Source organism: Ammospiza caudacuta, chromosome 3, assembly GCF_027887145.1.
Source record: "Ammospiza caudacuta isolate bAmmCau1 chromosome 3, bAmmCau1.pri, whole genome shotgun sequence".
In the NCBI taxonomy this organism is placed as follows: Eukaryota; Metazoa; Chordata; class Aves; order Passeriformes; family Passerellidae; genus Ammospiza; species Ammospiza caudacuta.
In genome coordinates, this window is record NC_080595.1 from 114,798,603 (window position 1) to 114,930,110 (window position 131,508).

General features: G+C 48.6%; 4 protein-coding genes across 7 annotated transcripts; 1 reads left to right on the forward strand and 3 right to left on the reverse strand.

Moving 5' to 3' along the window:
• Window positions 1-5,628: 5,628 nt before the first annotated feature.
• CTSB (cathepsin B) lies at window positions 5,629-21,279 on the forward strand. Of its 3 annotated transcripts, none has more exons than XM_058800767.1 (10): window positions 5,629-5,739; window positions 11,913-12,064; window positions 13,351-13,436; window positions 13,797-13,911; window positions 14,498-14,616; window positions 15,217-15,302; window positions 17,161-17,307; window positions 18,289-18,405; window positions 19,369-19,497; window positions 19,881-21,279. In XM_058800767.1, exons 2-10 carry the CDS (start codon window positions 11,939-11,941, stop codon window positions 19,976-19,978), a joined length of 1,023 nt encoding a protein of 340 aa, XP_058656750.1. In that variant the 5' UTR covers window positions 5,629-5,739; window positions 11,913-11,938; the 3' UTR covers window positions 19,979-21,279. The 3 variants fall into 3 exon arrangements, with proteins under 3 accessions (XP_058656750.1, XP_058656751.1, XP_058656752.1); XM_058800768.1 differs by lacking the exon at window positions 5,629-5,739 and adding an exon at window positions 8,538-8,721; XM_058800769.1 differs by lacking the exon at window positions 5,629-5,739 and adding an exon at window positions 8,694-8,713.
• Window positions 21,280-22,284: 1,005 nt separating this feature from the next.
• FDFT1 (farnesyl-diphosphate farnesyltransferase 1) lies at window positions 22,285-37,092 on the reverse strand. The gene is made up of 8 exons (XM_058801897.1): window positions 36,955-37,092; window positions 35,914-36,011; window positions 31,588-31,771; window positions 28,939-29,067; window positions 28,349-28,540; window positions 27,605-27,781; window positions 27,236-27,388; window positions 22,285-23,909 (listed from the first exon to the last, which is right to left on the reverse strand). The coding sequence occupies exons 1-8, from the start codon at window positions 37,054-37,056 to the stop codon at window positions 23,688-23,690; spliced, it is 1,257 nt and encodes a 418-aa protein (XP_058657880.1). The 5' UTR covers window positions 37,057-37,092; the 3' UTR covers window positions 22,285-23,687.
• A 1,317-nt stretch (window positions 37,093-38,409) lies between these two features.
• On the reverse strand, window positions 38,410-44,302 carry NEIL2 (nei like DNA glycosylase 2). Its single transcript, XM_058802646.1, has 5 exons — window positions 44,262-44,302; window positions 41,952-42,140; window positions 40,887-41,218; window positions 39,846-40,042; window positions 38,410-39,498 (listed from the first exon to the last, which is right to left on the reverse strand). The coding sequence occupies exons 2-5, from the start codon at window positions 42,087-42,089 to the stop codon at window positions 39,182-39,184; spliced, it is 984 nt and encodes a 327-aa protein (XP_058658629.1). The 5' UTR covers window positions 42,090-42,140; window positions 44,262-44,302; the 3' UTR covers window positions 38,410-39,181.
• Window positions 44,303-45,748: 1,446 nt separating this feature from the next.
• Window positions 45,749-73,945, reverse strand: GATA4 (GATA binding protein 4). 2 transcript variants are annotated; one of them, XM_058801604.1, is made up of 6 exons: window positions 73,360-73,945; window positions 54,690-54,856; window positions 51,844-51,969; window positions 51,238-51,325; window positions 50,830-50,975; window positions 45,749-50,225 (listed from the first exon to the last, which is right to left on the reverse strand). In XM_058801604.1, the coding sequence occupies exons 1-6, from the start codon at window positions 73,886-73,888 to the stop codon at window positions 50,043-50,045; spliced, it is 1,239 nt and encodes a 412-aa protein (XP_058657587.1). In that variant the 5' UTR covers window positions 73,889-73,945; the 3' UTR covers window positions 45,749-50,042. The 2 variants fall into 2 exon arrangements, with proteins under 2 accessions (XP_058657587.1, XP_058657588.1); XM_058801605.1 differs by having other exon boundaries at window positions 54,690-54,859.
• Between the last annotated feature and the right edge of the window lie 57,563 nt (window positions 73,946-131,508).

Genomic DNA, 131,508 nt, shown 5'->3' on the forward strand with positions numbered 1-131,508 from the left:
CCTTGGCAGTGCCAGGGGATGATTGAATTCAATGATCTCAGAGAGCTTTTCCAAACTAAATTATTCTATGGCAACTTGTATGGAAAGCACATGGCAGAAGCGTCCCGGAGTTAAGGTGATTCCAAAAGGAGCATCCTGGACTATCTGGGGCTGGAGCAGCTGCCCCAGCCAGCCCCACATTGATGGGGACACAGCTCTGGGGAGCTGCCCAAGCCCCAAAAGCTGAAAAACAAAATCCCTTGCCAGGGCAGAGAGAGAATACTGAACAAGTTCCCATAGATTCAAAATGTTCCCGTGTCAGATTCATGGAGGAAAATTCACATCTGATAAAGTTCCACCTTTGACTCCAGGAGCGCTGCAGCCAAAAATTGCTGGGAGAATGGGGAGAGAGGTCTGGTCATACTGGGCAGTGACATTCACACTGGTCTACAAAGCTCTGTCTCAAGCAAGACACAGGACAAGTTTGTTCTCTGCCTCTCTGGTGTGCCACATATGAAGAAAAACTTTCCTACCTTAGGATGGGAGCAACTGAGCATGTCCTTGGGCACAGCTGGTGATGTTTGCTTAAAGAATTAGGAGGGGAAACACCCCAGGAAGACAGGATGGAGCATGAGAACCAAGGAGGGATTCTCAATAAAAATACATCAAACTATTAATGTTTAATCTAGACAAGGACTCGGCTGCCTTATGCTGGTGGTGAAGGTCAATTAAAAGGGACACAAACTTTGCAGGAATGAACAATATCCCTGTCCCTGGCTCCCCACATCCACCCAGGGCCAGCAAGCTCAGCCCTGGAGGTCTCGATGTGCCCCAGCCAGGGTGGGAAGAAGCTTTTTGCCGATGTCATCTGTTCCCTGTTGTCACAGGGCTCCTCGTGAGCCAGCCCGGCTGAGTCACCGCGCCCGAGGCGTTGTGTAACCGGAGTTCCCTGTTTGCGCTGAATTTTCGGGGAATCAGAGCTCCCTGTTTGCCGAAAGCAGGGGGGAGGATTTTGCAGGATCCTCCAGACTTAGCAGAAACCTTCAGCCTCTTCAGCAGCATCAGCAGCACAAGGCTAAAGGTGATGCTGATGGGTGTTCAGGGGCTGTAGGACACCAAGACCCCCCTGATGCCCCAAATTATCTCCCATCCACATCAGGAGCACACAGCCCCCACCAGCCAGGACAGCCTCTCTTGCTCAAGGAGGCAGCAAGGCTCATTTTCTGTCTGTACAGAAAAAATCTGGTCAACAAACTTCTACCAGACAAGCCTAAATCCCTCAGAATTAGCCAACAGCTCCATGTTCCAGTGAGGTTTCTAAAGCCACGTGCTCCAGGTCCTGGAGATGGTCTCACATCCCCCCCTTCGGGGTAATTCCAGTGTAAACCTGGGAGGCTGCTCTTCAGTTGGTGAATTCTTCATGCTTTACAGATAATTTGTAAGTCTTAGCATTTGTGGGATGGAGGAAGGCCAGAGGCAGGCTGGAGGAGGGATACAGGTGGGCTGGAGGCGGAATTGAGGAAGGATGCAGTGACCGGCCGACACTGAATGCTTGGGGGGTGAGGGTTGGGCCTCAGGATGTCCCAGCTCCCATGGAGAGCTGAGGATTTCATCAGGGCCCAACCCTTCCAGCAAAGATTTATCAGGCTTTACAAAATCCTGTTTTAGTTGCCCTGGGTGAGTATTTTACCTTGGCAGATGATGCAGACATTAATAACCATCATTATTGTCATCAAGGCCTCACAGATGCTCTACTGCTGCCAAGGAGAACGAGTCAGCTGCAAAATCATGTCAGAAAAATCTTAAAATCATAGAAATACTTGGGTTGGAAGGAACTTTAAAGCTCATTTCATTTCATGCCATGGGCAGGGATTCCTTCCATTATTCCACGCTGCTCCAAGCCCTGTCCAACCTGGCCTTGGACACTTCCAGGGATGATGCTCAAAGAGGGACATAAAGCCAGGAATAAAGGAAGTTCAGAGGCAAATATTGTGATGTTGCTTCAGCAGTGAAATTATAGTGTTTAAAAGCATCTGAAAGGGATGAATCAGGAAAAATCAGGGTGTATACTCCCCAAAGGACATCTGGCAGCCCAGCTGAACAGGCTTTGGGTTCAGGGAGGAGCACAATTCACTACTACCCCAAGCAAACCAGATCTAGTTGATTATTAAATAAACATGCATTTCATACACTTTTTGTAAGCAATGATGATTTTAAACCCTGAAGATGAAAAAAACCACACCTGCTAAATTAGGACCATAAAAAAATTACAGTAGGAGATGAACTTACATAAAACTTGTTTTTTTCTTCTAAAACTCATAGGTGTTGGCCCTGCAGCAGCCTCCCTAAGAGCTGTTTGCTGTTAGTGCTGAATCAGGCACACCATGATTCAATCAGCACTGATTTAATCAGTGATAAGAGAGGTTTGTCCAAGGCCTCCTGACCCATTTCCTTATCTTGTTCCTGTAGTGTTGGATTTTGCTCCAAAGGCCAAAGCCTCAGCAAACACCATTCATTTTTTTCTGATATGCTAAAAAAATACGATGAGAAAAAAGGGGGCTTGTTTCATGCCTGGTTTGGGCACACAAGGGATTTTTGAATGCTCTGTGAAGTCTCAAATGGGGAAACTTTCCTGGCTGCACTCAGCATCAGATATATAAAAACAACTTAGCATTGAACCACAGAATGATTTGGGTTGGAATGACCTTAAAAGTTCATCCCATTCCACCCTCTTCCATGGGCAGGGACACCTTTCACCATCCCAGGTTTCATCCAACCTGGCCTTGGACACTTCCAGGGACACAACAACTCCTCTGGGCATCCTGTGCCAGAGCATCCCCACCCTCACAGGGAACAATTCCTTCCCAATATCCCATCATAGCCATTGCCCCTTGTCCTGTCCCTCCATGCCTTGTCCCAAGTCCCTCTCCAGCTCTCCTGGAGCCCCTTTAGGCCCTGGAAGGGGCTCTGAGCTCTCCCTGGATCCTTCTCCTCTCCAGGTGAGCACCCCCAGCTCTCCCAGCCTGGCTCCAGAGCAGAGGGGCTCCAGCCCTTGGAGCATCTTATCTCAAAAACTATCAGCTTATCTCAAAAACTGACATGTTCTCAGTCCAAACCAGCTGCAATAGGGGCAGCAACTCTGACACTTCCCCAAAGAGAGCAGAAAGTCAGCAGCCTGTGCAAAGTTTTAGTTCATGCTTTCGTTTCTTGAAAAAGACACCAAATATTTGCAGGAGAAACAGGTGGCTGCTCCCTCCTGAGCAACCCACAGAGGACACCAGCAGAGCCTGAAGGATGGGACCCCTGGTGGCACAGAGCAAGGCAAAATAAAAGGTGTTTATGGGACTCCACTGGTTTAAAATCATTGTTCTGTGACTTCTGGGTGAAAACCTAGCTGGAAATAAGGAGGTGATAGGAGTTCAGAGGGAACTGACTGAGTTACTGGAATAAATCAGTGTTAAGTGATGTCCTGACTGACTGGAGGCACTGAGGCTTTTGGAGCTGGATTGTGCAAAGGGCAGGACAAAATCCAGGTTATTTCTCTTGTTTATGAGGTTTTATGCCAATAAAACCTCACAGACAACGTGGAAAACTGAAATCAACCTTCACAAGGAGAGCGAAGAAATCCTGTGGAGTCAGAGGGAAGTTAGGCAAATTGCAAGTGATTTTTTTAAAAACTATTTTAATTGTTAAAGCACAAATAAAAACATAGTGAAGGGGTGGTTAAATATTACATGCAAAGGCATGCAGTGGTCCAAGGGCCATTGCACACAGAGCACTGAAGAATAAAAACATTTAAACACATCAAAAACATCTCCAATTTTACTGCCCAAATACTGAGTTGTGTAGTCAGGTGTATTAAATGTTATTCTGATTTTTCTCATCACTTCACTAGGAAATCTTCTCAAACCAAAATCAATCTTTAAAATGTGAGTATGACCAAAGATTGATTGATATCAAAGGAAATGGGGAAAAAAGGAATATGCTCACTGGTTTTTGATTACTGATTATTTGTGGTTCCAGGCCACATAGTCTTTTCATTTCTGAGAATGGTGGGGAGTATAGCTTTTACCTCCTCCTCCTCCTCCTCACAGAGATGGGTGAGAAAATAATAATTTTAAAAAATGGCTTTTATCATTATAGATAAGTTTTAGTGTCACTGTGGTTTAGAACAGGGCTTGAAACTGGTTCCTGAGATGATTTTTCTGTTGTTCATATTCCTGAAAATTGGCCAAAATGAGGGGATAAGAGTTAGTCAGCACAGCAACATGGGGAAATATTTTTGCATTTCCAGATGAAAACTTCAAGGGATGCTGGCAGCACAGAGATGGAATGGAGACAGGATAGTGTTGGGGTGCAAGGAGGATGGAGTAGGAAAATTCGATGGGATGGAGGCAGGCTGGAGGAGGGAAGCAGGAGGATCACAGAACCCCAGAATGGTTTGGGTTGGAAGGGACCTTAAAGGTCATCTCATTCCACTCCCTGCCATGGGCAGGGACACCTTCCACTATCCCAGGTTGTTCCAAGCCCCATCCAGCCTGGCCTTGGACACTTCCAGGGATCCAGGGACAGCCACAGCTTCTCTAGGCAGCCTGTGTGATGCAAATGGAGTGGAAAAGGGATGGGTGTGGGATGCAGGAGGGTTTAGGAAGGATACAGGCAGGTTGGAGGAGGAAAACCAGGTAGGAGAGAGGCCAGCTGGAGGAGAGAAAGGGGAAGGAAAAGGTATAGAGGCAGGATGGAGATGGGATAACAAAGGTGGGATTCAGGAAAAATCCAGACAGGTTGCTGGAGGAAAACTAGATGGGATAGAGAGAGGATGGAGGAAGGAAACAGGAAGGATATGGATGGCATTAAGCAGGGATAAAGGTGGAATTGAGGAGGAATGCTGGCAGATTAAAAGATGAAAACAAAATGGGATGGAGCATGGCAGGAAGGGAGAAAGGCAGGAGGAAGGATGAAGGATGGGATGGCAGAGGGAGGAACACCTGTGTGATCGAGGAAGGCTGGGGGAGGAATACAGGTGGGCTGGAGGTGGAATTGAGGAAGGATGCAGGCAGGGTGGAGGTATGAAAACCAGGTGGGGTGAAGGAGGAGGGATGGAGGCAGAGCAGGGACGCAGGCAGGATGGTGGAAACTGCAGGAAGAGGGGCAGGGATGGAGGCAGAAGGGAAGCAGGCAGGAGGAAGGAGAGGAGGAAGGAGAGGAGGAAGGAGGGGAAGAAGAAGGGGAAGAAGAAGGGAAGGGGGGAAGCAGGCAGGATGAAGGAGGGGAGGAAAGAGGGGAGGAAAGAGAGGAGCAGCGATGGAGCCGGGATCAGGGCTAGATGGAGGAATGGATGGAAGCAAGGATGGATGGCTGGAAGCAGGGAGGGAGGGATGGAAGCAGGGATGAATGGATGGAAGCAGGGAGGGAGGGATGGAAGCAGGCAGGGATGCAAGCAGGGAGGGATGGATGGAAGGAGGCAGGGATGAATGGAATCAGGGATGGATGGAAGAAGGGAGGGAGGGATGGAAACAGGCAGGGATGGATGGAAGCAAGCAGGGATGGGTGGAAGCAGGCAGGGATGGATGGAAGCCGGGATGGATGGAAGCAGGAGGGAGGCGGGCTCTCGGGGCGGGCAGCCGGCAGGATGCTGTCACACCGGGGGCGGGCCGGCGGGGATGACTCAGCCTCCGGGAGCTGCCCCGGCCGCGATCACCGAGCGGGGCCGTGAGCGCCGCTGAGAGCCGGGGACGCGCACAAGGGGCGGCAGGAGCGGTAAGGGAGGGGATGCTCAGGGACAGGGGGCCCGGAAAATGGGGCACATCCTTACAGGGCTCCGTGAGGGCCGCGGAACACCCGCAGGGACAGCAGCGGCAGCAGCGTCCCCCGCTTTTTCCAGCGGCGTTTTTGGGGGATTTTTGTCCGGGATGCGCAATGCGGGGTGAGCGAGGGGGTTGCGCTGCGGCGGAGGTTGTGGCAGGGAAAATGAGCGCTCGGAAGGCATCAAAACCTTCAAGGAAGGTCACGGGAGGAGAGAGGAAGCCTTGTTTTCATGGTAGAGACAGGAAAAACAGCGCAGCCCTGGTCGTCAGCTGACGCCGAGCTCGGTTTGGCACGCCGGGAGCATCCCGTGATGCAAACCCAGCCTGGGTTTGGACAGGACCATGGCTTGGGAATGGCGATGGAAAAGCTGCCATGGGCTCCTCCGGCCTGGAATGAATCCCTCATCCCCGTATCCCACTCCCAGGGATGCTGTGAGGGCACGGTGATGTAGCAAAGATCGCTTCCTTATGGCATTTCCCTCGAAATCTCCTGTCCTGCCGTAGCACGGGGTGTCTGGGGCTTGTGCAAGACTCTGGTTTAGGGATTGGTTTGTAAGAATAACAGGAAGAAAAAAGAAAAATCAGTGCAGCTTCATTTGGGAGGAATCTTGTGCTTTCTGTGCATGTAAGCTGCAGAGGTGAGTGCTGCAGCTTGGCTCAGGAGGGAATTATTTTGTCAGATACAGAACAGCCCGGTCTAGTAGGATTGAAATTAGATGACCTTTAGGATCTCTTCCAACCCAAACCTTCCTAGGATTCTGTTACCTGACCTGTATTAGCGATCTGGCTTTGCTAGAAGGGAATAAACACAGGGAGGAGCACGTCATGTTGTTTTTATTTCTCGATGAAAATACAATTCCAGCTCTGGTAATGCAGAGAGAGCTGTAATGAATGCAGGTTTGGTGCTGCCGAGCTCACCTGGTGACGCAGCAGGCTGAGCTAGAGCTGGAGCTGCAGCTGAGCCTTTCTGGGCTGGCTTTGTTGTGGCTTGGAGTCACAAGCCCTGGCAAAGAGAACAAAGGACAGAGCTGGGCCCGGGCTAAGGGCTGGTGCTGAGCAGGACACATGATTTGGGCTGTGCTGAGCATCGCTGGAGGGCTGGGGGGTGTTGTGGAAGGGAGGGTGGGACAGCTTTTACCTTCCCAGAGCCTTGGAGAAGGTGTGGATGGCTCCTTGGAGAAGGAAGGTGTGGATGCTCCCTTGGAGAAGGAATGTGTGGATGGCTCCTTGGAGAAGGTGTGGGTGTCCCCTTGGAGAAGGAAGGTGTCGGTGCCTCCAAGGAGAAGGAGGAAGGTGTGGATGGCTCCTTGGAGAAAGGAGGTGTGGATGGATCCTTGGAGAGGGAAGGTGTGGGTGCCTCCTTGGAGAAGGTGTGGATGCCTCAGTCTGTGCCTGCAGGGGGTTGGCCCAGACGCTGCAGCAGGAGCTGGGAGATGCTTCAGGGCTGTGACTTATCTGTGGTCTGACCTGCCCGGGCTGAGTCATGTGAGCTGGGCTCTGAACAGCCGGTTTGGGGGTTGGGTTGGTGCTTTTTTTCCTTGAATAAAGTTAAGTGGGACTTGTGGGCTTTGTTTTGGGGTAGGAGAGCTTTGTGGTGCAAAGGTGAAGGGATTTGCTGCTGTGGGCACTGAATGTGTGTCAGCCTTGGCTGCTGGAGGGTGATGTGGGATCCTGCTGAGGGCTGGGATATCAGGATCTCTGCTGGTCAGAGTGACTCTTGAGATAGGTAGAAGTCTCTTTTTCCCAGTGTTGAAGGAGTCAGGATTCTTCTGTTCTCATTCTCAAGGTTGCTTATTGTTTCTTATTTATAACATTCTTTCTCTGGCCTGCTGAGGTCTGTCTGGCAGGTCAGGTTGAGACACACTGCCTGCCCTTGTGTTATCTTTTATACTAAAAACTACATGTACATTATTTACCATAACTTCCCAATACCTAACACCTATGTTAGACAGGGAGTTTCTACCTTAAACCAATCCAAAAGTGCCAGCATCACCCAGAACATGGAGGCTGAGAAGAAGAAGAAGGACAGGGTACGCCCAAATTGCTCCATCTTGGGACCCTGAGCCCCCATTCTAAAACCCCAAAAATCTATTTTTCACCCCGTGACAAACTAACTATTATTCTACTTAAACTCTCTTGACTTGTAATTCTTCATAGAAAGGTGATAATTTGCTCCAGGGGTCAAAATCAAAGGCACAGGTGTCTGTGCCAGGGTCTCTGAGCCCCCTGGGCAGGGCTCGAGCCATCCAAGACAGCCAGAGAGTTGGATGGGTTTCTGACAGGATTTGATTATCAAAGAGCTCTGTCCAGGAGAGAACAGTTGATACTGTAAAAAAAAAAAAAAAGAAATTTGAAAACATATATGATGATGATGATAATAATAATAGCAGATAATGACAACTTCACCCTTTCATTACAAAACCAAAAAGGTTAAAAAACTTCTGTTTATTGCAATTGGAATTGTTAACATTTTAATAATAATAATAATAATAATAATAATAACAACAACAATATAGTAGATAATTACAACTTCATCCTTTCATTACAAAACCAAAAAGGTTAAAAAGCTTCTGTTTATTGCAATTGGATTTTTTAACATTTTCAATAATGATGATGATGTATCAGTTTAGGGGGGCTGCCCTGGCTGCCCGATCTGCTCAGGAGGGATGGGGATGGCTCTGGGCTGGTGTCTCCTCCTCCTCTGCGGCAGCACAGAGGGCTGTGGGTGGATGCTGCAGCACCAGCACAGCCACAGCCCTGGGGCTGCTCTCCTCCCTCGCAGGCTGCAGCTGCTCTGAGCAGCTCCTCTCTGCAGAGCCTTCGGCCTCGCTGCCTCCTCCTCGCTGGGACACTCAGCTGCCCCAAATTTCCTCTTTCTGAGCGACCAGCTGGCTGAATCCTGAGTGTCCTGTCCCACGCAGGGGCAGGTATGGTGGTGGGTGTTTATTTCTTGTTTATTGCTTGCTCATCCTTCAAGAAGTGGCACGAGCAGATGCTTTGGAGCTCAAAGTATTCCCTGCTCTCAGTCCAAGGGAAGATGGGGGGACATCAGGGGCTCTTTGCGGGCGCCAAACATCCTCCTGCCACCTGGGGAATCCTGCAGGGTGAAGCTGACCTCTTATTTCTGTTTCCAGGCTGCTGGGATGGGAGCTGTGTGAGGATCAACCTCAGCCAGGGTTATCCTGAAGCTGAGGCACCTCTGGAGATGTTGTGGGGTACAAAGGGAAAGGATCTGCTGGGGTTCCTGGGGAAGCTCCTCTGCCCTGTTTGCTGTGCATGAATTGGGGGGCAGATGTTGGGGTGCAGCAGCTGTGATGCAATTTTGGTTTTTTGGGGCTGCTGCTGTGGGGTTTGAACGGCCCTGAGGTTTGAGTGTGAGGAGGAGATAGCGGTGCTGGGGGAAGCGCAGTGTGATAACGCTGCCAGGGGAAGTTTTGCTGCTCAGATCAGCTGGGGCAGAGGGGCTGAGGGAGGAAAGCAGCAGCTTTTTGTCACTGTAGGGTCTCTGGGGTTCTTGTGGTTGTGCTGCATGTGACCCATGGCCGGTGGGAATCTGTCCTGCCAGTCCCGTACCTGTGCCCTATTTATAGCCCTGCTGTACACAGGATAATGCCAGGGAGAAGGGGGGGTTAGGGAGGAAGAAATCCCACGGGGGTGAAGATTTCCCTTTCCTTTTCCAGACACCTGATCTTGGCTGTCAGCTCCCACCACTCTAAACTTCCCATTGGAGACCTCGTAGAGTAATAGAAAGGTTTGGGGTGGAAGGGATGTTTAAAAAATTTAATTCCAACCTCTCTGCCATGGGCAGGGACATCTTTAACTATGTATTTTAACTGTATATCAGGTTGCTCAGAGCCCTGTCCAACCTGACACTGAATGTTTTTTGGGATGGGGCATCCCCCATCTCTTGGCAACTTGTTCCCTCACAGGGAAGGATTCCTTCCCAATATCCCATCCATCCCTGCCCTCTGGCAGTGGAAGCCATTCCCTGTGTCCTGTCCCTCCATCCCTTGTCCCCAGTCCCTCTCCAGCTCTCCTGGAGCCCCTTTAGGCCCTGGAAAGGGCTCTGAGCTCTCCCTGGAGCCTTCTCTCCAGGCTGAATACCCCCAGCTCTCTCCTGACCCACAGGGAGGCTCCATGCCCACAAGAGGAGTTTTTTTGGGTGTTTTTTTTTTGCCTCAAGAGCCATCTGGCTCCCAGCTAGTTGCTTTGCTGGGTTTGCTGGCCCTGGGCCACGTCCATGGTGCAGATGCAAAGCAGCAGAGCTGAAACTCTGCCTCTTCCAGGGGAAACTGCTGGGATCTATTTTCACTTTGGTTTTGGGTTGCCTGGAGAGCGTGGTCTGGTAACCTGAGGCTGGGAGGTGTCGTCCTGTCCCTGTCCCTCAAAAGCTGGGTGTGAGCAGCCCATCAGTGCCTGGCAGGGTGGTTTTCAGCCTGTCAGCAGATTTACAAACATCCTGCTGCAAGAAAAAATGTGTAATCATGTGACTTCTGGCCTCAAAAACACCTTCTGCCTCTGCTATGGGAAAATACCGAGTTGACTGCAGGAAGTACAGAGGGTTGTGGGGTTTGATGTTTTTGTGTGTGTGCATTTTTTTCAATTATTTTTATGAGATTTTTCATTTAAAAGGTGCTTCAGCTCAGGCTGGTTACCTGCAGGCTTTCTGTGGCCTGTTGTGGGCAAAGAGCTCAGTTGTATTGTAGTGTATATTTATTCTCCTGGGTGTAACCTCCTGTGTAAACAGGGGAGCACAGCCAGCAAGTCCCTTGCCTGCAGAAACCTTTAAGCAAGAAAATACCCATGAAACCCCTGAAAAATATACATAAAACCCCTTCAAAGAGCTGATATTTAGGAGTGGGAAGACCCAAGTGCTGCTGAAATTCAGCTTTTTTTATGGGTGTCCTGCTGAAAGCACAAAGCAGGGGGAACAAAATAAATAAATGGTGGAAGGAGGAGTGGGAAAAGAGAAAAAAAGCCCCTTTATACAGCAAGCTGCAGCCTCCTGGGCTCACTGCTGGCAGAAAGTAGGACACTCCTGCTGGGTTTTCTTCTCTGGAAAGGCTAAACTTGGCTGGGAGTGGGTGGAAGCAGCCAGCAGGGAGGTGTGAGTGTGTGTGGCTCCATCCCCATGCCCTGCTCATCCAGCAGGAGCTGTGTGTCCGGTTTAAAGCCGGGCTTGCAAAGGTGATTACACCTTCAGCTGGCTGAGCTGAGCAGGAATTAAGGCCTGAATGTCTCTGCTGGGGAGGATCTGAGGGCTTGGGGTGGATGTGGGGCTGCTGGGAGGGTTTGGGGGAGGAGGAGGAGGGTGCCCTGGTGTGTTTGCAGAGATAAAGGAGCTCGTGTTGTGTCTGAGTCAGGCTTGAGAACGTGGAACAAGCGGCTGGTGGCGCTGGGAGTAAATTTGAAGTTGGGCAATTTGATGTGAATTAGGTTAAAGGGGAGAGCAGGGAAATCACAGAGCCTTGGGGTGTCTGTGGGCTGCATGGGAGGCTGTGCTCCTTTCTTTTCTGCTTTTCCTCTGTGTCTCTGACCCCCAAAATGGGGCTTTCCTCATTCCCTGCACCTCCCTGGGGAAAAGCCCCAGTGGGAGAGGAGCAGAGGATGGCAGCTCTGGTGCATGCTGACCCCCCTGTAAATGGACAGGGGGTCATACCAGGGGCTGTGACACCCCCAGGGCATGGGGATGGCCAAAATGAGTCTTTTAAAATGTAATTTGGAGTAGTATCTTTAAAGGGAAGAGCAGGGCTTATATCAAATCCCATGCCTGAAGTTTGGTGTGGAGATGGGATGTCGCTTGTTCCTTCTCGTGCTCCTTATTCTCCGTTGTTGTGGAAGTAAACACAGATTTTAATACCCTCTAAATCCCTTGGATCTGCTTCAAAAGGTATTTTCCTGCTGCTGCTAATCCTGCAGTGGTCAACAAACAAGGTTGCCTTGTCTGATTTCTCCTGAGCTGCAGTGGGGGGGGGTTCTTGCTCTGTTCCTGTGTCTCTCTCCTGATCTTTGGGGCAAATGGGGATCTGCAGGGATCTGGTGCAGCCACACACTTTATCCTCCCACGTGTTGCTGCAGCTGAGCTCACCCTGGGGATGTCCCAACACTGCTGCAATGTGTCTGCAGGTGGGGTGTCCTGTTCAGCAGCCAAGATGTGGCCGCCCGTGTCCCTCCTGTGTGTCCTGGTGGCCTTCGCCAACGCTCGCAGCATTCCTTACTTCCCTCCCCTCTCTGATGACCTGGTCAACCACATAAACAAGCTCAACACCACCTGGAAGGTGAGTACTGGGCTGATTTGGGGTTGTTTTTGGGGGGAGGCATTGCTGACATGCTCTCTGTGGGATTCAGTGGCTGGGATTTGGGAGCGTCACCGTGGTGGTGACAGAGATCCAGCCTTAGTCCCAGCTGGATTCTCCAATGAGGTGATGCTCTCAGGGGTTCCTGCAGTGGCAGGAACTGTGGAGCTCCTCCTTGGAGCAGGGCAGGATGAATTTGTGGAATAGGAGCTGCTGGTTCTTTGCTTTTTATTTCTTACTGAGGTTGAGATTGAAAGTGCTCGAGATGGTATTTTGTGTTCGGACTCAGATGTTTATTATTTCTTTCCTATGTCACAGTCTCCCAAGCTGTGTGTTCTACAGCATTTCATCAACAAGCTACAAAATGGCCTTGTGTCTTTCTCTTTAAGGTCTTTAAAGGAAAAACTATCTAATTAAGAAATGACACTTAAATTATTTTCATTTTTAACTCAGTAACTAATCACTTGTTTCCCACAATGAGGACTTTTCTCTCTAATTACAAAATACTACTCAAACCCATGAAGAGGAAGGTGAAGAAGAAGGATTAGCCTCTGCCTTAAAACCTCTATCTTGCTTCACATATTATTATTATTATTATTATTATTATTATTATTATTATTAATAATAATAATAATAATAATACTAACAACAACAACAATATTCTAAAACACTAAACTCCCAAGTTTTCCACCACATGATATTACACACTTGTAATCAAACTACACACTCATAATCAAACTCCACACCCATAATCTCAGTTCTATCATTCCATTTTGGAAGCTTCCTCCACAGCCTCAGGTCAAATGCAGTGTTCTCCTGGGAGGCAGATCTGTCAGCACAGAAATTCTCAGCATGCAAGGTTCCAACATCTCCTCCCCCTCTTGTTTGAACCATGAACACTACTTTGACAGCTTTGTCAAACCTCTGTTGGACACACTGAGAAGTAGAGGAGGAGATGGAATTATGTAAAAGTAGGAAACTGCAGGAGGCTGGAAACAAGCAGGGAATGTCCAGTTATTGGTGACCTGACCCTCCTTGGCCAGTTTGCTGTGTCCAAAGCCCTGAGCTGGACCTTTCTAGTCCTGATTAACTGATCCTGAGCTGTGTTGTGTGTCTGTAGGTGCTTGGCTCTTGGCCCCTGGGCTTTGCAGCAAGTGTCAGACTCTGGCTGGGGTTCAGGGAGCTCTGGAGCACCAAGCTGTGATCCCAGAGATGCTCTTGGTGGCTCTGGAGAGTCCTGTCCCAATTCTGTGTGTGTCTCTCCCCAGGCAGGGCACAACTTCCACAATGCTGACATGAGCTATGTGAAGAAGCTCTGTGGCACCTTCCTGGGTGGGCCCAAGCTCCCTGAGAGGTGAGTGCAGGGAGGGGAAGGTGAAGCTCCAGTAAAAGTTCTGTGCATCCTTCATGAGCAACTGGAGTGGGTGAGGGGCTCGCCTGGTGGGGTGGACACTGTTCATGGGATTAAGCACACGTGAGGGGAAAATCCATCCTGTGTCCTGCCAGACTCTTGGCCAGTTGTGCAGTTTGTTCTCCTTGAAAATGAACACTCCAGGCGAGCTGCTGACCTGCTCTGAGGACAGCATAAGTATTTGTGCTCCTTCAGTGAGCAAATAACACAAACTTCCTCCAGGCCACCTTCAGGGGAGGCTGGAGAGTGCACCCTGTCATGGTTCACTGGTGTTCCTGAGACAGGGTTTCCCTCTCCTCTCAGGGTGGATTTTGCTGCAGATGTGGAGCTGCCGGATAACTTCGACTCGCGGACGCAGTGGCCCAACTGCCCCACCATCAGTGAGATCAGAGACCAGGGCTCCTGTGGCTCCTGCTGGGTGAGGACAGGGGAAATTTAGTGTTGTGTTCATAAAATTTACTAACCCAGACCTTTGTATTTGCTGCTGAACCCCCTGCCATGGACAGGGACAACTCCCACTATCCCAGGTTGCTCCAAGCCCTGTCCAACCTGGCCTTGGACACTTCCAGGGATCCAGGGGCAGCCACAGCTTCTCTGGGCAACCTCTGCCAGGGCCTCCTCACCCTCACAGGGAACAATTCCTTCCCAATATCCCATCCATCCCTGCCCTCTGACACATTCCCTGTGTCCTGTCCCTCCATCCCTTGTCCCCAGTCCCTCTCCAGCTCTCCTGGAGCCCCTTTAGGCCCTGGAAGGGGCTCTGAGCTCTCCCTGGATCCTTCTCTTCTCCAGGTGAGCTCTCCCAGCCTGGCTCCAGAGCAGAGGGGCTCCAGCCCTTGGAGCATCTCCGTGGCCCTTAGTGAGAGTACACTGAGATCCTGCAATGTCTGAGCTCCTGGGTGCCTTCTCCCAGCCACGCCATGCTTGCTGCTCTCATTTCCAGGAGGTTTCCTGGTTTCTCTCCCCTGGCTGAGCTCTAATGTATGTTTTGGGGTTGCCCTCAGGCTTTTGGCGCCGTGGAAGCGATTTCAGACCGGATCTGTGTCCACACCAACGCTAAGGTCAGTGTGGAGGTCTCCGCTGAGGACCTGCTGTCGTGCTGTGGCTTCGAGTGCGGCATGGGGTGAGCTGCTCCTGGTCCTTGTGCTCCTGGGAGGTGGTTGGGAGGAGCAGGGGCAGACCCTGGAGGTGCCTTTGTTACCTCCTTTAGGAGCACAGAACTCCTCCAGAGGTTTGTGCTGTGGATGAGGGAGTTGGGTGGGAACATAAATCACATAAAGGTCATTCCGGGGGCTGGGACACATCCTGCCCCCAGCATAGTGGGTGCTGATGGCTGCAAGCACTTAATGATGCTCTCCAGCACAGAGGTGGCAGCTGCCAAAGCCAAAGGAAGGGTCTTTTCTTAGTGCCAGATCTTGGTTTTCAGGCACAAGCCTTTTGCCTGTGGCTTTCCGAGTTGTTGAGGGTAGGGAGTTGGGTCTCCAAGTCCTCCCTGCTGCTACCAGCTCAGGGACCTGGTAATGAGGCACTTTGGGATTTGGATGCTCTTACCTCCTTGCCTGAGGCCTTGGTGTCTCAAGGCAGATCCTGGGGAAGAAAAGAGCAGACTAGAAAAAGGTTTAATATGCCCCAACCTTCCTTTGAACCATCCCAGGCTGGCTCCATTCCCTTGCCTCTCCCAGAATGGGATGGCTGGGGCTGGAGCTGGTGCCTCTCCCCCCAGGTGCAATGGTGGTTACCCCTCTGGTGCTTGGAGGTACTGGACAGAGAGGGGCCTCGTGTCCGGGGGTCTCTACGATTCCCACGTGGGTAAGTCCTGGCTGATTCCCTTGGGGAAGCAGGGAGGAGCAGCTCTGCTTGCTTAAAGTTCATGGGTTTTGGGACCCTTCTCTCCTGGTCTGAATCCTTGTGGCTGCTCCCTCCTTCAATTCAAACACCTCTGCAGTCCCAGCTGGCTGCCCCTGCCCCCATGGCTCCTTCCTTTGGGACAAAGGTCCTTGAGCAGCACCCAGAGGCAGGAGGCCATCTGGGAAGGGAGCCAGGAGCCCTCAACACACCCCCAAGACTCCTGTTTCCATAGCAGGAATGAATCAGGCCGTGAATTTTGTGCTGTTGCTGGTTTTGAACCAGTTCACTACGCTTTGGATGAGGTCAGGAGTGTTCCTGATGTATTCCCCCTTCAAAAAATAACTTCCAGACTGGAACCCTCTGCCTTCTCCTTGTCATGACCATCAACTGGTTCATGTTTCCACCTTTTCCATCACCATTTGGAGAGGGAGGTGGTGGGAAACACGTTTTTCATGGAAGGAACACCTCCTGCACCCCACTAATTTGTGAGGTTCCCGGGGCAGAAAGTCTTTTCCTTGGGTTTCTGCTGCTTTCTCCAGCATGGCTATTGGGATCTCTGGGGACAGCCAGTTGATGTCACCTCTGTCCTGGACAGGCTGCTGGCCCTACTCCAGCCCTCAACACACCCCCAAGGCTCCTGTTTCCATAGCAGGAATGAATCAGGCTGTGAATTTTGTGTTGTTGCTGGGTTTTGAACCAGATCACTGCACTTGGAATGAGGTCAGGAGTGTTCCTGATGTGTTCCCCCTTCAAAAAATAACTTCCAGACTGGAACCGCCTGTCATGACCATCAACTGGTTCATGTTTCCACCTTTTCCATTACCATTTTGGAGAGGGAGGTGGTGGGAAGCAGGTTTGATGGGAAACACGTTGCTCATGGAAGGAAAACCTCCTGCAACCCATTAATTTGCGAGGCTCCTGGAGCAAAAAGGCTCTTTCCTTGGGTTTCTGGTGCCTTCTCCAGCATGGCTGTTGGGATCTTCTGGGACAACAATTTGATGTCACCTCTGTCCTGGACAGGCTGCTGGCCCTACTCCATCCCTCAACACACCTCCCAAGGCTCCTGTTTCCATAGCAGGAATGAATCAGTTGCTGGTTTTGTGTTGTTGATGGTTTTGAACCAGTTCACTATACTTTGGATGAGATCCTGACATGTTCCCCCTTCAAAAAATAACTTCCAGACTGGAACCCTCTGCCTCCCCCTGTCATGACCATCAGCTAGTTCACGTTTCCACCTTTTCCATCACCATTTGGAGAGGGAGGTGGTGGGAAACAACTCTGGTGGGAAACATGTTGCTTATGGACGGAAGACTTCCTGCACTCCACTAATTTGTGAGGTTCCTGGGGCAAAAAGTCTCTTTCCTGGGGCTTCTGCTGCTTTCTCCAGCGTGGCTGTCAGGATCTCTGGGGGCAACCAGTTGATGTCACCTCTGTCCTGGACAGGCTGTCGGCCCAACACCAGCCCTCAACACACCCCCAAGGCTCCTGTTTCCATAGCAGGAGTTAATCAGGCTGTGAATTTTGTGTTGTTGCTGGGTTTGAACCAGTTCACTGCACTTTGGATGAGGTCCTGACTTCCAGACTGGAACCTTCTGCCTCCCCCTGTCATGACCATCAGCTGGTTCACGTTTCCACCTTTTCCATCACTATTTAGAGAGGGAGGTGGTGGGAAGCGGGTTTGTTGGAAAACATGTTGCTCATGGAAGGAAGACCTGCACCCCAGTGATCTGTGGGGTTCCTGGGGCTTCTGGTCCCTTCTCCAGCATGGCTGTCGGGATCTTTGGGGACAACCAGTTGATGTCACCTCTGTCCTGCACAGGCTGCCGGCCCTACTCCATCCCACCGTGCGAGCACCACGTGAACGGCACCCGCCCCCCCTGCACTGGGGAAGGAGGGGGCACCCCCAGGTGCAGCAGGCACTGTGAGCCTGGCTACTCACCCTCATACAAGGAGGACAAGCACTATGGTAAGGGAGGTGGGCTCCAGAGCTGCTCCTCGTGGTACCTGGGGGGGGTGGGCAGGATTGAACCCGTTCCTTGTCACAGACGTGTTTTATGAAAAATCCTTTCCTTAGGATTTTTCCTCCTGAGAAGCTGAGAGGCCTCAGGAACAAAATGTAAACATTGATTATCTGCTGCTGTGGAATGCATCAGGTGGATCTGTGATTGGTCTCATGTGGTTGTTTGTAATTAATGGCCAATCACAGCCCAGCTGTCCAGACTGTTTCAGTCACAAACTGAGACATTCCTTGTTATCATTCCTTTTCTATTCTTATCCAGCCTTCTGATGAAATCCTTTCCTCTATTCTTTTAGTATAGCTTTAATATATATCATAAAATAATAACTCAAGCCTTCTGAAACATGGAGTCAACATTTTCATCTCTTCCCTCATCCTAAGACTCCTGTGAACACCACCACAGTTCCTGGTGGGTTTTTCTCCTGTGCCCTGTCCCTGGTGGTCCTGGAGCAAAGCTGAGTGTGGCAGATGCACAATTTGTGTTTGCTGAGGCTCAGCTGGGAAGGGGGAACTGGTGGAACTGGTTGGAGGCCTTGAGGTGCACGTGGATGGCTTGAGGAGTATGGTGTCAAAGCCACCTCCAAGTCTCCTTGGCAGCCCTGCACATTTAGGATAATCCAGCTGTTTCTTGGAGATTTGTCTTCACCTTGAGTGTTTTGGGTTTTGAAAAGGAGAATGTACAAGGGGAAAATGTCCCTTCCCACTAAAGTTGTCTGGAATAGGTCTTTGGGAACAGAATAGGACTCAGATTAAATAATTCCTTCTAGAAGAGGGGTGGCTGGAGCCCACCTTTCATGCTGGCTCTGTCAGTCCCTCTGGAGCTGCTAGGTTTGGATTTAACCTGAATTTAAGTGCAAGAGGCCTCCTGCAGGGTCACACTGAGCCATCCTGTGTGGCCTATCCTAATGGTGGGAATTCTTTTCCTTATAGGCATCACATCCTACGGAGTCCCTCGCAGTGAGAAGGAAATCATGGCTGAGATCTACAAGAACGGCCCAGTGGAAGGAGCCTTCATTGTCTACGAGGATTTCCTGATGTACAAATCTGGTGAGCAGCACCACTAGGGCTGTGGGGGGAGAGTTTCAACCTGGGGTCCCTCTTTTGTGGCCCTGGTCTTTCTTCTCCAGTCTTGGAGATCTTAACGTCACACCTGAGTATCTGCTGTGGCAAAGACATGGGCAGGTGCCACCTCCTGTGTCCATAGCAAGAGGAATCAGTTCTTGGGATTGGATCAGCCCTAATGGGAAGCACCCCAAATTCCAGCTGGCAGCAGCAGCTCAGATTTTAGGACCTCAAAACTCTTGTTGTGAACTGGCTTTGAGCCCCTTGGGGAATGTCTCTGGGTGTCCTGTGTGCTCTGAGCATCAGTCATAGAATCATGGAATGGTTTGGGTGGGAAGATAATGATTAAAAAATCTTCTCATTCCAATCCCTGCCATGGGCAGGGACACCTTCCACTATCCCAAGTTGATCCAAGCCCCATCCAGCCTGGCCTTGAACACTTCCAGGGATCCAGGGGCAGCCACAGCTTCTCTGGGCACCCTGTGCCAGGGCCTCCCCACCCTCCCAGGGAAGAATTTCCTCTTAACACCCAACCTAAATCTCCCATCTTTTAGTTTAAAACCTTTCCCTTCTGTCCTGTTGCTATCTCCCCATGCAGAACTCCTTCCTCCTTCCTCCTCTGCACTAAGTTTCAGGTTCACGTTTAACCAAAATTAATAATACTAAATAATTATATAATCTTATAATAAATAGTATTAATTATATATTTTATATGTTATTGTTTATAATTTCATAATTATATATGTTATAATATGTTATTGTTTATAATTTTATGATAATGATATAATTTTATAATAAATTTTATTATTTATAATATAATTTTTTTAAAATTTTGTATATATTATTAATCTCAGCCACTCTGGGCTTTGTTGCCACCAGGCTGTGAGCACTCTGTGGTGTGGACAGGCAGTGCCCTGTTGACATTTTGGGGTGTTTTTCCCCTTGCAGGGGTCTACCAGCACGTGTCTGGGGAGCAGGTGGGAGGCCACGCCATCCGAATCCTGGGCTGGGGCGTGGAGAACGACACTCCCTACTGGCTGGTGGCCAATTCCTGGAACACCGACTGGGGGGAGAACGGTGAGAGCCTCAGGGAACCTTCCCTGCCCCATTTCCCCACACCATTCCCCTCCACCCGCAATTCCCACCCCATTTCCCTACCCCATTCCCTTCCACCCGCAATTCCCATCCCATTTCCCCACCCCATTCCCCTCTACTGGCAATTCCCACCCCATTCCCTTCCACCAGCACTTCCCGCCCCCGTTTTTCCACCCCATTCCTCTCCACCAGCAATTCCAACCCCATTCCCTTCCACCAGCACTTCCCGCCCCCGTTTGTCCACCCCATTCACCTCCACCAGCAATTCCAACCCCATTCCCTTCTACCAGCAATTCCCACCCCATTTCCTGCCCCATTCCCCTGGGATGGATGGAGAGGATGATTTTTTTTGTGTGTTCTCCCAGGTTTCTTCAAGATCCTTCGAGGAGAGGACCACTGTGGCATTGAGTCCGAGGTTGTGGCTGGCATCCCCAGGACGGAGCAGTACTGGAAGAGGATGTAACTCCGATCAAACCACAAATAATCCTGAGTCCCTGATGCTTTTAACTGATAGTGGGTTGGGTGCAGAGACCCTCCCTTCTAAAAGAGACTCTAGTTCAGGTTACTTTATTAAAGCTTTTTATCTTTTCTTTTTTTTTTCCAATTTTTGTTCCTTTTTTTTTTTTTTTTTTTTTTCTTTTTAAAATTTTTGGGTTTTTATTTTTAAATTTGTACGTTGGGGCTGGAGGTGGAGCTGCTTTCTGCCAAGCTCCTCCTTCTGGTGGGTCACAGCAGGACACTGGGCATTCCCTGCTCAGAGGACTGCTGGAGAACCAAATTCCTCTTGGAATTTGGTTAGCCTGGACCCCTTCCAGCCCAGTTTGCCGCTGGGAGGGCAGGAAGCAGCAGCTTTGTGCTGGGATTAGGGACTTGGTGGGGCAGCAGAGGTGGATGCTGCAGGAAAGCCATGGCCACGGGGGATTTGTGCACCCCCAGATGGGTTGATCTGACTGTTAGCACCCAAAACAAGCAGGGAAGAATTTCCTGTGAGTGTGTGCCTTGATTTGGCTAATTTTAGACCTATTAATGAGCAAACTACTGATGAACTTGCTGTGGGGGTGGCTCTGGCTAGAGCTGCCTGCACCAAGTCCCTCGTGCATCGCCTGCTCTGCTCCATTCTCCTGGCTTCTCAAACCACTTCTTCCTCAGCTGTTCACTGACTTTATCTGCTGTAGTCTGGGGTTATTGATGCTGGGGAAGGGCCTGGCTGGAGCTCCATGAGCCTCTGATCAAATATCCTGCAAGCATCTGGGAGGGAGCTGGGAAAGAGCAAAGCCCTCCTCCTGCATGGCTGAGCAGCTTGGTGTGTGCAGGTCATGCCTGGGCAAGGGTGCAGTGCCCAAATTTGGGGTGCTTTGGGGCTGCAGGTGCTGGATGCTGAGCTGAGGGATGGTTCCCAAGTCTGCTGCAGGGAGCTCAAGCAGATGCTTGGTGGCGTCTCAGTAAATTTGACACAATTAAAGCATTTTTTTCTTGACATTAGGGAAGGTAAAAACCCTTATTTTTGTTACTGAGGGGAGGTAATAGGTTGTGTACAGGAGGAATCATGTGATTTGCCAATACACTAATATAGCAAAGAGCTTTTATTTTAATTTTAAAGCACAAAATCTATTAGTGACCTGAGGCTATGGGTCAGAGATGTGTGAAGCAGGCTCTCCATGCACTGTAAAATAGCCCCTTACCTCTGCTTGCTCAGGCACCAGTGAGGCAGAGCTGTGCTGTATTTGGCTGGAACACCTGTGCCAATAAATGATTTCTCCAGTGTCCTGGCTCCTGGCTCTTGGTTGCTTCTGCCACCTCAGATGGTTGGGGTGGAAGCCAAGTGAGGCCCTTCTGACTTCAGAGAATGGTTTGGGTTGGGAGGGACCGTAAAGATCATCCAGTGCTACCCCCTGCCATGGGCAGGGACACCTTCCACTGTCCCAGGCTGATCCAAGCCCTGTCCAGCCTGGACTTGGACACTTGCAGGGATCCAGGGACAGCCACAGCTTCTGTGGGCACCCTGTGCCAGGGCCTCACCACCCCCAAAGGGAAGGATTTCCTCCTAATAACGCACCTTATCCCTGCCCTCTGGCAGTGGGAAGCCATTCCCTGTGTCCTGTCCCTCCATCCCTTGTCCCCAGTCCCTCTCCAGCTCTCCTGGAGCCCCTTTAGGCCCTGGAAGGGGCTCTGAGCTCTCCCTGGATCCTTCTCCAGGGGAACACCCCCAGTTCCTCCACCCTGGCTCCAGAGCAGAGGGGCTCCAGCCCTTGGAGCATCTCTGTGGCCTCCTCTGGACTCTCTGAGCAGCTCCACATCCTCCTGATAGTGGAGGCAGCTCTGCAGGTGGGGTCTCACCTGAGAGGGACAGAATCCCCTCCCTTGTGCAGGTGTGGTCACTGCCAGCCCTGTCCTGTGGCCCTGCTGGTGACAGCTGCCCTTGGGATGGGGAAGGTGCTTCCACCCTGAGCAGAGAGCAGCCAGGACCTGTCCCCAGCATCCCTGAGGATGCACCAGGGCCCTGGAACACGTGCCTGCAGCCCAGGGCTGTGCCACCACTCCCTTCAAGGTGAATTTATAGACTCTCAACTGTCCCTCTGGTTAATATTCTTCCCCCAGGTCTGTCACACTGGGCTGTACTTTGATACTCAGTTGTCACCAAGGGAGCACTGGAGTTTTATAAGCTGAGGGCTTTTAACTTGTGGGGAAATTGCTGCTGCAAAAGACATGACAGCTGAGAAAAAAAAAAAAAAAAAAAAAAAAAAAAAAAAAAAAAAAGAGGACCCAGCATTTTTTTTTCCAAAGAAAACTTTTAATTTCAACAAGACTGGAAGCTGCACAAAGAGAGCTACCACGAGTTTCTTTAGAACAACAGCTTAAATCTACACCAGGAACTGTGGAGTAGGGGCTCTCCTTCTGAGTAACAGCCTGACCAGGGCTTGGCCTTGCAAAGCCACCGCCCTGCACCTGGCAGCTCTGTCCTAGACCAGGATTTCAGCTCTCCTTCCCTTCAGGACAGCAAAGCAGCATTTGAAGGGGGTGGGTAGGGACCTTGCAAACAACAATCCACCCCAGGAGAACAGGACTTGCCTTCAGAGTGCTGTTTCCTCTTGTGAGGCCAGCCTGACGTGTTTGAAGACAGCAGTGGGAGCCTCCTGCAGCTCACACATCACTCTGACCCAGAGCCAGAGCCAAGTGGGTCAGGGAAACCTGCCCTGGTCACCCCCTGGTGGCTCCAGCCTTCCCAACTCCTGGCAGGGATCACTCCTGGCTTCCAGGGTGAGCAAAGCCACCCTAAAAAAGCATCCCATGAGGGACAGCAGGGTGCAAACCCTCCCTCCCCTGCCCTGCTCTGCCACCCATGCCCTGGGCTGGGTCAGTGCAGAGCCCAGAGCCTGCTGTGGGTCCAGGCCTGGGGTTATGAGCTCAGGGCTGTGCTGGCAGCTCCCTTCTCATTTTAACCATTTCCCCACTGCTGAAACAAGATCTGTGTCACTGCAGGGGCCATCTGTCCCAGCTGCACAGCTGCCTTTCAGCTGGGGGTACATTCAGGTGGACAGAGTACCTCACCTCTCATATATTTAACATTAAAAGGGCTCATTTCAGCATCCTTCAGCACAACAGAAATGTGGCTACAATCTGCCTGCTTCCAGGCTGCAGGATGTCAATCACTGAGGGCCAGAAAGTGGCCAGAGCTTTTTCCTTGGATAAGGAAGCACATTCCTCTCCCAGCTGAAGCAGCATCTTTCCAGCATGGAGCAGGCACCAGAGGTGAGGGAGAAGAGGCTGCTTAAGAAAGGGAGGCAAAACTTCTGGGTTTTGCTCAGCTGTGAGCTGGAAAGATGCCTCAAATCTCAAGGAAGAAAAGAAACAACTGGAGTTTCTATTTCAAACCATCCTAATGGAAAAAAAACCAAAACAAACAAACAAAAATAAAATCACCAGAAATATTCAGTTAAACAGGAAAGAATGGGGGAAAAAAACCACTCAACTCCAAACACTGAGACTCCAGTCAGCATTTGCAGACAGCAAGGGCAGTGAGGATGGAGTCCAGCAGTGCCACACTGTCACCCCAGGGGCTGCAGCTCCCCAGTGTCCCATCCTTGTCACCATCCCAGTGCTGGGCCCCCCCACAACTGAGTGACCTCCTGCCACCCATCTGCCACCATCATCCCCCCACCCTGCGGTGCCCTTCAGTTGTCCCCTGCCTGCACGTACTCCTCGGTGGCCTTGGAGAGGGTGCTGAGGTACTGCCAGCTCAGGGCAGCCAGCAGCATGGCACAGGACAGGTAGATGGGCGAGTAGTGGTGGCGGGAGGCCATGGGGCCGGCGGGCAGGCTGGCGGCGCGGACGGCGGCGATCGCCTGCTGCGTCCTGCGGCACGAGGGGTCCGTGCTCGGCATCTTCTGGTAGATCTGCAGCAGGAGGAGGGAGGGAGGAGGAGTTAGGGCTCCTATTTATGTAAATAAATACCCTGTGTAGGGCTCTGTCATGGTTTGACGCTGGCGCCAATGCCAGTGTCCCCCATGAAAATATACATTCTGCCTGGTGTCTGCTGTGAGATGTGACCAGGAATAAGCAAAGCAGGCCCCCGCTTAGAAATAAAGAAGAGAAAACTTTATGAACTAAACTACAACTATATGTAAAAAAAAAAAAAAAAAAAAAAGAAAGAATGAATGAAAATCTTCCAAAAACATTTCCTCCTCCCCTGTCATGGTTTGACGCTGGCGCCAATACCAGTGCCCCCCATGAAAATACATTCTCCCTGCTGCCTGCTGTGAGATGTGACCAGGAAAGCAGGCCCCCACTTAGAAATAAAGAAAAGAAAACTTTATGAACTAAACTACAACTGTATGTAAAAAGAAACACACTGAAAGAATGAAAACCTTCCAAAAACATTTCCTCCTCCCCTGTCATGGTTTGATGCTGGCGCCAATGCCAGTGCCCCCATGAAAATACATTCTCCCTGCTGCCTGCTGTGAGATGTGACCAGGAGTAGAGCAAAGCAGGCCGCCACTTAGAAATAAAGAAGAGAAAACTTTAGAAAACTATACATAGAGAAAACTTTACATATAGAAAACTATATGTAGAAAGAAGCACACTGAAAGAATGAAAACCTTCCAAAAACATTTCCTCCTCCCCTGTCATGGTTTGACGCTGGCACAATGCCAGTGCCCCCCATGAAAATACCCTCTCCCTGGTGTCTGCTGTGAGATGTGACCAGGAATAGAGCAAAGCAGGCCCCCACTTAGAAATAAAGAAAACTTTATTAACTAAGCTACAAACTATATGTAAAAAGAAATACATAGGAAAAATGAAAACCTTCCAAAAACATTTCCTCCTCCTCCCCCCCACCAAATTTCCAATACATCCATCCATCCCTCAGATCACCAACTCTCGGTCCATCACCACCCTTTAGATAATCAATTCTCAGTTCATCAAGGAGTGAGGAGTCCCCCTTGTGCCATAGGCTTCCCCTCCAAACACAGTTGAGACCTCTTGTGTTTCCTGTCACACATGGCACTGCCCAGAGATCATTGCATTCCTGACATCTTCCTTCCATGCCCAGTGCTCTCACCACTGCACATGGACCAGAGCTGCTTCTAGGGTTCCCCTTTTAAGGATGCTTTGCCCAGTTCCAAAAAAGAGCACAGTCTCTCACTTTTGGGACACGTGTCCCCACCCAAATTTCACCCCCTGGGGCCAAGGGGTCTCAAGAACAGAGATCTTCTCCTCCACTGAAGATCAGGGCACCAACCACCACCCTCCTCATGTGTTGTCTCTGTTCATGCACTCCCATAATATCACTGCACTCTCGGCTCCAAGCCATTCCTTCCCCACCTAGATGCAGTCTCTGTGTCACAGGAAACATGGTTCTGTCCATGGCTATACAAGAAAAGTCCAGCCAAAGGCCACTCCATCACCTCCTCCCACCTAAGATTCTTCTCCACTCTTCCGACATCTTTCACCTGCACGAACTTTCATCACATTTGCCCATTTCTTCCTCCATTTCATCTCTATCTCTCTTCTCATTCAGATCCAGGAGGATCAGTACTTGTAAGGTTTCCATTATTCAAGAAAAGGGTTAAAATCTCAGTCTGCTCTCCCACGACTTCTCACCCACGACTTCTCTCCCATGACTTCTCACCATGCCCCCCCTGCACTCCCTCTTCCTCCTTCTCGGCCGGGCTGTGCTGCCAGCACATGGTATCAAATTTCAAGGTGGCACAGGGAGTTTAAGGGAGGAAAATGGGAGAAGGTTGAAGTTTTGAGGGCCAAGAGTGATGTTGGCAGTGGAGCGACATGAAGCAAGGGACAGCTGGATGGGGCCAGAGGCCTGTCACAGACATCCTTTATGAAAAATCCTTTCCTTAGGATTTTTCCTCCAGTGAAGCTGGGAGGCCTCAGGAACAAAATGTAAACATTGATTATCTGCTGCTGTGGAATGCAACAGGTGCATCTGTGATTGGTCTCATGTGGTTGTTTCTAATTAATGGCCAATCACAGTCAGCTGGCTTGGACTCTCTGTCCGAGCCACAAGCCTTTGTTATTCATTCATTCTTTTTCTATTCTTAGCTAGCCTACTGATGAAATCCTTTCTTCTATTCTTTTAGTGCAGTTTTAATATAATATATATCATAACATAATAAATCAAGCCTTCTGAAACATGGAGTCAGATCCTCATCTCTTCCCACCGAACACAGTCACAGGGGCCCATCCCTTTTCTACTTCCCTTGGGACGTGCACTAAGCCAAGCTGCCTCTTGAGGGCACCCCATGATGGGACATGGACCACATGGCTTTGGACACGATCCCTCAAGCCCCAGTGGTGTTACTGGGATCAGGGGTTCTCACCCTGCAATCCTCATTCACTGTCTAGAGGATGGCCGACCGGCCCACCTGAAACCAGTGGGAACATTCCTGCCTGGAACAGCCTCATCATCACCTGATTCTGTGGCATTTGGGGGTTTCTTCTCATGGCTTTCTGAGATACTCCTCTGCAGGAGTCTGAGCAAGGTGGGCTCAAGCAGAGACCCTCTCCTGGGTTAAAGCCCTGCAGTGTCACTGTCCCTTGCCATGGGATCAGCCAGTACACAAGGGCAGCTCTAATAACCCATGGTTTGGGGTCTCCCTGCTGCAGAAGTGTTTTTATTTAATAGCCTTCACTGGAATTGGGTTTTGGGAAAGGGAGTTGTTTTTTTTCCCATTAAAGCACCCACCAGTTGACTTTCCATGTGAACTTTTAATCTCCACAGGACCCTGTGGAGTCAGGAGGAAGTCATAAGGTCCCCCTTGAGACACTTTTTCTCCAGGCTGAGCCCTTCCCCAGCTCCTTCAACTCCTCCTGGTGCTCCAGCCCCTTCCCCAGCTCCATTCCCTTCTCTGGACAGGCTCCAGCCCCTCAATGTCCTTTGTGTTGTGAGTGGCCCAGAACTGACCCCAGAATTGGCTCAAGGGGATGAGCACTACCCTGGCCCTGCTGCTGGACACACTATTGCTGGTCCAGGCCAGGATGCCCCTGGCCCCAGTCCCTACTTCCCAATAGACACCCAGACCCAGGGAACATTCAAAGGAACACATCAAGCACAGTTTGGTTCAGACCAAAACCACATCAGGGTCATAACTCCCCACCACCACTGAGCCAAGGATAAAATTAACAGATTCCCATGTACTCCCAACTCCACTCCAAAAACAGGGACAGGAACAGCCAGAAATGACTGAAACCAAACTGCTGAGCCTACCTCTTCCACATACTGGTACATGATGGCTTTGACAGCTTGGATATTGGTGGCATTCATCATGAGGGTGACGGCCTGGCCCTTGCGGATCTTCACCACCCCCCTGAACACCTGCTGGTTGTTGTAGCAGGCAGCCAGCGTGGCAATGGCCATCACCTGAGGAGAGACAGCAACTTGCACTGGAAGGAACTTGCCAAAGAGCCACCCTGTCCAGAGTTACATCCTTGGAGTGGAGGCACAACCTCAACAACAGCAGAAACAGCAGGAGCCAAGAAAAAAGCAAAAAAAACAACAACACAGAACCTCCTCCACCTCCAGCTCCTCACCAGCTGGGCTGCAGAGGGTGAGGAACCACTTGGAAGCTCAGCTCACCTGGGGGATAGCGCAGAAGTTGAAGACACTTTGGTTTTTGAGGCGGGACAGGTAGGTGAGGACGTCGGGGACGTGGTGGAGGGCGTTGGTGATGAGCTCATTGAGGCACTGCACGGCCACGTCGATGTTCTCTGGCTTGGCAAGGTCTGACAGCTTCTTGGCATATCTGCTCCAAACCTAAACACCAAGATAAGTGTTCCTGAGCTGGAGGGTGCATTGATGTCATCAGAGAGACAGCAGGTCTGGGAGAGCAACAAGAAGCACCAAAAACCCCCACACAACAGCCTTGGGGTAAAGAAAAGCAGGAAGGGCAGGCTGTGGGGATGTGACAGTGGCCTTGGTGCACACAAAGAGATGGTAAAGGAGGAGGATGAAACTCATCTCCACATCTTTCCTAGGGAGGGCAAGGAAAAGGTGAGTCACACATCAAGAAAAGCCCTGTGAGACAGCTGAGCCACATGGAAAAGGGAGAGAAAAATTTTTGGATGTCATGTCAGGCACAGGCAAAGCTGATCCTACTTTTTGGGAGCTTTTGGGTATCTCTGCCAGTCTCATCCTCCCTCATTCCTACAGAAAACCTAGCAGAGAGGAGAAACAGCTGCCTAAGTAGCTCTTGCAGTGTGTAGTGGCAACACCTTGTGCTCACATCTGTACCCAGAAAGCTGCAGACAGATGTCAGCCAGAACTGCCACTACCAAGAAGATGTACAGCCAACAGCAGCAATTTTATGAGGTTTTTCCTCACCTCTCTGGGCCAGAACTCCCTTCCCTCCATCTGGTCCTCCAGGTAGTCACGGATGATGTTGGTTTTCTGCAGGAAGAGGCCCATGGAGTTTGCCAGCTCTGTGTCCTGCCCCACGATGGAATCTTCCAGCTCTGATGCAGAGAAGAGACGGGAGAGGCCAATCCCCACCAGCCCAGCAACGTAGTGACAATACTGCCAAGGAGGTGCCAAGTTGGGAAAGGAGGGAAAAAAAAAAAAAACCAAGATAAAAGGAGCAGTTACAAAGAGCTGCCTGTTTGCCACAGTGAGTTTTACAAAAAGCAATTGAGAGTTCATTTGATGCAAGGTCTCCCTGGGATGTCTCAGCTTTCCAATGAAAACACTTTTTCCTAACAGGGATGGTCTGTCTACTCCTTTCATATAGACAAGGTGGGCCCTACCTGGAAGTGTTCAAAAAAACCTGTGGATGTGGCACTTGGGGACACAGTTCTGTGGTGGCCTTGGCAGTGCTGGTGGAATGGTTGGGCTTAGTGATCTCAGAGGGCTTTTCCAAACCTTAACTTCATGACCCTGCTCAAGCTCAGTCCATTCCTCAGTCTGGGCTCACTCACCTTGTCCCACTCATGCTGAGAATCCACCTTTTTCTCCAAGAACTCTGCCATCCCAACACCCATCCTGTGACAAATATCTGAAATCACATCCTGGTAGACCTTGGACAGTTTTCTGAACTCCATGGAGATCTGTAGCGTGGTAAAAACAGAAAGAGAGTGTTCAGGAAGGAAAAAAAAACAAGCAGCACAGTTCAACATTTATTAACAAATCAGAAAAATACTGTTTAACAAATCAGAAAAATACTGTTTAACAGGCTCTAATCCTGCCCTGGCTGGAGATCTGGGACAACTCCCTCAACCTGAGCTGTTTCAAGGTCCTTGGAGCTCAGGCTTAGCCTGTTCCCAGTCTAAACAGGATGGTCTCTGGCAGGAGATCAGACACAGCAGAATCTCTGGGAAGGCTCTGTGGCCTTGGACTGGTATCATCTGGGAGCTGCAGGACAAAACTGGCTGCACTTGGTACACAGAGCTGTTTTCCTCTGTAATTCGAGAGCATTCCATCACACCAGCCATGGAAAAGACCCGTGGGAGGTTTCTGGTGCTCTGCTCTCCCCAGCCCTCTCCAGCTCTAGCTTCACACATTTGGCACAACTGGAAAGGCATCAAGCAGTGAGGGAAGTGAGAAATCCTTCTATTGCATGTCCAGTTAAGTGATGATGGAATTACAGAGTGGGTTGAGTTGGAAATGACCTTGAAGATCTTCTAGTTCCAACACCCCTACTATGGGCAGGGACACCTGCAGTGTCTCCATCACTCTCACACTGAAAAAAAATATTAAAAAGTGCATCTTCCTTTTCCCAAAAATGTGGAGCATCATGTTTTACTGTGCTAAGCTTTATTCTCCATCACTGGGGGGCTGCAGCCAGCCCAGGGGTTTTGTGCAATAAGGGTTTGTCTGTAAAATAAATGTATTCACTCTGCTTCTGCCTCTGCGGCTTCAGTCCCCTTCCAAGAGGAGCACAGCCTGCAAATGCACCTCTAGGAAATATTATTAGAAGTTTTTCACTGTAAGGGTGGTGAGGCACTGGCAGAGCATGCCCAGAGAAGCTGTGAATGCCCCCCCAAAAAATTCAGGGATAGGGCATGGAATAACCTGGTCTAGTGGAAGGTATCCCTGCCTTGGCAGGGGATGGGATGGGATGAGCTTTATGGTCCCACCACACCCAACAATTCCATAGTTCTACAATTTTATGATTACTAAAATTATTAAAATAGTACCTGAGCACTGGTTTATTTATTTTTTATTTTATCTATTTTTATTTATTTATTTAAACATTTATTAAAATATTAAAAATTATTTTAAATATTAAAACAATAGATATAAAAATATTGAGTTAAATTATATTTATTAGGATAATTATTAAAATATTCGTTTAAAATGTTAAAAAAATAAAAATCATACCTAAGCATGGATTGCCTCAAATAAATAACACATACACCAAGAGAGAACAGCAAAGTCCCACAAACACCTTCTCAAAAGCTCCTCTAAAGCCAATCCACTGACTTACCTACTTTACCCACATTGTTGTTGCCAAGAATCCCAACACAGACATCCCCTATAGCACTCCACACTCCAAACCTGAGCATCAGAACTCCCAACACACCCCAGTTCCCCAAAGAACCACCCCATTCCCACTGCTAGGGAAAGCCTGAAAAGGGCAGAATAAATTAAAAATGGTAAAAACTTGAACAAAACAGAACATCCTCTGAAAATGAGATGCTCCTCACCAGAACTATTACATGTTTTTTCTTAAACAGAGCAAAGAAAAAAAAAACACTAAAAATCAGCTCAATAATAAAAAAAATCAACACAATCTTGTTACTAATAACAGTGAGGGTGCTTTTTGTCTTGTATCACAGAGTTATGGAATGGTTTGGGTGGGAAGGGACCTTAAAGCTCATCTCATTCCACCCTCTGCCCTACCTGAGTGCAGGGACACCTCCCACTGTGCACACAGGTGTTACATTTACATTTACATCTCTTTGTCTAAGATTTTTCTCTTGAGAAGCTGAAAAGCCTCAGAGAAAAAAACCCCCAGTAATTATCTTATTAACTTTTCTTTTGTTTTGCTTATATGAAATGTGTTTAAAGATTGTTTATTTACAAGTAATTGTTTTATTGGTTTCTGGTGCGAGTTGTTTTGACTCATTGGCCAATCAGTACTAAGTTGTGTTGAGACTCAAAGGAATCACGAGTTTTCATTATTATCTTTTTAGCATTCTATAAATATCCTTTCTGTATTCTATAGTATAATATAATATAATGTAATGTAATGTAATGTAATATAATATAATCATAAATTAACCTTCTAAAAACATCAAGCCAAATTCATCATTCCTTCCTTCACCAGAACACGCCACAAATACAATTCACTGTGCTGGGTAACAACCCCAAATCTCTCTCCACAAGACAATGGTCATCTGCTCTTCCAGCAGAGGAGGCAAGAAGACACTTTCCAAGGGCTGGAACTTTTCCACAGCCAGATCCCCTCTGCCCCACATCATTGCACAATGTTTGAATTTCTCACCCCAGTTTGGCACTCAGCCCCACAAGCAGGTGGTGGAGCCCTTGGGAAGCTCTGCAGGCACCACATGGAGACAACCAGGCACCCAGAGGTGCCACCAGGAGCAAGGAGGAGGCTGCCTTACCGTTGGGAAGTCTTCCAGCACCTGCCTGTCCTTCTCCTTGCTCTCTGTGTACTTCCAGTCTGGCTGGTAGAGATGGGAGTGGAACTCGTGCAGCATCGGGACCTTGACATCCAAAGGGATGCTCATGTCATCCTCTACAGTGTCCAGGGCACGGAGAACCAGGTAGAATATACACACTGCATGGCTGGAAAGGGAGAAAAACCAGTAAACTTTTACTTGGGAGTGCCTAGGAGGCAGGACAACCAGCTGGGATTAACCACAGAGCCTTCAGCAGAGGCACTTTGAGCTCAGCGTGTCACAGGGTGGCACTGCCAGGTGCCTTTGGAAGATACCAGCCAGGTTAGGAAATCCAGGATTTTCTCTCATGAGGAGAACTACAGCATGATTTTGGGGTTCCTAAGATGTATATCAGGGAACTACAGCATCATTTTGGGGTTTCTAAGATGTGTTTTTAGATGTGTACTTCCAGTCTGGCTGGTAGATTTGGGAGTGCAACTTGTGCAGCATTGGGACCATGACATCTAACGGGATGCTCATGTCATCCATAGGAATTCCAGGATTTTCCCTCATGAGGAGAACTACAGCATGATTTTGGGGTTTCTAGGATGTGTATCAGAGAGGTACAGCATGATCTGGGGGTTTCTAAGATGTGCATCAGGGAAGGGTCAGGCCTGTGAGCTCCCTAAGCAGGGAAGATCCAACGCTGCAAGCAAGGCCAGCACTCACCTGGACCCAGAGGACAGAGCCCAAAGTCAGCTTATTTGGAAAAGCAAATGTCAAATAGTGAAGGGGGGAAAAAACCAGGTGTGTTTTCCCCATCATTCCCTCTTCTCTGCACACTTTTTACCCTGTTGGGGTAAAATATTCCTGTCCTTTGTTGGGGGGGAATAAAGGGGTCACACTGTGCAACAGGAACATTAGGACTGGCAGAAAGAGCCAAAATCAGCCTGTATTTTATATCTCCAGGAGCAAGACACTGGAGGCAGCCTATGTATCCCAATATCCCAGCAGGAACCTGCTGGAGAGCCACCTCCCCTCCTGCTCCCACCACTCCTGCCTTCCCTATCCCTGTTTCCTTCCCCCTCCCTGCCTCCACATTTCTACAGCTGAAGAAAAAAAACCAACCAAACAAAACCAAGTCCTGATGGCAAGAAATGCTGTTTGCAACAGGATTTATATTAAATAATCCCCAGATCTCCATGAGCACAGGGATATATGCCAAGGAGAGGAGGCATTTATTAATTGTTTAACAAATGGAAAGTTGCTTGGTCTGCTTAAATGCTAATTACCAGGTGACAGTGTTGTACTCCTGTGCAAGCAGTGATTAATCATCCAGGGAAAACTGACTTGCTCTTAGAGTCAATACTGTAAAATTTGGCTTTTTTTCCTTGACTAGAAGGGTATTTAACACCTCTGTCACACCACATGAGCAGCTCTCGTGCTCCTGTTCCTCTGCATGACTGAGTTTTTCCATTCCAGCCAGACTGTAAATGTTCATCCAACAGGATGCAAGTGCCCAAGGCTCCAATCTGCTTCCAGGAGCCGCCAAGAAAGGCAGAGCAGAACCTGGAAATACCATCCCAGAGGCACCTCTCACATGGGCATCATGCCCAGGGAAGAGCCAGCAGTAATTCCAGAACCCAGCACAGTTAAAACACTTATTTAACCCAAATTCTGCATCCAGACCTTGTCTGCCTCCCTAACTTCCATCACATACTGAATTTAGACCCATGGCACAAATGGAAGCAAAGAACAAGTCTGGATCTTCCAGAGATCCAGGTGAGGAGGTCTCCTCTCTCCTTGCCAGGACATACAGCCTGTGCTGGACCCTCAAGAACAGATCCTGAAGAGTTCCAGAGCCAGGCAGGAGCGTGGAACTGGCAGCAGAGAGGCAGGAGCATCCCTCCTCTCCTCCCCATCACCAGCAGAGGTGAGCTTGGATCAGAACTCCTACAGCAGTTATGATGCTGTTGGCTCAGCTGTGGATGAAATTGCAGTTTTGAGCCTCCCACCTTCCCAGAAACACCCTAACCATGGAGCAATGAGCTGGACAGGGCTCTGGCCAGCAAAACAGGTGGTTCATGGGGCCAAAAAAAGCCAGGAAGGAGGAACCAGACAGCTCAGCTCAGCTACCAACACTCTGTCTGGCCAGGGAAGGGTACCCTGCCTCCCCAGCTTCCATCACATACTGAATTTAGACCCATGGCACAAATGGAAACAGACACTTGGAAAGAACACGTCTGGATCTTCCAGAGCTCAAGCTCAGCCCTGTCCTGGGTGCAGCTCCCTTCTGCCCAGGTGAGGAGGTCTCCTCTCTCCCTGTCAGAGAGGCAGGAGCATCCCTCTTCTCCTCTCCATCACCAGCAGAGGAGCTATGAGCTTGGATCAGAATCTTTTCCTCCACCAGCAGTTATGATGCTGTTGGCTCAGCTGTGGATGAAATTGCAGTTTTGAGCCTCCCACCTTCCCAGAAACACCCTAATCATGGAGCAATGAGCTGGACAGGGCTTTGGCCAGCAAAATAAGTGGTTTATGGGGTCAAAAAAAAAGCCAGGAAAGAGGAAACAAACATTTCAGCTCAACTACCAACACCCTGTCTGGCCAGGGAAGCACTGCCCCAAGCACTCCTCCAGAAGTTCCCCATTTTCCAGCAGCCCTTCTGGGATGCCTGTCTGTAACCACAGGGGCCCAGCTGAATTCCCTGATGGGGTCAACAACAATTCAAGCACTTTTTTAATCCAGCAAAATTATTTCCTTCTGTAAGGCTGTGGCTCTGCCTATTTCTCTATCCTCCCTATTTTGTATTTCCCTTGTTTGTCCCTAAATCTTCTGGTGGAAATCCTTTGAAAATGAACCTCTCCTGATCCACTACTGAGCCAGCTGTAATCCAACCACCATCCCTGCCCAAGCTGGGTTACAAAGATCAGGCAAGAGCATTTTTAGGATGCCAGGCAGAAATTCTGTGCCCTGAAGGGTGATCCTCCTACAGGACTGCAGGGCAAGGATTAAATGACAATAAACACCAAGAAAACTGCAAAAGTTTGAGGCAAGTGCAGGGCAGACACATTGCTAACAGGTTTCATAGCGTTTTCTTAATTTTTTTTCTTAATTCCTGCACAGAAAAAGCATGGAAAATAAAAAGCTTAATTCTTGGCCCTATTTGTACTTTTCCATGCAATTTCAGCCAAACCACTGAACTTCTCTGCCTTTCCTGTCTACCAGGCTGCAAACACCATTTCATAAACACTGGACACAGTTATGTGGCACCATCCAAAATGCCAAACCAGGGCTCAGAAACCCCACAGACCACACAGTGTTTGGGGTAGTGCCTGCAACTGCTCAGATCAGAGCCACCAGATGTGTCTGGAACAACTTCCAGAACCCCTAATCATCAACCCATCTTGGGATTAACTGGGGATTTAAAAACTGAAATCAGTAATTGTCAAATGAATATAGGGAATTATATATGGAAAATAATTACATGGCATGAGGCTCCCTGGCCAGCTGAGCTTTATTTACATCCTCTGTTACTATTCCTGTCTGAAGCTTTTCTGCACAGGGCAGCAAAATCTGCACAGCAAAAAACGGGTGTGCAACAAACCCCCTGTGATAAATGCACAGGTTTTGAGGCAACTGCTTCCAAAAGCACCTCCCAGGCAAGACCCAGACCCTTGGTCAGCTCCAGGTTTTTCCTCACCTCCTCCCTCCAGCCTTTGTCCAGCTCAGCAGTGCCAGGACACATTCCCAGGGTGTCACACAGGGCACAGTGCCAGGCCCTGTGTTTAACAGCCTGCTGGCCAGGAGGCTCAGCCCAGAGACACAGTTTGGGGAGGGATGTGATGCAAAGCGGGGATGTGGCACAGCCAGATGGGACGTGAAAATCCCCACGTCCTGCTGCACGGGGTGGGGCTGGGCTGAGTGAGCCCAGTCAGCTCCTGATGGGAGAGGGAGCGTGTCCCAGCATCTCCACCAGAGAAAAATGCAATTTGGGGGTAGGTACTGCATGGGCTCAGCTCTGGTATTGGGGGGCATCACACCCATCAGCTCCTAGAGAGACCTGAAACTGGGAGGCCACTAAGTTCCCTGGGATGCCCAGTGTTGGGGTGGCATTGTACCACTCAGGGAGGAGATTTATCCCCACCATCACCTCCATCACCACCTACCAGGGAGGAGATTTACCCCCACCATCACCAAGGGGTTCGAGGGGAAAGCTGCACCCACCCCCTCCCAAAGATCCCCAGCGTTGGGATGTCACCCCACCCACCACCCCCCAAAAACCCGCCTTGCCGGCGGTCACCGCCCCCCTCCCCGGTGTCCCCCGCTCACCGCAGCTCTCCATCCAGAGCCTGGATGACGGCGGCGAAGCTGCGGCTGGTCTGGTTGAGGTACCGGTAGCAGGTTCGGAGGCCACGTCCCAGCGAGTCCTGAGGGCAGAGCGGGCCGGGGGCCGCGGGTTGGAGCCGGGGGGCGGCAGCGGGCGGCGGGGCCGGGGGGGCTCCGCACCGCTGCTGCTGTCCCCGCCGCTGTCCCGCTGCCCGCGGGGGTTTCCGCGGCGGGGACAGCGTCAGTGTCCGCCGGAGCACGGACACGGCCCGGGAGCCGGCCGCCATGGGGGCGGCAGCATTGGGGGGCTGCGGCCGCTCCGCTCCGCCCCAGGCCCGAAACCCGCCCCTTAACCCGCCCCGTGCCGCGGCCGGACAAGCTGCCATGTACGGACAGCGCCGGGGCCGTGCGATGAACGGAGAGCCGGGGATGCGCGCAGGGTACCGGCAGCGAGCAGTGCAAGGGATGATCGGAGATAGGGGGATGAATGCGGGTATGGGCAATGAGAAATGCATGGGAAGACTGAGATGCTCGGAGTCAGTGGGATGCTGGCAGGATACCGGCACTGAGCAATGCAAGGGATGGCTGGAGCTGCGGGGAGCTCCGGTAGCACCGGGGCTCTGCGATGTCCGGCACCGAGTAATGCAAGGGATGCTCGGAGCCGGTGGGAAGCTCGCAGGGTACCGGCACCGGGCAAAGCAGGGATGCTTGGAGCCGGTGGGATGCACCAATGAACAGCATGCCCGGAACCGGTGGAATGCCCGGAACCGGTAGGATGCACACACGGTAGGAGCAATGCAATAGGATGCCCGGAGCCGGTACAACCGTGAAGCACCGAGGCGCACACAAGGCGCACAAAGCCGGGCAAAGTCCTATACAAGCTGGATATGGGATGGTCACCCATGGCAACACCGTATCCGCGCCCGGACATGACAGTGCCTCCCACCTCCTCCTCCTCCTCCCGTGCCCCGCTCCCCACCGGGAGCACCGCGCACCGGCGACAGCGAAGCGCTTCCCGCCGCCCGCGCATCCCTGGCCGCTCACCGTGTCCATCCGCGGCATGACGGCGCGGTAGCCGCCCATCTTGAAGCGGAGCAGGTTGTAGATGTCCTCGGGGTGGCCCAGCCATTTCCGTAGCAGCTCCATGGGGGCCGCGCTCAGACCCCGCCGCCGCCGCGCGCTCCCGCCGCCCCCCCCACCCGCCGCTTAACCGGGCACGGGCGGGGCCGCTCCAGCCCCGCCCCGCAGCCAATCACAGCGCTCGGCACATCGCTCGGTGGGGCGGGCGCGGCGCCGATTGGCGAAGGCGCGCTCGCACCAGGGCAGCGCCAGCCAATAGGGAAGCGTCGCGACTGGTGTGACGGCCAGCGGGGGGCGCTGATTGGCTGAGGCGCGTGTCGGCACAGGCGGAGCGGGAAGGAGTCGGCGGTCCCGAACCCCCGCGTGTGAGCGTGAGGGGAGCGGAGCCGCCATGGAGGTGCGGGAGGGTTGGCGTGGGAAGGGGGCGTGAAAAACCTTCCAGTTCCAACCCCCTGTCATGGCAGTGACACCTTCCACTATCCCAGGTTGCTCTAAGCCCCGTCCAGCCTGGCCTTGGACACTTCCAGGGGTGGAGAAGCCACAGCTTCTCCAGGAGTTCCATCCCAGCTCCCGCCTCCTCCTCACAGGGAGGAATTCCTTCCCCGTATCCCATCTAACCCCGTGCTCTGGCAGTAGGAAGCCATTCCCCCTTGTCCAAAGTCCTTTTCCAGCCCTCCTGAGCCCCTTTAGGCACTGAAAGGGGCTCTGAGATCTTCCTGGAGCCTTGTCCAAGCTGGGCACCCCCAGCTCTGAGCCTGCCTCCATCACAGAGAGGCTCCAGCCATTAGAGCACCTACATGGCCTCCTCTGGACTTGCTTCCAGAGTCCACACCCTTCCTGTGCTGAGAACCCAACACATACCCAGCTCCATCCTCATATCCTTCAAAGTGCAAGATTCAGCTTTTGGGGCTCTTTTTTGTTAGTGGTTTTCTTCCAGAACTTGGGCTTTGATTATCATTGTGGGTCCCTTCCAATTCAGGTTATTCTATGATTCTTTGTTTTGGACAGGCACTTGGCCAACACTCTGCAGAAGGGACATTAACCACCTTCCTTGGTTCCATAACCCCATTAATTCGTTTATTCAGCAATCCCATAACCTGCAACCACTCTCTAAGGTGTTGCAGTTCCCAGGGGAGAGACTGTGCAAGCAGCCTTGCCTAGGAAGCAGCTGCCTACAGCAGAGGTGTTTACCTCCAGCATTCCCTGCTGATTTGCAATCTATCTTTAAATCCAGTTCCCATTAATGAGACCACTTACACAGCTAAGGAAAATCACTGGTACCATCCTCAACAGGCTGCTGTTAACCAATTTCAGGCAGCTGGAATTTCATGTACACCCCAGTTTTTAACCAAGAAACGGCCAGAAAGGACACACTTGAGATGAACATCACTGATTCTAATTCCAGCTTTTATTGTTTTGCTCAAGTCAGCAACTTATTATTAAAATAAACTCAAATCCAGGGAGAGAGGACAGCAGCAGTTCCCACCTGGTGTACAGAGACAGCTCTATTTCCAAACCTTTCTGCTTTCAGGTTTCCTTGGAGATCCTGAGTTTTATGCAACACTGCCACACGCTGTAATTTTTTTTTTTAATTTTTACAGCAAGATTTGGAATTGGCAGTTTGCCACAAAGCTGAAACCTGTAGGTGCAGAGATGAGCTCCACCAAGCACTGCTGATGTATATTTTGTACAAGCTGATGTGGAAGGAGGAGGGAGCTGTTCTGCCAGATTACGTGGGAGCAGCTCCTCATGTTTAACCACACCCAGTCACAGCCCAGCACACAGGTATTCAGCTCCAAACAGAGGCAGGATTATTTAATTCCTAATTAATCAAGCTGCTTAGGCAGAGGGATATCCTCTGTTTTGCTGACTCCTCCAGGGTCAAGGGACAGGGTCACCAGACCACAGCAATCCCCTGCTCTACCCTTTACACTTCCCATCCACTCCCACCTGAATGGGGTGACCAATGCACCTCAGACCTGGTCAAACTCTTTACACTATGACAAAAAAAAAAACATGGACAACCACTTTTTCCTTTCTGCAGCCACTCAGAGGACCTGGGACCTCCACTGAGCACTTAACTCTGCCAACTCCCTAAGGACCAAACTCAACAGCCTAAAAGAAACCATAGAGACCTTCTAGGACAACGAGGAGCATGGATCAGAGACCACCCAGCACCCTGCAGGACAGATCACCCAGTGACTGGGGAAGGGTCCCCATCCCCTGGCAGCAGCTCAGGCTGGCACTGAGGGCACCACCACGTCAGTCTCTTGAAGCCATCCGAGGGTCCAAAAGTTCCCTTCATCAGGGGATGTCCCAGGGGACACTGCTCCTTCTGGTACACCTGGGGGTGCAGCCCTTGGCCACGCAGTTTGTTGTGCAGCCACTCAGAGCTGAACTGAAGGGCGCAGTCCAGGAGATGCTCCAGATCTGAGAGAGCCAAGAGGGAGCCTGGTGTTAAAGGGTGGATCCTGGCCAGGTACAAGATCTCGTTCTTGATGATGTTCCCTGGGAGGGGTCAGAAACAAGGAGAGAGTAAGGATATTTCTAATCAAGGTAGTGCAGGCTGCTGGCTCTAACTTGTGATTTCTGCCTCAAGGAGCACAGCCAGCAACACCACTCCCTGTACCAGCAGTGGCATCCAAAAAGTAGACTTAGAGCTGAGATTCAACTGGAAGAGGTTCTCTTCCCTCTACTGTTGTTACAGACCTTGAAGATGACCACATGCCCTCAGCTGGATCAACCAGAAACTCTTAAACTAAAGAGAAAACCACCTAGACATGCACTTCTGCATCTGTGGACATCCCACCCACCTTCCTCCATTTCTCCTTCTGCCCCTATTCCCTGGAACTCACCCAGCCCTGAAAAATATCTTTGGTCTAGGAGGGTGTAGCAGATGGGATCGGGTGCACGGAGGGCACGCAGCGCCTGGCCTCGGTGGAATTCCACAGACAAGATGTCAGAAGCAGGATCAGCCCTGGGAGAGGAGCACCAGAGCATCCGGCAGTTGTAGAAAACAAGGAAGCCTCCGCTCTCAAAGTGCAGAACCAGCCTGGGAGAAGCAGAGAAGTTGGATTTTCTCATCAGAAACATCTCTGAACTACTTGTTATACTCTGCAGCTGGCCACTGTCTCAAGGCAAGGCGGCATGTTTAACAACTGCAGCCATGAAGCTTGGTGGTGAACCCACACAGCTGGTGGGAAGTTTTTCCTACTGCTGCCCTGTGACCCTGGTTGACAAAGCCTTCAGCAGTACAGTCCACAAATCAGAGAAATGGATGTTAAAAGTAGCACAAAAAATGTGTCTAAAAATACTTGTATAGAAATAAAGTCATCCTTCAAAAAAAATCACAGAATCATAGAATGTTTCGGGTTGGAAGAGAACTCAAAGATCATCTTGGGCCACCCTCTGCCATGGGCAGGGACACCTTCCCCCACCCCAGGTTGCTCCAAGCCTGGCCTTGGAAACTTCCAGAGCAGCCACAGCTTCTCTGGGATGCTGTTCCCCCTTGCTCTGTACAATTCCAGTGGGATACAGGACACAAACCACAGCCATGGTTTCAATTCACTGCTGCCCTTTACAGCATCACTCCAGCCTGTGATTCCAGGTGTATGAGATGTTTGTTATTTATCTAAGACGTTTTAAAAAACACCTAACTGGGAGAAACCGGCATTTTTAGGGCATGATTCAGCCTGGCATCCTAAAAATTCTCTCTTCAAGGTAAAAATCTTAGCAGAGCTGGTACTAAAATCCCCAGACAACTGCATCCTACAATTCCACTGTGGATTCTCTGGTTGAACACACCCCACATTCACTCATGCCTTAAAAATTATCAGAGAAAATCAAGGCTAAGAGCATTCCCACACAGATTTGCTTTGGGAGACTAGAGGAAATACCTGGGCACAGGATCCTTCCAGTCCCCCCTTTTGTTGGCTCTGCTTGCCCTCGAGAACTCGTTTGCGCGGACGCTGCCGAACATGCCAAAGTGGATGCGCAGCCAATTGCCCCGACCCTCTGCTGCCTCTGGGGCTTCAGATCTTGAGTTCTGGGCTTCCTGCAGCTCATCATCCTGGGAATGGGGATGTGGAACACCAGCCTGTCCCTGCTGTCCCTGAGCAGGACAGTGTGCCCCACAAGCAGCCTCTCTTTGCAGCGCTGTCTCTTCTGCAGTTGGCCCAACGGGACCTTCAGCTGCCACAAATGCCAGGTACAAGTTCTTCCCATGAACCTGAGAAAAGAGCTGGGATGTGCTGATGATCCATAAAGGATCATAACATCCTAGAAAGACTGGGTTCAAATGGACCTTAAAGCTCATCTCATTCTAAGCCCCCACCCATGGGCAAGGACAACCTCCACTAGACCAGGTTGCTCAGCCCTCATCCAACCTGATTTTGAACACTTCCAGGCATAAAACCTCTGGCTGTTTCCATACAAGTGACTTATTTTCTACAACCTCTATTAGAGGGCACATCAGCCCACTCAGAACATGGGATGCATCAGCATCCAAGCCATTCCCATCAGAGCCGGGGTCATCCTTGCAGATTCCTTTCTTTGCCTGCCTGAAGCACAAGGTGTTTAGATACCACTCAATTCTGAATCCCTCACAGGGATTCCCATCAGGGGTTTGAAATTGGTCATCATCACTTCTGATTCCTCTTCCCACTTTGTGCTGGGCACATTTTGTGTTTTAATTTTGCTCCACACCTTTAATCAGAGGTGAGGCTGCACCAGGGTTTGGCCAGTCAGGTCCAAATCATCATCTGGAGGTGTGAGGCCAGTGAAGCCCCAGCAGGACTGACCCAGTGTGACTTCTGACAAGTACCCACAGCACAGACATCTCAACTTAGCCAGGTGAAACCCTCAGGGAAACATTCACAGGTTCTGCACCTTCTGTCACCCAGGTGTGGGGCAATGGTGATTTCTGCCCTCAGACTTGTCATGGATCTGTAAATTCAACTCACCTGGGAGTCCTGGAGCCTCAGGGCATTCAGATCATTGACACTGAGCTTCCTGCTGCTTCCCCCCACCCTGGCCACCACTTGTCCCACAAAAGGGGAGGTCAGCAGCTGGAACTTCCTCACTGAAGGGCCCTCTGGCATCTCCAGCAGCTGCAGGGGGATTAGCAGGTCCTTGTCACACTCTGCCCTAGACTTGAAGGGAAGCTGCAAGTCAGAAATACACAAAACATTCTCCTAATTTTCCTCCTTAAGTTCCTGTGGTAAAATCTATGAAGATAAATGGGACCAAGGAGGAGGATGAGTTCTCATCCTAGTGGATATATATAATTTAATCTAACACAGCCCTGAATAACATACTCCAATGGCAGATTTCATGCTGCAAGTAGGAATTTGGCCTGGGGAATCTCCCAAAGTCCCTTTTTTCCTGGGGCAGTGGGAGGTTTCCCTGCCCACATCACTGGGAATGGAAGTAGACAATCTTTAAGTTCCCTTCAACCCATTCCATTCTGTAATTTTGTGATTAGTGACCCGGAACCAGCACAGGCCAGTGACCCATCTTTTTCCCCATACACCACGGGGAGTGCTGCTCCCATGGAAAGATCAGCCCTGGAATTAGAACATCCCCACCCCTGGCTTTACCCACTGCTTGCCCCACTGACTGCAATGGCATGGAACCAGTTGGGGAGCATTCCTGCACTCTGCTAAAAGCATTGGGAGCAGAAAGCTCTGAATGAGGGGGAGATGAGGCAGCACCATCCTGCAGCTCCTTCCAGGAAGTCACACCAATACACGAGGAGTTATTTCTGGCATGAAGCCCCAGTTCCTTGCAGCTCTTCTGAGGACTCCTGCTGGCTGTGGGTGTGCAAGAAAAGCTCAGCTTGGCTTTCATCCCACAGTGCCAGTTCTCCCTGCAGACTAATCCCAGAGACCAGCACTGATCAGAAGCTCAGATTCAAGCTCCACAGCACTCAGTGCAGGGCTCTGAGGCACCTGGCACAGCTCTGAGACCGCTTGATGAGAAACTTAACAGCAATCCTGGGGCCCCCCACCAGAAGAGCCATTCCCACTTCATGCCAGCCATTCCTGTGCTGCAGCACAAACCAAATCCCTTTTGGAAGGCCTCAAGAGGAAAACATGTTAGGGAACATTAATTTAATGTCTTAGATCCAGGTACAGATATTACATCAAAACTAGATTTAGCAAGGGTAAAAGACAGAGCTTTAGTCCTCTGCCTTCAAGGGCATGTGATGATTATTCACAGGCCTGCTCCAGCTTTATTGAAAAAATCTGCATATTATGTTGATCAAGAGACAGCTAAAAAGATGCTGCTGCTGCCAAAGGCACCAGCAGCAGTTTGGATCCCTGGAAACAGCTGGGCACAAGGAGTCTGCCCTGGCTGTCCAGGCACTGGCTTCACAGATTGAGTGCCAGGACAGCCCTGTGAACCCCGAGCTCACATCCCAGGGACGTTCATCACCTGCAGAGCTCTGCCTGCTGCTAAGTCAGCTCTCCACAGCTCCTTGGAAGTGCTGGGAGCTCTCTAAGGTGTTAATGCTCACACTGCCCCAGCAAAGGAATACTCCTCCTCAAAAGGAAAAACTGCCCTGCTCCCCACCACATCAGAAACACCAGCATCTGCCATCCTTATCCCTTGTACCGGATTCCCTTATCTCCATGTACCTCCTTATTTCACATTTTTACTCTAGATCCATTTCAGTCTCATCCACAGCACTCCCCCCTCCAAGGAGGAAGAGGAGGAAAACCATCCCCAGCCCTCTGCAGGGCATGACACCCATCTCACCATGAGCATGGTTCCCTTGCAGCTCTGGGGCAGGCAGCCAGGCCTCCAGGACAAACCCTCCCCCTGTATGGGCTCATTCCCAGTCCTTGTGCCCAGACAAAGGCCCAGCACCCCCAGCAGAACAGAGCAAGGACAAGCTCAGGCAGCTCACCCCAGCTCTGCCTGCAGCCAGGGATTGCAGGAAGGCTCCCTGTGACCTTACAGCCCCGGGCAAGGCTCCTGCAGGGACTTCAAGGCGCAGCTCTGACCCTCCACATGCAGTCAGGGGGGTGCAGAGCTCTCTATCTTCTCACACTGAACCAAGCATCATTTTGCCGACACCATCAGAAAACAGGCATTGATTTCCCATCCCATTCTCACCCACACTACCCCAGGGCAGTGAAGGCGCTCCCTGCTTTTCCCCCAAGCCCCACATTCCTGCATCCAGCTCTCTTCCACTGCTCTCCCCATGCCCACCGTGTGCATCCATTTGGGGAGCAGGCTGGGCAGCCTTCCCCCCCCTACTTCATTACCTCTCCTTTACTCCTCACAGCCCTTCCTCTATCTCTACCCACCCTCAACAGGAGTGGGCACAGCCAAAGCCCTTCCACCCACTTCTTTATAAGGGAGGAAGATCCTCCCTCCCCTCCCCAAAAAGCAGGGGAGCTCCCCAGTTGGCTGCTGGGGCAGCGATGGGCGGGTTCCAGGTGCTGATCTCACTCACCCCACCAGCTGTACCGGTTTGGAAACTGGTTGGATTGGGGAGGAAGCTGGGCAGTACCTGGCAGGGTGATTGGGTGCTCAGAGCAGGGCTGTGCCCCTGCACAGTGGGAGGTGGCTCAGCACATTTTAAAAACAAGTGATTGGCGTTTTTCACAGTGCAGCCCTGGTAGACAGCATGATTTCAGCTTCCGGCTGTTGTCTCTGAGTTCAGCTGGAAGCACTCAGGCTGAACAAGGCCTGCCGAGTAAAATTCAGTGAGAAGACCAAACATCGGAATCATGATGGTTTTTAAGTGTCCTCAAGGGTTTTTTCCCTCTCTGCTGTGTTCAGGGGCTTTTCCTCATTTATATTAAAATCATAGTCACAGACTGGTTTGGGTTGGAAGGGACCTTAGGGATCATGCAGTTCCACCTCTTTGCCATGGGCAGGGACACCTTCTACTAGACCAGGTTGCTCCAAGCCCTGCCCAGCCTGGCTTTGAGTTACTCCAGGCTGGGTCTGTCACCCCTGAGTTTTTCATCTTGTGTTGGCTGTCTCAAATCCTATGTATAGGATTGTAGGATTGTATAGCCTCTGTGTGGCTCAACACTGATTTTCCTGCAATGACTCATTGCTTGGGAATTTCCAGGCAATTAATTTACCAAAGATTTTTGTTCTTGTTAATAACCTAATATTTATTAAATAGGAATTTTTTATATAGGACAAGGAGTAATGGGTGCAAGTTGAAGGAAGGCAAATTTAGATTAGATATTAGGAAGAAATTATTAACTTTGAGAGTGGTCAGAAATTATTAACTTTGAGACACTGGAACAGGCTGCCAAAGGTGGTTGAGCTGCCCCATCCCTGGAAGTGTCAAAGGCCAGGTTCAATAAGGCCTTGAACAGACTGGTCTAGTGGAAGTTGTCCCTGCTCATGGCAGGGGGAGGGACTAGGTGAGCTTTAAGGTTCCTTCCAACATTTTCACATTTTATGATTTCAGTAAACATTTTCACCATGAGGGTGGTCAGACACTGAACAGGAACCCAGAGAGGTGGTGAGGTTTCCATCTTGGGGTATGTTCAAAACTTGACTGAACAGAGCTCTGATAAATCTGATCTCATCTGTTCTGATTTTAAATTCCTTGTAATTTTTTCATTGTGAGCTCTCTAGGACAGGACCCACTTCACCATTTCTTCTCCAGGTGCATTTCATGTTTTCAGTATTTCATCATTTACCCCCTGCCCTCTCCAAGAAGCCTATGAGGGTAGACAGAATCAAGAAGAAACCTTCTGGTTTTATTATCATTGTTTTATTTCCATTAGTTCTAAAGGTGTAGAAGTTACGTGGATTGGTAGCCATACTACTTCATAATAGATATTTTTTTACATCTTTAAATAATTACAGCTTGTTCAGTTGGTTGGTTTCCCTCTCCCCCTTACAAATAAGTGTTTGTTTCCATGAAACCTTCCCAGATGACCTGGGAAGCTTCAAACTTTATACATGGGGAGAAAAAAAAGGGCAAAACAAAACACCACCCCAGACATAGTCACAGCTTCAATGTTACATTGAGAGTTGTTGATTGGTTTTAAAGCTCCCTTGCAATATTCCTGAGCTCCTCCTGATTGCACCCTCTCCATCCAAGCCCATAAGATTGCAAGTGATCTGTGCATGTTGTCTGATCAATTGACAAAGAATAACTGAAGTGAATCAAGATAATGCACTTCCACAAAGAGCAAAGACATTTAGAAGTGGTTAAATGACCTTTCTTGGCTCCCTGTCCTGGTTCTCATGTGCCCATCTCACTTTGGTGGCCACTGGGCCATTGCCAAGGTCTAGTTTGACACACCCAAACCTTGTGCTATAAACCCTTCAGCATCAACATTTTCGTGATTAGGGGTGATCTCAAGTGGAGCAAATCCCACAAATGCAGTTTTAAATGTGCTGAGGTGTTTTGCAGGAGTGGGCCCTTCCCTCTTGCTCCTCAGAGAAGGGATAGTTCTCTGCCCTGTGTTTGTGTAGGACCTGGTGTGGATCTCATGAGGTTCTCCAGCAATGAAAGCAATAATAAAACCAATAATTACTTTGCTTTAATGGGTCTCTAATAATTGTATCTAATTCATTACCAAAGCAGGCTCTAACTGCCTCCCCCATCAGAGGCAGGGAAGCAGAGCTCAGGTGGAACCTGTAATTTTGTAATTAGCTCCTCTTGTTGGAGGGAGCTGAGTGAACTGACAGTGGCAGCACTTTAATCCTCCTGTCCTGTGAGTATCCCTTGGTCTGTCACCTCTGGAGTTTGTCATCCTGCATTGGCCATCCTTGCAAGACGTGGCTCTGAGTGATTCCTAGCCTTGGAAACCATGTTTAGCCTCCCACAATGACTCCTTACATGGGAATCCCCAAATGTGAATAATTAATTTGCCAGTGATTCTTGGGAAAACATTTCCAGCATGAGAGCAGTCAAACACTGGAACAGGAACCCAAAGAGGTGCTGGGATTTCCATCCTTGGGAATATTCAAAAGTTGCCTGAACAGGGCCTTGAGAGACCTGATCATGTCCCTTCTGAGTTAAATTATTCTGTAATTTGATCATCAGAAGTCCTGAAGAAGGGGACTCATCAGTTATGGTGTGTTTGTACCCCACCTGAAATGGTGATGCTCATCTGAGATCAGTCTCTCACCATCCTGATATCAGCACTGGCGTGAAAAAGACAAAATCTCCTGGGCCAACAGCAGCTTTACAACAGTTTTGGGTGATTGAAAAGAACCACAGAACCTGGTGTATCCAAACTTCTGCTTTTGGTGCAGAAAGGGGGACAAAAGAGCTAATTTCTACCCCTAAAGAGTTCTCCTCTACCCCTAAAGCTGTCCTCCAGAGCTTCACCTTTTGAAATCAGATCCCTTGTTCTGTTAGCAGGGACTTTTAAATGCTCCTCACTCTGTTTCAAAAATAGTTTTTCAGGCTTTGAGGAAGGCTAAAATCCAGTTAATAAATCTCTACTAAGGAGACATAAGGCAGATATGTTCTGAAGGGATTTTTTTTTTCCTTCTGGCATTATTAGCAGAGTTCTTTCTGGCATCTCTGAGTGGATTTTAAGGGAGGAGAAAAATTCCACCAGGGAATTTGGCTTTGAGGGAAGGAGGAGGAGCACAGCAATAGGGAAGGGAATGGAGAACCAGTGTGAGCCTCCAGATGGAAGGAGAAATGGGGCTGTGGTTGGTCTGGACTTTTAATCCTTATCAGGAGGCTCCACTCCCTCTTGGGGCTTTCCAGGGTAGTTCTGGATCTCTCAAAAGTTGGCATGAGCCACGTGGCATTTTGTGGTGCAGATTGCTGTGTTATGGCCAGGAATTCACAGCCAGCTCCCAGGAGAGCTCCAATGCCATTTGCAAAGGGATTTACTTAGGGAGGAGTTTGGCTAAAGATCTTCCTGCCAATGGAGAAACACCTTGGTGTTTTCACCTCAAATTCTTTTTTTTTTCAAGGCTATTTTTGGCCTCTTCTCTACAGCCTAGCAGGTCTGAACAAAATCACAGAATTTAATTTCTTTGTATTCATGTTTCATGAATGTCTTTCCCTCATCTGTAATTAGCACTAATGAGGCTAAACATTGCATTAGCTCCACAAAACAATGGAAACTGGTGCAAACACCACCCAGCTGTTCCCATGGCACCATTGCCATGGTGCTTTTCCCTAGGGAATGTGGAGGCTCTGTCACACCTACAAAACCCTGCAAATCTGAGCTATGGAGAGAACGAGGAATGTGGAGACTCTCCAGTCATAACCAGTCCAGTTGAATCCTTCTCCTTAGAGAAGCTTTTACACCAAAGGGAGGAAAAGAGTGAGTTCAAGCAAAGACAACACAATGCCATTCTTTTGCTCCAAACCTGTCCGTGGCTCTCCTCTTCACCAAGTCACGTGCCTTAGTTTGTGTGGAAGAACTCTCCTTGTGGGAGTGTTAAACAGTGGGAGGCAGAGGGTGGCACATTTGGGAGGGTTGCACAATCCCCCTTGGAGATTTTTCACTTGGTAGTTCTGTACTTGAGTTCTGGATGCGGGGAGGAAAAGAGGGGAGGGCAAGAAGGGTAACAGAGCTTGGGAGCAGACAGAAACCAGAGTGAAGAATCTTGCAGGATGAGGTCTCCCAGGAACTCTGCATGGACAGGCAAAGCTGTCCTTCCTTGGAAATGTTGATGCAAACGTCATGGGAAGCGTCTGGTGAAGCACTTGGGCTGCCCAGGGGAGCTGTGGCGTCTGCCCTGCTGGAGTTTGAGTTTGTTAAACCAGAGGCAGAGCAGTCAGGGCTGGATTAGGCAGGATTGATCCCTTTGGGAAAAGGGAATGAGTCCTGCTCTTTGCATCTTTTCCAACTCTATTTGCCAGGATTCCCTGGTAGCTGAGAGCCTTATGGGCAAGCAAACAGTCAAGTCTTGTTTAATGGAGTTGTGCTTCTCTTGCAGGCAAGCAAGTCTGTGCACATGCTTGATAAGGAAAACAGCCCCTGCCACCTCCTGTAGGGGCTGAAGCCACTGCTTGTTGCAAAAAGTGAAATCCTAAAGGATTAGATGTGGGAAATGGTCACGAGCCAGCTGTTAGGGGGAAAGTGGGCACTCACAGTACAGCCAAAAATAAGTGAGAGTCAGATTTCATCAGTGGCATCCAAACCAACATAAAAATAGGCAAAAGAATTAAATTATCTGTCTGAAAAGCAGTGGCCCAGCAGCGTTAGAAGAGCATCTTTCTCTTGCTGTGCTCTTGAATCATCTCTAAACCTGGCTTGTCGCTATCCATCAGGGAAGAGCCCAGCCATTTCCTCCAGGATTTCATGACCAGCATGGGTCTCATCTACCTTCATCCAGAAGGTTCCTTCTTCCAAAATCCTCCTTTGACTTTGGACAGACCTACTCCAGGCCCAGCCAACAACCTTTTGGAAACACAGTCCCATGATTTAGTAGTGATAAATAGGAAAGGAGTTATTAAATACAGACATTCATGAGCTTTCCAGACCATCAAGAAAAATGAAGACAATGTGTGAGCTGAGGAGGAAGGGAGATGTCTCTTTTTTTCTCTGCCCTACATCATATCAAGTCCACTAAAGCCACTAAAGAATCTCTAGTGAAGTCTGTTCAGCAAAGTGTCCTGGAACTGGCTCCATTTGGTGGAAGATCACTGAATTTTGGGTCATGAGAAGACAATGGCATTTTCTTCTGTCGGGAAAAGAATGGGTGGTGGCAGAAGAAGTGTCTCTGTTCCACCACTGTCTGAGTCTTAAAATGCCAGATATTGTTAAATAAAACTCAAGAACTTTGTCCATCTCTGTGTTTCTGGCTGTTTCATAGTAAGTGGTGACAGTCAAATAGAGAGGCTCATTTAAAGTGGGGAAAAAAGGCTTCAAATCCTTGAGTTACTCTGAGATTTGAGTCTTCTCTGTTCATTTCATAAGAGCTCCCCTACACCTCAGATAAATTCTCTTTACCTCTTTGCTGCAACATCTCACAAGGGGAGAGAAGGCAGGAGAGCAGGGGAGGTGGAGACAACATGGACTTGATGATTACGTGGCATCTTCTTCATCTCTCAAGCAGATCAGCCTGGAGTTCATAGGGAAAGGGCCAGGTTATGCAGTTATGATGTCCCCGTGGTTCTCAGCCAGCACCAGGCTGTTCCAGGAGTCCTGTTTGGAGCTGGTTTGTGGAGACTGGCTCATGGCTGACTGGTAGGCCTGGGGGGAAAGCTTCAGAGCTGAGATTGCAGGGTGGATGGATGATCCATGTCCGGACATGGCAGAGACTGAGAATGCCTATGGAAAATAAAGAATGCTGGGAAAAAAAGCTTCAAACCTTAGAGGACCATGTAAATCCCTTTAGTGTGGGCTGGTGCTGTTGTAAAAAATGTGTCTGGATTTGCTGCAGGGCTGGAGATTGCACCCTTTGTGGGATACTTTGGGCAGGCTCTTTCCTCCTGTCTCCCTTTCTTTCTAGTTCTAGAAACACAGAAGGATTTGGGTTTAAAGAGACCTTAATGATCATCTCCTTCCCACCCCTGCCATGGGCAGGGACACCTTCCACCATCCCAGGTTGCTCCAAGCCCTGTCCAGCCTGGCCTTGGACACTTCCAGGGATTCAGGGGCAGCCACAGCTTCTCTGGATAACCTGTGCCAGGGCCTCACCACCTCACAAGGAAGAATTTCTTCCCAATATCCAATCTAAACCTCTCTCAGTTTGAAGCCATTCCCTTTAGTCCTATCACCCCATCCCCTGTAAATAGTCTCTCTCCATCTTTTCCTGCAGCCTCCCTTCAGGTGCTTAACTACCTAAGTAAAGTTATGAGGATGTTCTCCCCATGTCTATCACCCTATTTCCCTTTTTATTTTTTTTTCCACTGCTAACATCTCCCCTCAGTACCTGAGAAACAGGGCTGGGGTGCCCATAGTGAGATGAGAGCCCAGGTTCTGTTTTGATGGGGCGCATTTCCTCGGTGGTCGTGGTGCTGCTGCTGCTGCTGCTGGTGGAGCTGGTGGTTGGGGTAAGACTCTCGCTGCTGGATGGGCCTGGGGTAAAACCAGAGGGTAAAACAGGCTCTTTCCAAAGACCTTTCAGCACAGAGTTGTGCTCACTCACCCAGTAGTATGTGGTAAAAATAATTTTCTAAATAGTTGGAAGGATATTCAGGTATTTAGACATCCCCCATTGTTTTTTAAAAAATGGCCTGTTTTGTCATTGGATCTCTCTAATTTGAGGGCACTGTGGTTAGAAATACAAGTGCACACACAAATACACATAATAAAATAAATTTCTTCATTCGATACTTACCTGCTGGTGCCTTTGTTTTGTTAAGGTTCTTAGGCTTGCGTTTCCTCGTCTGAATTCCCTCTTTTCTCATGGCTAAAGGCCTTGGAACCTGTGAGTCCAAACAGAAAAGCACATTGGTTTCTGAATGTCCTTAAGGTCATCTAAGAGAACATGATTTCAGTTCTAACTTGTGGTCCAGCTGGTTTAATTGAAAGCAACAACAAAAAGGAGCCCAAATTCCCTGGTCAAGGGAGATTCAAGATGTGCATCCAAATGGGAATAAGAAAATCACACCATGGTATTGTGTGTTTTAGGGCCAGAAGGGAACTACAGCTCATGTGTTTGTGCTTCAGACTTGGTTTTTTTACTGAAGTACCTGAATTTATGTGGGAAGAATCTGGGCCTTGTTTTATTAGGTTTTAAGACTTATTTGCAAATGGAACCTAATTAGTAAGTGAGAAATACCCAGCATGTACCCCCCACTGCAGGTATAAACACAACATAACCTTGAGGGATACTAAACCCAAAAGGACAGCAGGAAAAGCAGCTCCAGGAGAGCACAGAGCTATGTAAAGAACCCAGCCCCCAGCCTGGTGTCATGAGCACCCTCCCACAGCCAGGATTTACCCCGTGGAGCTTCATGTAGAGCCCGCAGGCATTGCAGACGGGCTCCCCTTCGGCATTCCTGCGCCAGAGCGTGGTGGTCGTCGTGTGGCAGTTGGCACAGGAGAGCCCAACACGGCGGGATGCTGACTGTGGGGACAACAGAGCCAGGAAACAGTGAGCCCTGCAATGCCCTCACCAGCTGCACCCCACATCCCAACCAGCTCGCTCCACCACACCTCAGGGTTCCCTCTCCTCTTGCCTCTTGTATTTTTCTGGCTTTTTATCTTTTTGCCCCTTTACAATTGTCCAACTGTATCTTTCTGCCCCTCTTTCCTTTCCACTGACTCCAGGAGGTCTCAGCTCTCCTGGGCCATCTCAGGTGGCACCAGAGACATGAAATAGAATCATTGAAAAGACCTCTAAGACCATCCAGTCCAACCTGTGACTGATCACCACCCTGTCACCCTGCCCAGAGCACTGAGTGCCAATTCCAGTTGTTCCTTGGACACCTCAAGGAATGGCAACTCCAGCACCTCCCTGGGGAGCCCCAGCCAATGCCTGACCACTGTTTCAGTGAGGAAATTCTTCTGGATGTCCACAGTAAACCTCTCCTGGCACAGCCTGAGGTTCTGTCCTCTCATCCTGTCCCTGTTCCTGGCAGCAGAGCCCAGCTCCCACCTGGCTGCCCCCTCCTGTCAGGGAGTTGTGGAGGGCCAGAAGGTCCCCCCTGAGCCTCCTTTCTCCAGAATCCCACATCACCTGAACAGAGCCCCAGATCTCCAGCAGCTCCAGTGGCAGCTTAGAGACCCTGTGCACATGCACCCACCTACCCTAAGGTGTCTGGATCTCAGACCATCCCGCCTTTTCCAGCTCCCAAGCCCTTACAGGCATCGTGGCTATCCCAAGAAAATGTGATCAATTCCATAAATGTTCTATATTCCTTGCTGGCTTTGTGCTATGTTGTTTGTAGAGCTCAAGGGGAAGATAAAAAAAGAGAAGCTTCCAGCAGTGTTTTCTTCCTCTTGATAAAGAGGGATAATTAATAGGAAGTCTCAGTAATGAATTAGGGAGCAGACCCAAAGTTCCTTTTCTGGGCGAACTGGTTTAGTCAGGCTCAGAAGGCAACAAGAGAAAGTAACAGGCTTGAATCCATATAAGATACAAAATTTGACCTGGGAAACAGTGGGAGGTGGAGGAAGGAAAAGCCACATCCTCCACACCTGCCTGATTTTTGCCATCATCCTTCAAAGCTCAGGCCTTAGAGGGCAGTAAATGAGAGAGGGAAGGTCCTGGGTGCCGGGTGAGATCCTGCCTGGATCGTTGGGACTCCGGAAAGGCGTTTCACAAGAGGGCGCTCGGTGCCCGTGGCTGCTGGCAGCGCTCAGCCTGCCCGCGTCACTTTGTCACTCTCGGGGGACGCCTGGGTTTGGGCACAGACAGGGTTACAAAGGGCGGTGTGGGGATGGAGCCTCGTGGAAAACAAGGAGTGTGGAAATCTGGCTTTCCGGTGGCTGCTTTTAGCTTGGATCCATGATCAGGGAATGTTAAGGAATCATAGAATGTTGTAGGATCATAGAATTTTAAGGGGATAGAAGGGATCTTAAAGCTCATCTAGCCCCACTCCCCTGCCATGGGCAGGGACACCTTCACTATACCAGGTTGCTCAAGGCCTTATCCAGCCTGGCTTTGAACACTCTCAGGGTTGGAGCATCCACAGCTTCCCTGGATAATCTATTTCAGAGTCTCACCACTCTCACAGAGAAAAATTCTTCCTAATACCAAACCTAAATTTCCCCTCTTTAAAGTTGTACCCATTGCTCCTTTCCTGTCACTCCAGTTCCTGATGAAGAGTCACAGATTCCCTGTAGGACCCTTCAGGTACTGGAGGGGGCTGTGAGGTCTCCACAAGACCTTCTCTTCTCCAGGCTGAACAGTCTCAAACTTCTCAGCCTGTTGTGATGGACTCATGTCACTGGGGATACAGAGACTTTCCCAAAACCCCTCACCAAAACATGCAGGGAGCAGCAGAGTATCAACTGAGCTCACAGAATCATAGAGTGGTTTGGGTTGGGAGGGACCTTAAAGATCAAGTTCCACCCCCTGCCATGGGCTGGGACACCTTCCACTATCCTAGGTTGCTCCAAGCGCCATCCAAGCTTGCCTTGGGCAATTCCAGGGATCCAGAGGCAGCCACAGCTTCTCTGGACAATCTGTGCCAGGGTCTCAGCACCCTTACAGGGAGGAATTTCTTCCTAATATCCCATTTAAGCCTGCTCTGTCAGTTTGAACCATTCCCTCTTGTCTTGTCATCCTTGTAAATAGTGTCTCTCCATCTTTCCTATATGCTTCCTTCAGGAAAGCTGCAATAAGGTCAACCCAAAGCTTTCTGTTTTTCAGGCTGAACAATCCTGTTCCTGTCCCCCAGGTTCCTTGTGCACACCCCACCCTGACCCCAGAGGCCTTGGGGTGCCCTGACCTGCCCTACAATGGGGGCTTCGCCTCATACAACAGATATGGGAGCAGAGTATCCAAAACAGAAATCCAGAAAAGTCACCATGAAGTGAGGGGCTCACCCAGCAGTGACCAGGGACCCCTGTGGATACTGTTCTGGAACTGGAAAGAGTTGCCATTCCTCCAAATATCCCAAAATCACCCTGTGTCCTACAGCCCCTTCCACCACCTGCCTGAGTGTCTGGAGAACTGCTCTGGGCAGTACCAGGGCTTGGAGTATCCCAAGCATAAGAAAATCTGGCTTGTTTTGAAAGTCTGGACCTCAGCTGGGCAGATGGGAGTCGAAACACCCTTGGCATCTCCAGCTGGCTGAGATTTCTTTGCCTCCTCGTCCCACAGGTGTGATCTGGACTTACCAGCCTCCTCTGGGGTTTGAACAGGGGCCGGTTGATGCCGTTCATCTTGTGGTAGAGCCCGCAGGCGTTGCAGAGGTAGTGCCCCGTGCCGTCCCTCCTCCACAGCGGCGTGGACATGGCCCCACAGTTGACACATTCTCGCCCCTCAGAATAATCATCAAAAAATTCTGCTGCCAGGATGGGAGAGAAGGGAAAAGACTTCATTAATTAGGTGGCTGTACCTGTAATTGCTGCTCTGCTTCTCAGTTTAGCCCAGAACAGATATTTCAAGAAATCACAAATGTTCAGATTTTATAGGTTGCAAGAAACAGATTTTATAGAAATCTTTTGCAAGAAACAGCTCTTTCTTTCCCAAGGAAGCCCCCCTGGGATTATTGGGAAGAGGGACTCCTTTCCTTGCCATGGATGTGCTAGGACACAGATACCAGGAGGCTCTGATATTATCAATTTTCGCTTCTGCTCTGATGCTATCCAATTTTCAAGATTGGCCATAGCCAGGGCAAGCAGATCGGGGCAGGTGATGAGCAACCCTGGTTACAATCAAGGCAGATTCCTGAGACCATGGATAAACACAAACCCCACAGAGCAGACCTGCCCAGAGCTCAGGTAGCTGCATCTCAGAAAACTATTCCATGTGCCCTGCTCCCCATGGGAATGCTCCTCACCCAGCCCCTCTGCTGGGGGGAATGGCTGCAGAGAGCCAAGGGGAGGTTCGTGTGCCTTCACCCCATTCTCTGCACAGAAAATATCTCCTGAGGTGCAGGAATCCACAACTTGAAGGAGTGGATGTAGATGTGAACCTTCATGTACAACTTGAAGGTTCCCTGCCCATGGAAGGGGGTTGGAAATGGATGATCTTTAAGGTGCCTTCCAACCCAAACTATTCCATGGTTCTGGGATTCAAACCCCAGCTTAGGCTAACAGCTAACAGGGATTGTTGGGAATTTATGTGTGTTAGAGGCTCAGCTTTTGATAGAACTCTGTATTGTGTTTGATGCTACACTTCAGGGCTTGCTGCATTCACCCACTGCATTCCTGGTACATCCTTCATTGGGGCTTGGCTGCAGCTGGGACTTGAGGGACAAATGGGCATGGAGTGATAGGAGAAGGGGGAATGCATTTAAACTGACAGAGGGCAGGGTTAGGTCAGATGTTTGGAAGAAATTCTTCCCTGTGAGGGTGGGGAGTCCCTGGTGCAGGTTTCACAGAGAAACTGTGGCTGTTCCATCCCTGGAAGTGTCCAACACCATGCTGGACAGGGCTTGGAGCAACCTGGGATGGTGGAAGGTGTCCCTGCCCACGGCAAGGGGTGTGGAATGAGATTAACTCCAAGGTCCCTTCCAACCCAAACCATTTTCTGAACTGCCCTGGGCTGGGCCAGTCCAGTCCCTCTGGCTGTGACAGGACCAGGAAGCTCAAAGGTCAGCACAACACAGATCAACTGCATCATCATCCTTTGGAAAGACACTGCTCCCTCCCCGTTCCGTACAAACCCTTCCAGAAACCAAGAATTTCACTGTATTTTTTGTCCACCTGCTTTTTACACAAAAATCTCAGCTTCCTGCTGGAAGACAATTGCTCCCCAAGGAGCAAACCAACAAAATTTGGCTTCTGGCTGAGTTGTGCCTCAGTCCCATGTGGATTCTCTGGTGTCTAGCAAGGGTTATGTTCAGACATGGCCTTATTTTCTCTTTTCCCCAGACTATTTTTGGAAAATCTGCAGGAAACGGCATAACTGTGAAGCAGCCAAAGGACAAAAAAAATTAATGAAGTGGCGCCAGTTAGCAGAGACAAATATTCACGTGAGCTTAATTCTCCCTAGGAAATCTGGCTAAAAATGGCAGGAGATTACACCATGTGCCCATGGGGAAATGGTAGAGAGCACTAATTTATTGCACCCAAGCAGCTCTGGTTCCAGAAAAGCAGGAATTCAGTATCTTCCCAGCAGTTTAGGAAAATCTCATTACCCTGGGGCAATTCTGGTGGTTTCAAGAAGATGGGAATCCCTCCAGGTGATTTTTGTCCACATGGATTCAGTGATACCATAACCCTCACTTTCACCCTTAAAATGACAATTGAGTCACAGCCAAAATCTAGATCAAATAAACTTCCTTTGAAAAGAGAAGGGATTGGAACAGCTGGTCAGGAAAGAACTCGTTTCCTTGAAAAATCTCAAGAAAGTAAAGCATTTCACTTTTTTTTTTTTTCATCTTAGAAGTTGTTGAGGTTTTTGATTATAATTTTCCAAAGAAAAAGCCAAAGTATTTTTGCAGTAAATTTTTCTGTAAAAAATGCATTCTTCTTCGAAAATAATTCAGTACAGAGTTGTGGACATAATCCAGGGAGAATTTAGCAGAGCAGAGGTAATCAAAAGGTAACAGTTAAAACTTGAGTGATTTGAGTTGTGCCTGTGACTAACTACAAAATACAGTCTTTCTTGGAAATTTTTACACCAGGAAACCAAAATATAAAAGTTTTTATTAAAAGACAAAGGAGAGAATTCCTAACAGTCCCTTGGAAATGTTAAGAATTGGACTAGTTCTTAATAAGAAGGTCCCTCAAAAAAATGTCAAGTATGGATTTATTTCTGCTTTTAGAAAAATGTAAGTCTCCTATCTGCTGGCAATAAATAATTTATTGCCAAAAGTTGAGTGTTATTTCCCAAGAAGGGGACACCCAACTCCAATGCCACATTATTTTCAGTGTTGTTTTCTCATCAACATCCAAAACACCAGTGCAAACCTGCCTTGAGATCTGCTCTCCTTTCCCATCTGCATTTGGCTGATATTCTTCCTATTTCTTTGGTTGGGTTTTGGGGGTTTTCCCCAGTTTCCTTGGGATTTGGGTCCAGAACATCTATCTCAAGGGACTTCCTTAGAATCACAGAATGATTTAGGTAGGAAGAGACTTTAAAGCCCATCTCATTCCAGCCTCCTGCCATGGGCAGGAACACTTTGAAATATCCCAGCTTGCTCCAAGCCCCATCCAAACTTTCATTGGTCGAAGTTTCCATAAGTCCCCTTCTGCTTCCGTGGCAATAACATTTGTGAGACTTTCCCCTCTCAGCTGCAGGCAAAGGTGATCCTTGTGAAGGTTCATAAACAGGAATCATTGGTGTTGGAATCGGGGAAGGGACAGACTTTGTTCCCAGGGGACACCGAGACTCCAGCAATGGGCGGCTCTCCCTAATCACAGCCCCTATCAGATGGGTGTGTCCCCTCAGGGCACCACCCAGTGCTGAGTCAGATGACACCCGCCAAGTGCAACCTCATTAAAAATATTCCTGCATCCTGGAGAGCTCCTTGACCTCGAGAGATATCACCTGGAGGAGAGATATCCTCACCTGCCTCAAAGAATGCTTTGGGATGGCACAGGAGGTGTCTTGAGCACTGCTGGAAGTTGATTTAGAGGTGATGATATGGGATTGGTGCGTGTCATTTATTGAACAAAGGGTGTTTGAGCCCTAAGGAAGTGGGAAACAAGGGACTCGATTTCTTTCTGGAAGAAATTATATTTTTATAATTGTTATTTTGTATATATACAATTATACATATATTCACAGCATCAGTGAACTCCAGGACGAAGTTGCCAAGGGGAGCTTTCTGAGCTGTCCTTCTGGCCACACGTCCCCCCTGCTCTGTAGAATCCTGAAGATCTACAAAATAATGAGAAAGGGTCACCTGAAGACCTGCAGCTTGTGCAGTTTCATGTGGGTGGGTGTTCAGGACCCAGGAAACCAAAATGTTCCCAGGGCTCAGAGCCCACAGGAGCTGGGATCTCCAATCAGGCTGAGCTAAATTGGGCATGGAGGTCACTGGGCTTCAAATGCACTAATTGTTTAATTTGTCACTGTTATTAATAATGGGGATTAAGGAGACTCCCCAGGAAAAAGCAGCAAAGTGTTTCCTTGGCTTCTGGCTCGGGGCTGGAGCTCTAAATCCTGGCATTATGAGATCCCCTGACACTTATTCCTTGTACTTTGCAGCCGGGAAAGGAAACGTTTATTCAGGCAGCAAATGGCCCGAGCGGCTCCCGGAGGGCCCTGAACAATGAGGGGGGAAGGAAAGGCTCCCCCAGTCACACTCAGGGCAATAATTTCCGTTCTGTGGCACAGGAGCCGCTGCCTGATAATGGAGATTTATGGGTCCATCCGGTGACCTCTGGAATGGCCTTTCTGCTGGAAAGATTTACTCCCCCTCCCAAAGCCAGGTACAGCCAGCACTGGGACAGGGTTGAGGGAAGGATTTGCTGATCAGGCTGAGAAGGAGCCTCATGTGTGCTGAGTGGCCTCATCTTCCTCTTTGAATGTTCAGCTTCCCCACGTGCCTTTGCCAAGCCCTTATCTTTTGTCTTGGGATCATTCAGTCCTTTTTATGGGCTGGGTCCCTGGTGTTGGCTAATCCTGATGGCCTTCTACTTAATTCTTCATAAAACCCTGCCTTTAGTCAATGAAGGAGCTTCTCACATGAAAGCAAATCATGAAATCTCACTGAATGACCAGTGGAGAGAATGGATTGTGTCCCATCCCTATCCTGGTCATCAACTTGCTGTGTAAATTGAGATTTTTTTCCCCTCACATCTACTGTTTATGAGCACTGCAAGGTCCCCAGGGCAGGAAATGTCATTTGTGTGTTGCATAACAGGCTGCTAATCTTGGGTGAGGCCTTGAGTATGTTCATGTCAGAAATACTTTCCACAATGGGATATCCAGTCCCCAGGGAGCCAGGAGTGACTCCTGAGTGGGACACAGGGGTCTGGTAGGGAAAAAAAGAATTCTTGGATGTGGCCCTTCTTGACACTTGGTCGTTGGGAGGGATCCTTCACATCCAGATCAGCCTGTATGGACAATGCTGAGGTCATCAAAAAAGCAAATTGGAGCTGGTCCTGCCAGCCCACACCTCCAACACCTCTGGCTCACCAGAAGTCTGCAGAATTTTGCCTTCCAAAACAGGAGAACCAGATATCCACGTGCAACTCAACCCAAGGCTTGAGCCTGGAGCGTGGCTTGAAGTGACCTCTTTCCTACCATCTCTGCAAACCCCAACTCTGCCAGCCTGGCACTACATCCATTCCTGAGTCCAGACCTTTGGGCTTTCTATAGGAACCCATCCCTGGAAGTGGTCCAGGCCAGGCTGGGTGGGGCTTGGAGCAACCTGGGACAGTGGAAGGTGTCCCTGCCCATGGCAGGGGGTGGGACTGGATGAGCTTTAATGTCCCTTCCAACCCAAACCATTCTGTGATTCTGTGATTAGATCTCTTTGCACAGGGGAGATCATCTTGAATGCATAAACCTGATGGATCAGGAACCTAAGGAATAATAACAGAAAAAGGAAGGGTTTTGAATCCTTCAGTTCAGAGCCAGCATCCAATTTATGAATTTCTCTTCCCAAATTATCCTGTGGAAAGGGACAAAGAGCCCTCCCTACCCTGGTTTGGATCAGACCCTCCTGCATGAGAAACAACGAGGTTGTCTTCTGCTTCCCTCCAACCCCTTCCTGCTTTCACCCTCTCTGGACGGAAAGAGACTTCCATTAATATAGCACTGGAGTTTTGTTTACAGCTGCAGAGATATTTGATATCAACAGTTCCCCCTGCAGAAGTGTCTCCTCAACCCAATGAAGCAACTCAGCAAAGGAGGAACTGTCCTTCAAACACAGCCAGGCCACTTAGAGGCTCTAAACACAGCCTGAGAGCAGTTTTCCCAGCAGAGAAGCAGTTTCCTAAAACAATTTGTTATGATAAGAGGTGAGAGCCACGATCCTGTGTATACACAAACCCCAAATGGACTCTCGGGGGCACTCGCAGCTGAGGCAAAGGACATGGACACCCTGGAATCCCACCCAGGACACCCTCACCTTCTGCTTCAAGGGACAGCCACAACAGCATGCCAGGAGATACAGGATTTACCATTCCCAGCCACTCTGTCCCAAATCCCAAAATTGTTCCCATTAAAAAGTGGCAGTTTGGGAATCCTTCCAGCCTTTTGGGGTCCTTTAAACCAGCTCTTTGCTGCAGCTAGAGGAGCTGAAAGTCACATCTTCTTTTTCTTTGGGATGGGTTGAGATGTTTCCATGAATTGCATGATTCCAGAAGTGGAAGTTTCAAGGGGAAAAACCCACCAAAAAGTTTCTGGTCAGATCACATCCCAGCTAAAATGGCTGGTTGGTCCAGGACTGGGGCGGAGAAGTAGAAAAAAAGAGAAGAAACAAAAGGGGAATGGCCAGGGAGTGACAGGGCAAATTTTAAATGCCCAAATTTATGCATGGGGGAGCTCTGTAGCCAAAGGAAAGCTGTCATTGAGCCTTTTCTTTGTCCATGGGGACGTCACCACCTTGGCACACAGGCTGGGATCAGAAAGTGAGGATGGAGCTGATGGTGCCAAGGGTGATGCTGTAAAAACAGGTTTTGCTCATTGGTTTTTCCCCTTCTGCTCTCTCTTCTCTTCCTGTTGTCTCTCAGACAGAATTTGGGGAAAATTCACCCAGGGCTTTAGAGATCTAAACACAGGGAGAGCAGGACAGTGCCTGTCTGAGCAGTGCCCATCTCTGGTCTGGGGGCTGTGGGAATGTGGCTCCCTGCTCTCCCCTCATCTGGGTTAACAGAAGGCATCACCCATGTGATTGAGGATCTGCAGGAAATGGGGAACCAGGTAAATTCCCCACACTTAGCCAGAAACATGCTTTCTAGCAAAAAGCATCATTGTGCAGCCTCACAGAAATGGCTTGGTGCCATCCCAGAAACTTTTAGGGTTTATCTGCCACATCTGTGGTGGAGAAAATGGTAACTGTGTACCCAGTTAGCTGCCTAGGCCAAACACTTTTCCCTCTGAAAACATAAAGACCCTACTTATTACTGAGGAAACATTCACCCTGCAGTCTGGCTTTCCAGAAGGCAAAGAAATCTGCTTTTTTCCCCGGCTTCGCGAAACACCACGGCGAGAGATTTCCCGTGCAACCCTTCCCAGGCCAAATGTTTCACGTCAAGGCAAAGGGAACATTGTGTCCCTCCCCTGCAGCACTCCCTGCTCTGCCTGCAGCAAGCCAAGGTCTGTGGCACACACCATTGCCAGCAGCCAGGAATACTCCTTTTCCTTCATGGATATGTTTTCTGCGCTTTGAAGGACGGTGGAGGTGGAAGCAGCCAAAGGACCAGCTGAGATCATGTGCAGGAGGGCCACGATGGGAGGGTTGGGCAAATTCTGGGCCTGGCTTGGAGCTGAGTCTTGGCTCTGCATTAGGATGCCCTTGAGCAAGGCTTTTCATCTCGTGGTGACGCTGTCCTTTCCCCGTGACAAGGAGTGACACTGGAGGGGGGCAGAGGACAGCTTTCAAAAGCTGGAGAAAATAAATGGATGGAAGAAGGGTGGGTGGAAACAAGCTGGATTCCTCTAAATCAGATCTAAACACTACTTTGGGAAGGGGCAGGAGCTGGGGGCATGGCCAACCTAGTTGCTTGGAAAAGCACTGACAGCTCTTCAGCACACAAAAACCGCCAGAGCGCAAACCATCCAGCCTCATGGTTATCAGAGAGTAGAGAGACAGTCCACACACACACTGAAGAACCATGTCCCACATCCCAAAGGTGCACAGCCTGCTCTGAAGGAGACTGGAATGCAGACATCCCTGAGGGTCTTTTGGTGGGAGCCTCTTGGCCACCTTTTAGAGACCAACCTGGTGTCCAACAGCAGCTTCTGCTGACTGTCAAGTTGTGCCTGAGTGAACTCCCACCCACCAAGGTGACCTCCCCTTCCTTACTCCTCCTTGCAGTTCTTACACTTGTAAATATCCGAGGCTCCTCTGATAAACAGAAGATTCCTCCGCTTATCGACTGTCCAAATATTTTTTAACAAATCTCAGATTAGCATGGAGAGCCCAGGGAATGGGGAAGATGGGGTCAGCCTCAGCCTGGAGTCTGCTTGGCAGGAGGCACCTGGAAATGGTCTTTCTCTCTTTTGACAAAGTGCCACAGCCTTGCCCTCCTTGAAATCTGGCCCATCTCCAAGTGGATGTGCCCATTAAGACTCTTCTTTGATGGCCTCAGGGAAGGGACAGTGGGGAAAAAATTAAGAGGATCAGAAAAACTTGGGATTTGCAGTGCCATGATCCCTCCTGGGCAGCTGTCTCTGAGTTGGGATCATGTGCAGCCATTCTTGGTGTCCCCACAGGGGACCACAAGCAGGTGTGCTGTGGAGTCCTGCCAGTCTGCTGCTCCGTGGCTGAGCCCTGGGAATTGGCCTTATGGCTGCAGGGTAACCAGTGAGCCAGGGCCAGCCACTGGGGAGGTTTGGAAGCCTGACCCTAAGCCCAGCCAGCAGAGTCTGGCCATGCTCAGATGTTCTGAGACACCAATCACACCCAAACTTCCTCCCAGGAGCTGCACCAGGAGAGGCTGGACTCAGGCTGAGATGGTCTGTGCTTGGTCCATGCCAGGAGCTAACAATTACCACAGAATCACAGAATGTCCTGAGCTAGAAGGGATCCACAGGGAACATTGAGTCCAACCCCTGCCTCTGCACAGGACAACCCCAAGATGATTCTTCACCAGTGACTGAAGATTATGGTCTGTTGGGTTTTCAGTAGAAGATGAGGGAATGTCCATCCTTGGGCATTCCAAAGCCTCATCCACATGCCCTCAGCCACTGCTGAGTTGGTTGTCCTGCTCAGGATCTTAAAAAGAGCATTTCTACAGTCCTACACCTCCAGAAACCCCAAGTTTGTGATGTTTGGGTTTTTGTTTTTTTTTTTTCCCAGATCAGAAGCATAGACATTTATCTAAAGCAAACAGGCAAAATCTTTCTTGTAGAAATACAATGATACAATTGTATTATTGTTATTATATTTCTGGGCATGTGGTACACATATATATAAACATATATATTTGTATATTTACATATAACATGTCCTAGAATAACAGAATGGTTTGGGTTGGAAAGGATCTTAAACATAATTTGGTTCCAGACCCTCTTCCATAGGCAGGGATGCCTGGGATGTCCTTGAGAATGCCACTGAAGCAAGTTAGGAATCATCTCCAATCAATTCTTTCTGGTTTTGCTATTAAAATTATTATTATTCTGTGACCATGTAGAACTTAGCTATATAGAATAGTGTGCAAATATATATTTATATATATGTGCACAAATGCACACATGTATATTTAAAAAAGCCCCTAATTTTATATGTGTAAAACACACATGATATATTAAAACACCTCACTTTATAAATAAAAAACACATCTATACCATGTGCAGGAATATATGGAATATGTAGGACTGCTCCACATACCCAATCTCTCCCTGAGCACAACAGCACCGACCAATACTGACACATCCAAACTCCAAACCCCTGTCCCAGTTTTGTTCTAATTTCACTGATTTAGACACAGGTTCTGCCTCCAGTTCAGAGCTGTTCCACTGACAAATCCCACTCAGAGGAGCTGCACCAGCACAAGCCAGGCCAGATCCCGGCCTCCCAGCGGGACTCCAGCCAGGGACAAACAAAAAGGTGTTTACTAGGGCTCATCACGTTAGAGGGGACAGTGAGTTTGTCTAACCCCTGGCCCTTCTCTTTTCCTCTTTTATTAGTTATTCTGGATGTTAAGTCAACTCAGCCCCCGAGCGGGGAGGGAGGAGGGGATGATAAAGCATCTGCAGAGGTCACTTCGCAGCCCAGGCCAATAAAACGGCAGGTACCGAACTTATCAGGGCCACATATAACTTGCAGTTTTTCTAACTCAATTGATTGGACTTTTTATCTAAAATAACAGGCATTATAAGATAGGCGAAAGTCGAGATAAGGAGGAAAATTGAGTAGCCTCGAATCAAGATCAGCCTGGGGACAGGTTCAAACTCCCACACCTGCCCCAGAGGAATCAATGAAAGTTTCTTGGCGCCGTCCGCTCGTTTTGAAATGCTGCTGGAGTTGGGTGAACTTTGAGACCACGGCGTTTATTCTGTGATTATAATTAACCTGCTCACCCGTTGTTATTGATTTGTGTGGAGGGAGGTGCCAGAACCTGACTGGGATGTGGGTTTGGGAAGAGAGCAGGCAAGAGTGAGACCCTTCCCTGGCTTGAGGCAAAGGGAACAGGGTGAAATCCCCCTCCTGCTTGTGGTCCTACTTATTCTGGGAAATGAAAAGACCCTCAAGCCCAGGTCTTCATGTCCAGAGGGGCAGGATAAATTACAGCATCACTCATCTGTCCCAGGAAAATAATGAAGGACTGAAACATGGGAAAAGTCATACTCAGCATCCAGAGCATCATCCCAACCCAGAGGAGCGTGAGGAAGAGACATCCCACCCCCAAACCAGCTGCCCCTCTCGTGCTCCACACCACCCAAGCATGTCCCAACCCAGAGTCCTTCCCAGCAGCCAGCCCCCCAGGCAGGCAGCCCCTGGGGCCAGCACTCCCTTCCCAAAATAATCTCAGACATCTGGGACCACACGTCATTTGGAGGAGTCCTGATGTCTGGGGCTCAGGGCCTCACTGATTTTTTTTTTTTTTACAGCTCCAGCACTGTGAGCCCTGGATGTTGAATAATAGTGGCTCCCTGGCTTGCAAATCCAAGAGTCTGGCTTGGAAAGTCATTGGAGTTTGAATAATAAATATTAGATTGGGTTTTCTTTTTTGTTTTTTTTTGCCTCGTCTAGGATTTCAGCATGAAGGAATCAGGGTTTTCCAGCCTCTCCCTTGCCCAGGAAAGCTTTTCTTTCCCTTTCTGAAAGAGCAGAGCCTAACATATGATAACAGGACTCCGGGAGCCAGAGCTTGTAGGAAAATTGAGGTGCACCATAGCACAAGGGCTGGCAACAGCCAGGGGTGCGCAGCTGGGAATCCAGCAAGAGGGAGATGTCTCCTGAACTGTCTGGAGGTGTTTGCAGAGCCAAAGGAGGCCCTCGAGGTCAGAGGACAGCCTGGAATTTGCTTAAATATTATGAACACAGGGAGCTCCATGTGGAAAAACCAGGAAGAATTGGCAAAACCTTGCTTGGAGGGACTGGCGTGGCCTCATTCTCCCTCCCTGCTTCAGCTCTGCCCCCAAATTTGGGTTTTAACCTTTTGGGAGAGTCTGATGGCAGTGAGAACTCAGCCCCATCACAGCTCCCTGTAAATGCACCGTGCTGGAAGCATTGTCCAGCAGCAAAGGGCTGAGCTCTGGGAAGGAGAACAGGAGCAGCGAGCAGCGTCCCACCACAGGACCTCTCCTGAAATGCTCCCCCAGCAGACACCAACTTAATTCCCAGGGATTAGGAGGAAGCATTTCCAGGCAGCGATTTTGTCATCCCAGATTCAGAAGCAATCCAGTACCAGTCCCTGGTGGAGAAGGGAGATCAGTGCTGCGGGATCCCTCATCCGGCTGCCCTCGCCCCACCTCTGCTGGAAAAATTATTAATTTTTGGCTTTCCAGGAGTTATTTCTTTTCCTCTTTCGCAAACAAAATTAATTTCTGAGTCCCTCCCAAGTCTGGTGTGAGTGGTTTGAGCCCAGCTGGCTCCGATAAGGGTCTCACAAGCTTTAGGGGTGACTAAAAATAATTAAAAAAACATCCTGAATTCCTTCATGCTGCAGTGTATAAATGAAGTCGCCACTTCTCAGGAAAAAAAGGAAGGTCCCACTGGATTTTGGGGTTTCACCTCCCTGAGAACACATGCAAATTCCCATGTAATTTGCAGTGGGCTGAGTTTCTTCCCTATAGAATCTATTTGCATGGGCCTGATCCTGCACCAGCTCCCAGTGAAATGCCCTGTGCTTTAATTCAGGGATGGCTTCAGCTCTGAGCAAGGAATGTGGGTAATTTTGAGGTTGTTTTTTTATTTTGTCACTGTTTTTTCTGGTTTTTTAGGGGATGGCTGATCTTAAAACCTGAGCAGGTTTGGCCTTAAAAAGACAGAGAAAGCAAAAAGAGATTGGAAATACCCAACTTGCTCCCCCCAAACAAAGACTTCATTCTACAATTAGGTATCCACCTCATTAAGCAAAAAAACCCCTCTGTGCCAGCAAATAATTGAGAAAAAAATTAATCACTGGGCACTTCTTGGAAAAGAAAAAATTATTTTCACTTCCAGTTGACGCTGCCCCAAATTTGGCTTTAAAACCCAGGTCTTGCCAAAACCCCAAAGCTGAAACATTTCAGCGCTGACGACGGGGTCAGATCTGCATCCAGCTTGGAAAATCTCTGCCTGGCTCTTCTTTTGGAGCACACCCAGCACCCGCCAGTTCTTTTTTTGGGGGATGAGAAAATCCAGCCCGAGCTTATCATATTGAAAAAGAAATCGCCGCTGAACGCCGCGAGCGTTTAGAAAGGTGCAAGAGCACGGGGAATGCTGCAAACTCAACGCACCCTATAGCAAGGAGCTCCTGGAAAAAAGGATAATAAAGGGGAAAAAAGGGAAAAAAATGGAAAAAACTCTGATATTTTGGAGTAGGTTTGAAAACATGGGCGTTTTCAAAAGAGCCTTTAATGCCCCTCGTGCCAACGGTGCTGGAGTTATTTTTGAGCGCTGTCATGCAAGTGCAAGCACCCGTGTGTGGGAAGACCTCAGTACTCAGGCCTGGCAGATAATTGGGTTTAATTTGTCATTACAGATGTATTTACAGCTCAGGCCCGGTCACCGTGACCGATGATGCGGGGAAGCCTTGGAAAGGCAGGAGAAGTTTTCATATTTTGCCGTAATGTGGGATGTGATCGCAGACAGCTGCAAGAGTTCCGGGCCATGAAGGAGAAAGACCAGTTTTTCTTAAAATGAAAAAAAATCCTCAATCCAACCTTATAATGAAATTTGCTTCTATAATTTGGGTTAATTTGGGAGGTCAGAGCAAATTCTCACCTATTTCCCTGGTTATTTAAGCAGCGTTTCACACTCGCACACCAAAGGCGAATTTACACCTTCCTGCCAGACGGCAGCGCGGATTCTGACCCGCCGGCAAGGTGAATATTTGGCATTTCCAGATATTCCCATCTCCCTTTTTGCAATCTCACAGGCATAATTACACACATTCCCCACTCCAAAGGAACTCAGACCTGTAACAACCCAACCTGGCCATTACAATGGAAGGGTTTTGGCAGCGTAATCGCATTTTTCGGGATCCCACGTCCCCAAAACGTGTGGCTGGTGCAGCAAAAGTCTGCATTTCTGCTTTTTCCTCCCAGTATCAGCAAAACTTTCTTTCCTAAGCCTATGGACTGAGCTCTTGAGGTAGATTCCCACCTGGTTTTGAGCCCCAAAGGGGAAGCAGACTCTTTGTGAAGTTTTTTACAGTTCGGTTGCAAAATCCTTGAAGAACTCAAGATTTCAGCTTCCTTTGCCCCGTGAATCCCCAGGAGTGTCTACGAGCAGGGGGAGATCCCCGAAAATCCCATTTCTGCATCTCATTTTCAATAAGGAAATTGCAGAGAGGGAAGGACACACCAGGCTGGTGTGCAGACTTGGGAATAAAACCTCTCAAAGTTGATATATTTGCATTCCTTTTCTTCCATATGCTTGCAAAGCTCCGCAGGGCTCAAGGAGCAAAAGTTCCAGCCCAGAGCCCCACACAAATGAGAAGCAAAATTTCTGAAGGTTTTGGGATAACATAATCAACTTTTAAAAATTGAATTTTCTTTAAAATTTCACCTTTGCTTTAATATCCTCCCTCAGAAACAACAGGCTACCAACCTTCAGGCACATAAAAAGCCACTTTTTCACCCAGTTTGGAATTTTATTTGATATTTGGTGCTTTGTCAGTGGTTTTTTCCACACATCTTTAAGTTTTCAGAGGGAAATGTTTTGCCCTTTCAAAATACCCCTCTGTATTTGGCAGAACCAGTTTTGGGGAGCCCCTTTCTGCCGGCCAAGCCAAGGGTTTCCCATCATCAGAAGAGCACAGAGGTGTCAGGATTGGGCCTGGTTTCCTTTGGAATACTTTGCCTAATACACCCTCATCTGTTTCCAAGAATTTCACCTCTTTCCCTTAAAATTTATGGCAAAAAAAAAAAATGTAGAGAGAAAAATATAAGTTGTCTCTTAAAAAAAAATATTGCTGTTATTGTTACAGGGATAAAGAAATGCACATGGATGGGTGAAAAATAATTAATCCTGGTTTAATAAAGTCTTAGATTAAGCACCACCATCCACTGCCTTAAGTTTTACTGCTCTACAAAAATTTGTGAGCTTTTATATTATATACTACCCCATGGCTGTTCTGTGCAAAATAAGCTGCACTTGGTAATATAGTGCAATTTTAAGTAAATAATTGAATTATTAATAGGGGTGTCAAAGTGCCCGTGATGGTGTTATTTTTATTATTATCACTGATTTATTTGAAATTTAAATTCTACTGCTTGAAGGGCTTGGAGGGGGGAATAAACATTTGTATGCTCAAGCTTGATCTTGCTCAGAGATTAGAAACCCTCATTCTGTGGGTTTCATCCCAAATCCCAGACTGACGGGTGACAATTGAATTAGGACGGAGAGCAGAAGGTGGATTCAGACCCGGACGGGGGGGGGAACAAAGCCCTGGGCGAACCTTCCCCGCCGGCGGGGCTGGGGTGAGAAATGCGGCCGCTTGCGAAACGGGGGATGCAGGAAAGGCAGACACGTCCAACAGCCCCGTCCCGATGTCCTACAACCGCATCCCGATATACTCCAGCCCCATCCTGATATCCTACAGCCCCATCCCGATATCCTACAGCCCTTCCCGATATCCTACAGCCCCTTCCCGATATCCTACAGCCCCATCCCGATATCCTACAGCCCCATCCCGATGTCCTACAGCCCTTCCCGATATCCTACAGCCCCTTCCCGATATCCTACAGCCCCATCCCGATATCCTACAGCCCCATCCCGATGTCCTACAGCCCTTCCCGATATCCTACAGCCCCATCCCGATATCCTACAGCCCCTTCCCGATATCCTACAGCCCCATCCCGATATCCTACAGCCCCTTCTCGATGTCCTGCAGCCCCATCCCGATGTCCTACAACCCCTTCCCGATATCCTACAGCCTCTTCCCGGTGTCCTACAGCCCCTTCTCGATGTCCTGCAGCCCCATCCCGATGTCCTACAGCCCCTTCCCGCTGTCCCACATATTTTTCTGCCATCCTACACTCACATCCCTCTGTCCTATGGCCCGATCCCAGCATCCTAAGGTCCCATCCCTCCAGGATCAGAGACAGAACGATGCTGGGACTCCCCTCTCATCCCCTGCCACCCCACAGGGACCAGCCACCTTGTCCCTGGGTGCGTTGGGAAGGTCAGGGGCTGCTTGTAGGGGCAGAGGGTTGTAACAAATGCCAATGAATCACTGGAAATGTCAGCGCCGGGATGCGACAGGGCCGATCTCTTAGCATCCCTGTGGGAAAGCTTAAGATCTGGTTCCCAATCTCTCCCCCACCAGCAGCAGAAAGGACATTTTCCAAGCCAGTGTCTGCTCTAGGCTTTGATCTTCCCAGATGCTGCTGCTGTGTTCCAGCAGCGCCTGTTTGAGGAGCCCTGACTTCGATTTGGCCAAAAAAAAAAAAAAAAAAAAAAAAAAAAAAAAAAAAAACCAAAAAAAAACCCAAAAAGCACCCACCAGGAATGCCCGCAACTCCGATTTACCGCCAACCACAGCAATTCCTCCGCGGTGCCACAGCGAAAGTAAAATCCCCGCTGTGAGCAAAATGAAATTTGGGATCGGCGCATCCTTCCCCAGGCTCGAAAGATCCAGGGGCAGCGAGGAGCTGCGGGATGGATGCGCTCGGAGCCCCGTGCCGCCCTCCATCCCCGCTCCCTTCCGCCCGGGGAAGGGGCAAGAGCCAAAATGCCCATCTAGGGTAATTTTGGGAGCGATTTCAAGAGATTTTTGGTGGTGGCGGGGAAGTCTTTGGAGTGGGGATTCTGCAGCTGGTCCTTTTCATGGCTCATTAAGTCGGGAATTCGCGGTAACTCCATCCCAGGCAATGCCTGGGGCAAGTTCACTGCCTCGACCACAGGGTCTGATCCTGCTCTTCAGGGTAATGAAATCAGTCACCAAACTTACCCTGAAAAGTCCAAATTTGGCATTTTGAACTCATACCAGGGAAAGTTTTCCAAACGGGCCCGTGCGTTTTACCCATCCTTCCCAGTGCTTCATACCACGGTTTAACCCAAGCAAAAATTCCTCAATTTAGCGATAAACACGAAGGTTTGTATTTCTTTTAGTGCTATTTTCTTCAAATATATTTTCACTAATCTTCTTTTCCCTATGTGTTGCTTTATTATTACAGGGATATGTTTATATAAAACAGGGAGGAAAACGTCATGCCTAATTATATAGACAGGGAATTCCTGTCTGCATATTCAGCTATAGCTCCCTACACTTGATCTTTATTTTTAAAAAATCGTAATAATTAAAACTTTAATGACCTCCAGAGGTGGTCTGCATTTAGCGCTATTCGAAGGTGATGGTTATTTCCCTGGAAAAGAAAATGAGAGCGCTGAAAATATTTATATTTCACACATTTAAAAGGATTGCGTTTCCACCTTGAGATTCCTCGCTGTGCAGAGAATAAAATTACTTTTAGCCCTAAGAAAAGGCAAAGAAGGAGTCAACTCCACCGTTCCAGGGATTTCTCAGGTGCTGACCAGGCTCGGATGTGGAATTAACGTGGGTCTGTGATGGGAATAATCCACAGCGATGTCCCCTCCACTACATCTTTCAGTGCCTTCAGTTTTCCAGGGTTTTTTACCCTTAAAATCATGAAAATAAAACCCTTTCCCAGCTCAGAACCCCACAGCCAGCCTCTACATGCTTTACTCAACCCCCTCGATGCCCAAAGCATCGCTCGGCTTCAGGGAGGGACCCGGCAGCGGCCGCGTCCCGACTCAGGGAGGGAGAAGTGGGAACGGGGCAGGGCTGGACCTAAAACTCCTTCCCGGAGGAGCTGCCTGCCAAAAATCCGTTTAAAACTCACCAGCTCTCAGGCAGTTCATTTTATTTTATTTTTTTTTTTAACCAAAACCCAAGCTCTTTTGCTTTAAAATTCGAACGCTTTTCCATATCCAAGGCAGAGGCGTAATTAGCCCATGCTAATGAACCCCGCGGATTCGGCCGCGCTGCCGAGAATCCGGCACCCGAGTCAAGACCTGGCCGTGGAGTCTCGGCTTTTTCCTTTTCATTAAAAACCATCTACTGCACTGGCTCAACTCATCCGTTCTTCCCAGTGCTATTTAAAAACATTTTTTTTTTTTTTTGCCACCAAAATGCAGCAAAACCCACCACACTCAAAACCCCCAAATCCCCTTGCGCTTTTAAAGCTGATGGGTGTTTCTGCAACTGCAATTCTTCATTTGCATTATTTTGGGTTTAGGGTATTTTTATTATTAAGAGCCCTTCTGAAATCACCGCAAAAAAGGTGATTATTTTCCTCCCCCCAAGGAAGAGATGGCACCATGGTAAAATACAAATATTCATATGTGCTTACTGATATTCAATTAATACTTGATTTTTTAATTAATCCTGATTTTTTCCTCTGCGATCTGCCTTCTCACGGCTTCAAAAAAAAAATCGTCTGATTGGCTAAAATTTTATCCTTATTCTGTTCCTCGTTTTGAGAAATTTTCTAGCACCTAAAGAAAAGCACAAGATGTTGGCAAGGCCAAGCCTTCACCGATGCCCAACCTTCCTTCTTTTAACAACTTAAAATAATGCTAAAGACAACGCAAATCCCGATGGAAAAATCGCCCTCCAAAATTCAGGTCAGAGAACACAATCATAAAATAGATCTGCAGACAAATTTGAGGTGTTTTCTTTGTTAACCCCGACCCCAAAGCCGACAGAAATACCTTCATGGAGAGGAGGCGGGAAGGAAAAAAGGGTTTATGAAACCACCATGCAAAGATGTGCCTGCATTTCTTTCTCCTTTTATCCCTCTTCCACCTCACGAAATATAAAAGTAGTATTTTAAGCCATTTGGACCAATTCTTCGTTGTAGGAACCAGAGGAATTTAATGAAATGAAAGGTTCCGAGACTGGACTCGGCACGAGAGATCAGGGTGAGGATTTTTGGGGTAAGGAGACTCTGAAATACCAAGATTTCGTTGTTCAGATGTGCCTGATTTCCCCGAAAAGCACCATTACAAATGTGGATGCATTTCTTTTAATCCTTCTCCATCATCTCTCCCACCTCAGCTCTAAATTTCTCTCTGCTCTCCCTTTTTGTAGCCCGACCTTTCCAAAAGAATTTTTTAAAAGACCAGAACGTAAAACAGCCCGAAGGGAAGATTTGGAATTCATGGACCCAACTTTGCTTTCTCAATGCTCCCAGTTTAACACCTAAAGCCAGCGCAGGAAGCGGCTGCCTACGTGTCCATGGAACATCGTGGGTATAATTCAAATTATCCCCATCAGAGCCCCTAAATCCCCTCTGAGCTACTCGAGGAGCCAGCAGGCCCTCGCTCAAGAGCTCGCCCCATCACTCCTTGCCGCTCCGGGCCTGCCCTAAATTTCGTTTACTTTTTGGAAACTTTGAGGATGTTTTGCAACGGTGATCTTGCAGAATAATTAAGAATAAGGACCCCGATATTTTCCAGCCAGAGAGACCACTCAGACAGCACCAATACTCCGAATTCCTCCCTCCAAAAACCAAAACCTACTCACAGTGGGGTGCGTGCCCCAAAATCTGGGGGGATAACGGGGTGAAACCTCCCCTCCCATCTCCCAGCCCCGTGCTCACCGATGTTGGCGTGGCGGGCGGCCGCGGGCGTCCCTCGGCTCTGCAGGTTGTGCAGCATGGGGCTGTCAAAGGGCGACGAAGTCCAGGTCGTGGCCATGTCGGGGCTCATGTAGGCCGGGTAGGGGCTGGAATAGGAGCTGCCGAAGCCCCTGCCGTACTGCTCCCTCCCGTTAGCAGAAAGGTTCAAGGAGCTGCTGTAAGCCGCCGCCGCTTCCCGGGAAGAGGTGGCCGGGATGGGGGTGCTGGTGGAGAAGGAGAACCGAGGTGACACGGGAGGGTGAGACGATCCAGGGTTGTAAGCGGCGCTTTCTGCTCCGGGTTGAGTCCAGATGGAGTGGCTGGAGTGGACGGGGCTGCCTTGCTGGGAAGAGGCGCTGCTCTGCAGGTAGGGCAGGCTGGGGAGCATGGAGGTGACCCTCGTGGTGGGCACATAGACGGGGGACGCTGCGGCCGCGCTGTGCATGAAGCCACCTGCCCCCTCGTACGCCGGAGGCCCGGGGTTGGCTGCCATGGCTAAGCTCTGGTACATCTCGTGCGGGGCCTCCCCAAAGCCCAGCCGCGATCCAGAGCGATGGGGAGCGCCTGGAAAACCCTCGGCTCCACGTTTTTTTCCCCCGCAGCGGTCCCGCGTGGGCGCGCAAGCCTTCCAGCCAAAACCAAAACACCACCAAGCGATGCGATTTTTTTTTCCTCCTCCGACCCCCCCTCCCCACCTCTCTCTTCCCCACCGCCCACCTTCCCCACCTTCAGCAGGTCCCGCCGCCTCTTGCCGACCCCGAGCAAGAAGTCCGGGTCCCTCCGGAGGGGAAATTTAGCTCCCGCCTGGATTTAGCTGCTCCCAGCGGGCTCCATCCATCACCTCCCGCCCCCCCACCCCCCCGCCCTCCACCATCAGGCTGGGCTGTTTAAAACCCTCGCTCAGTCTCCTCCTCCCTCCCCTCCCGCCCTCCCCTTCCAACACCCCCGGGGGAGCAGGGGGAGATGCTGCCGGGATGCGGGATGCGGGATGCGGCGGCGGCCGGGCCGGGAACCCCCCGGGCGGGGAGATAAGGAGGTTAGAGAAGGGGGGGGGAGGTGAAAGGAAGGGGAACACGGGCGGGAAGGTGAGAGACAGCGATGCTCTCTCCTCTGGCCCGCAGCAAAAACCTTTGTCCCGCAGGTACGATCGGTGCTTTAAGTTGTTAATGGCCCCCGGGGCCGGCGTTTGATCTGGGCGGCGGGAGGGCTGGGGGGTGTGGGGGCTTAAAGTAGGGAAAAGTAGGGGGAAAAGAGGGAAAAGGGGAAGGATGGATGGACCCTGCCACCCCTCGGCTGCCCCACGCGTATCCGCACCCCCTAAAGCCCGGCCAGGAATGACCGAGGGGGCTTAAAGGAGAGGGGGGGACATTATCCACTGCAGCCCCATTAGTGCTGCCCAAAGTGGGGAGCAGACCCCAACTCCCTCTTCCAGGTGTTTTCTATCCCTCTCCCCCGTTTTTCCCGTGTTGGGAACTGGGAGAAGCTGGAAGCACAGTGGGGTGACCCATTGGGGACTGGGGATGCTGTGGGTCTGGGTGGGGAGGAATATCCCAGAGTCGTGGGACAGGGTGGGGGAAAGGGGTGCTTTACCTCTTGTTGGGTTGGTTTCGAATTTTGGGGAAATTTGGGGGAATTTGGAGTGAGTTTGGGCCTTGGGATGCCCTTGGGGCCTTGTGCATGGCTTGCAATGGCAAGACCCCAAAACCCACTTGTGGAAAGGAGTCAGGGTGAAACCCCTTCCCCAAGGAGGGTCCGGGAGGGGGGTGAGATGAGTTGAGATGTGAAATTCTTTACAAATCATGGAGGGAGCATCTTGGACAGGGCTTGGAACAACACAATCTGGTGGAAAGTGTCCCTGCCCAGGGCAGGGGGGTCGTAACTGGATGAGCCTTTAGGTATTTTCCAACCCAAACCATTCAGGAATTGTGGGATTCCATGAAAGCCACCTCACACCGGGAGAAGAGCTGGATGGGGCACGGAGGGGGCAGAATTATGGCCGGAGAGTTGGCTCCTGGGACTGCTTTAGGTTTAACCAACAGATTCCCCCGGCTGAACCCCTCCGCTGGGCTGAATTTAGCAGCAGAGGAGATAACCAGCAGATAAGGGCTGATACCCTGGGAGGACAGCGGGAGACGGGCAGGCGGCCGAGGAAAGGGAGAGGAGCCGGAGGCAGCGCTGGGAAGGGGTAAGGATGGAATCGAGCCGGGAAGAAGGGGCTTTAAGGGAGATTTGTGTCCCCCTGACCCCCAGGGAATGGTTGGCGTGTAACCAGCCTAGGATGGAGCTTTCCCACAGGATTCCCTAAGGAGGAGCAAGGATTCACAGGAGGGGAACAAGGAGCGAGTTTACAAACAGTAGTGGTGATAATAAAAAAAAAAAAATTAAAAAAAAATTAGCAAAATCGAGTCACTTTTCAAGCCCGAGGAGTCAATAGGAGGAAACTTTCGGGGAGCTCGCCGGGGTCCCGGCGTGACAGCGAGGAAGAGGAGCGAGGTGGGGACAGGGAAGCGCTACCCACCTTCAGTGCTGGGGGGGCACAGGGGTGGAGGGGGCGAGGCCGTGGGGCAGGAACCCCCTCCCCTGGCTGTGGGGCAGGCAGAGGGCTCAGAGATGCCCGGCTCCTGTTTCTGTGGGGGGACTGGGGGCAGCGCTGCCCCCCTGCAGGCTCCCCAGTATGGCCAGGCTGCCCAGTGCCACTCGCTGACTGGTTTTCCCACGTCACGTGGAAGTGGGCGGCGATGGGAGGGAGCGGGGGGTGAAGGGGGTGGCCGGTATCTGTTGCACCATCAGCCGGGCGCCAGGTTTCGTGGCTGCGGAGGAGAGGGGGGGAAAAAAACAATAAAAAAGGAATAAAATGAAATAATAAAATCAAACCAGCCCTATGGGCATGGCCCCATCAGCTGGGCAGCCTCGCGTCCCCAGGGATGCCCGTGCCTGATTGCCAGAAAAAAATTGGGGATTTTCTGAGGGGTACAGACACCCCACACCTCCCCAATCCCGCTGGAGTCAATCCGCTTTCATTGGCGATATTGCTCAAAGGAGATTTTTCGGTGCTTCCGCCCCAAATCGCGATCCCAAATTGTAGAGTGAGGAGGTGCCAGCTGCTCTCCTCTCTGTCCCAGCCAGTTTTGGGGTGCTCCCCCCCAAACAGGGCACCCCTTTCCTGTCCCTCCATGCTCTGGTGGGTTTAAGGTTAATGATGAAGAGCAGCGGGGATGCTGCACCCCTCAGCAATTTGGGGTCTCAATCCCACCTGGGGTTCAGCCCCACATCCACAGCCCCCCCTCCCCAGGGGCTCATTTCACTCTGGAGTCTCTCCAGCCATCCCGGCGGTCCCACTGCCCCGTTTCCCGGGAATAATTGTCACAACATTAACATTTCCCACACTTTGGAGCTTCCAGTGGAAATCTGGGGGTCCTACCCTAAGTCTGTGGGGGAAGCGGGGGGGAGATGTCGGTGGATTTTAGTGCTCGGAAATAAAAATATTGAATCAAAATTTCAAATCTCCGTATGAAAGACACGGGGTATGGGGGAAGAGGAGATGGGGAAATCGATTTATTGAAGGGTGAGGAGAGCACTTAGGGGGATGCTCCAGGGTTGGGAATGAAATCCCGGGAATGTGGGATCCCCTCATTCTCTGCCCTCACGTTATTCTGGAATACCCAGGGGGCACAGGGACTCCCCAAAAATGGGAAAACGCAGTTGCAGATAACCCCAAATACCGGGATGAAAATATTTATAGCCCCGTATAGAAATAAAATTATAGGCACAGAAATACATCAGCAACGGTGTCTCTGTGTATATTTGTAATTTCAGCACATGGGGAAAAATATATAATTAATAAAAGGTGTGTGATTTTATACAGATCGATAGAAAAATTAATTATAAACGGGACTTAATACATGTTGTAATTCACAGGAATGTGTGTTACAGGCAAACATAGATGTACTGTCTTACCGAAATAATTTATTGTTTATAATTTATAACGCCCTATGGTATTGTTTTTGTATATATGTAAATTATTAAATATATTGAAAATAGACATATAACGCATGTAAAACTCTTATGTTTAATAATTTACATATAATATATAAACATGTAAACACGTTATTTTTAAATAAAAATATGTATGGATATAGGTATATATAAAAATACGCTTATGAACACTAGCAGGGAAAGAAAAGAGAATTAAATATATTGATATCTCTTTTGCTATCCCTTCTCCGGAGCAGCTGCCTATCCAGATGTGCCAGGTTCGAGACACTCATCTTTCCTTCCTTTGCACAATCCCTTTGGGTTTTCTCTCCCAAAGCAGCGATTTCCTAAAGATTCGTTGAATTCCTACATAAAAGCATCTCTTTCCTTACTAAAAAGAAATAATTTTTTTTTTTTAAAAAAAGTCACAGAACGCGAAAATTAAATTTAAACAGAATAAACCAGCGCAAGCAGCAAAGCAGAAAAGATTTCAAGGACCCGTTTTGGCTTTGCTGCTTGCGGAAAAAAGGTACAAAAGCAATTCCCGTGGATTGTTTCGGTGCGTGTGGCCGGATCCAGCCTCTTTCTTTTTTTCGGGGAATTATCGGTCGGCGGAGCCGGGAACCGCGGGAACGCTCATCCCGAAATTCGGAGAGGTGAGGAACTGCACCGAGCCCAGCCTGGCGTGACCCAACAGGATTTAGGACACAATTTCTCCCGGAAAAACCAGATGGGACACGGCAAAGCACAGCGACAAAAAACAAAAACCCCAAAAGCCCAAAGCAAACCCAAAACTTTGTCCTGCACGCGGTAGAGCGCTTTTTATTTTTTTACCTTGCAATGAACGAAATCTGTGTGAAAATAACACAGGGGAGCAAACTTTGGCCTTGCCTCTCTCCTTTCCAGCCTCCAGATCTGCCCCGGACGGGAAAAAAATCTATATGATGCCAATTTTTTAGGGTTTTTTTGTTTTGCTTTATTTATTTCCCCGTATTGAACTTAGTTCTGCGGTGGTTTCAGAGTTAAAGCTCCCGGTGTTGATGCATGGGGAAAAAAACCCCAATTTCCTCTCCAAAAAACCAAAAAAAGAAAAAATCACTCAAAAATCCTTTAGAAATTGGAGGGGGGCGGGGGGTGGAGGGCAAGAGGGGAAAAGTGAATTTAATTTTTTTTCTGGGCTAAAAGTTGAATTTTTAAAACAATCATGAAGAAAAGTGGTTAAAAATAGGGGGAAAAAACAGCGGGGAAATGTGATTTTATCAGAGCAAAAGGGATAAATGGGGGCGGCTGCTGCTTATTGGGCATTTGGGATTATTTGGAGTTTTTATTAGCATTACCTTAATTCTTTTATTTATTTCTCGCTTTGGCTAGATCCGGGAAGGGTCTGGAGGAGGGGGCTGGGGAGAATCTGGGAGTTACAGACTCTGGGAGAGGGATCGGCCACCCCAGGATAGCGGAGAGGGGAAAAATCGGCTCAAAAAAATCCCGGTGCCTACGGCTGGGTGGCATCTGCGGGCGGTATGGATCAGCTATAGGTATCTATCTATAGGTATCTATAGGTATCTATAGGTATCTATCCATAGGTATCTATCTGTGGGTGTCTCTAGGCTGTCCCTGCCTTGTGTTAGAGCAGCCGGTGCCACTGGGAAGGGAAAGGGAGGCAAGGCACGGCTGCACCCCGAATTTTTGGGGCCGAGCAGCAGGACCGGGGTGGTTTGGGAGCGGGGGATGGCCGGGAGTGGGGGACGAGGCTCCCTGCGAGCCAGGAGACGTCTCGGGACGGCATCGCCCCCTCCCGCCCCCTTCCCACCCGTCTGGGGATGGACAGGGGTGTGCTGCCCCTCCAGCCCTCTCCAGATCCAGCAAAAAAGGGGGAAATTCCGAGCACAAATCCTCCTGGAGCTGTGCAGGGGGATGGATGGATCCCCCCACCCTCCTGGGAGGCAGATACTGGACCCTCCTCTTGGGAAAGCCTTGGAGTCCCCGCTCTGGGACCCCTCTGCGCCCCCCTGCCCGCAGACACCTCTCAGGACACCCAAAAGCAAGGAAAACCCACGGGACGCTGTGGAGAGCACGGCTGGAAGGACAGAGGGACAGCCCGCACAGAGGGACAGCCCCGCACAGACGGACCCCGCTGTGGCTGCCACCCCCGCCCCGGCTGAACCAAAGCTCCTGTCGCGCCTTCCAGAGACATTTTCCCAAACAAACATCACGTCTGTTTACGGGACGGCAGTGGTCCCAAAATGGCACCAACCCCCGCCTCCTCCTCCCCCATCCCAAAGGCCAGGTGCTGCCCTTCGCAGGGGGGTGGCCGAGCATCATCACGGCTCAGCGGAGCTTCGGGGGAAGTTCTAAATCCTTTCTGACCACCCCTCTACCTTCAATACTATATTATTGCCTTTTCCTATATTTCCCCCCCCTTTTTTTTACCTCCAGTAGAAATAAGTAATAAGTACAAGTGACTTCCTCAGGGACAAATCCCTGGGATGCAGAGATGCGTGTAGCAGCGATCCGTGCCCTGATGCAGCAGGAGGGGAGAGGCTGAGAAGTGAGAGTCAGTGCCATGGAAACTGCGGGACAGGCAAAATCCAAAATCCACCTGGAATGGGGGTTTTTAGGAAACGGGGATCTCTAGGAAACGGGAAGCACAGGACATGTGGTGCCCTGCGTGTCTGTGCCCCTGTGTGTGCGTGAGGGGGACAGATGTGTCCCAGAGAACACAGAAAATACAGCTTGGATCAATGCGCTGCACTCCTGTCAGTTTTACTCCCAAAATCGAGCGAATTGAGACTAAAATGTCAGCGCTTTGAATTTCCCGGTCTGGGATTCTCTGAATTGGTGAGGAGACGTGAAAGCCCAGCTCAGAGGGACTTTCCCCGGGGGGACACAGGGGCTGTGCTACCGCGGTGTGACAAAAGTGTGCGTGGCATCTGCGACACACGTCAGCCATGGATGGGGGATCCCCGGGGCCACCAGCACGGGGAAACATCACCTGCGATGGCGGGGAACCCTCTGGGGACAAAGGGGGAGCGTCACCAGCCGGGCTGTGTCGCCCACTGGCAGCGCACGTGTGGCTCTGCTGTCATCATTGTCACCGCCCGCCCTTTGCCGCAGTGACAGCGAAACCGCCCGTGCGGAGCGCACCTGCTGTGACATCCCGGCTGCCGGGCACTGACTGGCACTGGCGGAGGTGTCTGGCAGGAGCAGCAGCGGTGATGGAAACCCCTTCCCGTTCTTGGGGAGGCTGGAAAAGGCTCGTGTGTCAGGCGGGGAAAGTGCTGTGCCTGGAAATGCCTGGGATGGAGCCCTGGGAAAGAGGAACCCCAGCCAGCATCACCACCCTTCATCTAGCCATAAATCCATTTATCCATCATTGATCTATATCCCTATATCCATCATCTATCAATATATCTCTATATCCATCATCTGTCCATATATCCATTTATTCATCATCTATCCGTATATCCATTTATCCATCATTTATCTATATACCCCTATATCCATCATCTATCCATCCCTATATCCCTGATCTATCCATACATCAATTTATCCATCATTTATCTATACATCCCTATATCCATCATGTAGCCATATATCCCTATATCCATAATCTCTGTAACTCCCTACTCATTCCTATGTCTTATTTGCTTTTTTTGGTGCCTATCTACTTTGCCAGAACATCAATTTATTTATCCATCTATTTATCCACGTGTCTGTATCTCTCTCACCAGCGTGTCTTACCTTCCTACTCGCCTGTACCACTCACTGAGTGCCCTTACCTGTCACTGTGGGGTCCCCTACACCCACTGGGATGTTTGCAGCCCCTCACAATGATACTGCGTCTATCCCAGACCCATGGTGGGAATGCCGGGATCCCTGGATAATCCTGTGGGTTACCGCATCCTGACCCCTGTGAGGCTCTGCACCCCGACTCCTCTCCCCAGATACACCCCGGCTGCATGGCGCTGCCTCCAGCCCCACCTTGGGGGCTCTCCCTGCTCCGGGCCGTGCCAAGCCGTGCCGTGCCGGCGGCGGTGCCGTCGGGGCGGCGGGGCCGGGGCTGTCAGCCCCTATTGATGAGGTGTGGGCTGACGGCGGCGAGCGGCGGCCGCCGGCTCCGCTCCAGACTCCCCGGCGCTGGGGTCACTGCCCCGGGCAGCGCCGCCGGGAGGGGAAGGGAGAGGAAGGGAAGGGAAGGGCTGCAGGGCCGGAGCCCGGTGCCCCGAGCTCCCTCCGATGCCCCTGCGCTCCCTCCGATGCCCCTGCACCCCCTCTGATGCCCCCGAGCTCCCTCCGATGTCCTCGAGCTCCCTCCGAGCATCGCGCACCCCGTTGGTTGGGTTGGATGTGGTGATGAAAACAAAAATGATGGAAATGATGGAAAAAAAAACCCAAAAAGCCAGTCCTGACCCAAATCTTGTGCCCTCGGGATCAGTACAGAAGTTTTGTGGCTGAGTTCTTTCTGCGCTGAAAAAATTGTTTCTCTCTCTGCACCGATGGTTGAATTGCGCAGTGGTTGAATTAAAGCACTTATTCTGGAGAGGAAAGCAAAAAGAAAAGAGGTAGATTTCACATAAAGTAAAGCCAGGAAGCCAAAATAGTTTTTCATGCCAAAAAGTCCAAGGACTGAATTTCCAAGCCCAAATCCATGTGAAATGCACTCACATGAGCAAAGGACAAGCAGGGTTTCATGTGCAGGCAGTGCTGGTGGGACTGAGTGGTAATGCAGGAGGATGGTTTGACCTTGGACAAGATGCCAGTCAAAAAAACCCAATGTATTGACAATTTTAAAAAGGAAAGTTTGAAATAAAAGGTGGAAAATATGTCTGGTCTTTTCCATAAAGGAAAAAAAAACTCTGTGGTGCAGGGTGAATTTGTGATCTGAGGTTGGCAATGTCCTCCAGCAAGGGACACTGGGGGCAGATGGGAATTTCTGGGAATCTTCCTCTCTTCACCTAGATTTGCAAATGGTTGAATTCCCTGAGAAGATGAATTCCCTGAACTTTGGACAGTGGGCTGGAACTCAGCCCCTTCCAGATCCCCTCAACTTTTCAAAGGAAAGGAGGACCCAAAGAGCTGTCCAGCCCTGGCACAGCTGCCCAGGACAGTGGGGGCATCTCCACCCCTGGAGGGATTTAAAAGGTGTGTGGGTGTAGAACTCTGGGACAGGGTTCAGTGGTGGCCTCGGCAGTTTTGGGGGAATGGTTGGACTCAGTGTTCTTAGAGGGCTTTTCTGACCTAAGCAATTCCATGGTTCTATTAAGTGCTACCAGAGTTCCTTCAGATTATATATTAAATTATATTTAATTTCCATGTCATCTACAGAACAATTTCTGGAGCTGAGGCAGCAACATGGGATTTTTTTTTTTTCATTTCCTCATTTACATCCGCCCAATTTTCCAGAAATATCCCACCAAAATCCCCATTGCACTGCTGTTCTCCAGTCAAGTGAACATTGCAGCCCTCCCCAGCATCTCTCAGGGCAGCAGGAATTCAGACTTTGCCATTGGGATTCTTATGGCTGCACAAATAAAGATCTCAGTTTCCTTCTACCATCAGGAATATCCTGCTCCTTCTTCTTCTCCTCTTTCAGGTTTGCAAAGAAAAATATCACTGGTGTAATAATTTTGATGCACAGAGAGAAGCAGAGTTGATGCTCCCTTAAATCTGCTGAAATCCAGTCTGGCTTTTGGACCCATCCTGCAGTTTCACACCCACCTAGGAATGCTGTCCAGAATGGGAAACCCTGGGTGAAAGTGGCATTTTGTCATCCATGGGGAAAAGCAAGAAAATACACCACGAGCTGTCATTGTAAAAGGCACAATGACATGAAAGTTTACTTTATCAGAAAATGATAATAACATCAGGCAAAACTCCAGTGCAGTGCATGGGGAAAGAATACTCAGACATGCTGCCAAATTTATGTGTAATTATCCCTCATTCTTAGATCATTATTGCAGTGTTGATATTATTAATAAACTGTGGTATTTGTTGGGCAGCTGATGCACCTCTGAGTTTTCATGCAGTGGACAAGTCAGGAATGATGTGATTCCCAAGACTTGGAGTGCAGCAGGAGAGAGGTGGAATCCTGGACAATGGTTTAAGTTTTGGAGGGTTTTAGTTGAAATGAACAAAAATCCCACCAAACCAGACAGAGACAGGAGAATTCTGGGCTTGAATGTGCAGTTCTGGCTGTTGTACAGAATCAGGGAATCATGGAAAGGTTTGGGTTGGGAGGGACCTTAAAGATTACCCAGTTCCACACCCTCTGCCATGGGCAGGGACACCTTCCACTGTTCCAGACTGCTCCAAACCCCATCCAACCTGGCTTTGGACACTCCCAGGGATCCAGGGGCAGCCACAGCTTTTCTGCAATCTGTGTCAGGGCCTTTCCATGCTCACAGCCAATAATTCCTTCCCAATATCCCATCTATTCCTGCCCACTGGCAGTGGGAAGCCATTCCCTGTGTCCTGTCCCTCCGTCCCTTGTCTCAAGTCCCTCTCCAGCTTTCCTGGAGCCCCTTTAGGCTCTGGAAGATGTTCTAAGGTCTCCCCAGGGAATTCCCTTCTCCAGAAATTGTCTTTTGTTTTGCGTGACTGAGCAGCTTGGGCTCAGCTTCATCCTGTCCTACCCACCAGGGCCAAGGTGGACAAAGCAGATTTGGTTCAGTGCAGAAAGGCAAAGACATCTCAGAGGGACAGCTCTTTCCATGGGCTGGAGAAATGTCCCTGCAGTGTCACCCTCGCTGGCAGCCAGGAGATACATGAAGGCTGCTGGGCTCTGCAGTGAGAACTGATCCTGATCCTGAGCTTGTCTATGCCACAAAATCATGGAATCACAGAATGGTTTGGGTTGGAAGGGAACTTACAGGTCATTTGTATGTCCCTGGGAGTCACTCCTTGACTTGTGACACCAAAATCAGGCTGGATCCTGCTTTTTTCTCATTTTCTTTTTCTTTTCTCTTTTCCAAAAGATCCCATGGCACTTTATAGAGATTACCATATGAAGCCTCCCAACAGCACTGCAGGGTGGGTGGATCTTATTATCTGGGAAGCCAAGGGAAAGGGGATTAAAGGCCTTGTGGGAACAGCAGATCCAGGACAGGACCTGTCTCTCCCAGAGCACTTTTAGCCCTATGCCTTTTCACAGGATTATGGATTTTTGGCAGAACAGCTGTGAAATCTCACTGTAATTCCAGCAGGACACCACGGGCATTGGAGCATATTCCAGTTGTTAACACCCAAAGATACCTAAACCACCATGGATAAATGGTTGCTTGCAACTCACATAGGGCTCCTTCCCAAAATATCTGCTCTTGACGAACTGTCTTTTTCTGACAATGAAATAAAAATAAAGGTTCATTTTAAACACCTTTCCATCTGGTCTGTGATAAAACTGCATGTGTAATATTCACTCCAGGAAAGCACACATGAAAGAAGTAGAACTCATTAAGGAACACCTTGTTTTTTGCTTTTTTTTTATTTTGTTTTTTGAGGTTTTTGTTTGTTTGTTTGTTTGTTTGTTTTTAGTGGAAAATCTTCCCAAAATCAAGAAAAATGTCATTTGTGTTCCATCTGGAAGAGGTGGAAATACAAAACCACAAACTGGAATGTTCAATATTGGTTGTTTCTGGCTGGACAAAACTCCAAAGTTTATTAGTCTTTTAGTGTTTTTTTAAAATTTTCTTTTTAATTTAATTTAATTTTACTTTCATTTTGGGCTTTTTTGGTTGGTTTTGGTTGGTTTGCTTGCTTTAAGAAAATTCTAAGACCTTTCTTGATGAATTGCTGCTTCAACTTAATAAAAGAAAAGCTAGGCTTGAACTGCTCTAAGCAAGAAGTTTAAATGTTTCTAATAATTTTACTAATTATAGATGGAAAAAAATCTGAATTCTTCTCCTTGTTGTTTTGGGGGAGGGTGGTTTGTATAGAGAATAAAGAACATTTTCAGAATTCAGCCTTAAAAAAGCCTTGACTGTTCACAGTGTGCAGTGGGAAAACCACAGCAGGGGCAAAGGTTGTTACATTTTATATAATTTCAAGCAAAACCAAAATACACAAAGGGAAAAAAATAAAAAGCCAAGAAACAACGGGGCTGTTTGTGTTTAACTTTTTCTTCCTCACTTTTCCTCTTACATGGAAAATTAAAAATATGAAAATCACAGACCTCCATCACAAATACCGGGATATATAAGAAGTCCCCAAGGATTTTTTATTTTAATTTCTACCATCACCCCTTTCAAGTGTTTCTTGCACTCACCTCTTCTTTGAGCAAATCCCAGCATCACAGAAGGGTCACATTGTTCCTTGAGGTTGTAGGCAAGGATCTCCTCAGAAGAACAGGGGATTTGCTCCCTGGAGGAGTCCAAGGCCAGGTTGGACAGGAAGAGCCTGGGATAGTGGAAGGTGTCCCTGCCTATGGCTGGGGTGGGACTGGATGAATTTTGAGGTCCCGTCCAACCCAGACCATTCTATGATTTTGTGGCCCTGTGGTTCTTTGATTTCCACATTTCATACCCCATTTGGATTAAATCACAGGGATTTTTTGTTGACACCCCAGAATCTTCCATTTCCCAGTGGCTGGTTGTGTGAAGAACATCTTTGGGCCTCATCAGCACCTGCCTCATTTCCTGCCCTTTGCCTGTCCTTGGATTTCATCCCCAGATCAGAGGTGATGGGAGCTAAGACGCCATGAGTTCACATCAGAGGATCATGGAATCACAGAATCACTGAGGTTGGAAAAGACTTCCAAGACCATCGAGTCCAACCTGTGGCTGATCCCCACCTTGTCACCAGGCCAGAGCACTGAGTGCCACATCCAGTAATTCCTTGGACACCTCCAAGGATTGTCCCTCTCCACCACTTACTGACAATGAACTGGACACCACTGGGAAGCATCTGAGGAGGGTCCAGCTGAGCCTCCAGGGCAGAGCCTTTTGTGAAATTCTCTTTGCTTCCTTCCCATGTAGTTGATCACCAATATTGACCATGTGGTGAAAACATCTTTGGTTGGTGATGGGATATTTTTTTTAAATTCTGAGCCAGTATCATTTGGGGTTAAAAAAAAAAGGAAGGAAAATGTATATAGATTTTTCTATTTTTCTCTTTTTTTTTCCTCTGATTTCTCTTTCCCCCTTCTCTAATTTTTTTCTCTCTGCTGCTGATTTGATGCTGGAGTCCAAATGCCTTATACTGACATTTGTGAAAGAAATAAAAGAGAGCTATTTAGGAGACAACTCTTCCCTTCAGATCTGGCCTCTCTTAGAGCCTGATTCATCAAGACTTTTTATTTTTCCTTTTTTTTTGTTCTTTCTTCTTTTCCACCCCATTGTTGTCCTGTCAGGTGAGTCCTGATCTGATCAAGGTCTCCTCATATGTCCTTATCTCCTCCCCACTGACTGGAAGAGGGTTGCTGGGCAAATAAAGCTTAGCAAATGGTCACGTCTTTAAAAATATATTTGGGAATTTAGATGGAAAAGTGTCTCTGGCCAAGGCTTCTGCGTTCAGCTGCCAGCACAAAAACGCCCTGAGCTGGTGCGGTGCTGTTGGAAGAGAAGGATGTCCTTAAACTTTGGGAATTCCCAGCCCAATTTTAGATTGTCCTGGGATTCTGCAGAGGCCACATCACCCTTTTTGGGACCTCAGCTGTCCATCTGCTCAAATAAAGGTAAAAAAGCCTCGTGGGGTTAAGCCTTGACTGCGACGTGCTCTCCACATCGTCAGGATCTGGGATGGCACAAGCCCAGGGGGACATTGAGGACATTCATCCCCACACCCAGCCACAGACAAGGCAGGAGGGATTTGGCCACACAAACAGAGATTTATCCATTGATCAAAAAGGTCCTGAATGGGATTAGGGATAAGTCTATCAGCAGAGACGGTTTGGTGTCCAAGCGTGGGGGGCTGATGCTGCTGCACTGATGAGTTGATAGCCTTGACCAGAGGAGTTATCAGGGCTGGGGACAATGCAGGACATGAGCAAACACTGGGCAGTGGCACTTCAGGAAAGGCTCTGGGAGTCTCTGGGGTGATGTTATCTCACAGGACAGACCCTGGGAGCCTCTTTCCCCTATGTGGTGGGATCAGTGACTGCGGCAACCTTTGGACATGAAAGACTGAGGGTGCAATGTGAGGGTGTTTGGGCAATGATGCTGGGAAATCAGTGGGCAGAGCAGAAGTCCTGCACTCTCTCATGAAGTGAAATCATCAGTTCTCAGCACAACTTCCACAGAAACATGGAATTTTTAGGGTTGGAAGGGACCTCTGGAGATCATCAGTCCAACACCCGTCCAGGGCAGGGTCACCTGGATTAGGTGACACAGGAATGTGTCCAGAGAGGGAGAGTCCACACCCTCTTTGGGCAGCTGTTTCCGTGCTCTCCCACCCTCAACATGAAGAATTTCCTCCTCACGCTGAGGTGGAACTTCTTCTGTTTTAGTTTATGGCCACTGCTTCTTGTAAACTTGCGCACATCTGGACTGGAGAAGGGCTGTTGGAAAAGAATCTCTGTGTTATCTGTCTGTAGCCTCCCCTTGAAAAATGAGGTTGGGTGAATGTGCTGGCTGCAGGTCCCTCCAGATGAGATTTGCATTGACTGATTCATTCAAGCCAGGCTTGACAGAGGGGTGGAGACCTGCAGGTAAGAGAAGAAATAAGCACTGGCTATCAGGGTTCACAGACTGGCTGAAGACAGCTGAAATCTGTAGAAAATCACAGCATTTTATTCCTGCCTTTCCCAAATGAGATCCCAGAGCCGAGACAGCCCCTGAAAAGTTCACACCTTTAAATGTTCTCATCAGAGGAGAAACAAATGTCCAGAAACTTGGCAGTAATTGGATCACCAAGTGCAAGCTCCCGTGATTAGATCAGGAGTCCTCTGCCAGGGTTTTACTGAATAAAAAGGAAGGATCAAACGACTGGAAGAGGGAGCAGCTCTGCATTTAAACTTCATTAATTTCCTGTCCTCTTGGCAGAGCCCTTGAAATGCAGAGGTGGCTTCTAGGGAGAACAGTCTATTGCTGAAGCAAGAAAAAACCTTCATGATCCACAGGATGGGAAGAGCAAAGTCCAGGCTCCAGCTGTCTGGGATAAGCCTTGTCTAAAGAAAATATGTAGCTGGCTTCTGTATTTTTATTCAGGCCCATGTGATGAAGTAGAAGAAATGAAAATTTTATTTTCTAATAAAAGAATCTAAGGTTGTTCAGGAAAGTTCTGAAGATCTCCAGCTTATGCTGTGCTCGATGGAGGACTCTGAGCCCTCATACCTGTTCTTGGAAGGATATTTGTGTAGAGGTTAAGCTACAAATTTCCTGCTGAAAAAAGAACTTTACTAAGCAAATACCAGGAACCCAGAGGTTTATCCCTGCTCAGTTGTCACTGAGATGATGCTCGTGATGATCCAACATGGGGCTCATGCTCACTTGGGTGGCACTGACCAAAGTGCCCAAAATCTGATCCATCTGAACTTTGAAGAGGTCCAAGCCCTGATGTAGCCGCAGGGATGCTCACCTGATCCCGGGACCCCTAAATCTGTCCTTTTTATGGCCCAATTTATAGGGACTGGCTATCCCAACCTGGAGCAGGAGACACCAGCAATGTCCTGGGCTGTGGATGCCCCATCCCTGGAAGTGCTCAAGGCCATTTTGGGTGGAGCTCTGAGCAACCTGGAAGGTGGAAGTGTGGAAAGTGTCCCTGCCCATGGCAGGACATTAGAACAAAATGGTCTTTAAGCTCTTTTCCAGCCCAATCCGTTCCATTATTCTGCTCAAAATGGTGTAACTTCCCCAGAAGGGTATTCTGGTTTTCCAGAGCTTTTCATAACCACAGGTGAACATCTTTTTCAATAAGGAAGGTGTTTTATTTTTTTTCCTAGCAGAAAACCCCCTAAAATCCCATTAATTTTGGTTTTCAAGCAGAAACTAAGGGAGTTGCTGTCAGCAAGAAGGTTCATTCATCTTAAAAAAGAAGGACATTCCAGCCAAATTATATAATGAAAGAGGTGATAAAACCCACCTGCTTTTTGACTCCAGGTTTCTGTTTCTTTTTAAATCAGACCAGTGTATTAAAGATATTCAGACCTTTTATTTTGTGGAATTTTTGGGCCAGATCTGTATCTGTTCCAAGTGGGAAGAGGCATGTCCATGCAGGAGCCATCATTTCATCATGCTGTGCATCCCTTTTCACTGCAGTCTCAGGGGAAAACAGATTTCTCTTGGGTTTTATAGGGGCGAAATCAAAGCAGGATATATTCCTAAAATTTGCCAGGTGGTGAGGGAAGAGGCTGGGAGGACAAGCAGAATGTCCAATCACTCCATTCCCTGTGTCCTGTCCCTCCATCCCTTATCCCAAGTCAGTCTCCAGCTCTCTTGGAGCCCCTTTAGACCCTGGAAGGGGCTCTGAGCTCTCCCCAGGGCTTTCTCTTCTAAAGATTGCTGCAATTACCAGCTGACCACAGAGCAGGGCCCTTCCTGGAAAGTCCAGTGAGTAAGGACCCTTTTTGGGGGTGTTGTTTGTTTGATGTTGCCAGAGGCAGCAGGAAAAATATAAAAAACCTGCATGTGAGCAAAATGGAGAGTGGCTAATTTGGTTTCAAGGGCTCTAAACGCTTCTGTGCCTGGAAATGTGTTGGGAATTTTGGGAACAGAGATGTCACATAATGGAAATGTGGCCCTGATAAAGCTGGGCTGAGTGAGAAATGCAGCTCTTGGCAGAGCCATTGCAAACTCTGTGACACTCAAACACAGAGAGTAGCAGAGGCTTGGGACAAGGGAGGACTTAGAGAAAAACTGGACTAAACTCAATAACAGTGGGACAAGAGTCTGGAGAAAAATCCAAGGATAAAAGATGGTTCTTAGTTAAGAACAAGCATTGCTTCACCATGGCATGAAGAGGATCAGCTGGAAGCAGTTTGGTGCTGGACCAACAAATCCTGCTCACTTAAAACTGACAAACTCTGTAATCAAGGCAGAGACTTTGCTGAGAAAGAGGTAAAACCTTTAAAAAGTTCCTTCCAACCCAAATTATTTTGTGATTTTATGGAAATAAGTGAAGGGACTTGCCCAGGGCCCAGCAGTGAGTCAGTGGTGGAGTTGGGGAGGGGGACTGAGGTGTCTTGGCTCCTGCTGTTTGTACCGACCTGGCTCAGGACCCAGAAAGGAGCAGTGGCAATAAATAATGAGCAGGATTTGTTTTTTCACTCTTTCCCTTTTCATGACACCCTTGGAGACTCACACAAGTGAATATACCTGGATCATTTAATGTAAATTATGGTCCCTGCTCCAAGGAGACAATTTCACTGGGGTTTGTAGGAGATTTTGGGAGATCCCCCTAGGAAAAAAAAAAAATTCAGGAAATGGATCTACTTTGTGGCTTTTCCATTGCTGTTCCTTTGTATGGCTGTGTTGAGCATAACAGGCTGTTTTTTAACAAATCTTGCAGGCATTTGATGTGAGCACAGGGGAAAAGTGGGAAGGAGAGCTGTAAAATGGCAAGCCCTGGCTGTCTCTGCTCCCAGCCTTTCCTCAGAGCTAGATAAGAGCAGCAGCAGATAAGAGGAAAAGGGGGTCTTTAATTCAGTCAGAATTTCACTTAGTGTGAAGGAAAGCATCTAATAGGAGAATTAGACTAAGCCAGGAAATTGCCTCTTAAACCTGAGCTCTCCTGTGCTGGCACAGTCAGCATTTTATATAAATACATATCTGCACATCTGCCTCTCTCAGAACCACCATAAAACCCTGCTCTTAGCAAAGTGGCTGAGAAATTCTTTTAAACTCATAAACCCAAGCCAACACAGCCTTTTCAAACACATGGGCTGGAGCATTTTTCCAGGTCTCTCCCAGTTTCAAATATTCCCAGCCTCCAAGGACACCTGAATCCAACAGAGCCATCATCTCCCCTTGCCCAGAGGTGCCCACCCAACCCATTTTGATCTCCCTGTGTGGCCACAATGGGGTTTTAAGTGATGCACACCCCAAATGAGGAGGCACCATCAAGGCTTCACACTGAGCAGAAGCTTTTGGGGAGGCTGAGGAGGGATCAGACTTTGAATGTGACTCTTGTTGGAGACCTGGATCCCACATCAGGGAGGAAGAAGGCTGCATCTGCCCTGCCTCTGCTCTCATTCATCCAACCCTGAGTGTTTGCTGGCAGAAAACAACATTCCTTCCACGTGGGCAGTGGTGTAGGATTGACACAGGGATGTCACTGGGGTTTGGGGACATCTGCCATGAAGGTGAATGTGAAGGGAAACATCTAATAGGAGAATTAGACTAAGCCAGGAAATTGCCTCTTAAACATGCTTATTAACATATTAAATATGCATTTTATATAAATGCATATCTACACATCTGTCTTTCTCAGTACCGCCATAAAATCCTGCACAGCACAAGGAATATCAGTGGGGTTGGGGAGATCTGCCATGAAGGATCAGCACAGGGAATATCCCTGGTGTTTGGGGAGATCTGCCATGAGCAGGCCATTCATGGCAAGGAGGTGATGCTACATCAAGAGGATAATTTGGTTTAATAAAAAACCTTTGGGTGTTTCTGTATCATCCCAGCTCAGAGCTGGCAAGTTGCTCCAATTCATTTTTGGATTTGAGGAGGGAGATACATCCAAATATCCATTCCCATATCCCATATCCATATCTCTTGGGGTCTTCCCAGTGTGCACCTCACTGGGATGTGGTGTCCTGACCCCTCCACCAGCAGCTGCTGAGAGGGCCTGCAGCTTTGTGACACTTAGGCCAGGGAAATCAGAACTGTAGCAGGCTGGTACTAAAACCTGGCCAAATTCCACTCTGTTTCTCCATTTCAGGTTCCTGAACTCAGCTCTCCTGAAGATGTCAGGCAGAAAGGAAACCTTGGGCAGTCTCTGGGTCATTCCTTATCCAAAATGAGTGGGTTTGATTAGTGATTTACATTTAATTTCTTCAATCCTCTGGCCCTCAGAGGCTCAGATTCAGGCTGATTGTGGTCTTTCCTTCCTTGTTTCCTTTGATTCAAGTTATTCTTGTTGTGGGAATCCAGGTGCTTTTAGAAGTAAAGAAGTTTTTCTCCTGGGGCACTGACATCTCATTAAAGGTAGCAGCCTGGTTTGTGGAAGTCCTCAAATATTTTATTGCAATCTGTTTCTGGTTTGATTTTAGACTGCAAACTTCTCAAGATTTGAGTTCTCTTAGTATCCCTATCATCTACTACAAAGGAGTCCTGGTATGCCAAGGGGCAGAGATTGCTGCAGTAATAGAAACTTTAGGAATATTTATTTTATTCCATAAACATGAAATATGGCTCACTAAGATAAACAATTATATCAGAAAAATAAGAATCTGGTAGCACATCTCTGGTAGAACACACACAGAGAGGTGCCAAGGGTTGTGCTGAACCAGAAGTGGGGATTTGGGCTTTAAATGGGGATTTTTATTCTGTCATTTTTTCTGGTCACTGTTTGAATGCTCATGGACTTTTAGCATCCCCGGCATCCTGTGGATGAGACTGAAAGCACCCAGGGCAGCTTCTTGCAGCACCTGGGGCCAGTGCAGAAGCAGGAGGCATTCCCTGTGCACCTAGCAAGGAAAGGTAAAGTGGAGCTGGCTGTGAGCTGATGCCGAGATAGCAGCTCGGTATCTGCACAGGTAACACCCAATTACAACAGAACTGTGTTGACTTACACTTTCCCTTATCAGGAGAATCAGGTATTCATGTAAATCACAAAAGAGTTTGATGGATGCCAGCTCACTCTGAGCCCCACACCATGGAACAAGAGCCTAGTTAAACAAAATGTATGTTGCCCTTATCTTTAAGCTGTGACTATTGCTATGAAATAAAAAACTATAAAAGAAAAGTGCCTTATCGTGAGGGTTGTAATTCCTTAATGTCCCCCAGGGGCTGTTCCTGGGCTGGAATCAGCCCCTTGGGACCACTTTCTGAACGCCACAGAAGTCATTTTCTTGCAGACAGATGATCTTTCCTTATCACACGTTGTCCTGGCAATAAAAAAGTCTCTTTCTGAAGATGCATGTTTAGACTGAGCCGGGAGAGGAAACAAAAGGAAAAGAAGGGGCAGCTAAATTGGTCTTAATTCTGATGCTGGCCTAAAAGTAAACAGTGAGGTCCAGGGACAATCTTCATTGGAGCCTCCTGGGCCTGGAAGCGTGGCATGGGGAGCACATGTGGCCAGGACAGCCCAGCTGGAGACTTGTTCTGAGCCCAGTCTGATGGCCATGGCTAATCAGCCCCTCTTATCACATTTACTGGGAGATGGGTGATGCCAATAAAACCAGGTCAGACTGAGCACACTCAGAGGAGCCCAGGAGCTGGTTGTTAATGGATAAATGGATACCTGTGGCTCATGGAAAGGCAGCTGGCCCCTCTGCTCTCCTGCCTGGGCGCTGGTGGGATTATTCCTAATTTTCAGATTTGGGTTATTCCTAATTTTCTTTTGGAAATCCTGAGCTGTGTCAGGAATGATGGGCAGGATCCACATTATTTTATTGGTATTTAGTTACATTATTGTGTGTCCAGGTGCTGTTTGAGATCCAGGCTTTATTAACATGATAACTGGGGTGACAATGAAATCAAGCTGGTGCTTTGCACCAGGGTTAAGCTGAGCCCTGACTTTGCCAAACATGGAAAACTGAAATGTGTAATAACTTGTGACAGTGATGAACTGTGCTCACACTTCCTTCCTCCAAAAAGGAAAGAGGTATTGGTGGGAAAAGATGAGATGGAGTTGATCTTGCAGTGATTTATAAATATAATAGATTTATCTGTAAGAATATAAAAGATTATATTCTTATATATAATATAAAAGTATAATACAATATGAATATAAATATAATATATATAATAGAAATATGAGACCCTCTCTTATATTTATAGATAAGAATATAATATGTATTTATATATTTATATATTTATATATTTATATATTTATATAATAATATATATATTTTATATAAAAGAATATGGAAGATTACAAGCAATGAATATCCAGAACCAGAACCAACATGGATGTGTTTAAATCCTTATCTTCAATCTTTCTTCCCTTAAGAAGCACCTGGGTATCTAAAGCCTTGTGTGCTTCTGCATCCCAGTAGTTTAACAGAGATTTTACACAAGTGTGGGACACAGTCCTGTCTTGGAGACCTTACAGCTTAAAAAAAATTATATTTTTCTATAACCTGATAATTTAAGGTCGTTTTCTCTGTTGATCAGTACAGAGTTCAACAGATCCTTCAAGCCCAGCACCAGAGGGACAGGGCCCAGACATGACTGCCAGGCCCCAGACACGAATGCCAGGCCCCAGACACGAATGCCAGGCCCCAGACACGAATGCCAGGCACTTTTCCAGCTGCCTGCCCTCCCTGCAGACTCCCAGACTCCAGCAGTCCCTCCCCAGTCCCTGCAGCAGCCACGTCCCCCGCCTGCCCTGGGGGAGCCGTGCACTCCAGGTCCTTGGGGCAGCAGCTTTGAAGGTCTTTCCTTGTACCTGAGTGAGTCTAAACATGGAAAACACTCCAGGGTCAGCTGCATCCCTCCCTGATCCACATCCCGCAGGGATGGGAGAGATCTGGGGCTTATTTGGGTGGAGGGGCCAGGGTGGGAGCAGGGATTCCCTCTTTTCCCAGGCTGATTTGAATTCCTGACAGGGACAGGGGTAAATCACAGAAACACAGAATGGTTTGGGTTGAGAGGGACTTAAAGGTTACCAAGTTTCAACCCCCTGCTTTGAGTAGGGACAACTTCTACTATCCCAGGTTGCTCCAAGCCCCATCCAACCTGGCTCTCGACACTTCCAGGGATCCAGGGGCAGCCACAGCTTCTCTTGGAAACCTTTTCCAGGGCCTCTCCACACTCACAGGGAAGAATTTCTTCCTGAGGGCTGCGATTTTGAAAGGCAATGACTTGGTACCGTCAGCTGCCTTCTCCTTGCCTTGCTGGTGCCCACAAGCGCACCCTCACTTCTGAACCCCTAAACCCTCATGAAGCCCCTTCATTACAAGGTGAACAACAAGTGGTAAAGACTTTAAGGTGTTTTTTGCAGAACAATAGCAGGAGACTGCCCTTCAGGTACACCTCAGGAAGCCAAGTGGCCTCTGCAGAGGCTTTGCAGGATTATTTCCTGCCCCTGAGGCCCTCATTCCTGGAGTGCCTGGCACCATTTGAGCTTCCCTCCCATTTCACTCTATTACCAGACCCAAAATCCTGCACCAAGGTGCAGAGATCTGGTGAGCTCAAGACATCAATTTGCAAAAAGGGGAGCAGGGAAGCAGCTGGAGAAGGGAAGTGGGCTGTGATTGCACAGCCATTGGCATGGGAGGGGGCTCAGCCCCAGGTGTGCAAATACAGCTCATCCCTGGCATCTGCTGGGAGCACAGCTGAGCAGGGATTTGCTCCTGCCTTTATCTCCTGACCTCCTGCTCCCTGCCCTGAGCATCCAAACTCTCTGGGTCCAAGTGCATTCCACCAGCCTGGATGGGTCCCACACCACAGGTAATGAGACTCTTCAAGGGATGCTGCTTCCCAAAACCCCACATTTTCATTGAGCCCCACAGACAGACAGTCCTGTGGATGCATCTGCAACACCCCCAGGTATTGTACCAGCACATTTGCATCATCTGGGCTCATACACTGCACTCAGAGGGTCAGATCAGACCCTCCGTCAAACAGCAGCAGTTAAAATGCCATAAAACACCTTGGGAACCCCCCACCATCCCATGTGTGCTGCAGAAGCATCTTTAACTGGGCTGGCTGATGGTCTTCCTCAGCATCCTCAGGCAGCAGTGCTCCGTGTGTCATCCAGCAGCCAAAAAAAATCCCAGAAGCCCAAGGCCCCACCTCTGCCTCTGTGCTGTTCACACGTGTCGCTTCTGCTTCGTTTTTCTGGCAAGGGAGGTAAAAACAGCTCGTGCGAAAATTATTTATTTTGTATTAATAGCTCGGAGTCAAAGCCTCAGCAGACACTTGGGATAAACAGGATCACTCAAAATACAGTTGTTTGAAATCAGAGCTTTGCTCTGACCCTGAGGTTTCCAACCAAAGCCAGAAATTTGTATATATAGAATCTCTTATTATTTCTCCCCGCTGTTAATCCCCAGTACAACAAGGCCTTGCTTGTAGCCAAAGGACTTTGACCAGGATGATTAAGGCAACATTTCATGCAGAGCTTGCACGCGTGGTTGTGGAGGTGGTTGAGATGTAAAATAATCCTCCCTATCTGACTAATAACCCCCTTTGCACTTCCAGTGCAATTTGTATTTAAGCACATCCCATTTCTCCCCAGCCTTTCACTCCTCCCCCAAAAAAAATTATTTTTCAGTGCAGGAGGCTGTTGGGCGAAAAACAGTTTTGGAAGAAGTTTGCTGGACTTGTTTTCTTGAGAAAGAAGGAGAAACACTCACTTTTGTTTTTTGGTTTTCCTTCCTCTTTCTTTTGTTTTCTTTTACTCCCTGTCCTGCTGGAAACACTCAGTTTTCCAGCGAGATTAAAGGAAGAAAAAGGGGAAATAAAACAACGAGTGAGTTTGTACTTTTGTCTGTCTTCAGTGTGGTTTTCTTCTCTTCCCTTTTCCCCCAAATAATGCAAATATTCCCAGCTGAGAATTAGGGCACCTCAGCTCATTTAAATTACTGTGCAATATTGACCACATCCATTAGTGAATCCAGCTCTTTAATTATGGTGAGCCCTTGCTACTAATGGATTAATTAAGGCACAAAAGGGAAAAAGAGTCAATGCAGGGGTTAAAGCAGACCTGGAGAAACCCTGGTTTGAGTCCATGAGCTCCTTTAGGACCCCAAATCATCCATGTGGGTGCTTTTTGCCTCATTTCTTTGTGAAATGGGGCTGAGCAGCATAAGGGGTCTTGCAGGGTCTCACGACAGTGCAGGAAAAATAGAGGTAACCAGGCATTTATAATAATAAATGACTGGTTATAATAATAAATGCCTGGAAATAAAGGTATTTCCCTCCTCTGCAAAACCTCATTATTCCATCTGCAATTTAAAGGCTTCCAAGGGGTGAGCACTGGCTTTGCCCACCCTGCAGCATCCCTGAGGAAGGTGGCTCCTGCAGGGCTGCTGAGCCTTCACACTTGCTCTGGCCCTAGGAAAGCCTCAGCCAGCAGCTCTGCAGATCCCAGCCAGCTGCCATAATCACACATTGTTCCCTCTCCGTCCCGCGGCACTTGGAAAATGTCAAACGTGGGAGTCCGGCAGCCTTAGGTTCGAGTAAAAAAAAACCTCCCAAACATATTTGGAGGGCCGCCAGCACTTTGCAAACCCTCTGCAAACTCAGATAAGGGGCGACCTTGCAAGCCTGAGGGCTAGGCCAGGAGTTTATAAACCCTGCTCTTGCTTGGGCTGAGCTTTCCCAATATTGTGACCATCCCGTCCCCTCCCAGCATCGCGCGGCGAAGGCGGCGTGTGAAAGCAGGGGCTGCTGGCCACGCTGACCTTCAGCAAAACGTCCAAGGTGCAAGAACCCGCTGGAGATGTGACGTCCAGAGCTGGCAGGGACAGGACTCCCCCGTGGAGGGGAGGCAGAGGCTGCCTGGGGCTGGATCCGAGTGAGCAAACGCAGCACCCGGTTGTGTTTCAGACATTGCCCCCAAAAAACCTGTTTTGGGGATTTCTGCACACCCTGAAAATGTGGCTGGGGAAGGGTGGCAAATGCTGCTTGGTGAGGAGGGGGGAGGAAAAGTTGAGTTTGGGGCTTCATTTTGAACCGTAACGAAATCTAAACATTTTGAAATTCTTCCCCAAATGACAAATAATGTCAAATAGTGAGATAGCACCGGCCTGGATTTGAGCCGTGAGGCACCTTCTTATAGTCCTAACTTCTGATAAAAAGGATGGAACAGAGTCAGGAAAACTTTCCTCTCCTTCCCCTCATTATTTTTCTTTTAAAAAAAACCCAAAAAAACCCCAACCTCAGTGAAATCAGCAACGTCTCCTGAAATGTTCCAGTTTGGATGGGAGAGCCTCTCACAGCAGGAAATGTTTCCCTCTGGGTTTTCCTGTCCAGCTCTGGCTGCACGTTCCAGCTGAAGGTCCAGCCTGGGCATGGCAGCTCAGATCAGGGTGGGCAAAGATCCCCTACTCCAACAAAAATCCACTCTCGGGGGTTGATACCTGAACCTCATTAATTAACAGGGTTAATTAGCTCAGAGGCAGCACGGTAGCTGTGTAAGTGAAGGATGTGTGTCCTTAAGCCAGTGTTATTAATCTTTTTTTCTCCCTCTTTTCTCAATTGCTTTAAACTTGAGGCTTTCTGCTGAAACCTTTGTGGCTCACTAAACCAATATTTATGCATTTTTGATCCATGAATCCTTGCCAGTCCTTTCCCCCTCCATCCTTACTGCAGAGCTGAATGTGGGTGAATTATTTCTCACCCATCCATACATCATCTGGTGAATTTAGGCTCCTTTGGGGTCTGTTTGCAGTTTGTTTCTTACTTACAAACACATTTGTTTTCTCTCCAGGTCAAATAAGTCATGAGAAAATGTCAGTGCATGAATCACCTGTGAACTATTTACCCCCTGCATCCCACCTGAGACCCCCGAGCTTCCCAATGCACATCCAGTCACCTGAAACACCAAGAAATTTTTTGAGTAAAGCAGGAGAAATGGCCAGGAAAACACCCAGGTGGATTCTTGTTTACTTTCACATTCATAAGAAAATCAAGAGCTGTTTTCCTGGATGTATTTTCAGCTCCCAAACCTAAGCAAACCTGATATTTTTATAGGAAAAAAAATACTCTCAGCCCCCTTTTGGGGCTGCTGGACAAAGTCTTTAACTTCTCTCAGCTGACAAAATTTTGTTGTCTGGCTCTTAAATTTCAAGAAAATATAATGATGATGATGATGATGATTATGATGATGATGATAATAATAATAATAATAATAATAATAATAATAATAATAATAATAATACAAGCTATATAATATGTAATAGATACTATATACTATATAAGATTTATTAGTATATGTATTAGTATTAGTATAATAACATGGAGCTGCCTGCAGGGCACAGTGGAAAAAGAAACAGAAAAATAGTAAGAGTAGTAATGATAATAGTAATAGTAATAGCAATAATAACAATAATAATAACAACAATAATAACTAGATATAATAATAATAATAATAATAATAATAATAATAATAATAATAATAATAATAATAATAATAATAATAATATAATGCTATTATTGCTACTCTTACTATTACTATTTTTCTGTTTCTTTTTCCACTGTGCCCCGCAGGCTGCTCCATGTCCCAGCCCTCCCCGGGCAAAGTTCACACTTGGGGATAATAAACCCCGACCTATGTGACATGGAAACAACTCCTTCCTTATTTTCCTTTCCAGAAAGGTGAAGAAAAGACCTGTATCCTCCAGATCCCTCCAGCTGCTCTCATCCTATGGTGAGGAGATGATGCAGGTTGAGTTAAATCCCCCCAAACTAGGGAGTTTATCAGCATGGGTAAAGTCAATCTCCAGGATAGGAATGGAAGGTCTCCAAATGGGAGAAAAGACCGTAAAATTGGATCTTTGGGCAGGCACCTGTTTCTCTCCCTTGCTTAAATCAGCCTGCCTTGGTTCCCCTTCTTTGCCCATTTTTTTCTCCCCTTTTTTTCCATCTCTCTCCATGCCATCGGTGGAGTGCTCAGCAGTTGATATCCTTCTGTCTCCAATTGTGCCTGGAGAGGTGTAACGTTTGATAAGCCCCATTTAACTTGGCTGTACTACATTGTTTAAATAATTCAAATACAGATTGGCCCTTTAGAAGGATTTCTAGTCTATTGACCCTGCTGGTCATGAGTTACCAGGAAGTCAGGGAGGGGCTTCCAGAGCTGAAAGCCTGGAAAAAAAAAAAAAAATCAATTCCACCTCTTTAGTGCCCCAATCACACCCCATTATTCCCGGGTAATTGCAGACCTGCTTCGCTGTTAACTCTTTGGGAACAATATGGGAAGAGGGGGAACAAGAAGGGTTTTCCTCTCCAGTGAGGTCCTAATCTGCTTGGAGAGTGTCATGTCCTTATCACTGAAGTTTGGATGAATAATTATTTACAGGTAAAGGTGCCAAATTGCTTTGTGTGTTATTTTTTTCTCCCTCTTGCCTCTCAATACCTGGTTTGCTGGAGGTTGTTTGAGCTGCAGAACTCGTAATACTTTTATTTTTCCTACTTGTATTTCTTTTTCTCTGTTCATTGAGCCTTCAGAAAGAAGGAATGTGATGAGGAATCAGTTCATTCTGATTAGTGATTGTCTTCCATGCAGGGACCCCACCAGGTTCCTTTGCTGCACACACACATGGCAAATCCTACTCAATAACTTGTGGAAAAGCAGAAGGAGAGGTGGCCATGTAGGAGTAGGACAAAGCAGCCAAAATATTGGCCTTGAGCATGTGATGCCTTCACTGCAGATGGTTCAGAAGGGGTTTAATCTGATCCCATAGAAAACAGACCCCTGGTGAGCTGTAGTGCATCTCTTGGATTGATTTAATCCAAAAGAAATCTGTGATTTTAGGAATAGTTGGATCTGGAGGAGAAAATGTTGAAGGTTCAAAACAGAGGTTGAACTGTGGTGATGCTTCATTTGATTGAAATGGTTCAATCCCAAAGGTGTGTTTCATCCTTTGCCAGCTACAAAAAACCCCAAACTTTGCATGCCTAAAAATGCCAGATAATAAAAATGTCCTTTCTATTTTACTGTCATGAGCAGGTGAAACCTGCCCTGACAAGAAGGAGGTGGTGATCCTGGCACCTTCACCTTGTGAGATTTCATTAATCAGGCAAAGAACCCAAAAGCAGGTAAAAATGCCCCAGATCCCACCTCTGGCATGGTGCCTTCTGCCTTCCCTCAAATTCCTTGAACTCCTGTCTCCTCCTCCTTGACACGAGGCCAACAAGACGGGACCCAGGGCTAAAAACTCCTCAGGACGTGAAGTGCAAAAAAATCCATCCTTCCTTCCTGGTGTGGGGAGGCTGAAAGCCACCCACCCCATCCTCCAGCCTGGTCTGGCCTGGGGCAAAAGCCAGGGCCTCACCCTGTCACCCAGCAGGGCTCCTGGGTCAGGAGATGCCAGCCAGGGTGGAAAATTGAGGTGATGGAGAACTGAGCGCACTTGGTGAGGCTGTGGAGTCCCCACCCCTTTCACAAATGGTGACCTTATCACTGGGCTCTGTTTATCTGGGAACAGGGGACAGAGGACGGGGAGGAGCAGCATCAGCCTCCACTCTGGGTCACCACACCAGAGGCTGCTCAGAGTGCAATGGGATTCCTGTCCCAGCTGCTTCTCCTGGGATGTCATTCCAGATCCTCTGTAGGAGCCACCTCCTAATGCCCAAGTGGCATTTCCCAGGCTCACGTGTGTCTTACAGCACTGGGGTATCCCTGCTACCTTCCTGAAGGGTATTTTTGATTGACTTGTTGACCCAACCCATGGATTTCAGGGTGTGGACAAGGATGAGGCGACATCTCAGGGTAACCAAAGCAACAATGTCCATCCTGGCCAGTTAACAACATTTCATGCAGCAGGTGATGATTTCCAGGCAGTGTTACAGAGCAGGAGCCTAATTTTGGTGTGCTGATTTGTCCTCAGGAGGTGCCACTGCCTCTTCCCTCACCATGGAGGGCCTACAGAGCCTCTCAGGTTAATCGAACTGGCTAAATGAGTGCTTACAGGCCAAGAGTCCGAAAATCTTTCTCAGTCTGAAGGCAGGAACACATTTCTCTGCACGTTTCAGAGACTAAAACACCCAGCAGCAAGACAAGAGGGACACAGCAATTCAGGACATAGTTTAGAGGTGGACCTGGCCTTGCTGGGCTAATGGTTGCACTGGATGATCTTAGAGATCTTCTCCAACCCTCATGATTCCATGATTCCATCATTCCAGGGTGGTTGGTGTTGCCATGGAGGCACCAAGCTCCATCTCAGGATATTCTGTGATTCTGTGAGTAAATCCTACCTGCTCCAAGCAGCAACAGAGACATTTGCCTGTGGTGTTCTGTGTCCCCAGGGTGTGTCTGATGGGCTCTGTGCTGCTCAGAGCAGAGAGAATCCCAGTACAGATGTGCACAGCTGCAGAGGAGCCACAGCTCAGGGGAGTTGCAGAACCACCCTGGCGTGAGTGCAAGCAGCACCTCAAGTGTGAAACAGAGTGAAGAGGAGGAAAAGTCTGTGGTAGTTTTTAATTGACAATATTTGAGGCTTTCAAAGCATTTTAAATGATTAGGTGCTTGGCCTCCAACTGGAATAGGATGCCTTCAGGTGCAAGCACCAAAACAAATCCCATAAAAATTTGGGAAAACCCTCGATGTAGAGTAAGGGGATGGTATCCTAACTGGAGTAACTTACCTCTATCTCTGAAGGGACTCCTGGGACCCTGATTTTAGACAAAGCAGAGCCACGCTCACCTCCTCCCCCTGCCCGAGCTGCGAAGGGTTAAAAGGGTGGGGGAGTCGTTTGATTAATAGATGTCGTGTGAACGAGCACATTTGCCTGTGACTGCATTCCTGGGGCTTTCGGCGGGGCGATAAGCTGCGACCAAAGTCCTCGGGCTCCGGGCAAGGAGAGCAAACAGGGCCCCAATGGAGCAGTTATTAATCCCAGCCTCGCATCTCCCAGGGCTGTCTCTCGGCAACGGGGCTCCCTGGAAGCCTTTCACACACCAATCGATACAAGCCACCTCTCCCCTTGCCCTTTTCATCCCCATTGCCCCTTCTTTTGCCCTTTCCATCCTCATCCCCCCTCCTTTTCCGTGCTTGCCCTGGTCTCATTCCATGCCAGGATCTCCAGTTCTGGGACCCTTTCCCATGGGCAGCAAGGGAAGGGGAGGATGATATTCCCATTAGGGTGATGGAACAACCCAAAGTGATGCTGTAGTTATCCCATCCTGTGTCCCCCTGTTTTATTCTGCATTGGGGATGGAATTTTTGGGACCAAAACCAGGGAATTGAGCAGTAATATTTCCCAAGAGCATACAAACCCTTCTGGTCCCGTGGAAATACATGCTCTGAGAGACATTGCTTTTCTTCAAAATACATTTATAAAACAAACACACCTGATTCAGAATTTCTTTAGCCAAAAAATTTCCTTTTCCCTCAGTTGCAAATTGATTCAAGTGTGGTCATTACAAGTTCAAACTTTGGCATGAAGACACAATTGAAAATGAAACTCCTTTCCCTTCCCTGAAAAGCAAAACAAACTGAATCACCTGGACCTTTCAATCTGCTGGGGTTCAGGTAGAACATTAGCATCCTTGCACAGCTGCTTTCACAAGGGTGTATTTTTAGTGGCAGTGTTGGTTCATGGAAGATTTCTCCATGCCACAGTTTGGGGCCAAAAAATAGATTTGTGTTTGCTGGCATCTATCCTAACCCCACAGCTGCTGTCTGGAGGTTGGTGGTGGCAATGATCAGACCAGGAGGAGTCTCCTTCAGGAAAATCAGTTTCTTGAGGTGGGTCAAGACATTTGGTGATGGTTTTGGGAAGATTGGACTCCAGGCTACTTTATAATTTGCAATTTTCCAGTCTCAGAGAAGGAGGTAGGATGAAGGTTAATGACTTTAAACCAAAGGAGGGCTGATTTAGGTTACATATAAGAAAGAATATTTTATGATGAGGGTGGTGAGGCCCTGGTACTGATTGCCCAGAGAAGCTGTGGATGCTCCTTAATCCCTGGAAGTGTCCAAGGCCAGGTTGGACAGGGCTTGAAGCACCCTGGGATAGTGGAATGTGTCCCTGCCCACAGCATAGGGTGAAATGGAATGATCTTTAAGTTTCCTTCCAACCCAAACCATTCCACGATTCCATGAATGTGTTTGGCTCTCTATGAAAACAAGATTTTTTTTCAGGGCATGCTAAGATGATCACTTCCAAAACAAGTCAGCTTTTTAAGCCCACCTGTTTTCCATATCCAATTCCAGATTTCACAAATATTATGGACCCCTTCTGACATTGCAGAGCATCACAACAGATCTGTATTCACACCTAAGCAGGCAGAACTCATGGAAAGGAAGAACCTGCAAGTGACAACACCTTTGCTCTGAAGAAAACTGATTCACATCTGGATCATTTTTAAATCCTTGAGGAGAGAGGTTGGGATCACACCAGAATTTCATGCAAACCACAGCTGTCCTCCTTTCCCATATCTCCTTCAGAGGCTGTGGGGGTGTACAGGATGCCAGGACCTACAGAGGGTTTGGAGAAGGGAGACAAGATAATTAAACATTTGATTATAAGCAACAAGCCACAGACCTTGTGCCTAGCCCTGGATTGCCATGGAGAAACACTAAAATGAGATGTCCAAAGAGTCAAAACAGATCCTGTACTGAGAAATGGAGAATTAAATGCCTGATTGGGACTGTAAATGTCTTCAAAGCTATTGGGTGAGAAATGTGATAATTTTGAGCAGAAATTCCATTTAGCACTGATAATTTTTACAGGATTCACTGCAATGAGTACATTTCCATAGAAAAGAGTAGCAACAACATCAACAATAACAACAACAACAATAATAATAATAACTACTAAACAAATAGGTTTTCCCTGTTAAAAAAAAAAAGAAAAAAGAAAAAATGAGAGTAGTTCTGTCCAAGAATTCCCAGCAGACTCAAGTAAGCCTTATATCTGAGGTAGCAGATATGAAAAAGGCATACTGAGGTCATCTAATCCAGGGGCCGGAAACCTTTCAAGGGTTCAGTGCCAGACTGTATTTTTCTTCCCCAGCAGAATCTCAGCAGTCTCTGTCTCTCCTGGAAAAGGGTGAGGATCCCAATAAGGGTGGGATCCTGCCTCTCCAGACCCGGACTGTCTGCAGCAGCCCAGCTGCTCTCTCCAGGGTTTATCCTCATAGCTTCTCTCACAACATATTTCCCAGCCTCAGGGTATCATGGAATCATGGAATATTCCGTGTTGGAAGAGACAGGGATCATTAAGTCCATATTCCACTCAATCTCCAGTTGCTGGACAGAAAAGTGTGAGTCACTTGTGTTCCCTTTGCCTTCCAGCCCCGCGAGGGCATCTTGGCTGCTCTCATGCGTTTTCAGTGAGAAAAACCTTCTTAAACCCCAAATTTAGGCTCCTGGGACTTGCAGTTAAATCCTGTCCCAACATTTTAGGATGAAAATCCAGGAAGAGAAAAAATGTGGATTTGCTGAGTTAAAGGATCTCCCCAGAGGTTTTGTACTGTGGGAGGTAAATGGTGTTTCATGAGGACCCCAATATGCTCACAGCCACATCAATTAGGAAATCCCTCTGGTGTCAGAAGGTCCTTGAGGATCTGATCTGGAGATTCTTGTGTTTTGTAACTATTCCCATCAAAATGGAAGGTGGGATTCATTGATCTTGGAGGTCTTTTCCAAACCTTACTGGTTCTGTGATTCCATGAAAAAAGACAACCATGGGACATTTGCAGGAATTTGAGACCAGACCAGGCTGTTCTCCTCCCTGAAATCCCAAATCTACTTCACACATCCCTTCTCCCTGAGCTGCTGAAGCCTCTTCCCCAAAGACTTCTCTTGTTAACACAATTTCCACCTTTCAGAGGTAGATCTAAGAACCAGTGAGGCGAGGGGAGGGAAATGGGCCAGCACTGAGGTTGTCTAAACTGGATTTTCAATCCTCAAGCAGCTTTGATCACCTTTCTCTTGTGGGCTGTACTTTAACACTGCAGAACTCTTCTTCAAGTAGTTTGGAGTCAAAGGGATCGTGGATTCTTCTGGAAGAAAGTAGCTTTTCAGGGATTCCTTCTTTCCTGAAGAAGTGATGCATTTCATTGTGTGGAATGATGTTTTCTCCTTGGAAAATGTCACAATCTGTGGTCATTAAAGATTTCCCATGGGAACAGGGGCGTTCATTGATGTTCTAGATCAGATAATGAATTTCTCCCATGAGCATCTCCCTGGAGTTTCCATGCAAACCCAGTCCTGTCCTCCTGCTCTGTCCCACAGGTGATCAGTGCAGGCAGACTGCAATCCCTCATCCGTGCCCATGTGTGCAGAGTGTGACCCACATCTGCCTCAGGCAATTCCCTCAGGGAATGGGGATTTCCGGCAGGATATTGAGTTTTGAGAGAACGGAGGTCAAACTCTGAAATATTGATTGCCTTGAGGCCAGCTTGGATGGGGCTTGGAGCAATCTGGTCTAGAAAAAAGTCTCTGTCCATATCGGAGGGGTGCAAGGAGATGATTTTAAGGTCTCTTCCAACCCAAACTTTTCCATGATTATGTGATCCAGAGACCTCTACAAACCAATGCAAACCAGGGCACAAACTGTACCCCCAGAAGTCTTGAAAAACATGGAAGTTTGAGCCTTCATCCCTTCCTTTTTCCAAACAGAGACGACCTTCTCTCCTTCCTGGTCCACCTCACCACTAAATCCAGGCATCATGACAAGAAATCACTCCCCAACCATTTATCTGGTGTTAGAAATCAGATCCAGACTGGATCTCCTTCCACACTCACAAGAAGTTAATTTAGATTGTCATGGGGTATTTCTGGTCAGCATCAGTTTATTGAAACAAAGACAGTAGAGATGGAGATGCAAGAGTCAGAGCTTCTTACGTGACAGGGTCTCCTCCACAAACTTCCACCTTCAGCAGTTTTCCCTGGGCATCTTGGTTTCTTCACAAATATAAATGATGGGCTTCCATCCTCTTTTTTTGTACTCTTCAACATTTTGGGGTTTGCTTCTATCTTTGTATAATGAGGAAATGATCCCCAAGTTGGCCAGATGGGTAAGAAAGTCAAATAGTTTGGGAAAAAGAGAAAGGTCTTACTGAGAAGTTTTTCAGAAGAAGAACATGTAAGAAAGCATTGTAGAAAAAATAATTTATTTTTATTATTTGTTTGTAAGTCTTTACTTCTGATGAAGGATAAGGGCAATCTTTGAAGCTTTTCAGCCAGATTTCATTCTCCATCAGTGGAGTTTTATGCTTTCTACCCCTGTAAAGATCTGCTCCACCTCTGAGGATCTGGGTAAAAGCATCACCCATTTCCCAACATAAAACCCATGTTCTGCTTTTACACTGAGTTTTCAGCCAGGCCTGATCTTGCACCCACTGCCTTGTGGCAGGCTCTGAAGTCTTCATATTCCCACTGAGGTGTGAGCAAGCACACACAGACCAGGGTTGGGTCCCAGATGTTCCCTGTGACACGAGGCCTTTGCAGCATCCCCACTCCAGCCTTTCCCCAGGACCTGCCTTCCCACTGAGTGCAGCATTGGCACTAAAAAAAGCTTTTCCCCACTGTGATCCAGGCCAGCACGTCCGCTGGAAAAATGACATAACCCCAGCACGTAATCTGGAGTTCCTCCTCTGGGGCAGCCTCGAGCCGGGGCCGTGTGAGAGGAGATCAAAGGGCAGCACAGGAAAATGAGAGGGAAAAACACCCTCACCCTGCATGCAGGGCACTATCACAGCCCCTGGCAGGCTCTGGGAGTTCCCGTTCACAGGAGGGATGGAGACAGACAGACAGACAGACAGACATCCTCTGGCCCCTGACACTGGCTGGGTGCGGGCAGGCTGTCCTTCTCTGTGCCTCTCCCAGTTTATCTTTCAGACCAGTGTGGGACAGCAGCTGGAGACAAGATTTGGCTCCTCTTGTGCCATTCTGGACCCAAAAGAACCTGGGAGGCTGCAGTGCCACCAGCATCCCTCCCCTGCATTCTGCAGCAGATTTCTCACTCTCCCTTGACTTCAGGAAACGCAGGAGGTGGGTGAGGCAGTGGAGGGAGCTGAAACAGCAAGGAAAAGCCATGGAAAGTGTGGGTCCCATGCCAGGAGTGGTGCTGCTGAGGGACCTCTGCTGCACGCACAGTCTTGCAGGCTGGACCCTTTCCATCCTTCTTCCTCCTCCCAGTCCCTTCAGCCACGGGGAATTTGGCAGCAGCTGCACCCCCAGCTCCCTCTGCCCAGCAATGCCCACACCAGGGGGTTTGCCTTGCCCGGGGGTTTGCCTTGCCCAGGGCTTGTGGTTTCTGACCCCTGCCTTGCCCGTTGCCACTGGAATTCCCTATCGCTGCAGTGACTCAGCTGACAGAAAGGGAGACAATGGCATTTTACATCAGCCCAGGCTATCAGGAGCCTGCCTTATCTGAGCTGTGTTTTTCTATTAGTCTAACACTCCATTGTGCATCCCTTTATCAGCTGCAATGTTGATGTAATGCTGGCTTGGAAGTGGTTTCTGCATCCTAGCACTAAGACAGCTCACTTTTATTTCGGGGGGGAAGGGGAGGGTGCGAGAGGAGGGTTTATCGGGATTCTCAGGAGATAGGAGCCCTTCTCCTGCATGGAGCAGGGAGGGAGGCCTGTCTGGGTGGTGAAGGGGGGCTACCAGCCCAAACTGAGCAGACTTTTTCTTTTTTTTTTTCCAAGCAGAAATTTAATGAACATAATTCCTGCTCCTCCCATCCAGACAATATTTCTAATTGGGGTGTTTTCTGATCACGATAGATGTCCTCTCTGGGTCCTTCTGCAAGCCCCAGAAGGTGCAGACGTGGCTTTCTGCAGCAGGACTTGAGCCATGTCATGTCCTGTAGTATGGATCATCCCTAACAGCATTTTCCTAGGCAGGTTTTCACTGGCTTTTACACTCAGGGGCCTTTTCCCCCCCAGATTTTTGCATCTCTAAACACCAATTTTCAAAATCCCGCCAGCAACTGAGCATCCTTAAAATGACTTAAAAAAAAAAATCTGGGGTTAAATGGAAAGGATAAATGAATCCTCATGCATGAAGTAAAAGCATAATGGTGTAGTCTCATCAGGTTTGCTTCCTGGTGATCTTTGTGGGTCCTTTTCAACTCAGGATATTTTAATTTTAAGCCCTCAGGACCCACCTCCTTGACAGCAGCAGGGACAGAGTCGCTTCAGGTGTTACACAGGAAGAAACGAGTACATTGGATTTCTGTTACTGCACCAATGTGAGTTTTATGGCCAGGTAGGACCAAATGTCAGATTTGGCTTATTCAGAAGTGGAAAGAGCAGCAATGAGGTTGTCAAGGCAGGGCACAGAACATCTGGAGCCTTATCTGAGCATCATCCATGACTACCATGGCCGGGTTTCACTGAACTGCCCCAGCCCACGTGGCACTCATGCTTTGGCCAAAGTCAGCAGCAACAAATTCTGACCAAAATCAATATTTTCAAACCCACTGTGACTCCCTCTTGGAGCAGTCTCTGTTGTGAGAGGTGTGGACCTCATCTGCTCCTCCCTCCTTGGAATTTCATGCTTGTCCTTTCCTCCTGCCTCTGTGTGTGAAGGTAGGACCAGAAGGTGTTTTGATATTTCCTGTTCTTTTAATGAAGTTATTAATTTCCTGTTTTGCTCCACTCAAACCCAGTGGCCTGGTAAAGATGCTGCTGCCAAGACACCCCCTCATGAAATTAATAGAGCCACTTGTAGAAGCCATATATGAATTAGAATCACCAAATCACTGAATGGTTTGGCTGGAAAGGGACCTTAAAAATCATCTTATTCCAACCCCCTGCCATGGCCAGGGACACCTTTCACTACCCCAGGTTCCTCCAAGCCCACCCAACCTGTCCTTGAACACTTCCAGGGATCCAGGGGCAGCCACAGCTTCTCTGGGCACCCTGTGCCAGGGCCTCACCACCCTCTGAGTAAAGAATTTCTCCCTGACTTCTAATTTAAACCTGTCCTCTCTCAGATAAATCCATCCCCCTTGGCCCATCACTATATGCCCATAGAAAAAGTCCCTCTTTCTCATTTTTATAAACCACTTAAAGGCCTCTCTGGAGCCTCCTCTTTGCCACTGTGTCATTAATAATGACCCAGTTTGATTCCTAATTTGCTGTTTCACTGGCGCCCAGTTCACAGGGTGACCAAGCAGAGGATAACATTGATTATGGACTTTGGGTTCAGCTGCTGGGTGGCTCACTGTGGATGAGGAGCTGTATTTTGTGGCTGTAGACTGGTGTCTGCTGGAAATCCATCTCCCTGGTAGCTCTGGTCAGCTCAGCAGGTTTGTTTGATGTGGAAGAACAAGCAATCACATGTCTTGCTATAGGTCCCTACATTGTTTAATAGCAACAGTCAGACTTCAGGCTTTTCTGGAGTCCATGGAGCTCCAAAAAACCAATCAGGATCCATTTCAGCATCCTTTCAAAATTCATCCTTGGGACCAGAGGAATTTACAGTGAACTGCAAATAAGAGCCCCAGGAAAATCCTGTGCACATGTGTGGGGTTCATCCTCTCTGCTCTCCCCAGAGGAGAGGGTAGGTGGTACCTCCATGTGCTGCCCAGGTAGTGCTGGAGTCACATTCCTGGAGGGATTTAAAAGCCCTGTGGATGTGGCACTTGGGGACATGGGTTAGTGGTGGCCCGGGCAGTGCTGGGGGAACAATTGGACTTTTCATCCATCTCCTAAAGCCTGGGCTTTGGTGTTTGCCTAGCAGCACTTTTGCATCTGTGTTTGCATACCCTGGGGGACTGTTTGCATGTTGAGCCCTGGAGATGAGTGAAGACCACAACAATGTTTTATTTGCAGCAGAGAAACTAAAACAGGCCTTTCTGAGAAGACCTCCAGAGCTAATTTCATTTCTTGCTCCTTCATTTACTGCTCCTTCTCCTCTGCACCCATAAGATTAGTGAGAATCCCACAAGATGGGGGCTGAACAGAGTTCAGTTGGAGCGCTTGGATGGCAGCTCTGAAGTGCTGTTGGAGGGACAGCAGGAGCAGAAACACAAACTGTGGTGGGCAGAATCATGATAAATGGTTACTGCCCACCCCCAGCCACATTTGTGGGACTGCTGCATCCTCAGACCTCAAATAAATGTGTGGAAAGGCTCATGCAATGGGGTAAAGAAGTCCTGGAGGGTCTGAGCTTGCAGTTGTCCTACCTGGACCAGGCATCTCTTGCACTGAAGCTGTTTTGCTCTTCCTCTTCCTCCTCAGCCTCCCCTGCCCGAGGTGGGCTGGCTGCTCTCTCTGCACAGTGAGTGGCTGCAGTTTCGTCTCAGTCATCATTTCTATTGTTATCTGCCCATTATCTGATCCTCTCCCAGGCCAGGCCAGGCCAGGAAACATCCTTCTGTCTCTGTCTTCGACAACGGCGCTCCATCCTCTTCCTCCTTGGAGAAGACAAAAGCAAAAACAAGTGCATAATGAATCAGGCGTTTCCCTTCTCGCTTCGCCCCTTATTTCCCCCTCTCATTTTTCACACGGGCCAATTTCTGCCTTTCCCCTCCTGTTTGTTTGGGATGTGCTCAGCATCCCGGGGAGTCAGGCTGGCTCCTCTCGGAGTCAGCAGGAGTTCAGCAGTGGGGAAGGCTGATAGGGCTCCTCTGGCCCCCACTGCGTCCTCAAACTTGTCTGCAAGGAGCTTGGCCTCCTGACACCGGGGCATGGGATCAACTCCAGGCCAAGCTGGAGGTTCATGAGGGTTCAGGAAAGCAACTGGACAGTTGGGTGGAGAAAAAATGTTCTATAGAGGGCGATTAAACATGAAATCAGCTTATCCAGCTCAGGATGTCACGCGGCAGAAACGCGCTAAAGCTGGAAGAGGGTGTTGGGGAAGCGTTGCTCTGTCCTTGCCCTCATTTTGTATTTCCCCATGGCATTCCTGGAGGAGAGGTGGGACACTCACCTCTGTGCACTCCGTGGGTTCTGTTTTACTTCTAGAACAAGATGGGGCAAAGCTCTGCCTGCTAAGCCCAGCACTCGTTAACCTTCGGTGATATTTCACATTTGCTGTTCCAAACCAACACTGGGTCCCACATACAACATTCAGTGGAATTCTGCTTCTAAACCAGGTGATCCTGGTCCTTCCTGGACCTGGTCAGGGTAGGAATATTGAAGACCTGTAAGGAAAGCTGCCCTGAAACACCCACACCATCTGAGCAACCTCTCCCTCCCCTTCACCTCTCCCCACCACCCAGCAGCGCTGCACTTTGGCTCTCCAGTTAATTAGCCAGTTTTTCCTAGGATCCCGATTTTCAGAGATCCCTGCAGCCCAAGGTCAGCACTGCCGTGGGCTTGGTTGTGTCTTCCAGGTAGGAGTCAAGTCATGGGAAGCTCAGCTGCTTTTTGGGGAACTCATCTGCAGGTTGGCCAAGGGCAAAGGCCCAGTGGCAAAGACTTTGGTGTCACTGGTGTGGGTGATGTGGATCAGGGTCAGTGGCTGCTCCTGCCCCATTTCCATGACTGGGGAAAAGAAAAGAATCTGCAGGGAATGATCCCAGTTCTGAAACTTTCCCTCTCTTTTCAGAAAATGAAGGTGAAAATCAAGACACACTCACACACCTCAGATAGATGAGTTCCCCCAAATACGGATTCTGCAGTGATGTTTTATTATCAGTTTTTACTGTAAATAGAAAGGAACAAAACATAGAATAATTAAGGTTGGAAAAATCCTCAAACATCACCAAGTTCAACCTTTCACCCATCACCACTATGCCCACTGAATCATGTCATGAAATGCCCCATCTGCTTGTTTTTTGAACATTTCCAGTGATGGTGACTCCACCACTTCCCTGGGCAGCCTGTTCCGATGCTTAACCTCTCTTTAAGCAAATAAATTTTTCCTTATAACCAACCTGAACATCTCTTGGCATAGTTTGAGGCCATTCCCCCTTGTCCTATCTCTTGTTTCCTGGGAGAAGAGGCCAAATCTCAGAATGCAGAAAGATGAAAACATCCTTATTTCTTTACCTTTATAAAACACCCTGACTCTTTTTCTGTCATTTCTATCCAGGCCACATGGCTGAGACCAGAAGGATCATCTCTCAGTGGATGCTGGGATAGTTAGTTTGTGGTTAGGCACTGAGAGAGCCACATTGCTTCTTTAGAGAAGATCCTGAAAAATGAGAAAGGGCATGGAAAAAGGGCTGCAGACATTATCTGAAGAGTGAAGAGGAAACCTTGCCATGGCAGACTCAGAAATCTTGGTCTGGTTGGTTCTTCAGAAAAGGAGATGGAGAAGTGACTGGAGAAGAACTTCTTGGGGAGAAAAATGCCTGGTGATAAAAGGGTTTTAATCAATCAAAAAAGGCCCTTCCTTGGCTGCAAAGCAGAACCAAACCACCCAAGCTTGTGGGTGGTTGCTGCAATGGAAAATTAAACACTTGGTTAACCCAGGTTCTTCATCCTTGGATATCTTTAAATTGGGAGCAGATGCATTCCTGGAAGCAATGTTTCAGTCAGGTACAAGCTGCTGAGTTACAGGCAGGAGCCGTACCTGAATATTGCACTGACGGTGCTGAAATGAGATGGGATGAGCTCTGATGGGTGGAGATTCCATCTGGATTTGCTTCAACAGCTCTGGAAGGACTGCAAAGGGAGATCTGGCACCTCCTTGCTTACTGGTTTATGAGAGTGATGAGATTTTCTTCCTGGTTTGAGGACACAGTCTTTATTCCTGTCCTAGAGCTTCTGACTGGGGTAGGGCAATGGCTCAGCAAATCAAGGGGATGGGGAAACCAGAGTGAGAATCACGGAATCATCAGGGTTGGAAGAGACTTTCAATCTAGCCCAATTAGGATTTCCACTGGGAAATCTTGGAGTAGTCCAGAAAATGTTTCTGCTCTGGAGCCAGGCTGGGAGAGCTGAGGGTATTCTGCCTGGAGAAGAAAAGGCTCCAGGGAGAGCTCAGAGCCCCTTCCAGGGCCTAAAGGGGCTCCAGGAGAGCTGGAGAGGGACTGGGGACAAGGGCCTGGAACACAGGATAAGGGGAAAATGCTTCCAATGGCCAGAGGCCAGGGATGGATGGGATATAGGAAACCTTCACTGTGAGGGTGGTGAGGCCCTGGCACAGGGTGCCCAGAGAAGCTGTGGCTGCCCCTGGATCCCTGGAAGTGTCCAAAGCCAGGTTGGACAGGACTTGGAGCACCCTGGGATAGTGGAAGGTGTCCCTGCCCATGGCAGGGGGTTGGAAATAGGTGACATGTAAGGTCCTTTCCAACCCAAATAATTCTCTCTATGTTTTTATTGTGCTTTTCTGCTGGTGTTTTTACACTCTTTGTGCTTCTGGGTGTGCAGGCCATAAGCAAACAGGGAGGCTGTTGGATTTAGTACTTCATCTCTTCAAAATGGAATTGTCTTTTCTTTAATACTTCTCCTATTCCTCCTTCTTTTGGTTGTTTGTTTTTCTTTTTGATGGCATACTTCACTCCCAGCTGCTTCACTATCAATGTTCAATTTTCTCACTGGGTAGAATTTACAGGAAAGACTTTCAACAAAAATGTGGCTTGAAAAATGCTTTTGCTGAGATCTGCCTGCCATTCTGAGCAGGAGTCTCTGTTGGGGTGAGCCAGAAGCAGCTAAAAAGAGTCTAAAAACCCCATTTAGACCACAGGCTGCAAGGTGTGAGCATCAAGAAGGCAACTTCAGTGAATTCTGAACAAATCTTCAGCAGTGGAGGAATAAAAAGTGAACAGGACTGAAGGATATTGTGACAGGTAGGGGACCTTGAAAAACTCAGTCCAAACACTGCATCAAACCTTTATAATCTTTCCTCCTTGTGCAGCCTGTTCTTGTAAACCACTGGTGATGCAGACACTGTTCTTCCTCTCTCCTCTCTCCCCAGACAGGGAAATGAGGGACATATCACATTTACCCCATGCCTTATCTAGAACTGAACACTCCATGTCTTTCAGCTGCTCCTCATTGTGTTTTTCACTTTTCTCTTCATCCTTGTTGCTGTTTCCTGCATTTCCCCCACTTCCTCCTGTAACTCCATGTGGTGCCCGAGCTGGACCACCTCAGTCCCAGGCTTTGGACCAATTTAAGCATCTCAGTGTGGAATAAAAGCCCTTTGCTCCAGATGATTGATGCTCAGCCTCTGATCTGCAATGCAGATCCCCTTCTGCTCCTGCTCTGCTGCCCTGTGGCTGGTCACCATCAATCCCATCCTGTTGCATGCAGGATCTCTTTCCTAAATCCACCTTTTCCCCACAAAATTTTGTTCGTGGAGATTACCCTGTGCTCTTACAAACATTCTGCTTCCAGGAGTTTTTATACCAACGTGGGGACACTGTGTTCTTTCCTCCTGACAAATTTCCCTCACTCCACAGAACCAGTGGTGATCCAATCCTTTAGGATCCAAACCTTATGAGATGGAGGTGGGCTCCCAGCCCCCTGGGGCATCAGGGATTTCATTCCCTGTGTACACAGCCCTCAGCCCATCAGGGAGGGGCTGCAGCCTATTACGCAGAGCAAGGCCCTAATACCTTTCATTGCATGGCAGGAGAGGAAAGGAAAAAAACCCCTTTCCATTCATTCTGAGCAGGTTTTCCAGCCCCTCCCATCTTGACCCTGATTGCTTATCAGCTGAGATATGTTTATCCTAAATCTTTCTTTTCTCCTTTTTCGCGTCTCCCCCATCCACCTCTCCCTTTCCTGCTTTTTCTCCCACTGTTTCTCCCAGCAGCCCACATGCACACCTCCCTTCCCAAGGCCAGGGCTGAGCCTGCAGAGGAGTGAAGCTTCAGACTAAACTTTAATTTGCACGCTCCCCCTCTCAAGGGCACTTGGTGTTTTTTGAGGCCATTGTTTCACCGCAGAGAACTGGAAGGTTCTGGTTTGTGCCACTGTCGATGGAGGAGACAGCACCAGTGTAATTACAGCACGTTCCCTCCCTGTGGAATTCAGGAGAGACCAGCTCCTTTTATAGCCTGGCCAGAGCCCCTCTGAGGGGCTGCTCTTGTGCCTCCTTTATACCCTCTGTCCCCGGGGCTGGTGTGAAAGTGCTACAGCATTTGACCTCGAGCCCTGCAGGTCCTCTAAGTGGTTCCTAGAAAACCCTCCTGGCACTTTGCCCACGGGGTACAGTCACTGTGCTGCTGCTGGCCTGTGTCTCTGCAAAGTCCCTGCTGCTGCAGACACTGTTCATAGAGACTAGGCCCTTAAAAAATTCACATTATGGCTTAGAGACATGGCTTAGTGCTGGGCTTGGCAGTGCTGGGTTTGCGGTTGGACTCAAACTCAGGGGGCTTTTCCAGCCTGAATGGTTCTGTGATTCCCTGCAGTGTGAACTGCCCAGATGAGCATGTCTCCTGTTTCCAGGAGCTCTGTTCCTACCACTTCCTAGAGAATGCAGGAGCCCTTTTCCTTAGTAGAGGTTTTGCCTGTGCCAGGGCAGATGTTGGGATGCAGATCAGGAGCCCTCCCTGCAGTGATCTCCTGCCAGAGCAGGAGTGCTGGTGGGGAAGAGGCAAGGGGCGGGTTGAGAAGAGAAGTCCTGAACTTTTGATGTCTGGGAGGTGCTTGTGCTGTGGGAAATCTGGGCCTTTTTGGTGTCCTGGTAGTTGACAGCAATGTCTGGTCAGGAGGATTAAATAGGGAGAAGGGACATCACTTCATGCTGCTTCCCAGCCTTCTGAACCCAACTTCCAGCCTAAATCACACAGAAATATCAAAGCACAAATGAGCAGCATGTTCTCTCTGTGGACCTGTGACCTCCGTTCTGATGGAGCTGTGATTTCCATTCTGTTTCTGTCCCTGGGAGCCCATCCTCTGGTTGTCCCCCTGCATCCCAGCCTGCTGCTGTTCCTCCACATTCCCAACCACTGGAAAATAAAGTCAATTGAATGTAACTCCTTCCTAACAGATATTTCACAAGGGGGATTGACCTTCCTATGAAGTCCTTCCTGCTCCTTCTGTAAGGACACAGCGTTTCAGTGAAGTCATCCTGGAGTGTTTCTCTTGGATTGCAGAAGCAGGATGTTGCAAAATCCCTGAAGACTCTGGGAGACTGAGGTTGGGTGGAAATTGAAGAGTCTTGTTCTCCAGAATTGCTTGGATGTTTTGGCTTTCCTCATCCCAAGGTCCATGAAGTGGGGACAGAGTACCTGAGGGTTGTGCAGAGTGTGTGTTGTTTCCCAAGTGAGACAGATTTAGTTCTCCACTGGGTAGAGTGATGGTCTTGGAAGTGAGGTGGGATTTAAACTCTCCTCCTTGAGTGTCTCATCATGCTTCTCCCCAGCTGTGAGACAGAGGCAGTGCAAGAGTGGGATGAAGAGAGCTCTGTGTTATCACAAATAACGAGAACAAGTGGGTTTCTAATCTCGGGGATGAGATGATCTTTTCCGTCACAGGACACAGCTCCACTAGTAAATAAAACAGTGCCAAACACAGATACTGGAACTTGATTGTATCTGTTGTTGACACGGTGCTTGGCACAGTTTTGGCCCTAGCCAGCCACCCTAAATCTGCACAGGGCAGAGCACAGGGATGCTGCTTCACCCAGACATAATCCTGATGGAACATTCCAGTCTTTTGGGGTGCCCTGTATGAAGCCCTCTGGGTGCAAGGAGCATATGGCAAAGCACAGCTGAGCCTGTTGATGCATCACTCCTATTGTGCTGCTTCTTAGAGCCTTTACATAAACATTTGCAAGTGGCCAGGGTTGGGAAAGAGCCCATGAGCAGATAGGGCCCTGCTCTGGCTCTGTGCGGCCGCTCAGATGTTTCTGCTCTGCTTTTCATGCAGATGAGCTTAAACCACGGCAGAGGTCAAACCAGCACAGGATATCTTTAAAAAGCCCAGAGCTGAACCAGATAGCTCTTCTCAAAAGCCTTCTTTTCCAGCTCTTTTTTCCGTTCCTGCCATACTCAGGTCATGCCAGAGTTTCTGCTTGGAAAGTGCAGGAGTTGTATGTCAAAAAATTTGCAAGGAATAAAGAACTACAGAAGAAACGGGCAGATTGCACAAGACAGTTCTTGTTTATCTTGCACTGGGGCTTGCAAGGTTGCAGAGATCCTCAGGCTGAGCTTGGATGGGGAGGAGATGTCCATTAGCTCCTTCTCCTTGATTTTCCATGTAAAGCTTTCCCCCCACTTTGCCACTCTGGTCCCCCCAGCACTGCCCCTGCCCCCCGTCCCATTAGGACCCACGGGCTGTCGGAAGCATAATGGAAGAGAGAGCTTTCATCCATCACAGACCTTGAAGAGTTCAGCAAGGCAGAGCCATCACAGAGGAGAAACATTCCTCCGCGAATCCCCTCTTGTCTCTCGGGTGGGAAGGGGGAGGAGGAGGGAAGAGATAAGGCCAAACTAATTTGTCTTTTTTAATTGGCTCAGAATACTTGAACGAAAGCTGGTTTGTTATCCTTGGCTTTGCTCTGGCAGGCGTCCAGGATGTAGGGCAGGGCCAGAGGCTTCTGAAGAGTTAACCTCTTCTAAATATCCTATTAGGATCCTCTCCATTTAGTGTAAGGACGATGTAAGCAGAGTCAGAGTGGGAGGGCCTCTTTGGCTTTCTTTTTTCCCCTTTTCTGGTGGAAACTCGGCTTTGGAAGGGACACTGGGACAGGCAGAGCAGCAAAGGCCTGAGGATGAGAGTCTGCTGGTCAAATTTTGCTGTGTGCACTGTAAACATCCAGACCTGAGCTAATCACCCTGAGCTCACTTTGTAGTCAGTGAAGAGAGACACACACTCTCTGAGGCACAATTGAATCAGATCTGAGAGAAGTCAAATGATTCAGGCCTGGAGTGACTGGAAAGGGAGAATAGAATGGTTTGGAATCACAGAATCACAGAATGGCTTGGGATGGAAGGGACCTTAAAAACCATCTAGTGCCAACTCCAAGGTGTTTTTTCCTCAGGATGTTTACATTTATTTGGGGTCACACAGATGTGACAACAGATCTGTTGGGAGGCCTGTGCAGGTCTTGAAGGATGAGGGCATCTAAAATGGCACTTGATCAATGGGCAATGGATCAATCTGATAAAGTCACTGTGGATGACTCAGGCTCTGGATGTCTGGCCTTACTGAGAGGCCATGTCTTGTATTGAGAGTTGTGAAGAATCAAGGAATCATAAAATTATCTGGGTTGGAAGGGACCTTAAAAATTGAAATGGACCTCATCCATTTCAATCCTCCTGCCATAAGCAGGAACACCTTCCACTAGAGCAGGTTAAGAAGTGGCATCAAAGTCAGGCTTGGGGTTAGATTGGCTGGCGATCCACGATTTCTGTTGAGTGACCTGTTTGTTGTAAAAGAGGGATTGCAAAATCCTTTAAAACAAACTCAAAGGCATATTTACAAGATTGTTTAGGCATGAACTCCACCTTCATCAGTCTTTGTGCTCATGATGTCTGACAGACAAAGTGGTGAAGCTCACTTCCTTGAAGGGTCCCAACTGTACCTTTCATGAAGATGGATGACATGGGCCAGGCTGGTCCACGGGGCTTGGAGCAACCTTGGGCAACGGAAGGTGTCCCATGGCAGAGGGTGGAACAAGATGAGCTTTAATATCCCTTCCAACCCAAACCATTCAATGATTTTATGTGTATGGAGCTGAGTTCAGGACAGTGTTGGTGAATCTGAGAAAAACTTTGGACTTTTCCAGGCTCCTCACACACCCAACAGAGGTCCAGCCAAGAGGCATTCTGCGGAAAACCAGTGATGCCGCATGCTTTGGCTTCCTACCGTGCACAGAGGGGTGAATTCTCTTTTTTTTTTTGCAGAGGGTTGCAGTCCCAGGTCAAGGCCTGTGCCCTCCACATGTCTGGGAGCATCAAATTTGCTTTGGTCTCTGACAGCATTACTGCAAAGTAATTTCTCTCTCTGGGCCATGCAGCTTCGGCAGGGGAAGAGGCGAGAGGCAGAGCCCAGCAGCTCTGACAGACAGTTTGCAAGGTCCAAGGGTTAATTCTGTGCTCCACTATAAATTTCCCTTTGTAGAGCTGCTAGGCCTAATTGATTTAGGAGCCAAATTCCCATTTCTCAAAGAAGACTTATCTGGACTTGCAAAAAGTGGAACTTGCTTTCAACCCCAAAGTGGGACAGTTAATGTGCGTTCTACACGTCCTGCCATCTTAAATCATGTTAATTAGCAATGTCATTTAATTAATAGAAATGCCTAATTACTTTTTTTTCTCCCCCAGAACCCCATATTGCCATCAAAACCCATCATGTCGGCAGTTCAGTTGCATTCCTCAGCCTGATGGAAAGGAAATCTACGTTGTAGAGGGGTGTTTGTACAAATAAAAGCCTACAAAATGAGAAAGAGGAAAATGCCCTGGAGAAATATATATCCAAGACTGGAATGGTACAGCCAGGGCTGTGTTTGGCAGGGTTGGAAATCCCTGCTCCTTTTTTCATTGATGGAATCTCCTGGAGTTCATCCCATGTGACCCAAGTAATGCCATCACAAACCAGTCCCAGCCCAATGGATTTTGCTTTTCCCGAGGTTTAATCAGCTCCTTTGACAGATGCAGGCACAGAGGGGGTGGGCCTGCAGCCAAACACTTCTGTGGTGCCTCCAGAAATGGGTCTTGTTCCAGAAGTCCCAAGACGCCTGGGGAAAGTCACATCCCATGGCAGCTGCCACAGGCCCAGGCAAGGATCAGAGAGCCCCAGGAGTGAAGGGGCTCCTTGAGGGCATCTTCCCCTTCCTCCTGCCCCAAAGCAGTCAGTACCACCCTGCTTACCCTTGCCAGGGCTGTTCTGAACAATGCTGAGTTTCCCAGCAGTTTCTCCTTCCCACACTTCCCTGTCCTTGCCATTCAAAGTCCCTTTCCTCCCTTCTTTTACCTCTCATGGAGGAATGTCACTCCTCAAGTGTCCCTGTAGTCTAACCAATTTCACTTCTCCCTCCTTAATCTGACTCTCCTGCTCCTTTACTAATTCTCCTGGCATTTTTTTGGGCTGTCCCCAGTCTGACCCCTCTTTCCCTTGGAGCCTGGAGGGGGGGCCCAGTGCTCCAGCTGAGACCTTCCTAGCACCAAGGAGATAACTCCAGAGCTGACTCCAAAGATAATGCCGTAACTCCATGGAGCTTATCCATGGCTCAGACACTTCCCAGCCTCCCAGAGGTTGGGAAGAGGAGTTCCCATTATGAAAGGAGGCGGGGGAAGGCAGACCTAAGACACCCCACATTTTGGTGCCCATTTTGGTGTCCACACCACATTTTGGTGTCCACATCCACCTGGCCAAGCCTGGGGTTCTGTTGCTGAGCGGAGAGAGGAGCTGTGGTGGCTCCATCAATACCAGGGTGGGATTTGGGTGCCACAGGGGGGGTCTAAGGTCATTTTAGTCTGAGGTCCTGCTGCCATTTGGCCTTCTGTTGATATCTCAGGTGCTTTCAGACTTTCTCAGTGCCTCTATTTGGCCAACTGAATCGTATCTAAGTGAATTAAGGGAATATAAAGGGAATATAAAGGGAATTGAGACATCCAGATCACTCAAAAACACTGACCTGGGGAAATTTATTAGTCTTAATCCACAACTGAGTCCTGACTTGGCATGCCATGTCTCCCAGCCTCCCTTGCTGTTTCACATCTCCGTTCTCCATTCCCATCACTTTTCCCCTTTCCCTGCTCAGTGGAGGCATTGCAAGACCCCTTCCCTCTCCACCCCTGAGCATCCCCCAGGAGCAGAGCACTGAAACACCTGAGAGGGACACCAACCCTTGGGATTTGAGCCTTGTGCAGAGGAAAGGGATGCTAAAACACCTTCCCTCAGCTCCCCTCTCACTTCTGAGCTTTACCTGGTGAGGAGCTGTCTCCTCCTGCCTGGGGATGTGCTAGAGGCTGAGCAGAGCCCATTCCTTCATGGAAACCCCCCTTCCCTTTTCCATGGCTCTCAGAGGCGGGCACCCCCAGCCCTGGGAGGGCTCTGACAGTAACCATGCCACGGGGGCTGTCAGTCAGAGCAACCTTGGGCAGTGTCAGCCGCAGTTCGCTGTAATCTCCCGGGGGGAGAGCGGTGCCAGAAGTGACAGCTACCTTTATCCACATCCCAGGGATATAAACAATATCCTGGAATAATGACAGGGGGAGCATAAGCATCAATATCCTTCAGCTGCTTCTCCCCCCTCTCTCTCTCCAGCCCGGAGTATGTTCCTGAAAAGCCTCGTTTCCTAATACCTGGGGTTTCTTTGCTTATTAGCCTTATCTGCTGGAGCAAAGTACCTCGGTGAAAGACATTTTTTGGTGACGGTTTTTTTCGGAATGTTTTTGTAATCCTTGCATTTATAGGCAAAGACAAGGAGATCAAAGCTGCCCAGGGTTTATAAAGCATGTCAGGCTGAAAGTTTGACATCAATTAGAGTGATATACACGTTGTCCAGATTTATGAGAAAACACTGATTTGGCCCCATCCCCTGCCCCCCCCAATCAGTGGAACTCTTTGCTGTGACTTGCATCTCTTTTCAGGGCCTACTGATGAGTGATCAGGGATCTGTGACCCAGTGGTTCTTCCCAGCTGGAATCCTGCATGCACTGAGTTGGCCAGACTCAGCTGCTTCCATTCACTCTGCCATGGCAGTGCAGTCAGAAATTATTCACTTGAAATGTGTTTTAGAGGGGATGCAGGACTGACAATTTAGTTTTCCTCTTAATGCTCTTCTGCTTAATACTATTTTGTGGTGTGTCTTAAGCATTCTTTTGCAGTAGAAATGACTTTCACCAGAAGGAATGGTTGAAAAATGTAAATCCTTCATGGTTTGGCTATAAGTGGGCACATTTTCTCTAGAAAGGCAACTGAGGGATTTCCTAATGAGAAAGGTTTGGGTCCTCATCTCTGCCATGTCCCAATGTGGACACCCTCCCTGTGACACAGCAGGGAAGGGCAGGGGAGCATCATGGTGGAGTTTTTCAGAAGAGATTTCAGCTCACAGTCTCTCTCAGGCTCAGGAAAATGAAACTGAAATCATCTGGCTCCCAGAGAGGAGCCATGACCTTCCCTTCAGCCCTCTTGATGAAAGTGGCTGAGTCTGTAACAAAAAATAAGTGACTTGTAGAGCGTGAAGGCAATGGAGGGGAGGGAAGGCTGTGGCTTTCATCCTCAGGCTGCTCCCCTGCACAGGTGGCTGTGCTGTCTCTGCTTTTGCCTTGATGCAGTGACAGGGTGGGGATGGAGCTGGAGTCTGATTTATAGGCACAGCCTCCCCTCTCTTGTGATCTTCTGGGATTTGTACAAAAGTTTGGGTTGGAATGGACGTTTAATGGTCAGCTAGTCCAGTCTTCTTGCAGTAAACTGGGACACCTTCCACTATCTCAGGGTGCTCCAAGCCCTGTTCAACCTGGCTTTGGACACTTCCAGAGACCCAGGGGCGGCCACAGCTTCTCTGGGCAACCTGTGCCAGGGCCTCACCACCCTCACTGTAAAAAATTTCTTCCTTATATTTAGTCAAAACACAGCCTCTTTTAGTTTAAAATCATCACTCTATGTCACAACAGGTCCTACTAAAATTTTGTCATGTGAGATGATTGTGATTAGCAAAACCTGATCTGAAGGAACATCTTGAAAAACCATTTTTGGGGCTCAACTATGTGTTTTGCAGACCCCCTGTCTTGGGGAATTTGGTCCAGGGAGAAGATCTGAAATGTCAGGAGAAAGTCAGCTGTCCCCTAGATGGAGGAAGTTCCTAGACATGGATTTGGAAGCAATGGAGCTGTGTATGGATCTGTTGTGCAGATTTCATTTACCTCTGGTGCCTGGACAGGCAGCAAATCCCACAGGATCATTTACCTCTGCACGCTGGAGTAAATATGAAAGCAGTCCTGAATATTTGGCAGCCTAAAAAAAGGTTCTGGATGTAAAAATGGCCAAAGCAAAGGCAGGGTGGGGGATGAGGATAATAAATGCAAAATGGAGAGTTTATCCCTAAATTAGACCTGGCTTCCATGTCATTTCCCCTGCTGCCTTTCAGATATCCTCCCAGTGTTTCTTGGCAGTCCCTCCGCATTTTTAACATCCAAATTTTCCTCATTTACCCCAGCGTTCAGTGCTCTTCCTGTGTCTTGTGACCGAGGGTTGATTGCGATGGACGCTGCTCCTCCAGAGCAAACCAGGAGCTGATTGTCCCTTTAACCCTCCTGAAGCACAGAAATCCACCCAAACCAAGGAATTCTCCCAAAGCACCTATGGCAGTTAGAAATGGAGTTTGCAGGTTGGAGGGAACAAGAGGTGAAGATTTCAGCAGCGATTTTTGTCACTGTGTTGTCACAAGTTGTTCTATGCCACAACCATGTAATGAGTGCAGAAGCTTCCAGCAGGATTTTCCATTTCCTCCAGTGCTGCAAAGATTCTCTCAAATCTCAAGGCTCCTACACATCTCAACACCTCCTCCAGATCAGACTGCAGGCAAAGGATAAGATTTCATCATTTATTTCTTTTTCATGGAAAATATCTCAGCAAAGTGATTTTCCAGTCCCTTTTTGGGTGTTGAGTATGTCCTGTCATGGTCACTAGAGGTGTCACCCAGACCCTCAGCAGACCCTGGAAGGATTCAGCTTATGTTAGACACCTCCATCCAGCTCTCCAAGCTCCACTGACTGTGGAGCCAGGGGACTAGGATGAATTCAGATGCCTAAAAACATCTTTGATAATTTCTTGGGATCCTTTGGCTCTGTTGCTGCGTGCTGAGTGCTGTGGTCCCATTTATCTGGGAGTGATATTTGTGCTATCCAGCAAAGCCCATTCATGTGACCCAGCCTGTCTTCTGATCATCCTTTGGAGGAGCACTCTGAAAATTCATGTAGATCCATGAGTTGGTCTGGCAGATTTTGTGTCTCTGCAGCAAAGGATGCTTGAGAATGGACCAGAATCAACATTTATGGACCAAAAAGCAGATGTGGATCCATCCACACAGCTATTGTAAGCTGAAATGAATGAAGAATCCCTGTGGGACCACCTTTAATGGCTTTTTCTTAATTTCTGCAGCTATTTAGGACCTCAAGGTGCTCAGGTTTTCTTGAAAGACAACCAGCAGTTTGTGCAGACCCCAGTGGCTTGGCATTTCCCACCTTGGTATTTTACTGTGGGAGCCAATGTTGTATCAGTGAACTGAGCTGAGTGATTCAGTTCACCAGGGAAAGAAATATTTGTTACAACTTCTCCTGAAGAGATTTTCAAAGGTTGTCTTTATTTGTGGTGCAGCCACATCCTTTATTTCTCATTCTGGGCCAAACCAGAAATTACCTTGCATGCCTGTTCTGCTCATTTCTCCCAGATTTTCAGAGACTTTCAGCTTTTCTAAGCTGTGCTGTTCAGTCCATGCCAGCACTTGTTCCTCATTTACAAAGCCATAATGAGCAAGTCCAGTCTGGGAAGGGCACCAGAAACTGGGACTCCTCTTCCAAAGAGCTGCCTGTGGAAAAGCTGCCAGCCAGAGAGAGAAATGCTCTGGTGTTCCTTGTTGTCTACATGGCAATGGGGTACAGGGCCAGAGTTTCAGCTGTCCTGGCTGCATGCTTCCTCCTATGACTGCAGTGGGAAAGAAATGGGAATCCATGAAAATCATTAGAAAAAAGGCTGAGATAATTGGTATTGTTCAGTCATTTTGAAACTCAGGGCAAAATGCATCAAAGTTTTCTCCATTTTTGGTTTTGTTTTTTTTTTTTTTTTTTTTTTTTTTTTTTTTTTTTTTTTTTTTTTTTTTTTGGTTTTTGTTTTTGTTTTTGTTTTTTTTTTTCTTTTTGGCTGAACTTGCCAAATTTGGCCTGAACTTGCAAAGAGACTTGATCTGCCAAAACCTGCATTTTTGAGTGAATTAATGATGGTCATGAAAAATTTCAGCCAGCTGAGACAAAACCCAGAGCTGTCTTGAAGAGATAAAGTTAAAATGGTGCAAAAGTCTTTCCAGACAAGCCTTTATGGTTAGCTCCTTAAAGGAATGCATGTACCTAACTCCCTCTCAAATGATGGAGAGCCACTACTTAATTCTTGGATGACTTTGGCCCTTCATGTTTAGATGATGATGGCTGCTCCTGACAGCAGGAGGGACTGGACCAACAACCACTGAAAGCAAAAAAGCAGAATTCACACTAATTCCATGCACCCCATCCAAGGATTTGCACAGATTTCCTACAGGACTGTGAAGGCAACATTTAGTGGCACAGGATTGGGTCTGACCCTTCTTCCTCTGAGCAAATTCCTGCACTTGGCATGTTTCAAGCCCAGTTTGCTTTAGATTTAGCAGTAAAATGCAGTTTCTGTTGACAAATGCCAGTGACTGTCTCTACTCCTTGGCCTTGCTTCGTTTTCAAATCAAAGAACAGCCTCAGCATCCTCCCTCATCCTCCCTTTTATTTCCCTCTTGGCAAAAAATAAAGGCGTATATTTTTCCTAGGATGCTGGTATCTCTGCCCAGAACATGCCATGACATTATTTTTAACTCTGTTTTCTCTTCCTTGCTTTTCTTTATGGAAGAGCCTCTTTTTTCCTTCATCTGCACCCACATCTGCTTTGCCCTTTCCTTCCCTTCCTCGCTGCTCCTGATAAAACACATTGGTCCGATTCCAGCAAAATGCCAAATGTACTGTGCAGGGAGCTGGGCAGAAATGCCTCTGCTGATTAAATCACCCTTTTTAAATAGCCTGAGCTGTTCATGTCAACCCTGGTGCCAAACAATTTCTTGCCTACCCAAATCCCCTCAGCAGCAGCACATGAGTGGCAGCCAACCTCTCTTGCTCTTGGCTTGTGCTGAGAAAAGGCAGCTAAAAACCAGACAGATATGGAGATGTCTCCTGAAATAACAGGAGGAGGTGAAGGAGAAGGAAGAAACATTTCTGGGCAGACTGGACTTTGCTTTTCACCCAAATTCTGTTGTTTTCTTGCTGAGTGTGGGCTGGGTGTTGTGTGAAGAGCCTTAGAGGGTTTGGACCTTTCCTTTCTGGATGGATGCACAGGGCAGGGAGGGTTTTGGAAAGTCCAGATTTCTCTTGGTGACCACCAAGGTCCTGTCACATAAAAAATAGGTGTGTAAAGAATACAGAGAATATATAAAAGAAAAAAAGGTAAATACTAAAAATGGCATTACTTTGTCTTTGAGATCTTGTGGCACTTCCTGGTGCTGAGTTTTCTTCTCAGGAACGTAGGGAATGGGATCTAAAAAATATCCCATGGGAACTTCTCAGCCTCCTGCTGGGGATATCCAGCACTTTCTGTTGAAGCAGGAAGAAATATTTCTGAGCAGACTGGACTTTGCATTTCACCCAAATTCTGTTGTTTTCTTGCTGAGCGTGGGCCGGGTGTTGTATGAAGAGCCTTAGAGGTCTGACTGTCACATGTGGGGTGTTTGTAGGTGGGTTTGGAGCTTTTCTCTGCTGGATGTACAGGGCAGGGAGGGATTTTGGGAGGCTCTTGGTGACCACCAAGTCCTGCCACCTACAAGGTCCTGCCACCTACAAGGTCCTGCCACCAAGGTGCTGCTACACCCTGGAGCCACCAGCTCAGGGACCTGGACTGGAGCATCCTGTGCCCCAACTCCTGTAGGAATGAAGGGGGTAGGACAGTTGGGAAGGATGGAGATGACAGATCTCTGAAGCCAGGTGGTGGAACTTGTGGTTTATTGCAAAGGGCCTGGGTGCAGGGGCCTGTTGGGAGCTGCCAGACACAGCTCAGAGCAGGCCCGAGAGACGTAAAGAGAGTGGGAAAGAGAGAGAAGCAAAGAGAGTGTAAAGAGGATGAGAGAGAGAGAGAGTAAAAGAGGATAAGAGAGCAAGGAAGAGTAAAGAGAGCGAAGTTCGCGTAACAATACAATAAATCTTCTGTGCTGAATATTCTAATTTTCACTAGCCAATCTAGTACAGGATACAAATCCTATAGCATTTACATACAGCCTATCAGAATCATTACATTACCATACTGTGTTACATTTTAAATCCTAAAAACTCCTCTTTGGGCACCTTCTGCCGAGCTAGTAGGGTCTGCTCTGCCCCTTGGACCTGTCTGCAAGCAGAGGGTGTTGTTCCACCAAAAAGGGATTACCTTCAGCCAGCCACACCATTGTTTCCCAGGTGTTCAGCAACTAAGGTATCTCAAAGCTTGCTTTCATTTCAATTTCACTTATAGTTTCTATATTCTCAAAATCTTTTGCCAGGTAATCATATTTAAGCTTTCCTGTTTAATCTTCCCCAACAAATATAAATAATGGAAATAACATAATATAAATAATATAAATAATATAAATAACATAAAGCTTCCCTGTTTCATCTCCCCCACCAAACCCCGTTATTCCCCACTGCTCTGCCAGCACAGCCCTTCCTGTTCCCAGCAGGAGTCAAGGCCTCGGTGGCAGCAGAGCCTGACGCAGGCGCTCCCCCGTGACGCCTCCGCTGCTGCTGGGGACAGAACATTCCCCAGGGAGGCCGGGGGGACAGGCACAGATGTGCAGGGATGTCACCTTGAGCGGCTCCACGGCCAGCAGGGGTGCGGCAGGGTTGTTTTGCCGTCCTGCTCCAAGCAAGAGGAGGAGGAGGAGTGTGGCTGGCGGCAGGGATTTCATGGGAGATTGTGTTGGAAGTAGCCAGCACAGCTGGGCTCTGTCCCGTGGCCTTCACCTGCTGCTTTACTCGGGGAAGAGGAGAGATGTGGCTGTAGAGCTCTTTGGTTTCTCCTGCTTTCATATTTTGTTTTATCCCCAGGTGGAAGGGCCCTCTGGTCCTGCAGCGTGGGTTGGGTCCATCCTGTTAAGCTCTCTTCATCTTCAGAAAAGGATGGCCAGGCTTACAATGATTATTGGGAATGCTCACAATGATTATTGGGAATTTGGGAATGGTGTCTGGCTCATAAAAATGCCAAAGCTGTGTCTGGGACTCACCTTGATCAGTGCTACCCAGGCCAAGGCAGACCTGTGCCAGACTAAGCAGGATGGAGAGTTTGGAGATGGAGTTTCAAAGGGGTTTTTCCATGTTCCTAGGAGAGACAGAGAAATGGGGTCATCCCCTTTCCCTTCATCCATCTTTTTGGGCTCCTCCTGCTTCAAAGCAAACATTGGTTGGGTATTTCCCCTGCAATGAATTATCCCAATATTCCTTCCTTTTGCATCCAAGTGGGACAAGGCCCAGAGAGTCCCTCTGAGTAAAACACAGCCCATCCCCAGGGCTCAGGCCTTCCTTACTTGTGTACAAGGAGCTGAGGGTGGGAAGCTGGAGAGGGGCTTAGGGCAAGACATGGAGGGACAGGACACAGGGAATGCTTCCCACTGCCAGAGGGCAGGGATGGATGGAATATTGGGAAGGAATTGTTCCCTGTGAGGGTGGTGAGGCCCTGGCACAGGGTGCCCAGAGAAGCTGTGGCTGCCCCTGGATCCCTGGAAGTGTTCACAGCCAGGTTGGTTGCTTGGAGCACCCTGGGAATGGTGGAACAAGTTGATCTTTACGGTCCCTTCCAGCCCAAACCATTCAAGTATTCTGTGAAACAGAAGGTGAATTTAGATCACCAGCCTGCTGGGTGCTGCTTTTCTCCCAACAAATGGCTTTACATTTTCATGCCACACTTGGGGCTGGGAAGTTATTGGTCCATGCCAAAGGCTTTGCAGTGTTCCACTGTCCCACTCTTTTTAGCTCAAATCCATAAGAGACAAAGCAAGGCAATAATTTAGAAACAGCATTGGTGTTTCTGTAGCACCACACACCCAAACTGCATGCAGAGCACACACACAAACCAGTGCTCTCACCCCTGCAGCCTTCCCTGAGTCTCCAGCCCACTGCATCCAACACTCAGCCGCAGGCTGAGCCTCTCCCAGCAATTTTGGCTCCGAGCAGCCAAAGTGGCAGTGAGGAGAGGGCAGGGGGCTGAGGGGGAAGGGTGCAAATTGCTTGCGGAGGATGCTATCACGTCAAACGCTCTGTTTACAAGCTGCTGCCAGGTTATTGAAGATCAGAGAGTCCCTGGCTCTAAACACAGCTACTCCTGGAGTGCAGCGTGTCGGGGCTGGTTGATACATGTCCCTTCAGTGCCCTTGGGGTGACCCTGGAGACCCTGGAGTTATCAGGGGGAAGCGACCGTGCGGTGGGGCTGGGGGACCACCTACGGTGCCAGGGGAGCTGTGGGGAGATGCTGCACAGCCCAAGGGCAGGAGATCTGCAGATACAGAGGGCTCCTGGCCCGTGTAGAGACAGGGCTGGGAGCCTACAGGGGCATCTAAACACCTGGGATAAACATTTGCCAGCCCATGGATGGCAGATGTGGCTTTTTCCAGTCGGACCAGTTGAGTTGATTAACGTCCTCTGTGGTGTTGGCCCATGGAGAGAGGTGGCTCTGTCCATCAGTGCTGGTGATTTCAGGCAAATTTGTGTTTATTGGTTGTGTCTGGGGTATTAAATTCAACCCAGCAGGAATCTGAACATCTGCACTGCTAAATTCTTAACCCGTTCCTCACAGAAAGTATTAAAAACCCAAACAATCCCTGGGCATCAGATTGGAGACAGCATGCATCAAAAACAACTCCCAAAATATATTTTGGATCTGTCCACACTGTTTTGGAGATTGAGAGAGTTTAATAGCATGGACATGGCCAGATAAGGCCTCAGGACCAGGGGAAAGAACTGGTGATTTTTTATTTACAATCACAGCTGTACTGAGTAGGTGTCAAAGTTTAAGGAACTGAAGGGTCAACACCAGCCAGAGCAGCCCTGGCAGTGTTTGTCCTGCGAAAGGAAGGCCCCTGAGATCCTTGTTTGAAGATGATAAAGTCTAGTGAAGGTGTCCCTGTCCAGGGAGGCTGGAACTGGATGATCTTTATGATGTCTTCCAAACCATTCAGTGATTCTGTGATTTTATGAAAGTTGGTCAGATGCAGATGGGAGAGGCAAGGTGTGATATTAATTTCTGATCTCCTGGATGGGGCAGACCAGTTGTTCTGGAGGTTTGATCTGGATAAGAAACCAGGGCTAAAGCCTCTCACATTCACCTGTTCAGAGCAGCTGAAGATCCCCCTGCCTGCCAGAGCACAATCCCCAGTCAAGGCTTGGAGGCTCCCTGTGGTTATGGAATCATTTAGGCTGGAAAAGCCCTCTGGGATCATCAAGTCCAACCATCTCTCAGCACTGCCAAGGCCACCACTCACCCATGCCCCCAAGTGCCACATCCACATGGCTTTTCATCCCTCCAGGGATGGTGATCCAGCCACTGCCGTGGGCAGGCTGTTACTTCATTTCCAGCAGTGCCCTCATTCTCAGACATCAATATGCTTTAAATTCCTTTTCCTGATCATGATCCTGAGCACCCCCAGCCCACGGCAGTGGCCTGACCACTGAAAACTCCCACCACCCTGCCACAGCTGCCTTTCCACTGTCTCCACCCTGTGGCTTCAGCCTGCCCTTGAGAGAAAAGAGGAAAGATAAGGTCAGAAAGAAGGTTCAGGTGAGGATGAGTTAAATATACACTTGAAAGGCTGAGGGGAATCTCCTGCAGAGATTCCTGGGGAGTCTCTCACAGAGACAATGATGTCTGGCTGTCACAATCA

What these genes read in the sequence shown, in the direction of transcription:
- CTSB (XM_058800767.1), top strand. Translation starts at nt 11,939, where the DNA reads ATGTGGCCGCCCGTGTCCCTCCTGTGTGTCCTGGTGGCCTTCGCCAAC. An exon ending in GGCTTCGAGTGCGGCATGGG is followed by an intron (nt 14,617 to 15,216) that starts GTGAGCTGCTCC and finishes CTCTCCCCCCAG; the next exon opens with GTGCAATGGTGGTTACCCCT. An exon ending in CACCGACTGGGGGGAGAACG is followed by an intron (nt 19,498 to 19,880) that starts GTGAGAGCCTCA and finishes GTGTTCTCCCAG; the next exon opens with GTTTCTTCAAGATCCTTCGA.
- FDFT1 (XM_058801897.1), bottom strand. Translation starts at nt 37,056, where the DNA reads ATGGAGCTGCTACGGAAATGGCTGGGCCACCCCGAGGACATCTACAAC. An exon ending in CTCAGCATGAGTGGGACAAG is followed by an intron (nt 28,541 to 28,938) that starts GTGAGTGAGCCC and finishes CCTCCTTGGCAG; the next exon opens with TATTGTCACTACGTTGCTGG. An exon ending in ACTTCTGCGCTATCCCCCAG is followed by an intron (nt 27,389 to 27,604) that starts GTGAGCTGAGCT and finishes GTCTCTCCTCAG; the next exon opens with GTGATGGCCATTGCCACGCT.
- NEIL2 (XM_058802646.1), bottom strand. Translation starts at nt 42,089, where the DNA reads ATGCCAGAGGGCCCTTCAGTGAGGAAGTTCCAGCTGCTGACCTCCCCT. An exon ending in TGGAAGGATCCTGTGCCCAG is followed by an intron (nt 40,043 to 40,886) that starts GTATTTCCTCTA and finishes TGCTTCTCCCAG; the next exon opens with GCTGGTTCTGCACTTTGAGA. An exon ending in AAGATATTTTTCAGGGCTGG is followed by an intron (nt 39,499 to 39,845) that starts GTGAGTTCCAGG and finishes GACCCCTCCCAG; the next exon opens with GGAACATCATCAAGAACGAG.
- GATA4 (XM_058801605.1), bottom strand. Translation starts at nt 73,888, where the DNA reads ATGTACCAGAGCTTAGCCATGGCAGCCAACCCCGGGCCTCCGGCGTAC. An exon ending in TCAAACCCCAGAGGAGGCTG is followed by an intron (nt 51,970 to 54,689) that starts GTAAGTCCAGAT and finishes TTGTCCCCACAG; the next exon opens with TCAGCATCCCGCCGTGTTGG. An exon ending in ACCCCAGCCCTGTTTCTCAG is followed by an intron (nt 50,226 to 50,829) that starts GTACTGAGGGGA and finishes TATTTTCCATAG; the next exon opens with GCATTCTCAGTCTCTGCCAT.